The sequence below is a fragment of the Panicum virgatum genome, chromosome 1K, assembly GCF_016808335.1.
Source record: "Panicum virgatum strain AP13 chromosome 1K, P.virgatum_v5, whole genome shotgun sequence".
NCBI lineage: Eukaryota > Viridiplantae > Streptophyta > Magnoliopsida > Poales > Poaceae > Panicum > Panicum virgatum.
Window position 1 is genome coordinate 8,788,551 of NC_053136.1, and position 109,979 is coordinate 8,898,529.

Sequence of the window (109,979 nt, forward strand, 5' to 3'; positions counted from 1 at the left end):
AGAATAGAGATCTATCTGCATGGTGGGTTGTGTACTAGGTTGCTCCACATGGATGTGTACCTCTAAATGGCAGCAATGATGAGACCCAGATTCAAGAAACTTTAGTACATAATGTTTATCATGAAGATGGATTAGATGGCACCTTTGTCATTGATTTGGGCACTGCCTTGGACTCTATAGCTTCCTTAGGCTCAGATGAGGTTACTGATCCAAAGGATTTGGAAGCAATAGAGAACCGAATCGTTGAAGATGAGGAATATGATGAAGAAGCTATTCAAGATGAGGGTTACAATACAGAGGAAGAGGATGAACCAATGGATGAGGAGGATGAAGAGACTTATGATCCAAATGATTTTTGAATTTGTAGTCATGAATCTGTACTTGCATTTTCAATTATGCACTTGCTATTTTATTATTAATTATGTACTTGTTGTTTAATTATGAAACCAGCACTTGTTGTTTCACTGTTAAATCTGTACTTTTTGTTTTATTATTAATTCTGTACTTTCTATTTTATTATTAAATCTGCACTTGCTATTTCAGATTCTTTTGGTGTGTTGTGCTATTATTCTAAGTGCATCTACTTCCAGCCATTACTTCTACGAAGCTATGACTATTGTATTCTATTGTAAAATGGATCTAACTTGCTGTCCCTTTGCACATGGACCGCGGCATTCGTCATGCACGCAACAATCGTGCTACGGCCAGGTCTACCTCCCAAAGGAGTGCTTCTCATGGTTCGGCCAGTACTGGTGATGCCTCCTGAAGGACCGGCGTTGCTGCTGCTCCTCAAGTCGAGTAGCCTAAAAAGAGAGGAAGGAAGCCAGGGTCCCAAACAAAATTGGCGCTGCCACTACCAGGTGCCAAGGTGGCTCTTATACCAAGTGGTGATGAAGCGTCCCCTCATAAGAGAAGACTTAAATGTGATACAAAACATCAGTCCCAGGAGGCTGATGCCACATTTATTACATCAGATGGTTCAAAACCTTACAAACCTTGGCGGACACTCGATACAGATGATAACAAGGATTAACCAAGCTACGACAATACACCAGAGTGCTACTAACACGGGATCTAAATCAGGCTCAGAGTACTGCGACAGCGGAGGCATCGCGACGGGGCCGGTACCACAGGCAAGGTTGGGTGTAGAACGATAACCCTACTCGGCGTCGTCTGGCACGAAGTCTGGGTCTTCTTCTGTAAAAAGTAAAAGTGGGGTGAGTACAAACGTACTCAGCAAGTCCAACCACACCCACGGAGGGGGTTATAACAGAATAATATGCATAGGTAAAACAAGGATAAGGTTACGGTTTAATTTGCAGAAAAACGACATTTTATGCAGGGGTTTAATTTACGAAAAACCTTTTAGAAATCAGTTTTTGCAGTAACACAGAGTTCAGGTTTTAAACTGCTACCGGACTCCCCGTCCGTCGTAGCACACGGCACAACTGCCGGAACCAAATCCAAAACAACTCACACCAGCCCATCCCAAAGAAACACTAGTTATGTGACCACACCATAACTCGCCCAATACCGTGGGCACGGACTATTCGAATAGATTCTTAACTCTGCAGAGGTGTGCAACTTTACCCACAAGTAGGATTCCACAACTCGAACACCGTCGTGTCGGTGTAGATCCCAACATAGCCATTACCCACCATAGCTAAGCCTGACTAGCCATCACGGGATGCACCAAGGGGCCATCGACCATTCACTTAGGTATAACCGGGCATAAGTCACTCTGGGCTTATCCCTTCTCCTTAGTCACCCGTTGCTCTCAGCTCTCCTGATGGCTATCACACCAACTAGTGGGATTTATGCTACGCCGTTGCCCATACAACGGTCGAGTGGTTTGCACGATAGTGGAGTTAGGTGAGATGACACACCAACTCGGTCCTTAAATGCGACAAGATGGATAACTCCCTTCTTTGCCCTGCCACACAGGCATAAGCACACCAATCGGCAATTCACACAGAAATGCCGTCCATCTCGCCCATACTCATCTTTCAAAAATCCACATTTTATCCCTTCCCACACGCACACATTTTCTTTATAAAATAAAGCATATTATGAGTAAAGTCCTGAGCGTTCTAATACCGATTAACGTCCAAGCAAAATCTGACATTAATCTAGGTGGTCAAGGAATGGTCATCACAAATCAAGGGGTGGCTATCCAACCGTGTTTTCATGCAAGCAAAACATATGCAATTTATAAAACAGGCCATTGGGTTGTGTTTATAAAAACTAGGACAGAAACATGCATCAAAGGATGGGATTGAACTTGCCGTCTTCAAAGCCTTCGGGGAAGTCCTGTCCTTCGGGCTCGGGGTCGCGGAACTGGTCCTCGTTCTCCTGCTCACAGAACGGCTCGACAACGGGTTCTCCTTCGTTCACTCCGTGGTCTACAGCGCACACAAACAGGCACACAATCAAAATACAGAAAGTAAAGATCTGTCGTCGAGCTCGGTTCGGAAACACATAAAATATAGAGCATAGAGTATTATTTTCGAATGGTTTCTGAATGGTAGGGCCAAAACTGGATTACGAGAGGCCTGGTAAAATTTTAGGTTAATCTGGGGTCGTTTGGCACATAAACTGATAGGTCAAGGGAACGCTTAGGCCCTAAACAGGGGTCCAGGGACCTAATTGTAATTAGGATTAAGTAGGCAGGGGCTTTGTTTATAATTTAGAAATTAGTTGGGTCATTCTAAAAGAGTCGGGGTTTATCTGTAATTAAGTTTATATGGGAGGGGGGCTTATTTTGGATTTAGGTAAAAGGGCAGGGTTTATTTTGCGAATTGGTTAATTGGGGGGGACTCTTAACCAAATAAGAGGGAAAGGAGGGGGCTTGGGGCAAATTTGCCCCTTCTTCCTCCTCCCCCGCGCTGGAAAACAGAGGAGCAGGGAGAGCTCGCCGGCGGCGGCCCGACCGGCTGCTCTGTGCGCGGATGAGGCCTCGGGGTTGGGGGAAAATGAGGAGCGGGGCGAGAGAACCCGGTCCCCTGCCGCGGCTCGCCCTGCGGCGGCCTACAGTGGCCCGGCTACGGCGGCCAGCGGCATTAGGCGGCGGCGGTGCTCGGCCGGTGGCCCTGGGCCACGATAGTGGATGGGGGAAGGGGAGGGAGCATTAGGAGGCCATAGGGGTGCCATCCCCCACCTTGATTCGCGCCGTGGAGCAGTGGGGAGGGGCCTCCGCGGTGGTCAGCGGCGGCAAAGGCGAGCGGCGGCGCTGAAGGTGGCAGTGGGGCGCTGGGGCTCGGGAGAGGCCGTGCGGCGGTGGCGGTGGAGCTCAGGGAGGGCTCTGCGGGGTCTTTTATAGGCGGCCAAGGCGGTGGAGCGGGGGGGGGCAGGGCAGCGGCGGCGTCAACGGCGGCGCTGTGCTAGAGTCGCCGGCGTCGAGCGCGCACAGGGCGACGGCGTGCGCTGCGAGGCGACGCGACACCACGGCCGGGCGGCGACCGCTGCAGGCGGCTCTGTGCCGCGGTCGACGCTGCTGTGCAGCGTCAAAGCCGGTCGGCCGTGGCGTGGGCGCGCGCTCGGCTCGAGCAGGAGCGTGGCGTGGCGCGTTCGTGCGCGCTCGGGCAGGTAGGGTGAGCGGGCACGCGTGGCGAGCGGCGCTCGGAGCAGGGCGCAGGCGAGCGGGTCCGGGCGGCGGTGCGCGCGGCGCGGCGGGCGCGGGCTGGTGCGCGCCGAGCCGCTGCAGGGCGGCGCGTGCGCTGGAGGTTTGGGGGAGGCGCGCGCGCGGGGCGCCGGTGGCAGGCCGAGCGGGGCAGGGGTGGCGTGCCCGGGGGGGGGAGGCGGCCGGGTGAGCCGGGGGCAGGAGGAGAGGGCGCGGGCCAGGCGCTGGAGTGGCCGAGCGGGGAGCGGAGAGAGAGAGGGAGGGCCCAGGTCAACCGGAGCAGGGGGCCGGTCGGTGCTCTGCAGCGCGCGGGAAGGAGGGAGAAGAAGGGAGGAAGGAGAGGGAAAAGAAAAGAAGGAAAATGGGAAAGAGAAAAGAAAAAGGAGGGGAGAGAAAAGGGAAAAAGGAGAGAGGGAGAGATTTGCGGTGATCCCGCCGGTGGCGACAGCGACGCCGGTCGGGCACGCGCGGCTGTCGCGGCCGCGGCCGCTGCCCGGCGTGATGCACGGGTTGAGGGGAAAACAGGGTTCTGGATACGGGTGTCGAGACAAATTTTTCGGGAATCGGGAGATCGGAACAGGGAGGTTCCCGGAAAGCTGGGGTTAGGGTTTTAAGGAAGGATCGAGCTCAACGACGAAGCAGAATTTTAGCGCATGATTTATTTGGGTAATTTTCGGGATGTTACAAACCTACCCCACTTAAAATGAATCTCGTCCTCGAGATTCGACTGGTTCCTGAACAGGTGGGGAAACTCCTTCTTCAGAGCATCTTCGCGTTCCCAAGTAGCCTCTTTTACTCCGTGTCTGCTCCACTGAACTCTGCAAATTCGTACTTCGGAGTTTCTGGTCCTTCTAGTGACGGTGTCTAGAATCTTGACCGGTACTTCTTGATACCGCAAGTCTGGCTGTAAATCTATTGTTTCAACCGGCACATGCTCTACTTCGGGTATCCTCAAACACCTTCTCAATTGCGAGACATGGAATACTGGGTGTATATCCGACATTTCTTCTGGTAGCTCCAACCGGTATGCTACTGCTCCAACTTTCTTCAGAACTCGGTATGGTCCAATATACCGAGGGGCCAATTTTCCTTGTACTTGAAATCTTCGGGTTCCTCGAATAGGCGATACCTTGAGATACACGAACTCTCCTGGGTTGAAACTTATTTCCCGTCTTTTCTTGTCGGCGTAGCTCTTTTGTCGGGACTGGGCTGCTTTTATCTTTTCTCGAATCTCGGCGACTCTTTCTTCGGCTTCTTTTATGAGTGCGGGGCCGACTAGGGCTCGTTCTCCAACTTCTGACCACATCAGAGGGGTTCTGCATTTTCTTCCGTAGAGAGCTTCAAACGGTGACATGCCCAAGCTTGCTTGGTACCCGTTGTTGTATGAGAACTCGGCGTAGGGTAAGCTTTGTTCCCAATCCTTGCCATAAGTGAGGACACATGCTCTCAGCATATCCTCCATGATCTGATTCACCCTTTCCGTCTGACCATCTGTCTGTGGGTGATAAGCGGAGCTAAAATCTAGCTTGGTGCCCATAGCTTTATGCAAACTTTTCCAAAATCTAGAGGTGAACTGGGTTCCTCTATCTGAAACGATTCGGCTGGGCACACCATGCAATTTCACTATGTTTTCTATATAGAGCTTAGCTAGCTTCTCCCCGTCATAGTTGGTCCGTACGGGTATGAAGTGAGCTGATTTAGTAAGGCGATCCACTATTACCCATATGGAGTCATGTCCTTTCTGGGTTCTGGGCAAACCTACTACAAAATCCATTCCTACTTCATCCCATTTCCAAACCGGAATGGGTAGGGGTTGCAGTAATCCCGCCGGCTTCTGGTGTTCAGCTTTGATTCTCTGGCAAGTATCACAACGGGCGACAAATCGTGCAATATCTGCCTTCATCCCATTCCACCAATATTTTTGTTTTAAGTCCATATACATTTTGGTGGATCCTGGGTGAATTGAGTAGGCCGAGTTATGAGCTTCATCCATGATCATCTGCCTGAAATCTCCTTTCTGGGGCACACAAATTCTGTCTTTATACCACAACGTTCCCTTATTATCAACTCGAAAGTCTGGGGCCTTATTTTCTCCGGTTTGTCTCCGGATTTCCATCAGTCCCTTGTCCGACCTTTGGGCTTTCCTGATTCTTTCTTCTAGAGTGGATTGAACGTTCAGCACTTGGCTGGAGCCCCGAGGGACAATGTGCACATTTAATCGTGCCATTTCCTCTCGTAAAAGGTCATTCTTAGGCCCGTAAGATTTTCGACTTAGAGCATCAGCTACTACATTTGCTTTTCCTGGGTGATAATGAATTTCCAAATTATAGTCTTTGACTAATTCTAGCCATCTTCTTTGCCTCAAGTTCAAGTCCGGCTGGGTGAAGATATACTTCAGACTTTTATGGTCGGTAAAGATTTCGCACTTATTTCCAATTAAATAATGCCTCCAGATCTTAAGTGCGTGCACTACGGCTGCAAGTTCCAAGTCATGGGTCGGGTAGTTTTGCTCATGGGTCCTGAGCTGACGGGAAGCATATGCAACGACTTTCCCATCTTGCATCAGTACACAACCCAATCCTTGTCGGGACGCATCACAATAGATGACAAAATCCCGATGAATATCCGGTAGGGTTAGCACTGGGGCTGTCGTCAATCTTCGCTTCAACTCCTGGAAACTTCTTTCACACGACTCCGTCCAGGTGAATTTCTTCTCTTTCTTGAGCAGCTCTGTCATGGGCCGGGCTATCTTGGAAAACCCTTCAATGAATCTCCGATAATACCCAGCTAATCCAAGAAAACTCCTGATCTCACTGACATTGGTTGGTTGCTGCCAGTTGGATACTGCTTCGACCTTCTCGGGGTCTACTGCCACTCCTTCCGCGGTCAGAATGTGACCAAGGAAGGCTACTTTCTCTAGCCAAAATTCACACTTGCTGAATTTGGCGTATAGCCTATGCACTCTCAGTTTTTCCAGAACTACCCTCAGGTGCTGCTCGTGCTCCTGAATACTCTTCGAGTAAATAAGTATGTCGTCAATGAAGACTACGACAAACTTATCTAACTCATCCATAAATACCTTGTTCATGAGGTTCATGAAATATGCAGGTGCATTTGTCAATCCAAAAGACATCACTGTGAACTCAAATTGTCCGTATCGGGTGACAAAGGCTGTCTTCGGGATGTCACTTTCCCTAATCTTGAGCTGAAAATATCCGGACCTTAGGTCAATCTTGGAAAAGTACTTGGCTCCTTTTAACTGATCAAAAAGATCATCGATTCTGGGAAGGGGGTACTTATTCTTGATAGTGACCTCGTTTAGTGCCCGGTAATCTACACATAGCCTCATACTTCCGTCCTTCTTCTTGACGAACAAAACCGGGGCTCCCCAAGGGGACGAACTTGGCCTGATGAAGCCAATTCGTTGTAGTTCCTCTAATTGTTTCTTTAATTCTGCCAACTCGGTGGCTGCCATCCTATAAGGTCTCTTGGCTATAGGGGCAGTCCCAGGGACAAGGTCAATGACAAATTCTATGTCCCTATCTGGTGGCATACCGGGAAGTTCTTCGGGAAAGACATCGGGATATTCATTCACTACTGGGACTTCTTCCAAGGACTTGGCTTCCATGCTGAATACCATCGGGTTTGCTCCACTTTCCCGGGTATGACAAGTCACTCGGACTCCCTCCGGGTTTGTTAGATGGACTATCTTGTCCGAACAACCTATGAGTCCATTGTGTTTGCTTAGCCAGTCCATTCCGAGGATCACATCTATCCCCTCTGACTTAAGCACTACTAGATCTGCTAAAAATTCTACCCCACTTAAATTGATCCTTACCCGTAGACAACCCAGTTGACACCTGATGTCTCCTCCGGGCGTCCGGGTTAATAGGGGTGTTTTTAGTAGTACTGTAGGTATTTTATGCTTCTCCACAAAACTTGAGGATATAAATGAGTGTGACGCTCCAGAATCAAACAGTACTGTTGCAAGAGTTGAGCTGACTAGGTACTCACCGAGTACTATGCCCTGAGCTCCTTGGGCTTCCTGTGCGTCGATGTGGTTGACGCGAGCTCGTCCAAAAGACTGCTGGGGTTGCCTCTGCTGGTTGTTGTTGTTGTTGCTGTTGCCACGGAGGGGCACTCGGTTGGCACCGGTCAGAACTGGCTTGGGTCCGTTCACTGTGTTGGAGAAAGCCGAAGTAGCAGGCTTGTTCTTGGCATAGGGACAGTCGGCGATGAAGTGACCCGTCTCACGGCAGTTGAAGCAGGCTCTCACGTTGCTGTTGTTGTTGGTGACCTGACTTGCATTACTCTGAGGGGCCCTCATGGTGTTCTGGCTTCTGAGCTGGGTGTTAGGGGCACGTGGTCCTGTCACTTGAGATTGAGTTCTGTACTGCATTGGACCTTGGGACCTTGGTGCGTTGTAGCTGAGGCTTCTGGATTTCTGGAAACGATCCTGCTGGCGTGATTTACTTTCCAGAAACTTGCGCTTGTTCTCTTTTCTTTCCTCAGTCTTAGCCCTCTCGGTGAGGATTGCCTTGTTCATCAAGGTGTTGAAATCCGGATAGATCTGAGGGGTGAGCAGGGTCCTGAGTTCTGGGTTTAGTCCCTTCTTAAACATGTCCTGTTTCCTCTCGTCGTCGTTCACTTCTTCTGGTGCATAGCGAGCCAGCTCCATAAACTGGTGAGTATACTCTTCCACCGTCATACTCCCCTGCTGAAGTGCGCGGAATTCATCCGCCTTGCGCTTCATGGTGGCCGAGGGGATGTGATATCGGCGGAACTCCCTTACGAATTCATTCCAGGTGATGGTGGAAGCATCTCGGGCAGCAGCGCAGTAATTCTCCCACCAGGCTAAGGCAGTCCCGGTGAGTTGATGTGCAGCCAGAAGAACTTTATCTCGATCCTGGCACCCAAATGGCTCGAGCTTCCTTTGGATCACGCGGAGCCAGTCATCGGCATCCAAGGGGTTGCTGGATCCGGCAAAAGTAGGTGGCTTGGCCCTCAGAAAAACTGTCAGCTTGTCATTAAAGGTCTGCTCTCGTGGCTGCCTGTTCACTAGAGCATTGGCCAGTGTCTCCAGTATGAGAGTCTGGTTATGGATTACTTGTGCCAGGTCCACGAAGGGTGGTGGTGGTGGTGGTGGCAGCTGTGCACCAAGATTTTCTCCTCTGCCCTGACTCACTTCTTGTTCTTCCTGAGGATGGTTTTGCCCGTCAGGGTGTACTCCGGCATCAGCGGCTGCAGGGTCCCTGACGCGGGAGGCCCTCGTGATGCTCCGGGAAACCATCTGCAGATCGAGTGGGGTTTTTGTGAGATTGGGATTAGGTGATGTTTAAGTTGTTTAATTCGTATTTTTGAAAAGGCAGAATTAACCCTCTGCCGAAGGACACACACAACAAGCACACAACAAGGTAAACAAGCAACCTTCACTAAAGCAAGGCAGGGTACGGAAACACGACTAGAACGCGTACTACACGTCCGGGTACAAAGCTTCAAAGGAAAAAGGGGCACAACACTTCTTCGGACCACACGGCTTCATTCCTTGTCGGTTGCTCGCGCTTCAGGCAGACTCATTGGCTGGAGTGGGTTCCTCCCTTGGAAAGGAATTCACATCCTCCGGGGAAATGAGGGGTCCTGGCTCGCCGTCCTCCAGATCTCCATTTTCCTGGGGTTGTGCCGTGGCTTCTCTTGCGGCGGCGGCCGTAGACCTTCCAGGATTCTCGGGTGGAGCTAGTGGGTTTCCAACGAGCGGTCCCCACCCAAAGACGGGCGTCCCGAGCAGAACATGGTCTTCTCCTATTGCCGGGACTGGGGTTCCACTTCTAGTCCATTCCAACATGCGCTGGTCCCGGGCTTGCCTGAGGCTCTCCTGAGCAACTGCTTCACTGCTGGCCGCGGCTGCGGCTCTTGCCTCGGCTTGGACTGCTCGGATCTGCTGCAGTCTTAGCGCGAGCTCTGCTTGCTCGGCTCGATGGGTCTGCTCCCTCAGCAGGTTGGCTTGCTCGTCAAAGAGCTGATCCAAGGAGGCTAGGTAGGTAGCTACTTGGTACAGGAGGACTTCTTCATGGCGACGCCGTTCCAGGCTTCTCATTCGAGCTTCCCAAACTGGAGTTCTGATGGCTGGTGGGAAGAACCTCATTGGTGTGGGGGTGAGGTGTCTTTCAAAAATCCGGCACAAGTAACGAAGTGCTTTCCTGACGGCTAGGGGATAGGTGTCCTGGTGCCTAAACCCTGTAGCAGTCACTCGCCATGACAGGATGTCAGGGTAGCGGTCACTTCTGGCGACGACTAGGATCACCCTGCAGCGGAGAGTACCATGATGCTCGTACTCTCTGCTGTAGTACCTTGGGCGTTCCGTGACTCCAAGGCTTTCCAGGGCGTTGATCAAGAGGCTGGGGAAACCAGGTGCAGCTTGGCAGTCGCCCTGGGTCCATCCTTCCTCAGCCATCTGAAAACAAAGATAGGGTGAAAACTTGCACAAATATTTGAGGTACACAAAGAGGGTGGATGATTTTTATTTATGGCAACATAGTGGAGTACAACTTCATGGGTACATGATTATTATTAGAGCAAAGGTTCTAGCTTGGAGACAACTCCTATCATGGGGATTCTTCCTCAATCCTAAGGGAGCGCTTCTTCAGTGGAAGGTACTGATCCATCAAGTTATCCTCGGTCTGAGTACCTTTGTCCCAATGGGTTTCCTCGGGTTCTTCTTCTTCAGTTTGAGTTCCAACATCCCAATGGGTTTCCATGGGCTCTTCCTCTTCGGGTTCTTCTTCTGCGTCTTCCTCTATCCATCCTCCTATTCCCCAGCGAGCCTCATACCTCCGCATACGAGCTTGGAGAGCGGCTAGCGAGTCCTCGGCGCGTGTGACTCTTGCTCGCTGTTCTTCCAGTTCTTCTTCTTTTTCATCCATTTGGACTTGGAGGGCGGCTAGGGAATACTCGGCATGGAAAGTCCTCGACCGTTGTTCTTCCATCTCCTGGGTTGCTTTTTCTGCTCTGTGGACCTGCTGTTTCAGTTGTGCTGCTTGCTCGCGATAGAGCTCATCCAGGCCGGTGAGATAGATGGATAGGTGAGAGACTGTGTCTTCTAGGTCTTCTTCTTCTCTTCCAAGTCCTCTCATCCTAGCAATCCATGTGCGTCCTCTTCCTTCAGTCGGCGGGAAAAATCCCATAGGAGTACGCTGGAGGTGATGCCTGTAGATCACACGCAGACGTCGTAGGGCTTTGCGGGCGGCTTTCCGATAGGTATCCGGGAATCGGAATCCAGTGGTGGAGATGAACCAAGGGTCCACATCTGGGTAGCGGGTGCTCCTAGCTATGAAGATCATCAGGTCACACCGAAGAGTGCCCTTGGAGTCATACTCCCGGTAAAGAAACTCTGGCGGATCCAAAACTCCAATGCGTTCCAGGCTGAGTATCAACAACTTAGGAAGGCCGGGCTCTGCGAAACAGATTCCGCCGATCCATCCATTGTCAGCCATCTGGAACAGGGCAAGAACCAAGGGTAAGTGTTTGTGTGAGGAAAGGATTAAGGATAGAAAAGTCCTAAGGTGAAAGGTCCTGAGAACGGGTTTCGCTCCTAGGGTCACGTCCTACGGCCAACCTACGGCTCTGATACCACCTGAAGCGTCCCCTCATAAGAGAAGACTTAAATGTGATACAAAACATCAGTCCCAGGAGGCTGATGCCACATTTATTACATCAGATGGTTCAAAACCTTACAAACCTTGGCGGACACTCGATACAGATGATAACAAGGATTAACCAAGCTACGACAATACACCAGAGTGCTACTAACACGGGATCTAAATCAGGCTCAGAGTACTGCGACAGCGGAGGCATCGCGACGGGGCCGGTACCACAGGCAAGGTTGGGTGTAGAACGATAACCCTACTCGGCGTCGTCTGGCACGAAGTCTGGGTCTTCTTCTGTAAAAAGTAAAAGTGGGGTGAGTACAAACGTACTCAGCAAGTCCAACCACACCCACGGAGGGGGTTATAACAGAATAATATGCATAGGTAAAACAAGGATAAGGTTACGGTTTAATTTGCAGAAAAACGACATTTTATGCAGGGGTTTAATTTACGAAAAACCTTTTAGAAATCAGTTTTTGCAGTAACACAGAGTTCAGGTTTTAAACTGCTACCGGACTCCCCGTCCGTCGTAGCACACGGCACAACTGCCGGAACCAAATCCAAAACAACTCACACCAGCCCATCCCAAAGAAACACTAGTTATGTGACCACACCATAACTCGCCCAATACCGTGGGCACGGACTATTCGAATAGATTCTTAACTCTGCAGAGGTGTGCAACTTTACCCACAAGTAGGATTCCACAACTCGAACACCGTCGTGTCGGTGTAGATCCCAACATAGCCATTACCCACCATAGCTAAGCCTGACTAGCCATCACGGGATGCACCAAGGGGCCATCGACCATTCACTTAGGTATAACCGGGCATAAGTCACTCTGGGCTTATCCCTTCTCCTTAGTCACCCGTTGCTCTCAGCTCTCCTGATGGCTATCACACCAACTAGTGGGATTTATGCTACGCCGTTGCCCATACAACGGTCGAGTGGTTTGCACGATAGTGGAGTTAGGTGAGATGACACACCAACTCGGTCCTTAAATGCGACAAGATGGATAACTCCCTTCTTTGCCCTGCCACACAGGCATAAGCACACCAATCGGCAATTCACACAGAAATGCCGTCCATCTCGCCCATACTCATCTTTCAAAAATCCACATTTTATCCCTTCCCACACGCACACATTTTCTTTATAAAATAAAGCATATTATGAGTAAAGTCCTGAGCGTTCTAATACCGATTAACGTCCAAGCAAAATCTGACATTAATCTAGGTGGTCAAGGAATGGTCATCACAAATCAAGGGGTGGCTATCCAACCGTGTTTTCATGCAAGCAAAACATATGCAATTTATAAAACAGGCCATTGGGTTGTGTTTATAAAAACTAGGACAGAAACATGCATCAAAGGATGGGATTGAACTTGCCGTCTTCAAAGCCTTCGGGGAAGTCCTGTCCTTCGGGCTCGGGGTCGCGGAACTGGTCCTCGTTCTCCTGCTCACAGAACGGCTCGACAACGGGTTCTCCTTCGTTCACTCCGTGGTCTACAGCGCACACAAACAGGCACACAATCAAAATACAGAAAGTAAAGATCTGTCGTCGAGCTCGGTTCGGAAACACATAAAATATAGAGCATAGAGTATTATTTTCGAATGGTTTCTGAATGGTAGGGCCAAAACTGGATTACGAGAGGCCTGGTAAAATTTTAGGTTAATCTGGGGTCGTTTGGCACATAAACTGATAGGTCAAGGGAACGCTTAGGCCCTAAACAGGGGTCCAGGGACCTAATTGTAATTAGGATTAAGTAGGCAGGGGCTTTGTTTATAATTTAGAAATTAGTTGGGTCATTCTAAAAGAGTCGGGGTTTATCTGTAATTAAGTTTATATGGGAGGGGGGCTTATTTTGGATTTAGGTAAAAGGGCAGGGTTTATTTTGCGAATTGGTTAATTGGGGGGGACTCTTAACCAAATAAGAGGGAAAGGAGGGGGCTTGGGGCAAATTTGCCCCTTCTTCCTCCTCCCCCGCGCTGGAAAACAGAGGAGCAGGGAGAGCTCGCCGGCGGCGGCCCGACCGGCTGCTCTGTGCGCGGATGAGGCCTCGGGGTTGGGGGAAAATGAGGAGCGGGGCGAGAGAACCCGGTCCCCTGCCGCGGCTCGCCCTGCGGCGGCCTACAGTGGCCCGGCTACGGCGGCCAGCGGCATTAGGCGGCGGCGGTGCTCGGCCGGTGGCCCTGGGCCACGATAGTGGATGGGGGAAGGGGAGGGAGCATTAGGAGGCCATAGGGGTGCCATCCCCCACCTTGATTCGCGCCGTGGAGCAGTGGGGAGGGGCCTCCGCGGTGGTCAGCGGCGGCAAAGGCGAGCGGCGGCGCTGAAGGTGGCAGTGGGGCGCTGGGGCTCGGGAGAGGCCGTGCGGCGGTGGCGGTGGAGCTCAGGGAGGGCTCTGCGGGGTCTTTTATAGGCGGCCAAGGCGGTGGAGCGGGGGGGGCAGGGCAGCGGCGGCGTCAACGGCGGCGCTGTGCTAGAGTCGCCGGCGTCGAGCGCGCACAGGGCGACGGCGTGCGCTGCGAGGCGACGCGACACCACGGCCGGGCGGCGACCGCTGCAGGCGGCTCTGTGCCGCGGTCGACGCTGCTGTGCAGCGTCAAAGCCGGTCGGCCGTGGCGTGGGCGCGCGCTCGGCTCGAGCAGGAGCGTGGCGTGGCGCGTTCGTGCGCGCTCGGGCAGGTAGGGTGAGCGGGCACGCGTGGCGAGCGGCGCTCGGAGCAGGGCGCAGGCGAGCGGGTCCGGGCGGCGGTGCGCGCGGCGCGGCGGGCGCGGGCTGGTGCGCGCCGAGCCGCTGCAGGGCGGCGCGTGCGCTGGAGGTTTGGGGGAGGCGCGCGCGCGGGGCGCCGGTGGCAGGCCGAGCGGGGCAGGGGTGGCGTGCCCGGGGGGGGGGGAGGCGGCCGGGTGAGCCGGGGGCAGGAGGAGAGGGCGCGGGCCAGGCGCTGGAGTGGCCGAGCGGGGAGCGGAGAGAGAGAGGGAGGGCCCAGGTCAACCGGAGCAGGGGGCCGGTCGGTGCTCTGCAGCGCGCGGGAAGGAGGGAGAAGAAGGGAGGAAGGAGAGGGAAAAGAAAAGAAGGAAAATGGGAAAGAGAAAAGAAAAAGGAGGGGAGAGAAAAGGGAAAAAGGAGAGAGGGAGAGATTTGCGGTGATCCCGCCGGTGGCGACAGCGACGCCGGTCGGGCACGCGCGGCTGTCGCGGCCGCGGCCGCTGCCCGGCGTGATGCACGGGTTGAGGGGAAAACAGGGTTCTGGATACGGGTGTCGAGACAAATTTTTCGGGAATCGGGAGATCGGAACAGGGAGGTTCCCGGAAAGCTGGGGTTAGGGTTTTAAGGAAGGATCGAGCTCAACGACGAAGCAGAATTTTAGCGCATGATTTATTTGGGTAATTTTCGGGATGTTACAGGTGACAAGTGAGTATATTAGTAATTGATGCTTATAATTAGATTCCAGTATTCAACAGCTAAAAGAACCCACTATTTCTGTACAGGCAATTTAGTTATGTCAACTACAAGCCTCCTTACAAATACACTACTCAAGTTGGAGTCATTCTCAAGAGAGAATACCCAGGTTTAGTTGAGGACAAGGATGAAGATGGTAGTGTTATAGGGGATCCGCGTCCAGCTTTGGATTGGGGTGATTATTTTCTAAGCACTCCTAATGAGTTGGGAGTGACAAGTGGTGATCGTGTGCTTTCTGAATTTTGGGTAAGCAACATGTGCTTTGCAAGTAAACTTTATTGTAACTCTCCACCTTTGTTACCATAATGTACTAATCTGTCCTTGCTATTTTCATACCCATGCAGCGCTTGTTTGAAGTTGCAGAAGATAATCAACAAGAGGCGGACCATGTTTTGGAAGCCTATTTGAAGAAAAGGGTGAGCGATGTGATGTATCAAGCACGTGTGGATTTTGTAAAGGTGTACTATGGGAAATGAAATCAGATACTCGATGATGCACTAGCCCACCAAATAGAGCTTGAGTATGAACAATACTTGGATGGCCGGCTCAAGTGGTGCAATGATGAGGTGTGGCCTAAACTCTGCCGTTATTGGTGCTCAGAAGAATTCAAAATAAAACGGAGGAGAGGGCAGGCCTGTCGATTGAGTTGTGAAGATGCTGCTCAAAATCATGGAGGCTCAAGACCGTTTACAGAGACACAACAAGTTTTGGTAAGTTCTGTAACATCATTTGTAGTCACAATTGAATAGCTAAGCCAATACCTCATTGTACTATTTATTCATTATGCAGGAAGCTAGGTTTGGACCAAAGAAGGAAACCCCTCTTAATGTATATGCTGTGATGAAATCTGGCATAAAAGATGTTGATAGCAATGGTACTATTGGTCCAATTAGGAGCCGCAAAGCACAAAGATGCTTGGTATGCATGTTCAGCACTGATTCAAATACTTTTGCCTAGATTAAAAAATCTAACTCTACTTGATGTATGTTGTTTGATTTTTTTTTCATGTTGTTTGATTGTTTGATATATATATATATATATATATATATATATATATATATATATATATATATATATATATATATATATATATAGTAGGTCTATTGGGTACCCTGGGTACGGAATAAGCTATTCCATTTCCATACCCGAGCTAGCCACCGCCCCAGCGCCGCGTAGGCGCCCGGCTTCGGTTCCCCGCCACACTGGTTCCTTTTCCGCGTACCCCCACCGCCCCGAAGCAGTTTCTTCTCCTCCCAGCTCGCGATCCCTTCCCCCAGCCAGCCCCGGCCCAGATACATTTTCCAACGCCGCTCCTCTCATCGTCGGGGACTGGCGGCGCCCAACCCCAGCTGATGCTCCTCCCGTCGCCGATCTGGAGTCTGGCGCCTCCCGTCACTGCTGATCCATTCCCGACGCCGCATCTCATCCCGACGCAGCACCTCCTCCCGTCGCCGCTCCCCTCCTCCGACGGTGATCCCTCCTCCCAACGCCATTCCACGAGACCGTCCTCCCGTCATCGTCACCCCCGGGAGATCCTACTATGGCCCACCGACGAGATCCTCCCCTGGCCTACCTTCAGGTCATGGAGGAATTGATGGCACGGCGTGGATGAATCGCCTGCGTATCCCCGCATTCAAGGTGATGCCCTCCCGTTCCCGATGCCGCTCACTCCTCCCGTCGCTGTCGATCCTCCTCCAGCCTGCTCTCTGATCAGGTGATTCCCCCTCATCTTTTGTTGTTCCTACGGTTAATTCCGTGCAAGCTCTAGATTTGTCTGCCGGTGCTCATTCTTTGATGAATCGTCGCTGGTGGTTCCCCCGCCAGTGCAAGGTGCTCCTTTATCCTCACTCCATTCGATTCCCCTTAATTTTGGTCACATTTTTTCTTTCGTACTGATGATTCATCCAGATTTAGTTCGAATTAGGTTATAATTTGTTGCAATCGGTAGCTGCATCATGATTTTCCTTGTTTCATTATTCTTTAGTTTTCCCTGCTGTATTCATTTCAGTGGGTATTGCACCTGACACTGTCGATTTGTTGAATGGATTCTCAGCACAGATTGGTCCACAGATGCATATCAACCCGAGCAGGGTGGTGTTCGAGCAGCTTCCGATTTGGTTGTCAATCGGATTGGCGATGACGTTCACCAGGGATCCAATCTCCTCCGCTATAGCTTGGGGTTCCTTCCCTGGAGCGGCAGGTTTGTTTGGATGAGTATTCATTAATACCTACGTTGAGTCTGATGCCCCCTCTTTTCTCACATTAATTCGATTCTCCTGCTGTTGCCTGATTACCCCTATTGGTGGCGACAATTATTTGTGATAATGATGATTAGGTTGAAGAATTAAATTGAGTACCCACTGCTATTTTCAGTCAATTAACGTTCAATCCTCCCTGCTGGTGATTGATTGTCTGTATTGCTGGTGATGAGTTGTGATTGGATCCCTGGTGTTATTTAGAGTAGTAAGCGTACGTATTAGCAATCCCAATTTTTTAGTGACAGCTGGTGCAGGAGCAACCAGGTCAGCTTTTTCTATTTTCTTGACCTGAGCGGTTTGAAATATTTCTGGCATATTCTGTTGTGCCTCGTCGCCTCCTGTCCTGGTCACATACATCATCGTAAGTTGTGGTGATGAGTTGCTGTTTTCGATCTGACCAAATCTCCTTTAAATGCTCATTTAGTCAAGGCTCCGTAGCTTCTTCTCCACATAGTGAACTTTGGGTGCCTCGTATAATTTTGTTGTTAAATGTTGATGTTTGAACTGTTCATCACTTGAGTTTCTTCATGAGATATCCTGCTGCCTACAAATGTCCCTGACTGGCGAGTTACGGGCAATGAGCACCCCCAGCCTCAACCAGCTTCGATCTGAATACAGCCTGTAGAACAACCTCTGTTGAGAAGCTGAGTGCCAGCACAATCCTTTGAACCCTGCTCTGTTGTGGGAATTATAACAATTAACTTGCCATGTCCGTAACAATTACCTTGCCATGTCCGTTCTAGTTCAGTTAAACAATTACCCTGCTCTGTAGTGAGCTTGGCAATGACTTGTTGTAACGAACATGGAACCATTTATGCCATTTCGAGTGATTTTGGTGATCGAATGACAACACAACACTTGGACTAATATGATTGTTAAGATGATCATTCTCAGGCTTTTAGGTTCAAGTGATGACAAAGAGAAAGAGAAGATAGGCGTAGCAAGGCCCAAAGGGCCACCCATACAGGGGTTCCGCTACCCGGTTAGCGGATGGGGGTCGAGGGGGAGCCGCCCCTCGCGGGTCTCAGGGCAGCGCCCTGAAAGCTCTTCGGATCAGGAGCACCGGAAGATCCGACGCCATGGGCATCGGAGCATCCGGTGGTAATCGGAAGAACCGACGCCATGATGTTTGGTGCAGGATGGAATCGAAGCCAAGTCAGCCTTTAGGCACCGGTTGAACCGACGGTCCAAGAAAAGGGCATCGGTGCATTGGCAGTCCTTTGTACCAGAGACGATGTCAAGTCAGCCTTTAGGCACCGGTTCAACCGACGGTGCATCGGTGCATACCACCGGTGTAATGACGTCAGCGTCCAGGAGAAGATTCCTTCAGCACCGGTTGAACCGGCAAAGCATCGGTTCAACCGGTGGTCACTGCGTCAGCCGTCAGGAGTCCAACGGCTACTTCGAGTTATGAGTGACCGGATGAACCGACGCCACCCCGCCAAAGGCATCGGTTCTTCCGGTGGTACGCAGATTTTCAGCTAACCGTTGGAGCAACGGCTACAAGACTTGGTGGCCTATATATACGCCTCACCCCGGCCATTTGAAGATTGCTGGAGTTGCTGGACATCCCACACACACCCAAGAACATCTCCAAGCCATACAAAAGCATCAAGATCATATCCTTAGCCCTTAGCACACTTTGAGAGTGTTGTGTAAAGGCTTAGCTCTTAGTGAGTGAGTTTGCAAGGCCTTGAGCCTTTGTGCTGTGGTTCTCTAGTGAACCAAAACAAGAGCTTGGTGCGCCGGCACCTTGGAGCGTGAAGCTCGCCGGCAACGTCATCGACCCTCCGACTTGGTGTGGAGCGGCGACGACACTTTGTGCGGGGGACGTGGAGACCCCATCCTTTGTGGAGAAGCTCCTTAGTGGAACCCGGGGCCAAGGTGACCGTGATTGTGTTCGCGGAAGAGACTTGGTGGCCGAGTAGCAATACTCTTAGTGAGTGCTACAACAACGTGGATGTAGGTGTGCCTTTGTGGCTAACCGAACCACGGGATAAACACCCGCGTCAAGAGTTTGCTATCTCCTATCCCGCTCATTAAGCTTCCGCATTTCATACTAGTAATTTGTGTGCCTTTACTTTCATAGAATAGTTTCTTGATAGGAAAGGCTATAGGTTGCTAAACTCTTTTGGGATAGGGGTTTCACACTAGAACAACCTAGTTGCACATCTAGATAGCATGTTTTAGTTTTAGTTTTGTGCAAACTAGTTGGAGCCATAGGTCATAGTTTTCTATCTCACCATCCTCAAGCTGTAGTCTTGATGAGCACATTGTACTAGCGCACTACTTTTTGCCCATTATTTAACTACCTCGGTTCGACTTGCCTTTAGCATTTGATGCAAGTAATCTTTTGATTCCGTTTGACCACTGCAGTGTCTAAATCGAATCAAAGTTCTGCTCTATCCTGTCACGGTTCGATTTCCATGCACACTGGAGGTGCCCTAATTCATGCTTTGTATGTCTTATATGGAGAAAGAATATGCAGAAATGAAGCTCTTCCTTTGTGCTGATCATAGCTTTTTACTTAGTATATTCAGTCCTTTTCTTTGCCATTAAATTATGAAATCTCTGGTGCATGTATACCTTTGGACCTTGTTTGACCTAAATATTTACATGTTCATTGCAGCTGATTAATACTCGATTGTTCATGGATACTATTTATGGGATGATGTTAAAGTTTTAAGGTTGCTCACTGTTACTTTGCTTATGACACCTTGTAGGTTAGATGGCATCTAGAAATCTCTGTTGCTTTATTTTAGTTTTGATGGCACTACTGTTAATATTGAGCCCCTCTATACAGTGTCAGCATGATTGCATAAATGGAATAATCATGGCTAAACTGAAATGGCTCACCGAATCTAAGAATAAAGTAAACAAAAGATCTGGAAAACTTAAACCATTAGACTGGATTGGAGAAATTTTTTTCTTAAAAATACACAGGTGCATTGCTGCTGCGATTCGGATGAAGGATATGGTTGGACAATCATGGAAAAGCAGGTTGAACTTAGAAATGGCTGGAAGCACACCAGACTAAGATCCAGCAGCACAATCTGAACTGCAGCGCTTTTTAGGTGCCAAGTATATTAAAATGGCAATGAGGCCAGTATATTAAAATGTTTTTTTTGCAGATGTGGTGGACACCACGATCTCTATTGACAGTGCCATCTTTCAGCAGTACCCATCATCACCATCAGGTGTTTAGGGATAGTTCCCCTTGTTCATCACTTGATGGATTTTGTGCAGAAAGCACCAGTTGTACAGTAGATAGATTCTGAGTTTCATGTATGGATGGTATGTTTCGAGCCTATGTGTATAGATTCTTATAAAAATATAGTTCGGAGTGGCAGGTGATGCCATTTCGACTCCACCTGTGTTTATGGTATTTATGAACCGGCTTAGAAAAATGTGTGGTGTTTGTAAGATAATGAGATTTTAGCATCAACATGTTTTGGTATATGAGATTAGGAAACCAAAACATTATTGTCTGTCTGTATATCGCGCAACTACAAAACATTTTGTTTCTTTGGAGCACAAAACCTTTTGTTTTCTGCTGCTCTGGGCATACGAATCAATTTCCTATCCTAACGCTTGTTTGGTCTCATCAACCTCTGTTTCCCTTCTCTAGATATTTGTTTTGTGGTTTCTTGTATGGATAACGTTGCCATGCATGCAGATCGGAGAGAACAAATGTCCGATTCCCTGGCTTGTACCTTTTTTCCGTAGGCAGGAGAGGACGCTTGGTCAAACTGGCACACCAACGCGCGCCTGAAAAAAAAGCGGGAGAAGCGAGCGCAAGGTGATGGGCGGCAGCGCGTCAACCAGCGCACGTTGTTGGTGCGCTTGAAAAAAATGGCGGGAGAAGTGAGCGAGGTGGTGGGCATCGCCCTGTACAAGGTTGGTTGCGTCGGGGGTGGCGCGCGGATGGGTGGGACGCGCGCTCGAGGTTGGCTCGGGTACGGAATAACTATTCCATACCGAGGGTAGAGATTAGCCCTGGCCTATATATATATATATATATATATATATATATATATATATATATATATATATATATACTATGGAACTGTGTAGCTCTATACATAAACTTCTTGCTGTTTTGATCACTAATGTAGGTACATGCATGCTGATATGAATAATTGTGCCACAATGATACTCATACATGCATAGACATAGTGCAATTATTTTAGCATTCAATGCTGTTTAGTTTCTGAAAGTTCAACACCAGTACTCCTCTACAATGCTTGAACAACAGTAGGGGCATGCCCCTCCTGTTTCCATAAAAAAAATGCTTGAACAAAAATTGTTTGTAGGATGACTACATTGCAGGTGTTCGGAGCATTTCACGGACAGAAGACGAGGATGACAATCATGAGGGCATGGAACTGGAAGATGAAGAACAAGGGGAAGAGCAGCAACCACGGCGACCGGAGCCGCAGCAGGAGCCACGGTTGAATGGGAAGGTGTTGTATGACATAACTGGTGGTACACCACATGGACGTTTTGCCATAGGAAATGGTGCTGCTAGGGCAGCTGATGTTAGGGCTGCTGCAAAGGAAAATAGGTCACATCCATCAAATTCAGTGTCTATGTAAAGCATGGCTCGAGAAATGGCACGCTTACGGCGTGCAAATGAAAGTCTGCAACGAGACAACCGTGCAAAGGATATTGCTACAGATTTGATATTGGTACATATAGTTATTCCATATGTTCATATTTCTACAATTGATGTTTTTTCTTGTTCTGAATTATATACATGCTTTCACTGCAGGGACTTTATCAGGACTTAGGAAAGGAAATACCAGATCATCTGCAAAGACGTCTATCAGCTGCCCAAGCAATTGTGAGTGTCCGAGGCAAAATGTTTCTTTTCAGTAGAATACCTAGCACTATTATTGTATAGACCAAGCATATTTTGTAATAAATTGCAACTTTGTGGTATTCAGAATGACAACACACTCTCCAGCAGTGAGGAAGTGGCCTCATGTTAATTCTAGCATTGCATCTAGACTTAACTTGCATTAGTTCAGATATTATGGTAAGGTAGATATGAATGCTTTAATCATGAGTAGCTAGTAGTATGTGGTAGGCTCCAGGTAAGTCAAAACAAATAGAGCATATAGTTACATCTGTGATTCTCATCAACTAGTTACATAGCAATTTTTTTTTGTCAAGAATTGCATTACACTATATTTGCCTAAGACAACCATGCTTATCTAAGTGTCATTCACAAGTAGGCAACAAGTTCATCTCATGTTGGCTCGGAGTCCCCTAACAACATGGATGTTAATGGCCACAATGGTGAGGACCTCGGCGGCACAAACATTGATAACACTCATGGCAGCAACCAGCATTGCGGAAACAATGCTTTGTCTGATGATGCAACTTGATTATAGTGGAAGCAATGCAATATCTGATGGTGCAGCTCCATCTTTTGAAAATAGAATCACAGTTCACAGTTCATCTTTTGCAGTGCTGCGCCTATATATGCATGCATGCACTTTGGTAGATTGGTAGTATGACTCTAGATAGTACTATGCTAGAAGTTTAGGGGTTTGGTGGGCTGCTTATTTTGCTAACCGTGTACTGATTGATGCCAACAACATTTGGACATGATGTCATGATATCTGTGCAATGGTGAATGTGGGTTTTATGTGCCATTATGAACAATATTGTCTGCCAATCTGTATCAAATCTAATTTGATTATATTTTATTCAATATTTTTATTTTCTCTGATGAATGAATGATAATTTCTCTGTCGGTCGGCACAATACATAAATTTCATTTCCTTGTCGGCTGGCACTAAATGCATAAATTTTATTTCCCTGTCGGGTACATGATGACAGGAAAATGTGTATGACCAGCCATAGAAAATAAATTATCCTGTCGGTAAAAGAATAGACAGGAACAATATCAATTTCCCTGTCGGTTTTATGTACACAAGGAAAACTCGTTTCCCTGTAAGCGCTAATAATATCCCTATGGGTTTCTACCTACAGGGAAATGAGGACCAGATTTGGTGGACTTATATTTTCGTGACGGAAGCCAACCCACAGAGAAATCGCAAAAACCCTCAGGAGAAAAAAAACCGACAGGCAAATTGTTTTTTCCCTGTCCATTTATCCCTGGCGGTTATTCCCTGTCGGTACACACACAGGGAAATCATTTTTGCTTTTCCCTATCGGTATTTTGCATTTCCCTGTGGGTATGTTCACCCTCAGGGAAATTCGGTTTTCCAGTAGTATTTCATAGATATTAAATTTTGCTGATGTGGCAGGGTTATTATGAGAAAGAGAAGAGAGGGTTTTATAGGTTGAGGAATAGTTTCGTCCCCATAGCACACCTAGCTCGATTACCAGATTTTTATTTGGTAACTATGCAATGAAACCATATAATAAAACTGGTCTAGCTTACCATACGATAGCATGCGCGACTTGCTCAGTATATAGAGAACGTATCAGGTGCAAACTATAGAAACTTCAATCTGGGCCATCAGATCAACATCCAAGGGAAGGGGCGGATTCAGATTGTAAAATTACCCAATTCCCCGTACCGCTTGGATGTTGATCTACGCGTCTACGCATAAAATTACGCGTCTACGCATGCCTTCGCGAAGGAGCTGTTAGAGATAATCTTGATGTTTATCCTTTTGTGAGTCATTAGTCGTGTCGTGTTAGTGTGTTAGCAGGTGCATGCATGAGTTAGTTTGGTTAGCGAGGCCGCGATCTTCATGTTAGTGACTGCATGCTGGTGCATGGTGGCTTGGAGGTGCGGCCAAGTCAAGTGAACATGCAAGTGGCGTGAAAAGTGGATCAACTAGCTAATGGCTGCCTGCATGTGTTAGTGGTGATCGGCATGCAAGTAGTGGCTTGCATGTAGGTAGTGGTGAAATCACGGAGTGCCTGGCCGAGTCATGTGGCCAGACGTGGTGTGTGTGTGTGTGTGAGTGCTATTTAAACCTCTGTAATCATTGTGTTAAGTGTGGTGAAAAAAAAGAGAAAAGCACTGGTGTGCAGTGCGGCAAAACTCTTCTTGTGTGTCCCTGTGTTCCACCGAGAGAAGCTAGCAAGGAGTGCTTCTTTGCATTAGTGCAGAGAGTTTGTGAGTGAGAGGCTGATCGGCTTGATCAGTCACAACAAGTGGTATTCAGAGCCTAGAAGATGACTGGGGATGGAGCGTACACACCGCCGGGCCGCCATCCTGGCAAAGGTGTTGACAGCGACGACGACGGCGACAACAAGATGGTGGTGCAGCAAGTGAAGGAGGCGGGGGTGACACTCCGTTACCCCATGCTTTCTGAGAACAACTATGGTGTGTGGGCTGTGAAGATGAAGATCTTCATGCGCGCCCAAGGTGTGTGGGCTGCCGTGGTGAACAAGGGAGGCGTTGATGAGAAGATGGACCAAATGGCTCTCGCCGCCATTGTCCAAGCTGTGCCGGAGGCTGTGGTGATGAGCATCTCCGAGCACGAGACGGCCAAGGAGGCATGGGATGCTCTCAAGGAGATGAACATGGGTGAACAGCGTGTCAAGAAGGCCTGAGTACAAACCCTCAAGAGGGCTTGATGGTATGTACATGGGTGATTCTGAGAAAATTAATGACTTTGCTTTGAAGGTTACCACGATCGTGAACGAGATTCGCTCTCTCGGCACGAAAGTGGAGGAGACCACTGTCGTCGAAAAGCTCTTGTATTCGGTCCTCGACAAGTTCCAACCCCTCATCAGCACCATCGAGCAATGGGGGGATGTGACTGTGATGTCGGTGACGGAGACGATCGGGCGCTTGAGGGCGTTCGAGGAGTCTTCAAAGGGGCGGCGTTGTGATAGGGAGGGGGAGCAGCAGCTATTGGCCGCGTGTGCCGAACCACGGCTGACACGTGCTGAGTGGGAGGCCTTAGTCGCTGAAGTCAGTGGCGGAGCCACAACTAGGGCGAGCCAGGGCGGCCGCCCTAGGTCCCTCTAAGTGAAGTCCAGAGTATATTTGTTAATAGTAGAGGTAGCAGAAAAAGAGAAGAAGGATGGATCTGAAAAACATAGGAAGAATATAAGAGAACAGGAAATTGGCTTCCGCAGAATAGATTACTTGAGAAAGGAGTAAGAGTTCAAATAAGTTGTTCGATACCATTCCTCCTCGCACGCACTCAGTATTTAACTAGCGACTCTCTTGCGTTTACATGGGCTTGGCCTGATACGTGCGCGTAGGCACATCTAGCGAACCCATTCGCGCCAAGACAGACACTAGGCTTTCTGGTGCGGCGGCCCATAGTAGGAGATGCTTTCTCTGGTTCGTGGGTGCTGACAATATCCCCGTTCTCAACTCCGGCAGGGGCTCATGGCGGTGCGGCGGCGCCCCCCGAACGCGAGGTCGAGTGGGCTGCGGCCTCTTAAGTGGTTCAACCTAGCGCCCCAGCCCAGCACTGCATCTTGCCACCAGATGCCGCTGCCAATTTCGGCAGTTCACCATCTACCCCCTGCAGTCCCGCTCAGGCGCTCACGCTGGCGTGTCGATGCCGTTGCGCGACGCCACTCCACGCCCGTCCGTTCAGCAGCCCCATCTTGGCGCCCGTCGGTGGCGACAGCAGATCCCGTGCGCCGCCGGCGCGGGCGCCTGCAGCCGGGCAGCAAGTCTCGGCGTCTCGCTCTGGTTGTGCAAAAATTTTATCGTAAAAGTCCGCCCTAAGTCATTTTCTGGGCTGGCTTCGCCACTGGCTGAAGAAAAGCTACGTGGTGAAGGCTCCAGCAGCAGCGACATGAAGAAGTACCGCGGCAAGTTCGACAAGTCGAAGATCGACTGCCGCAACTGTGGTGAGTTCGGACACTTCGCCGATGAGTGTCCTGCTGCAGTGAAGAAAGTGATGAAGGGTGTGGCACAACTCGCCGTGGCGGACGCCGACGACGAACCCACGCTGCTTTGAAGCCCAACGAGGAGGTGCAAAATAAATTCATCAAGATTAAGGGGGTGATTGTTAGAGATAATCTTGATGTTTATCCTTTTGTGAGTCATTAGTCGTGTCGTGTTAGTGTGTTAGCAGGTGCATGCATGAGTTAGTTTGGTTGGCGAGGCCGCGATCTTCATGTTAGTGACTGCATGCTGGTGCATGGTGGCTTGGACGTGCGGCCAAGTCAAGTGAACATGCAAGTGGCGTGAAAAGTGGATCAACTAGCTAATGGTTGTCTGCATGTGTTAGTGGTGATCGGCATGCAAGTAGTGGCTTGCATGTAGGTAGTGGTGAAATCACGGAGTGCCTGGCCGAGTCATGTGGCCGGACGTGGTGTGTGTGTGAGAGTGCTATTTAAACCTCTGTAATCATTGTGTTAAGTGTGGTGAAAAAAAAGAGAAAAGCACTGGTGTGCAGTGCGGCAAAACTCTTTTTGTGTGTCCCTGTGTTCCACCGAGAGAAGCTAGCAAGAGTGAGAGGCTGATCGGCTTGATCAGTCACAACAGGAGCCAAGAGGAGGAGGATGTGTCGTGGTCAGGTGCATATGGTCGCCGTCGTTTCCCTCTCGGAGGAGACGCATGTCGTCGATGGATGGACGACGGAGGCATTGCCGCCTGACGCCGACCGTATACCACGCGCGCTAGCTAGCTAGCTTTCATGGCGGCACGACGTCGACGGCGCCACGGCGGTGACCGGCCGGCGGCCGATGGTCATCCATCTCGATGGAGCGAATTTAAGAGAACACGGCGACGCCCGATTTATTAGGAACAAGTGCCCTCGATCTCTCTCTTAGCTTTCGCCCTCGTCGAGCGTCGTCGTCGTCGTCTATGCCCTCTATCGAATTAAGGAAGGCTAGCTCTTCCGATCCATAGCTGGTAGCTGCATCGCATCCATACGTCGCTCTCGCTCCATATGCGATCGTCGTCGTCGATGGAACCGAGAAGAAACCGGCCGGCAGAAAGGACCTTATCTCATTATTATTCGCTACCACATCGGATTCTTCTCTCTCTCTCTCTCTCTCTCTCTCTCTCTCTCTCTCTCTCTCTCTCTCTCTCTCTCTCTCTCTCTCTCTCTCTCTGTAGAGTCGATCTAGACCCTCTGGTCTCAGTGACGGCCGGCCATCTACTATACGCTTTGACAAGCGACAAGGACTGACTAACCGTGTGCTTAATTATTAGCTTATAGTGTAATGTAATGGCTGAATCATCCTTGATCACTGATGAACAATATCTGTACGCCTGTCACACTACTCTGTCGTAGCTAGGGCACGTACTACGTAGGACGGTGACGTTTTCACGTTGTCCCATCTGAAAAACGGACAGCTGAGATTGAGATCGATCGGCGACCGCCCTCTTCGATCGATCTTGTCCCGTGGCCGCCTCAGCTAGCTCCGGCCGTCCTCGATAATTCCGATGTGCCGCGCTCATCAGGCCGGCTCAACGACTCTCGGTCTCTGCTACTTCCGCGCGTATCGTCGCAGCCCTAGCCCCTAGCTAGCATCCGCGTGCTTGTGGCTAGAACCTATAGCCTTGTTGTGTACTTGCAAGTTATCTCTGGGTTATTCCTTATTGGCTTCTCTTAGAGCTATGGAAAATTATGCAAATAGATCGAAAGGGAAAAAATTGATCTGCACACATTGATCATATTCTTTATATGCAAGCATGCAAAGCCTTTTGGGCTGCCCACAGAACAACATGGTCCAATCATGCCATTTTTGGGCCCTGGGTGCGTGCTTGCTGGTGCTTGCATTGCAAACCATATTTGATGGATTATAGACTATGAAATTATCCTTCATCTCACTAGTTCACATATCATTAAATATGTTACCATATAAGGGGGGGGAGTAGATATATTATGCGAAAAAGGCCTCTAGCTGACTTGATTAGATAGCTCTAGTAGCACTCCTCGTGTCCTGAGTTTGGTGTGAGCGAATTTCAAGCTGAGGTTTAAAAAAAATCCCCCTCGTTAGCCAAAAAGCTATGGTTCGAGTGGTTTTCTCGATAGATAAACTGAAGTCGCTTACACATCGTACCCCATCGAGTTAGCTACACGGTATATAGACTTGGTTGGGACTTGTGATGTTCCGATGCGCTTATTTGTGATACAAGCCAGAAGCTCCCCCTTGCAACCATGCGTCCCTATGTACCAAATCTCCGGACTATACTGCACGTGCTACAGTTGCCAAGGTGATATAAAAACTTTTTAGCTCCCATGGGATCTCTGGCACGATAGTTACCGCGCGCATGCATGTGGACTCCAGTGCAGCAAAACCTGCACATGAAGAAGGCGCTCGCACACCACCTGACCCGGCCCCGGGCTGACTTTTCCGGGCTCAAGAGTGACCGAGGGCAGTTCCGACCGCCGAGGAGCCGAGGGAAGGTCCTGTATTGTACTCTTGTCTCCAGTGTGGAGTGGTCTCAGTCTGGACTGTGGAGCTCTCGCCTGATCCACACGCACGAGAAAGCTTACGGTTGGAGTTGATCGGAGCGATTAAAGCCATCTTTATTGCGCTGTCCCCAGATTTGTCCTTGCGGCTTCGCCTTTCCAGGGGGAAGATAACAGGAAACCCACTGCGCTGCAACAAAGTTAAATAGAAAAAGGTGAGAAGATTGTTAGAAAGATCGCAAAGAAGTCGCTAGGGCAAGCCGTGCAGTTACGGCACAGGTAACCACACATCCAACCACTTGCCCTTCTTTTTTTCCTTTCACCAAACCACACTTTGATGCTCAGTTCAGATCTACTGATCCGGGCATAGGACGGCCGGCCGGGGCCGGCTTTCTAATCATGTGTAGATTAGACGAGCAGGAGAGTAATTGATAGTGTGAGATTGGAAAGTGCCCAACCACCTGGGCTCGTGCCTAGACCGATGGTCTTTCTGACTCTGTTTCATGTAGCCATCTCTGCATCGCCACATTAGGAGATTGTTTTTTTTTTGTGGCAAGCGTGTACAGCAGAGGAACCACTTCCAAGCACCAACGTTTTCCAAGCACTAGTTTGTCAGAGATTTATCTATCCTATGATGCTGTAGCTTATCTGTGTTACTGGCCATTACTTTGAAACACAGGGAGTACACTCTACTAGCATGCATTTCTCATGTCTGGGCTACTGAAGGCCTGACTGATGAAGGAAAAAAAAAAGGAAAAATCGAACAGCTTCCGGTACCTCGCTAAGGTCCATGATTTTGCCGGAAATGATTTCTGGAGCCCAGCTTAGATGGCCCCAAAAAGAACTTATCCCTCTGTCCGCAACATCAGACAAGACCAAACAAACTTTTCTAACGCGAATGATGAGATGAAAGGGGAAGCAAAGATTCAAACCCGAGATATCTGGCTGAAAGCGTGCAAGAGCTTCATTCAAATGCAATACCCTTCTATTGCAACATTATTACATCCTCTATTCTTCTGACTCATGTGCCAGCATCTTAAAGGTACCTTTGCACAATGTGTGAGAAAGGGTGTACGTACCTGAGACTGTGTCAGAAGACAAGATCTCACCGAAGCTTCTTATGATCCAGCAAGAAGTGACCGGCTGACACATGCCTGTGGAGCCAAAACCGTACGAGTAGATGTACAGCAGGTACCTGTTTCCCATTAATTGAGTGGACCAGGGCAACGAACTTCCATCAATTTCATTCACTTTTTATTTTACACTGCTTAGCAAGGGGGCAGTTGCTTGCTAGGTGAAATATGACCCAACTCACCGATTTATTGCAGACCGACGCTTCAGTTTTGGCATCATAGGAAGGCCTAGTACCCCAGTCACACAGATGACTATGTAAATACTACGAGCGCGCCAAATGCAAGTTCCTTTTCATTTTCAGAAAAAAGTATGCCTGTTAATGAGAGCATAATGCCTGTTAATGAGAGCATAGAATATTCCAAAGTGTGGCTTCTTAACTTCTATAACCATGCAATGAAGATGCCAAATTATACCTCCAAACGAAACGGCAACAGTTTTTCAGGAAAGCACTCAAACAGGAAAGTTGCGGGCACGAGCAAACACAACATTCAAGTGTGCAAAGTGTCAAACAGGCAATAAAACATTTTGGGCAAAGACTCGAGCTCCCTTTCAAGAACCCCAAAATCACTCAGAATGTATGGATATAGCAAAGGATCTAGACTTTTTATAAACAGTTGTCAACCTATGTCAGACTAAAAGCTGAGTGATTTCAGAAATTAACAAAAGACGGCCAAGTTCAAATATTTCCTGCAAATTCAAGCAACATGAATTCTTCAATGAAGAACAAGTGAAGTTATGTATATAAAGTCAAAGAGAACTATTGCCCAATTGTATTCCTTTTCTGCTGATGAATTTCCATGTGAAAATATTGCAAAAGCCAAATGTTAAATATATTATCAAATTCTCCACCGAGCAACAAGTTAGACTATATTAAAACAATTGTCCACAGTGTCGGCAAAAAACTCTAATAGGCCTTCATATTTCATAGAACAAACATTGATCAACACCTAGCACACACCATCGTCATCACCAGCCTGTACCTGCAGCTACCTGAGACAAGCTTAAATGCCAACCAACTCCAAGCAATTCCAGAGCTAACATCCCAGGGCAAAGGCAAACTTGTCAATTCTCTTACAGGTCTCACTGAAATGACTCTAAACACAATCTATACTCAACTTCAAGAACCGTTCCTTTCAACATCCAATTATATGCTTATATTCAAGAGAACAAAACTGGCTGATGCAACACGACAAGAGATTCCAAATGAAGCAAAAGAGATTTGAAGACACAATCTCCAAAAAAATGCACAAAATATTGTCCTACACAATTTTTCAACATAAGTCTTACCATATATGTTGTGCAGTTGTGTCCATGCGTCCAATGGCACTCAACTATATGATTGGCACCAGTAGCTCTGGAAAGGGAGATGAAGTTAATCCAAAATAGGCGTACATTAACCCTACATAAACAACTAATAAACTATAGGAGACTGGATCAACTCAGGGTTACCCCACAAATAAATGTGGCAGCCATGGGTGTAGGTGAGAGTGTTTATTACCACTGTACTAGCAGGGAAGGTGCTCTACACACACAGTTCACCGACAGCGCACCCCAGCAGACACTATGTGGACCCCCTTCAGTTGCCCCTTCCCTGATTCCTCTCTTCCTCTTCTGCCCTAGTTTTATCCATTGACACACCCCTGCTCTCCAGTTAGTGTATGCCGCCTTCTATCATGATGATTGATAAGTGAAAACTAGGTCAGACACACTATCCACCCCCTTCCTCTCTGACACGTACCTGGCTGCCTACGCAGCTAACCACATTTAACGCTCACTGCAGAAGCAAGTACAGGCTGGGCAGTTTATATTCACTCAACCCAGAGTGTTCCTCCCCCACACGGCCACACACTTCAGTTCAGAGGAGCCCCAGCAGAGCTCATCTCTGCTTCCAGTGTCCTCCATGACAGAGAATCTCCACTCCAGGAAAATGGTACAGCCAAAGAAGTTTCGTGGAGTCCGGCAGCGCCACTGGGGTTCCTGGGTCTCCGAGATCAGGCATCCCCTCCTGTAAGTCCCTTCCCTCCCTCTAATTCTCAGTGAAGAACATAAATTGGTGATGCAACCATAATTCTGAGTTGCAATGCGTACATTTTTGTGATGCGCACAGTAAGAGGAGGGTGTGGCTGGGCACCTTCGAGACAGCAGAGGAGGCAGCGAGGGCATATGATGAGGCCGCTGTGCTGATGAGTGGCCGCAATGCCAAGACGAACTTCCCTGTCCAAAGGAGCAGCACAGGCGAGCCTGCCCCAGCTGCGGGAAGGGACGTTCGCAGCAACATCGGCGGTGGCTCGTCTACAGCCAACCTGTCCCAGATTCTCAGTGCCAAACTCCGCAAGTGCTGCAAGGCGCCATCGCCTTCCCTGACCTGCCTCCGTCTTGACCCTGAGAAGTCCCACATTGGCATCTGGCAGAAGCGTGCAGGAGCTCGCGCCGACTCCAACTGGGTCATGACCGTGGAGCTCAACAAAGAGGCAGCGCCCACTGATGCAGCATCACAGTCCACGTCAGTAACAACTACTTCACCAGCAACAGCGATGGATGACGAGGAGAGGATCGCGCTGCAAATGATCGAGGAGTTGTTGAGCAGCAGTAGCCCAGCTTCACCATCGCACGGAGATGACCAAGGCCGTTTCGTCATCTGAAAAGTTTGGATCAAACAGCACAATGAAGTCACCATCTCAGATCAGAGTTTCGATAGGCCGGTTGGTACACAAGCAGTTCAGGTCGCTCCAGTAATATAGATGTGTCTATTACTGAATCCAACTTACAAGAATATAAGTTTGCAATTGTTTGCAGTTTAAGTATTTGTGAAAAGCTCTAAATACACATGTTCCTGTCAAGATACTTTGTTACACATCAATGTCAGTGATATAGTTGCTTATAAAGGAAATAAATAGACTATGATTGTGTTACTGTTCATACTTTGTTTGGACCCCTGGTGTTGAACTCTGTTGAGAAATCTCAATAACACAGATTTGAAAAGTAGAGTCTTACTTTCTTTCTTCAAATGAAGAAAAGGCTGAACAAATAAATCTCAAAACAAGATGAAGGCGATATTTGTAGACCTCTGCTTTATGACAGCATTGTTTCAAAGGGCCATACTCTCTAAGATATCATCACTAAGTCAAGTGTATTTCAGACCAACTTAGTACTCATTTAATGTGAAGAAATACATGTGCATGGTATCTAACACAAACCAGCAAGTAAACAACACATTTCTTTAATCATATCAACTAAAACAATCACTCTTGTGAAGGCAGTTATGCAGAAATGGATAGAATTCTGTGTGGAGAACAAGATGCAAATTATTTCACTAAAAAGGCAACCATTAGTAACTCAAGGTTTCTAACACCATCATACAGGATCAAGGAATGTGGCGTTTTTGGCATTTGGCATTCGGTTCCACATCACGTCACTACAGAACAGTAATGGACAACATTTCAAGATGCTCCGTTCTGCCAATCTTGTGTTAATAAATAGGTCATGAATAATAATATGTTCAACATGATATAACCATCATATGTGGACCCATGTTTTCAAATCGTCTAGTCGGACCTAATCGCCTTGGGACCGATCAGACGACTAATCGCGATTAGTCGTCGATCAGGCCGATTAGTCGAGCCTAGTCGGTCCTAGTCGTCTTAGTGTCCCAGGACTGATATGATATATGTACTACATATTACTTAATAAAAAGCAAGCATGAAGGCAACAATGATGGTGGAAGTGTATGTGCGGGAACACTTCCACAGCTCTGTGGCGTCGATCCACATCTGCACATACACATAACACTAAGCAGAGGAGAGAAAGAAGCTAGAAGAATAGCAAGCAAGAGGGGAAGCGGAGCTCGAGTATGAGCAGACAGTAAAGCAGGGGAGGGGAGAGCACAGAGAAGAAGCACGAGCAGATAGTGAAGCAGGGGAGGGGAGAGCACAGAGAAGAAGCATGCCACTTACCGTCGGAGGAAGAGGAGGTCATCTTCAGGTGCTGCTGCTGGTGGCAACCTTGCAGAACGCCGGCGCCCAAGGCCTGGCGGAGGCGGAGGCAGAGCCAGGAACTTAGGAAGCGGAAGAAAGAGGGTCGCTGGCCGCCGGGTCTTGCCGCGGTAGCAGCAGCATGCCAGCAGCTGCGCCGGCGGACGTGCAGCAGGCGGCGGCGGTCCATGGGGCGGCGCAATTTTGGGCGGGGCAGCGCGATTTTGGCGCAGATTTGGCGGGCGGCGGCGGACGGCGCTCGTGGTCTGGAGGAGTGGGCGGACGGTCGTGGTCTGGAGCTGGGAGCTGCTGTGTCTGACTCTATATACCTAAAACCTAATGGGCCGCCTCTCCAGCCCACCACCGGCCCAAGCCCACAACGCAAAATAGCCCACCACCGGCTCGTGGTCTGATCGTTTTTCTAGCTGATCGGCGCGATTAATCGCGATTAGACGATGACTAATCGGACGACTAGAAAACTAGTCGCTCCAACCTAATCGGTGCCCCTTATCGAGGTCCATGGACCGATAAGCCCGACTAATCGCGATTAGTCAGACGACTAGATAACATGGATGTGGACGTAGATATGCACTAAGGGTAAGAGCGATGAACCAAACGTATGGACCATCAAGGTGTGCAACAAACACTTTAAAGGCCTTAAGGTCATAGGGATTTCTCATTGAATATGCAAATGTAATATATAAATAATTGATAATCATGATAGGGTACTACAGACAAAATGTCATCATGACCAGCATAACAATTGCCTTCAGGCTAATCAATATTCAGGTCTCAGAATTTGGATTGACATCTGGCACCAGCATCCCCATGGTGGGAATTGGAGCTATACCACACCAGAATAGACGCGTTCATGTGCTGTTTCATGTGGAATGCATATAATCTTAATAAAAGAATATGAGGGACCTCAAACATTGAGAAATACAAAAAAGATCATATAAAATCCCACACCTTTAATCCATATCCATCGGAATTTTTGCAATCCTTTTGAGGAACCAAAATGTTTAGCAAAATATGGATTTGTTAACTACCCTCAAATTATTTTGGAGCCCCACTCATTTACAGACAAAGAAAAAAGCCACAACGAAAAAAGGCACAAGAAAGGTCCATCTGATGTCACTAAGAGACGACCATCCAGTTAGATGCACTAGTGAAAATAGTTTACATAGTGGTGATCATCCACTACTGAGGTAGTAAATTGCGATAAAAACATTGAGCTGAAAGAACCCCAACCATATCTTAGCATGGGGGCAAACACAAAATAGCAAATCAAAACAAGATGTTCAAGACAGCCCTACATATGAGGGTAAAAGATAAAGACAAAGAAATACACAATGAGAGCGTGCTCTTTTCTTTCATACCTCAAAGAAACACTGCCAAAAAAAAAGCAAGTATAAGCTCCACGATTGGATTTGGGGTTGGTGCAAAGCATGCAGTCAATGCTAAGGGGCCAGCCAATTAGTTGGTCAGTCATAAAGTACGATTGTATTAGAGAAGAACAAAATTGAGCACAGAGAAGGAAACTAGATTCTCACCATAGTCGATACATACTGAGGTTTGTGTGTCATAGAACACAGCATTACATTCAGTACATTAGTTGGGCTTATCGCTCCCTAGCCAGCGACTAAGTCTGAGCGACCAGAAACCTAGTCATCCGGTTAGTCAGGACTAACCATGATTAGTTGTCCGATTAGGCTTGAAAACAATCAGGTTTGAGATAATGGGCTTCGGCCAGTGGGCAGTGAATCACTGGACTGGCAATTAGGGCCATTAGGTTTTGGGTATATTTTGCAGCTGCGATGCTGCCAAGCCACCTCTTCCAAAAACGCCCACCATAACACACGCACGGACGTGCCGCCGCCCGCCCACCAAAATACGTGTCGCCGCTCGCCAAAATTCACGCCGCCGCTTGGCCAGGCGAGTCCGCTGGCACATCCAGCCACCCAGGAGCATGCCACCACCAAGGAAAAACCCAGGAGCTCCACGCTTCCCCACTGCCCAGGAGATACCCGCCAAAATTTTGTGGTGTTGATGCTTGCTATATACTATGTACTGTACAGTATAGATATCGTATCGGTCCTGGATGTACAGGACAACTACACAGATGATTAGGTTCGACTAGGCTCGCTCTACTAATTAGTCTAATTGAGGACTAATCTCGACTACTCACCTTATCGGTGCAATGGCAACTAGGTTTGATTAGACGACTGTAAAACATTGGTGGCACTAGCTGCTTCCCCTTGAAATTTCCGAAGTTATCTTTAATAACCACCATTGTATCTCCTTACAGTTATAATTTTTTTCCACAATATACACGTAATCTCAATAACTCATTCTGTCAATGTGCTAGAACAAAACTGAAGCATGTGATCTCCGAGAAACAGAAATTACAGATAAACAGGAAACGTAGCCTAGCTTGGTGTAGGTGTGATCTTTCGTAATTGGAGAAGGTAGTATCTATGAATTGATCAAGACTTGTATAATCCATGTTAATGGTGGTCATGTGCACTGCATGACTAAAAGCTAATCAACACAGTCAATTTCATTCATCATGCAAGATTGTGTATATTGCGTGGGATGATTGCATTGAGCCTCTAGGGCGAATATATAGGAGTATATGGCTTGGAGGGCAAGTAGACTCTCCTAGAGATAAGGAAGGTTATCCCGGGATTACAATCAATCCTAAACTAACCATATCCGGAGTTGCCTAATATACTCTAACACATCAAAATATGGTACATATGTGCCTTGTATCAAGCAATAATAGATTACAACATAGACGGTATGTGAAAGTTCGATAGTGTGGCCACATAATTTAGAGGTGAGACATGACCCTCCAATTTTTCTGCTATTCTGTGCTCGATAATTTCTGGTACCGCATTAGCTGGTCAAGGAACTTCTATGATGCAAAAGCAAGCATTGAATTTGTCCAGCAAGATAGCTGTAGTGGTCCCCTAACATTAACTCTATCCTTTGCATCAATCCTATTCTAATAACCAAGCAACTAAGCATAACGAATTAAGTTATTCACTTTGTGATGGTGATCTTGCCACATATTAGATCTATCAAAAATAGTTTAAATAAAAGATCACATGTATGTGCTGATCAATTAAAGTGAACAGTAAACACCAAGGGTAAAGATGGTTGAATGTTTGCCGCAATCATACAGAGATGCTTGTATATAAAAGAATACAGTTTGCAGAACAGAATAATATTGGCATGCTGTCATAACAGTCACAATGAATACTATATCTGTCTGTTAATTTGTTATTCATTGAGTCTTTTTTTCACTCAAACTATGGGAGTAGGCAGTAACAAAGGGACTTAAAACAGTGGAAAATACCTAGAGATTGTCCTTAGATAGGAGTGCATGGAAATCAGCTATCCAAGTACCCTGAACCATGAGTGATCTTTATATTCCCTAATACAATTCTTTTCTCTTTCATTTCCCCCTTTGACGGTGCGCCATGTAGGCTTTCAGCTCTAGCCTACCCAAATTGCTTGGGGCTAAGGCTTTGTTGTTGTTAAATTATTGTTAGTAGTGACCTTTCCCAAATTACGCTAGTGCTCCTAAACCTTGCATGAATATGTAAAAAGCAAACAGAAAATAATTATAACAATAATAACGGAAATGTTAATAATTAAGGGTTATGGAATTTAGACTACAGCTATATTTTTCAGCATAATAATTAAGGGTTATGGAATTTAGACTACAGCTATATTTTTCAGCATACTTCTCATCAAATTGCTACATTGTTAGATGCGCCATGTAGGCTTTCAGCTCTAGCCTACCCAAATTGATTGGGACTAAGGCTTTGTTGTTGTTAAATTATTGTTAGTAGTGACCTTTCCCAAATTACGCTAGTGCTCCTAAACCTTGCATGAATATGTAAAAAGCAAACAGAAAATAATTATAACAATAATAACGGAAATGTTAATAATTAAGGGTTATGGAATTTAGACTACAGCTATATTTTTCAGCATACTTCTCATCAAATTGCTATATTGTCAGATTCAGCACAGAATCTTTTGCTACCAATGATCTACTGAATCTAAAAAACAATGATCTACTGACACTGACAGCTTACCAACCCATGCTAGACCTTTGGTAAGGACAACCACTAGAGCTTGAGATCCAACCTGCCCCTTTAAATAGGGCTAAGTACCACAGATCCACAACATACTGGTCCTGAAGTATTGTTTATTCATTGTTGGTTTTCTGTTTATTCAGATCAATATATGTTTCATGCCATTACTACTCTTACGGGATTGTACAAGGTAACAACAACCAAAATCACATATTACATATTCAGTTTTCAGCAATTCAGGTCTACAGTCACTCCTATTAGGGCGGGGCGGGGAGGGGGGGGGCAAGCAAGGAGAATATTCGTTTGAAAATAAAAAATAAAGGACACATAAAATAGTATAAAAATGCAGCACAGGAAACCGAGAAAAGTTAACTGTATCATTTTCTGACTTAAATTTTGTTGCAATTTACATATACTGTGTCTTCTTTATGTTTCCTGAACAAATTTATCTTATACGTCATGCACTGAGAAATAACTTTGACTGTTTGCACCTGTTGGTTCAGCACATGCTTCAAATTTTCAGGAAAAGTATGAATTCCAGAGATAAGCAAATTATCCTTTTTGGTAGATGAATCTTTAGATCAATTGCAAAGAACATGCAAATAGCATCATATTTGGCTTGAAGAAAGACTGAGCAACTCTTTTATACATCTTGGTCAAGGACGAGATCTCGAAATCAATTTTCTCTTCCTCTCGCTACCAAGAGAACCACCAGCCATGTATCTTGAATTTGCAAGTTCCTGGGGTATTGGAGCTCCTGCAGTCTTCAGAACCGGAACAAGCTCTTTGAAAATCCTCCTATCCTCCTCATTCACAAACACAATAGCCATGCCCTCCTCGCCCATCCGAGATGCCCTTCCAACTTGGTGAATATATTCATCAATGGAATTTGGTATGTCAAACAATATCACTTGGCGCACTTTCAGGAGATCCATTCCACGACCCAGAACCCCAGTAGAAACTACGATAGATACTTCTCCTGTCAAAAACCTTCTCAAACTCTCTCTTCTCTCACTCATCATTTTCTCACCATGGATAGAAACAACCTTTAATCCAGTAGCAACAGTAATTGCTTCAGACAAAAGATCAGCACCGACTCTGGAACTGACAAACACAACAGCAGGAGGTTTAAAGTGCTGCTTGCTTTTGATTATCTCAAAAATCTTTTGCTTCTTCTTCTTAGACTCCACCCAAATGACCACTTGTTTCACAGATTTGTTTGGTCTGCTTGGGTTCCCACAAGAGATGTGTATAATAGTCTTAGCCAGTGAGTTGGACATCTTCTCTACTTCCGAATCTAATGTTGCTGTAAACATCATAACCTGGGGGTTTGAAAGAGACTGAAAAATCTGCATGGCCTGATCCCGGAATCCCCTCTGCAGCAGGCAGTCAACTTCATCCAAAACAAATACAGAAACATTGGAAAGGTCAACATCGTGTTTCATGAGAAGATCAATTAGCCTACCAGGGGTGCCAACAATTAACTCAATACCATTTTCGATCCTGTAAATTTGCTGAGCCAATGGATCTCCACCAACAACTAGAGCAGTTTTGAAAGGCAAACCTTTTCCAAGCATTTTTGCTTGCTCTTCCACCTGCGTGCATAGCTCTCTAGTTGGAGAAAGAACTATAGCCAATGGTCCTCGCTTGCCTGTGCATTGTTGCGATCTTACTTGTGAACAATGAGAAATTATGGGAATCAGAAAAGAAGCAGTTTTCCCTGAACCAGTATCAGCAGAAACAAGTAAGCTTCTATTACTCATAGACGCAGGGATAACTTGCATCTGCACTGGAGTAGGCATACAATATCCTGCAGTCTCAAGATTGTGCACAAGCTTCTCAGGAAGACCACAGGAAGAGAAACACATGATTGGATCAGGAACAGCCTCACCCTTGACACAAATGTCAAGCTTACTTCTCAGTGCAGTGATCCGGCTGTCAGCCAAGGTAGGTATAGATGGAAAATTAGTGTCCTTAATACAGATGCTCTCATTGCCCAAAGGAAGATTCACACGCTTTGCTGCTTGTACTGCTGGCTTTGTTTTAGCAGCAATCCGAGCAAGAAGAATTGTCTTGCATTCCACACTGCAGATGTCATCATCAGTCTGATCACATATATATTCCCCATAACGGCCGCATACAACACAGCGAGGCTCCCCAGGAAGAGCTTCTCTCTGCTCAAAACATCTTTCCTTCACAGGTAAATCTACAAAGGAAACAAATATGAGGAAAAAGAAATTTTAAGGTGTCTGGTTGATACATGGGGGTACTGAATCCAAGATGTGCAGGTGTAAGTTCAGTCATTAAGAACGAGAAATGGGAAATAAGGATGGTATTATGTTTGCAAGAATAGAGGAAAACAGAATCACGCTAGCAGAAAAATAAAAAAAGGGCCATCAGCTAATAATGTGAGTGAGCAGGTACAGCAGATTTCATTACTTGATTTTTAACCTCCCGAACATCAAGTCAAGAAGAAACTTTGCATCTTTCCTACACAGTTTTATGGCTTATAACCAGATGTGTACTCTATGAACAAATACTGAGTGTCATGATGATTACTTGCTGTAGAGTTTTTCCTTCCTTTTGTTTTCGTGTCAAAACGAATATATGCATTCCCAATAACGTGTGCTTTGCAGGAACATGCAGCAACCAATTCAGCACAATTACCTTCCGACTCATTATTATCGGATGATGAGACAGGCAAGTTATCAGCAGCTTGGTTCTTCCCTTGCTCCATTCAGAGTCCAGGAAGGAAGACAAGCACCAAACAACTACACAGAAGAAGCAAGCGGAAGATCAGCTCAGACACCTCAAACATTAACCCACCCAATTGTTATGAGGAAGTAAAACGTTAGATGCTCTTATCTCCATAACAAATTCACAAAAGTTCCACACGTTTCGGTTGGTATCTATCTACGATCTGTACCAAGCAGAACACGGATGCGAGAGTTAAAAAACACAGCCCGTTACCCGCAGACTTGAGGGCCGCCGCCGCCGCCGCCCGCCTCGCGCGCCGAATTGTCCACGGCCCGAGCCCTTTCCGCAGCGGTCGCGGCACTGGTCTAGGGTTTGGAGCTTAGGGCGGAGGTGCCGCGGCCGAGCGACGGCTCCTTCGGCCCCGCCTGCCTCCGAAGACGATGACGCTGGCCTCCGACCGCGGCGGGGGCGGGCCGAGCGAGCGGGTCCCCTAGGCGGCTGGCCGCGACGGCGCGTCCGATGGGATCGCGACCCCCCACACCCACCTCGGCCTCGTCGGGGGCGTGATTTGCCGCGAAGGAGGCTACCGGGAACTTGATAAGGGCAATTACCGCATCCGCTTCGGCCAGAGACGGACGGAGGTCACGCCGCCGCAACGACTCGCGGCTTCGAAGCACGGGTCGGCGGCGGGGCCTGGGGGAGGAGAGGAGGGCACGGAGCGGCGGCCGGCGGCGAGGCTGCGGGTGAACGAACCAGCGAGGGAGCACGCGCGTCTTGGGCCTGCCTGGTTCGCGGCGTGCGCGCAGCTGCAGCGTGAGAAACCAGAGGGATAGTGGGCCTGTTTGTTTCCGAGGCCGTATGGGCTGGAACGGACTCATATGGGCCTTTTTATCGCGGCTCGCTCATGTTGGGGCGTCTTTTTCTTTTTTATATTTAAAAAAATAAAAATTTTAAAAATATATGTCCGTTTTGAAAATTTTCGAAAATACCCCCGGTCGCTCGGCCCAGGGACGACAGGGGTCCTGTCGCCCAAGCAACAGGCAACAGAACCCTAATGTAAATTTTTTTTGAATTTGCAAAGAGGTCCCTGGCCGGGGGAGGGGGCCTGTCGCCCACGGGCGACGGTGGTCTCCCACCCTATATAAGCCCTGGCCTCCATTTTCTTCTCATTTGAGCCCAAAAATTGCACCAAAAATTCAGAAAAAAGAGGGGTGAGGAGAAGAAAAACGGCGAAACTCTATCGAATTCCGTACTTGTGATCTACCGGTAACTTCCGTATGAATCCGTTGATATTGTATAACAATTTAATTTAATTAGCGGATTAGCTGAATTAGATTTGGTGCTTTAGAACACTCGTTTAGTATTACAATTTCAGTACTATTACAGACTTGTTTTTAAATTAATTATGAATTAGAATAGAATTATGACAGTACCTTATTGATATTGCAGCATAAGGCAATAGAATTATGACGGTACCTATATTTTCACGCATCGATTTAATATACGATAGGTGCATTATTGAAATCATTGTTCGTCATTTGGCGCACCACACTATAGCGCCAATGTCTTCGTCGGGATCAACCTACATTCCGTGGAGCAAGTATGAAGCCACCGTACCCGAATGAATTGATGTGCCAATGTGCTTCTTCTACGGTTCGTTATGCAAGTTCATGCAATCTGAGGTTTTAGGAGATGACTACGGCATGAGGTTCTTTATGTGTGAGAACTACGAATATGATCCACCTAAGCGATACGGCAAAGACCGGGCCAAGGTAGCAGGACAACAGACGCTATTTTTCTTTGTGACCTAACATTGAGTTATCATTCTAACTTTTGTTGGACAAAGTCTCCTCCGGCTCTTTGTGATTTTATGCAGTGGTTCGACACCGTGCAGTCGCAGCAGGCAAAGGACTTTGTGGAACAACAAGCAAGGTGGGCTGCAGAACATTGGCGCCGAATGAAGCACGAGGAACAGCAAGAGGAGAAGCGCAAGAAAGAGCAAGAAGAGATCCACAAGAGGATGGAGGACATGGATCGTAAGGCGGCGGCGAAACGTGAAGCTGACAGGGAGAGAAAGCGAGAGAGGGCACACCGTGCGAAGGAAGCCGGGCCCGAAGCAATTAGGAAGGGCAAATATCCTCTGTGCACTCAGTAGAGTAGTACCATGTAATTCCGGCATTTTACATTCCATAAGGCATGGTAGGTTTAGATGCAACAAGAAATTACTTTTTCGCGTGCACATGCCACTGCAATTAGTTGTTTATGTTTTCAGTTGAGAGCTTGACTCTGTGTGTTGTAACTTTTACCATTAATTTGCAGTTGTAGACGGGAATCTATGAAATCTTTGAACTTCTCCTTAATATTTTCGGAGCTTTTCATGTCACTAGAATACTAAAAAGCACACATTTAATTAATATAACGATAAGAAATAAGAATTAAGAAATGCATTACATAATGTGAACCATCTAGTTTACATCATAATACAATGGTAATGAAACACACATCACACATGCAGTGGCATGGCAGAACCCGTTGCAAACTACGGTAAACAAATTCTGGACTAACCTAACATGCCTTAGGTAATTTTTAAAAAAAAACACAACAAACACGACGATGCAGCATGTCACTAGCAGTAGGGTAGTTCTAGTAGCCGTACCCCCACACAGCAAACTGCGTTGAGCCTTCTCTGCAGTATCCACCCATTGCAGGTGGTGCAGACGGTGGTGGCGGAGGCGTAGGGCCCTTTTTCCTGTGACAAGGACAGTTGCAGTAAGGAATAGTGCATGAGTCATCCTGTGAAGCGGCTGCATTGCTGCTGTCATCATCTTCGTCGTCTTTATTAGCCTCGCTCACTTCCTCGTAATGGTTCACCTTGCATTCTAGATCAATGATCTTTATCTGGAGGTACTCGATAAACTCCTGAACTGAATCAATTGGTGCAGGATCGACCCACCTAATAAAACCACAGTTTTCTGAAGCATCGGAAGACTGCAAAACAAATTTCATATAAGGTGTCTCAATGAAGATAAAGAAATGAAACAACCGAGTATTACCCATGCGTGTGGATATTTAAAGAAACGCCGACCGTCATCCATCCCGTCGGTGCACATCTGCACTAAACAGTACTCACCATGTCTGCATTTTGGCCACGGTTCTCTACGGTTATCGTATTGTCGAAGAGGAGTTTCATTGGTAAATTCACTCTTGTGCTGTGGCGGAAACTCAAACACTGGTTCCGGAAAGGAATCAGGTCCAAGAGGCCCCTCCCATATTATGGGGTCTCCCTTTCTTCCCACTTTTCCTTTCCCAAAACCATAGTAATTCTTCCCGCTAGACCCACCTCCAGACATTGGGTATACAATGAGCTTTGGTGTTTGAGTGCTGCTGGGAGTTCACAAACTTAGGAGTATTTATAGGCGCACAAAAGTCTGATACCCGAAGTGTGGAGTGTAAATGCACCTGAAAAGCCTACATGACAACACAGTGAAGAGGCTAGCTGACCTAACACTGAAAAGGCTAGATTCGATTCTCGAACTGACTACTCGATGCATCTCTGTGCATGTAGAGCATCTAAGTAAATGCAGACTCACAGCACTGCATTGCTGCCGCTCGGTCGATCGCGCCTATATGCCGCCTTCCCCACTACACGCCACAGACATTCGCTGTAGAATGACAGGTCCGTTGTCCTCGCCAGAGAGACTGCTTTGAAGGTGAGCTGGTGTGGTTGCCGTGTTGTCACATCTTTTTGAAATGGTGAAAGGGCACTGCTATTGGGTTGTCGTCTTTTGTCACGTATGTCTGGGCAAATAATGCGACATGTGGGAAACCCGTGATCGCCGTGCTGAGCAGTGGCAACCTGTGATCTCGTACTCGCAGCTAGATACACTATGGTCCCTATTTTGAGCTATACGAGCGTGTCACGAAGTTTACACTGTATGCGGTAGTCGTCATCATCGTCGGCGGGATCCAGGCCGCTAACTCCTACCGCACCTAACTTGTCCTTCATTAAATCACGGAAAAAATTCGCAAAAACTTCCCTTATTTCACGAGCATTATGGAATCCACAAACATAACAAGTTCATATCAATAGTATCTATAGAAACAAATGACAAGTAAACTAGCACAATCATAAACATCGGATACAAATAAGCTGTCCGCAGCTATCTCATTACAAATAAACATCAGAGATACAAATATCGGATATATCTAACCACCCCTAGGGCGTTGGACCCACTTAGCCCTCTGCTGGGCACGGACATGGCCCTCGGAGTAGGTGTGACGATCCGGAGACCTCACCTGTCACTCAGGACGCAAAAGGGGCTGCGGTGTCTGCTGCTGAGAGATCCCAAGTGGTGCTCCTCCTAGCTGTGAATAGCCCAAGACATCGGGGCACCGTACGCGCCAGGTGATTGGAGTCAAGCTGTCGAGTTCGTCTAAGGTGAAGCCCTCGTTATCTGGAACGAACGTACTCGAAACAAACCCTGCGTAACATATAAATGTAAACTAACGTATGTTGCGTCGTAAATTAGTCAGTGTATTGAGAGAGTGTTTTGTACCAGGTCGAAAGAAGGAAGAAGAAGGTCCGGCGCCCGCATCGGGGTAGAATCCTACGCATAAAATGCGGATGTTAGCGTACGCTCGTGTCTTTCGTCATGACATGTAGAAACCGAAATACGAAACATAAACTAACCTGTGTAGGCCGGTATCTGTGGCCCCGGTACCATCCCTGGATACGGTCCGCCAACTGGTGGTGCCCCTCTAAACATTCCAGTATGGCCAAACGCAGTAGCTGGATCGTATCCTATTCGTGATATTAGTAAATATGTAGCAATACTTGATTTAATTTTAAAGAGATATCTACGTTACCTAGAGTTGTGTAGTACTGCGACGTCGGCCCGTGCACGGTCGCCGGACACGGGAACGACGACGAGGCCTGGGACGACCCGTGGCTGTCTTTGTACTGCACACGACTTCCCAAGTTGTGCACTACCTGACGCAACTAGTCACGCTGCCTCGACCATGCCTCTGTCTGTTCAAACTGGGTCATTGGGGATCTGGCACGTACCCTCGTCAGGTAATTCAAGCAGTCCGTCTCCATCATGTTGCAAAGGCGAAACTGCATCCATTCAGTAAAGGAACAGTTAGAAACACATGAATTATCTTATGAATATATATATATATATATATATGCAAATATGATCAAGAGACTCACCGCGCCAGCAAGTGCCTCCACGTGGTGCCGGGCATAGCCATCTTGAGGCCTCGCCTGGTGTGGCTGCGGGTGAGTGTCAACATAAACCAGACGAGCCCGAGTCCGGGGTAAGTACCAGGTGAGGTAAGCCCTATAGGAGTTGTCTGTGTGTGGTCCTATTGGATGGATCAAGTGCTCGTCTGCATGTTCTCATTGGTCCACCCACGGCTGCATCTTGGTGAGCCAATCATCAGAGCACGGCAAGCCACTCCTTGACAACCTACAAAAGTGGACCACGAAGAATCGTTAGATTCGACACGAATGTATGAGCCAAATTCATTCATAATTACCTGTGGTCCTGGCGACTGACACGCTCCAACGCGGTGGGCACCGGAAACTCCTGGCGCTGCCCAAACTGTCTCCTGACTCTCCAGGGGCAATATGCCTCAACCGTGATGTCGTAAACCAGGACGGCTGTAGTAAACTGCAGGCTCGCATTCGCGGAGCAGTGCGAAGACATGCCTGCTGGTGCACGGGTAGCCACAGCCTCAGGGCTGTAAGGCTCCCAGACAACGTCCTCGGGAGCCAGCATGTCGAGCTCCGAAACAAACTCAGGATATGCGCGTCTAACCTGCGCATGCGCCCAGGACCTCTGCAGTCCGAATAAGTAAAATTAAAAGTGCGCTAATACATCATGTAACAATGAATAACAAAATTAGATTTGTTGCAAACGTACCTGACGCCAGATCTAGAGAGTTCCCATACTGGGCCTGTCGTCCTCCTCGTCGCCGTACATGGCCTCGTGGTAAGGCTCGTGGCTGATGATGGGCCGACCAACGGCTAGCCTCTCGTACGACAAAAGTTGTAGCAGTAGTGGGCACCCCGGCAGGATAGCGTTCTCATGTGTCTTCATGCAGCCGTCGCAGAGTCCACGGTAAGTGACTGCAAGTACCGCCTCACCCCAGCTGTAGGCCGGTACGTCCTCGTCCCCATCCGCAATCTCCCGTGCATACAGAAGGAGAATCCTATCGACCGAGTTGCCATGAGTATTGTTGAACAAGATGTAACCAAACAGCCAAAGTAGGTACGCCTCCAGCGACCTGGTCACACTGTACTCGTCGGCATCCGCAGCCAACAGGGTTGGCTGCATAAACAATTAAGATTAATGGTTTGAACTGACAATACAACATGTGAATTGTAATAATTAATCTTAAATATGCAATGAATACGTACTGTAGGAACCAGTTCTTCGAAGGACCTGATGCTCACGGGTGCGGGTTGATCGGACCTGCTTCTTCCACGCGGTCAACCAGGGCAAAACGGGCCTCCAGGTCATCCTTCCACGAGGCCGCCACCACACGCGGACCTACAGCCTCCCCGACGATAGAGAGGCCGAGGAGGTAGGCCACGTCCTGCAGCGTAGGAGTCATCTCCCCACACAAGAGGTGGAACGTGTGTGTCTCCGGCCTCCATCTATCAACGATCGCCGTCAGGAGGGATCGGTCGAGCTGAATAGGCCCACCCTCGACAAGACGGCCCAAAGTTAGTAGACCGGACTCACATAACCTGCAATAAACAAAATTGTCGAAACAAAAGAATACCGACGAATACATAAGTGATAAACAATAATATTTCATTACATACCTGTCAACCCAATCGTGGTGTATAGAGATCGCCTCCCCAGGTGGACGAGGACGTAGCACCTCTAGGGCTCGGTGCTCAACTGCTGCAAAGAAAGACCTGTGGCTCGAGTCGATAACTGGGTCTAGCAAGGAGTCCATCTCCATACCTGCATTAAAAAATATATGAGAACACATAGGTACATATATGTTCCATACAAACTGGACGCACGATTACTACATATTACAGATAGGTTCGATATAAACTCCACGCACGATATTTATACATTACAGATATGTTCCATACAAACTGGACGCACGATTACTATATATTACAGATAGGTTCGATACAAACTCCACGCACGATTAGTATATAGGTACAAACTGCACACTGGTGGATCATGACACCGAGTGTCTTCCACGAGCAATTCTCGCCGATGGTCGTTTGAACGTAGGAGGTGCTCCATCTCTGGGATTTCCAGAAGAACCAACGTCAGCAGCATCGTGAAGTGCATTCTGAGGACACTTCTTATAGTTGTGACACAATGCTCCACATTGGCTGCAACGCTTTTGTGCCTTGCTTGCTTCGGACTAGTCCATACCATTCCGAATACGACGTGTCTGACGGCGGCCTTTGCCTTTCTTAGTGGCTGGATCAGGAATAAACATCTTATCCTCATTATCCTGAATGAAAAGTCCCACTATTCCAATCCCGTATACCTCATGTCCCCAGGTGGATACAGCTGCTTCCTTGTTGAAGTAAGGTGAAACAAAAACTTCTGGCTGCAACACAGACTCTGCACATGCCGCAATGAGATGCGAGCTTGACAAATGCAATAACTTAGGCTTCATGCAGGAGCAGAAGGCTTTGCCATCTACTGTATTCAAACTCTCCTGTACCACCCTATCTCTACGGATACCACGACCAGTTCTATCCTTGCATAGAACTTCAAATCTATGCTCCATTGTACCTGTCGATATGACGCGGTGCAGTTTGGCCTTTTCAATCTTCTGTTGCATATATTGTGTCACTCTTGTGCAAAACTGAATTTGGGGGTTGCTGATGTTTATGCTTGCAGCCATGTAACGCTCTCTGAAATACTTCATGCACCCATACATGATGAACTCAACAATTCCCACAAGAGGAAAGGCACGACAAGAACGCATAACCATATTGAAACACTCTGCATGGTTCGTTGTCTGAATACCATACCGTATTCCGTTGGTATTATAAAGGAATGATCATTTCTCCTTAGGTGCACCTCGAATCTAGTGTGAAAATGGCTTCTCAATTGAATCCCTAGCCTCTGCAGCCTGACTCGTGCTTGTTCCTAATGCCCTTGCCTTCACTAGCTCTGCAGTCAACTGATCAAGCATCTGCCATAATGCCTTGAATTTTCTCTGTTAATTTTGGGTGCACAACCTCTTAAACATGTTCTTAAGATCCTTGTTCTTGAAGTGGTCATAGAAGTTTGCACTCATATGCCTAATGCACCAACTGTCTAAGTTCTCATTCTCAACAAATGCAAATGCGAGCGGAACTATTTGGTTGTTGCAATCTACCCCGATTGTGGTGAGTATCTGACCTTTATACCTTCCAGTCAGAAATGTGCCATCAATGCAGATCACCGGAAGACAACACTGAAATGCCCTAACACAAGCACCTAGGCAAAAGAAGGCTCGTTGCAGAATGCTTTGCCCCCTAGTCACGGCTGGTACGAGGTATGTGTCATAAAAGCTTCCAGGATTTCTAGCAGCAACCTGGGATAACATACGAGGTAGGTTATCATATGATGCCTCGTATGTGCCGAACCACATCTCGAACACCCTTTGTTTAGCCCGCCATGCCCTCAAATAACTAATGGTGTACTGGTAAGTCTGCTCAATGTGTCGAACAATTATTTTTGGCTCATAATTTAGGTTGTCCATAATCAACCCATATATTTGCTTTGCAACAAAGTCGCATGATATATTGCGATGCGAGGGAAGAACTTCTGACAGCAAACAAGTGTGCTCTGTCACAATGGAACATTTTCAGTTCGACTTCCATTTTCCCTTGAATGCATGTACTCGCCATGGACATCCATCATTCACACACTTCACCTCATATTCTTTACTATCAGACTTTACGACTCTAAATTCTCGTTTCAATGACATTGCCCATAGTCTCACAGCATCTTTTACGGCTTCAATGTTTGGATATGTTGCACCTTGCACTACCTCATTCCTTCTGTACTCCCACTCCTGATTTCGTACGTCTTCTGCGACATGATTGCCAAAACCATGCTCCTTCCACTCTTTTGGCAATGAGTACTGCTCGTCATCAGATGAGCCCTCATATTCTTCCATCTCTATTGCGGTTTGGTCTTCTGCCTCCATCTCGTCCACAATGCTATGTATCCTCTCTCCCTCATCAGCAAGGCCCTGTGGTCCGATGTTTTGGTTCTCTATCTCTTCTGACTCATCTTGCTCAACATAGTTGGTCTCTCTTCGAATACTCGGAGTTGCTTGATCTGTACCATGTTGGATTTCATTTTGTGTCTTCTCCCGGATTTGAACAAGAATGGCCAGAGGCCACCCACGCTCTAGAGCTGCTTGCATGTACTTCTGCCAGTCATCAGTGCTGTGTATCATCATCAATTCTCATAAATCACTTTCTACCTCCCAATTAACAAGAGACTGGACGGTCATCACATGTGTCTCCGGATCAACACGGAACCCACGCTGCAACCACTTACATATGGAACCAAATCTCCTCTCCAGAGGTTTATCTATGGCGCTAGATGTGCACTTAAAGACAGAAAGGTCTACTCCATTTGGCCCATACAAAACATTGTAGTCACAAAAAAATACTTGAAACTGCATCTTACTCGACATATCTGTATATCACAGAATACTTATCGAGTTATACTCTTTACTTCACTACCTTATTCAATAATCCATAAAAACTAAGTATGGATTTCAACTACAACATATAAGTATTCATAACTACGTGATGACACTCAAATTCTATACTTCATATGCGAAATTCTATTCTAAATTGTAATTAATTTATAAACACGTCTCTAATAGTACTGCAATTGTAATAATAAACGCGTAGTTCTAATTTTCTAAACTAATTTACTACTATGTAACTAAAGTATCATTAAACTCCTACTTAAATGGTTCTACTATAGCACTAATTAAATTAAATTACTCTATAATACCAATGGAAAATACATAAGCTAAATGTACTAACCTGCAGATCACAAGTGCGCAATCCGGCAGGGCTTCGCCGCTTCCCTTCTCCTCACCCCTATTTTTTTCTGGATTTTTGGTGGAATTTTTGGGCTCAAATGAGGAGGGAACGAGAGTACAATGCTTATATAGGAGGGGAAGGGCCGGTCGCCCGAGGGGGGTGACAGGCCCCCTGTCGCGCCTGTGTGTGGGGCCCCCGGTCGCTCGGGGGGGCACCCCCCTTCCACACGTGCGCCCCCGGCCAGGGACCTCGTTGCAAATTTGTAGAAAAAAATTACATTTAGAGCCTGTCGCCCCCATAGGACGACCGGGGTATATTTTTGAAATTTTCTGAAACGGTATATATTTTTGAAATTTTGATTTTTTTAAATATAAAAAAGAAAAAAGCGCCGTGTTGGAAAGAAGCGGAAAGTGGATTGGGCCTTCATTGCGTTACGATCTGGGCCTGTCTCTGTTTTTCGTAGGCCTTATAGGCCCTGCTTTGTTTGGGTCAAAGGCTTTAAAGGCCCTGCTTTGTTTGGGTTAGTAGTTAGCAGTTTCGTGGAATGTAATAAAAAAGTTATTTTGTGGAACTTAATAAAAAATTATTTCGTGGAATGTTTTCAATTTTTTTTCCGTTTATTAGTATTACAAGGCGACGTGCTCTCTCTCCCCCTGGTGGTTTTCAGCTAGTACACCACTTGCACGAATGCTTCTGCTCAGATCGAACAAAAAACACAAAAGAAACGATGTCTAGACTAGACCTGATGCCCCCCCAACTGCGTATGATCCGCGACGTATACGCCGCTGCATTTAATTTCTAGATGGATTGCTGGAAGGTAATGTCCCTTGGGTCAAATAATAAACTAGTGAAGGAGCATCGAGGAGCATATGTGTAGTGTGTTTGGCCAGGATGCACGCGAAGCTTCCAGCTACGAGTGCATCCTGTTTGCTTCGCAAGCGGCGAATTCCCTTGTGAAGAATATGCAACGAGGTGCCGCGCCGGCGCTGGCAACCTACCCCCGTGTCCGTGTGCCAGGTTGGGTCACGGCTAGGTTCGAGCCTTCGAGGTTGTTTGCTTCGCGGGGCCAAACGGCCGCGATTGGCCCGGGTGCGACGACGCGCTTCACCTCAGCGATGAGAAAACCGAGTGGCCGTGTCGTTTCTCTGCGCGATCGTCTGTGCTCTGCCCATGATCACTTCACTGATGCGGTCATGCTACGCCACTTTATTACTCCCTCCGCTATCGTTTTAGTTCGATTCGATATATGCAGAGATTTTGTTATGCATATAAATATATATTATGCCTAAGTGTATAGTAAAATCGATCTACATATCTAGACAAGCCAAAACAATTAATAATTTAGGATAGAGAAAGTATAAGATAATTTTTCGTAGCCCTACAATTATCTACATGTTGGTTTTATTTGTTTGGTTTTTCTAAATTTAGATTTTGCACTGCAGCTACATTGTTTGTTACATGGTCTATTCGTCTAGAATTTTTCATACCCTTTTTATTGAGCTTTCTCACAAAATAGCACACAGTAGCCCTGTAACCGTGGTAACCCTAACCTAGTATCATCATGTGACTTGGGAACTAACTCGTGCTCAATCTTTCGGTGGAACTCTGTTTCGCTGAAACTCATCCGTTCAGCTCATACGCATTGTTGTCAGTAATAAGGCTGACCACAGCGGAGGGAGCAAGAGCAAATTTGCTCCCTCCTCGTTTCCCACGCCCTCTCTGTCTACAGTGCCAAACAGTGTATCTACAGTGTCAAACAGTGTATTTGCTCCTTCATTTGCTTCTTCCACTGTGGACAGTCTAAGTACCTCATATTTACTCTTTTCACCCTTTGTGCTAAAAAAGAATGCATATCTATGCAACTGTGAGTCTGATTAGTTTGATGCCAGTTTTTGTTGAGCCAAAATCGTGACAAGCCAAGATAAGTGTTGGCAAGAAATTTAGGTATTTGTTTGATTATTGCTAAGAGCATCTCCAAGAACTCTTGTATCCGTGACTAGCTAAAATCCTAATTTAGCTATTATGTAAAATAAAATAGTTAGTAAAAAAGTGATGAAATCCAACAGCTTCTCTAAATCCAACCCGCCCTCCACTGCTCCTCCCAGTCATCTCGTGCTCCTCTAGCTCCGGCTCGCACCACACATTGTACTCCTCCAGCTCCGACGGCGTAGGGAGACCCGGCAGCGGAGGGACGTGGCGTAGGCGGGGGAGGCCCGGCGGCGGAGAAACACGGCGTAGGGGGGGAGGCCCGGCGGAGGGACGCGATGGAGGCGTGGGAGGCCCGACGGAGGGACATGGCGCGGGTGGGGGAGGCCCTAAGGAGGGGAATCCCTACCTGGGAGCGCGGGAGGGTGGCGCCGGAGTGGGATGGGGAGCGCCACACACTAGACAAAGATCCCTAGCAGAGACGGAAGGATACAAAACAAGGATAGATGGCGAGCCAGTTGCAGTAGCTATTGGATGACGTTTTTTTCTCTTCTTTTTCTTTTTTGAGCTAGCACACACCATATACAAGAGCTCTCGGAGATGCTCAAAAACATGGCAACTAATATTTTTCCCTTTATAAAAGTTTAAAAAGTTTCTAGTAACTTGCCATTGATTTAACCAACTGGTAGCTAAATTTTATTGGTAAACTTCGATTTTGGCTTGGCAAAGATTGATATCCAACCAATCGAGCTCTATTTGACAATTACTTGTCAAGTAAATAGCCAAAATTGACATCGGTGGAAGTGTGCAATAGGCATGTTATTCGTGTGCACATAAATGTGCTATCTTACGTCATTATAAAAATAATCCAGTAGCCAATACAGTTTTGCTTGAAAAAAATTAAGGATAAGATAATTTATGGTCTTTCCACGTTGATGGTACTTTTTGGGAACATTCGACAAATCTTATCCAAGAAAGTGGACTTACACTGACTTGACCTAAGTGATCGGTCAGAGTATCCGAGTATGCTTACCTAACCTATTACACTTTTTGTACGAGATCTCACACGAGAACTCGCGAGAAGCCGAGAACAAAGATCATATCCACCTACCTTTTTAAGGAATCTTTCGGGTCCCACTATTTTGCCTTATTCAGTTCCTGCGACATCACCACATCACTGTCTCGACAAGTAAGAACACGAGTCTCGTGTCAACGGGGCCGAGAACCGTGACTCACATGGTCCCCCTCGCCGCTGCAGGCCGGTCCGCCGCGCGGCGGCCGCCGGAGCCACACCGAGAGGGCGCGATCGCCGCCGGGCCGGGCGCCGCAGAGGATCGGATCGGCTCGCCGGCCGGTCGCGGCAGGCTTTGCGTGAACGCCTCTGCCTCGCTCGCTCCGTCCCACACGATCTCCGCATAGTCTCGTGTTGACTTGGACGGAGATGCTTCGTTGAGCTGCGTCCGAGAGGAGGGATCCCATTGGCGCGTCGGCGTCGGCGAGCGGAGCCACGGAGAGTGGATTCTCTCGTTCTCGGGGGTGGCGCGCGCGATCCGAGGGAAAAAGAAGGGCGCCTGCGGGCATATCCGCCTTGGATATTCGTTGCCCCAAGCGGATTATGCTTGGAATCTTCCGTGCCCTGGGCCGTGTGGTGACCTGGCCTTTTGGACGTGGTGCATGTGGAGCCTCGAACGTGTCAAGCGTACCCGGTGTCATGCACAGCTTATTATTTCCTGATGTCTTTTCTCTATGCATTCTCTCAAGAGTACTTATTGTAACCCTGCAAAAAAAAAAGGAGTAGTTATTGTAAGGCACTGTATTTTTGCTCCAATAAAATACTGGGTAGTTCTTGTGGTGATTATTGCTGTTACCGGTAAAGTTTAGTGTATTGCTTGCAAACTGTGGTGGAAAATCTCTTCAAAGAACCGTGCTGCTGGGAAATTAAATAGCACCGGCTTGCGGCAGCTCATCTTGAAAATAAAGTCAATGGGTACCTAGCTACATCGTTGATTGGACGACCAGTGAGAGAGTTGCACACGGTCTGAACTTTTATCTGCTCAACTTGCCTGATTAAGAAATGCATCTTATCTTTTAAATCCAAGCAATAATGCAGATTGTCATTTTCATCATTTCATGGTCCACATGCAATGCCAAAGCATTTGATTAATCACCATCAACGATGATGATGGTGTCAGGAGGAGGAGATCTCGGCGCGATATTTCGTGGTAGACTCCCTATATCAATTGGGTGTTATTTTAAGAGTAGGATATCCATATTCATACCCATAGAAGTATTCAACGACGAGAAAACGGCATCGTTCTGAGTTGTCAAGCCCCAAGTTAAGCTTTCGGACAAATCTGCAAGCTAATGAAGCCAACCAGTTATATTAGAAACTAAGAAGCCACTATCCTCTTTTTATCAGCGGCTGGTTTGGCACATTGGACTGCCATGAATACAACATATTTTAATGAGCTAGGACATGCAACGCCAACTATGGATCCTATTTGACATTGCGTGTTTTCTAAAGGCACTTATTTATTTAAGTTCATGTTAATATTTAGTTGATAGCATGTTTTGTTGAGCCAGATCAAGAAAAAAATTATGGCACCAATAAGTAAATGTTTTCTCTACTTATTTGTATTAACATATCGCCTAAGGTGGCGACAGAAGCCGGGTGGCACCCTGCAGGTTGTGAGTTCGAACGCCCCCCCTCGCTATGCTCGCCACGAGGCATGGCCCTCTCGAGCATGGGCCAGGATTCGAGGGTTTTTCCGCAGCCGGGAGAAACTAGGTTGCTTCCTCTGAATGAAAAATGGTGAGGTCTGTCAACCCCCCCTCGCGTTCTTTTGTATTAACATATCAAAGGCATCATGTGATAGATACGTAGAAGAAAATTACTAGAATAGGGAGGTTCAATTATAATGCTCTTGCTCTTCCGCAAAGTCCAAGGGTCATATTTATAACAAATTAGAGACAAATTTGCCAAAAATCCAAACACAAATCTATGTAGAATAAGGACAAACATTTCTCTCATAAGGAAATATTTCGGTGCATGTCTTTATCTGCCCACCATGATAGTTCGTGCACCCGATGTTTTTGAACTTTATTTTCGCTTGGCTTCGTGTTCATCCCTAGGAATTACAGCAAGCCAAAGTTTAAAAATGCTGCTCCCCACACAATTAATTTTATTCTTTCCCATTAGCCATTGCCCATTTGTCATTCTCGGGGTACCCAATACAATTTCTCTCCCACCATCCAAACCCATCCAAAGTAGTGATGAAGGCGCGCGTCGCATAAAACCGCCACGAAGCGCGGGAATATTATGACCTTCCCCATCACCACCCGCGCATTGGAGTGCCACGAATACAACATCAACATATTTTAATGAGCTAGGACATGCAACGCCCCAACTAGGTATCCATTTTGACATTGCTTGTTTTTTAAAGTCACTTATTTATTTAAATTCATGCTAATGTTTAGTTGATAGCATGTTTTGTTGAGGCAAATGAAGAAAAAAAAATTATGACACCAATAAGTAAATGTTTCCCTAGTTAATTGTATTAACAAATCGAAGGCATCACGTGATAGATATGTAGAAGAAAATTACTACAATATGGATGTTCAGTTATAATGCTCTTATTTTCTTTTTCTCTTGCGCAAAGTCCAAGGGTCATATTTATAACATTTTTTCTTTTTTTCACTAGAGGAGGCAATAGAGTGCCCTCTCGGTGCCGGTGTGGGGGATCGAACCTCGATCGCGCACTGGGGCCTGGCTCCATGAGCCACAACTGAAGTCAGATTTGTCGAAAGTTCAAAACCTAAATCTATATGTGGAATATGGGCAAACATTTCTCTCGATAAGAAAATACTTTGGTGTGCATGTCTTCACTTGCCTACCATGCTAGCTCGTGCACCCGATGTTTTTGAACTTTTTTGTTTTCGCTTAGCTTCATGTTCATCCTAAGGAATTACAGCAAGCCAAATTTTAAAAATGCTTGCCTCCACAAAATTAAATTTATTCTTTCCCATTAGCCATTGTCCATTTATCATCCTTACCCAATATAATTTCTCTCCCACCATCCAAACCCATCCAAAGAAACCATCCAAACCCATCCTAAGAAGTGACGCAGGCGCGCGTTGCATAAAACCGCCACGGCGCGATATATCGTCGTCGGGAATATTCTGACCTTCCCCATCACCACCCGCGCATATCCCCGGTCGTCCTCCTCTGCATCCACCCCGCTATTTATCTCGCCTCCTCTCCGGCCTCCCCCACACCCGCATTCCATTCCACCACGAATTTCCCCACCAATTCGATTCCAATTCTGGTCTCTCCCACTTGCCACAATGAAGTTCGGCAAGAGCCTGAACAACCAGATCGTGGAGACGCTGCCCGAGTGGCGCGACAAGTTCCTGTCCTACAAGGACCTCAAGAAGCGGCTGAAGCGGATCGGCGCCGGCGACGCGGACGGCGAGCGGCGGAGCAAGCGCCAGCGCGTGGGGGACGGCGGCGGCTCCCCGCCGGCGATGACCGCGGAGGAGTCCGGGTTCGTCGCCCTCCTCGACGCCGAGCTCGACAAGTTCAACGCCTTCTTCCTCGAGAAGGAGGAGGAGTACGTCATCCGGCAGAAGGTAATTTGCTGGACCGCCACCGATTCCATCGATCCAATTCTTCTCATATCGTTTTCTTTTCTTCTCCGCGAACATCGGTCTGATTTCGTGTGGCGGGTCGGGTTGATGAGGGGATGCAGGAGCTGCAGGACAGGGCAGTGAGCGCGGCGGAGACGGGGTCGGCGGAGGAGCTGCTGCGGGTGCGGAAGGAGATCGTCGACTTCCACGGCGAGATGGTGCTGCTCGAGAACTACAGCGCGCTCAACTACACCGGTGAGCACGCCCTCCTCCCCTGTTCGTGGTTGCAGCTTGTTGTGTCTCTGTGTGTGTTTTTAGATCTGAAGTGGGCTAAGTTAGCCACGTGGTGCTTTTTCCGTGTCGAGATCTGGAATATTCTATGGTATCGTATCACATGCCATCTCTATATGGTTTAAAATGATGTGGTCAATCTTTACTACTTTAAAAGTAAAGTGCACGTGAGAATTTTTATTAATTTATTTAAAATATATATTAATCTAATAAGTTTGAGTTGCGCCCCAGTGGGGCGCAGAGGAATATGAACATGATCAGTGAGGAACATGAACATGAACAGTCATGTACTCATTGATCCTTGTGACCATCACAGTATCACTATGTCCCAAATTTTTGAGCTCCCCATTTCATTTGTAAGGCCAGAGCATTATTGAATATGAACGATCAGGGGCCATGGTTGAACATTATCAGTGCCTTTTGCAATATGGGAGTTCAATTTTTTTTTTTAAAAACAATCATCTATGGACCACAACGAGTCGCGTGATAAGAAGGTGTGGCTTCCACTAAAGTTGTGGGATTCCAACAGTACATATCAACATGGAAATATTGGATTGAAAGTGGGACGAACACTAGACAAAGAACACTATTTCGAATCTTTTAACTAGACACTTAGGATCTACTCACATATACAAGAATCGATTATTTATTGCAATATGTATAAGCAATAGCAATACACTTTTCATATCTTTACCCATACATTTGCAAACGTTCTGTAGAAAATTCTGACAACATTGGAGCTCTGAGTGCACATAGCTTGGGCTCTCAATTTTTTTTTCTCTCGAACCACTGGCTCTCAGTTTTCAGTATCCTCTTGGAATAAAAAGAAAAAGGGTCAGCAGAATGGTTCTGTTTCCTTTGGTGAAGAATTGCTTTGTTATTCTGGACTAGGGACCAGAGGGCATTCTGGTTATATACATGTAAAATATAAACCCCTTTTTCATTTCAGAAGTTCTAGTAAGGTTACTCATCCCTAAAAGCTAGGTAGGTTCCTACATACACAGTCTTAGCAGATTTCCATTCTTTTCCCTCCTACATTTTAATGTGCAACAATGTGCGGTTCTATTTGTATCTCTAGTTGTGAACTTGAGGAAAAAAAAAGCTACAAGTTGCTCTGCCAGTTCGTTCTGTACTAGTGTACTGCCGATTGCCGTTATGCTGATGAAGCTGCCCTCTCTTTAACCAGGACTGGTCAAGATCCTCAAGAAGTACGACAAGAGGACCGGTGCGCTGATCCGGCTGCCCTTCATCCAGAACGTGATGCAGGAGCCTTTCTTCACCACCGACCTCCTGTACAAGCTCGTGAAGGAGTGCGAGGCGATGCTGGAGCAGCTCCTGCCGAGGAGCCAGCCGCCCGCGCTGCCGAGCGACGACGGGAGGGAGGACAGCGACGGCGACGACAAGCCTGTGGCTGCCGCCGGCTCGTCGCTGGCCAACGGCGGCAGCGGGGCCCTGGAGCTGGAGGAGATCGAGGACATGGAGAGCACGTACATGAAGAGCACCGTGGCCGCGCTCAGGTCGCTCAGGGAGATCCGGAGCGGGAGCTCCACGGTGAGCGCCTTCTCCCTGCCGCCGTTGCACGGCGCCAATGGGCATGTGGAGGAGCCGGAGCAGCGCTGACGGCCTGCTGCCGTTTGCGTGGATCAAATGACGCAGGGCTGTACCGGCAAATTCGAGGGCCCTGTGCGAAACAATGGACTGGGCCCTAGTGGCCTAGTGCAGGATCGCGAATACCAAGCGATAGCAGCCGGCAAGCGCGATAAGCGCAATGTGCTGTGTGAAAGCACAAATGTTAGAAGTCACACGTGTGACTGGCAGTTAAATCACCACAAGAGGTCTAATAACTATTTTTTTGTTCGGGAATAATTTCTTTTATTGCTGGAACAATTGTTATTGTTTGAGCAACAAAATTTTTTTCCAAAAAAGTTTGTTTTAGCAACAAAGTATTGAGGGGCCTGGTTTATTAGGCCGATTTTAGGTTCAAAATATGGAATCCTGGAGAAGTTGTGGTGCTGTGATAGGTCCACTCGAGATCACACACCTGACTCCGAGTAGCACCCATGTAAAAGGAAGTGATACGCCTACAATGATTTATCTTTTAGGAGCAATTTGGGCCATATTTTGCTACAAATTGGATCAATAATTAACTAAATTAAAGTATTTGCATGACTATATCTAATATTTTGGGGGCCCTTCAAATTCGGAGGCCCTGTGCGGTCGCACGGCCCGCACGTGCTTAGATACGGGCCTGAATGACGGAGCAGTATTTAACAGCCAATCAGCATATACTTTTTTCTGATAGTAAATCAGCACCAGCCACGAGCCAAACAGAGTGCATGTGTAAAATGCTTCTTTGCTCAATGCTCAGAGAAGATTTTCTTACTTCGGTTCAGTGCCATGTACCCAGCGATTGTTGAAGGATTCAAATATCGATTTGACGCTACATCCATTGTGAGCTTACTGACAGGCAAGCGGCCTCCCTCCGTGCAATGCGCCAGTGGTGGAGAAGAGCTACACAACGTAATTTCCGTCTATAGGAATACACGAGCGTAACGCGGTACGAACATAAGAAAGTAACACATCCAGGAGAAGAGCAAGAGGGCTGGGGTTCAAGGGAAGAACGGATCATGTGCTCCTATGCCGTTAGGTGCTCCCGTACTCCCAATTTGAAATAAATACATCAAAATTTGCACGAAAAAAGCAAACCAAAATATGTATGTCTAGATGACGCAAGGTTACATGTTCTTGTAAACTTTGAGTTTAAACAAAATCTTGTGCAGTTAAAAACAAAAAGGACAAAATCATAATGCAATTGATGCAGGTTGTGGATCCCATATGAACAGTACACCAGACCCAATTGCATGTTTATTGTCTTTTTTTTATTTATCCTTGCACAAAAATTTGTTCAAGATCAAGCTTTGCTTGAACATGTGACAATGCACATTTTCCTGCATTTTTAAAAATGGGAGCATTGGAGTACTGGATCTGTTCTCGTCAGGCGGGAACAGTTAAGGGAAAACGCATTACTGCATGTGAAACCATATCCATACAGAACAATACAAGACGCTCCCAAACAAACAAACCCAGCAAAAACATGGCATGTAACATAAAACTGACTGCCTCAGGACAGTCCAAGTTATTAATGTAATTCAATAAGTGAGCTAGCACAACAACAACGTAATACATCGACAGATCTACCGAAGTGTAGCTATCATACAAAACATTGGACAACACACCCATCCGTCATAACATGTATATTGTACAACACACCCCCTCCGTCATACGGTCATGCTTCTGATGGTCATCTCTTTCAGTGTGGTCACAGATCTGTGGAACAACTTTAGGCTACGTCCAACTTTATCCTGAAAAGAAAACAAATGTATTAAATTTTATGTACAAAAATAATCACACTTAAACATGGTTTCCTTTTAAAGTCCAGTAATTATTGAAGGATTAAATATATATTGATCTCATGGTACAAAATAGCAGTCATATTGACATGTCCAGAATTGTGGAAGCTTATAACTGAAAACAGAGTGAACATAACATGGCAAACTACTTGGTCCTTAGAGCAATAGTAACAATATAAATTTATGTGAATTTCATACCTCTTTAAAATGTTCAAGCCTCTCCAGTACAGGAAGAAGTTCATCAGAAAATGAAGAAAGATCTTTTGCACAAGCCCTGCAAATGCAGAGAAAAATGTTGGTTTTCTAATGTAATAAGAACAGAATCGTGAGATATACAGCCTTTATTTACGCTAATAATAAGCATTCTTACTCGTCCTGGAAATGAACAAGGAGAATGGTAATGGCACATTCCGCTATCTGAAGCAGAAGGGTTATAAGCTGATCTCGGTTCCCAGCCATGCAGGACAAATCTATCATTGCAATGTACCTCCTGCAAATAAAGAAACGTGTTACCCAATAGGATTATAACTAGACAAAAGCAGCAAGTATTAGAACCAAGAATATTGCAAAGGTAACCTTTTACGGATGTTATCATTGGGAGAGATGCAATCTTGCTTCATACATAATTTTATTATCTCATCGACCTCTTTTCTGGATAACTCATTCAAGTCACGAACCTAAACAACAAAATCAGACAAAGTTAGCTATCCAGGAAAAAGTATGAATGAACTACCTCAGAATTCCTGATAATATCAACCATTTCAATCAATTCTGGATCTGTATTCCAAGTCAGGTTACCATGCATAACTCATTTTCTCCATACTTCAATATTCCATTCAAAAGAAAATCCACAAGTAAATTTGTGAACATGCAGGTCAGAAACAGCAATACCTTGTTTAATAGCATATATTTTTCTTCAGCTACTCTTTCTAGGGCTAGTGTTATTGAATTCAGAAGATCAGAAACCATTTGTAGTGTTGGTTGTTGTTGGTCATTATTATAGTCATACGAAACCTGCAAAACCAAGGTGTTGGGAAGACGTTAGTGTCAATGTCAAAGTTTTGACAAAAGAACTAATCCCTCTACCCCTTCATTTGTGCTGCCTGAATGTTTCTTTTAAGAAAAAATCAACTTACAACGTACCAGAACCAAACTACAAGTTTTCCTCCCTCTCTCTTTCTTTTTTCATTTGCAGAAGGTAGGTTTAAAATACTACTCACCTGAAATCGCATGTTCTTCTTTGTGGCCAGAACATACAGGTAAGATATAAGGCTGAAGCAAAGACCAAACACTACGAATTCTGACTTCTGATTCTGGTAAGCAGCAACATGTAGAAGTATTAAAAAAAAGACATGTGGATGCATAAAGTCATCATTATAATATGTCTATTATAAAGAGGTCTAGGCTCACCTCGATCATGTTTGGCGATTGCATAAAATTCAGAGACCCAAAGTCAAGGCTAAAAAGAGAATGCATCAAGGCAAATAAATCTTGGATATAGCTGCATTCCTCATTTTCCTCATATGCCCACACCTACAAAGTTATTAGCACTTGTGATCCAATAAAACAGATTAAGAGTGACCACAATCAAATAAGGAGTGAACAGTAAACCTTGCTGAGAATAGAAACCACCAAGCTAAGCCGTTCCAATGTGAACAAATTAGCCCCGGAAATGTTCTCCCTTAAAATGCTATTAAAAACCGACTGATGCCGCTTTGCGAAGTCCACTATCTCTCGTACAATTTTGTTCCTCACCTGAAGTTACACGATTCAAAAGGCCAGATTCTTAAAATGTCGGTACTATACAGCAGTAAAGATATGTGGTATCCAGTTTTGATAACTATACACATAAAAAAATAGTGTTTCCTCTTAGTTGAGTGCTTGTTGTAATGTTAAATTACTTTTACTGCAGAATCAGCAATGAACCACAGATAAAAGTTTTTACTCATTGATGTTCTCCCTTTTAATCACACAATTGAATGGGCACCATACTGCCACCCAAAATCAGCTAACCTCAAGAAAATCAGCAGAGTCCACAAGTGATGTAAAAGAGGTGACTATTCGCAGTACGGGTGCAATAAGTGACTTCTTCTTGTCAATTTCACCAGCCCGTTCTTTTATGATATTGGAGATTGGCCTTGAATTTCCCTGATAGTATACAAAATTGTAAGTGTGAATTCATAAAAACATGTAGTTACATTTGCAAACAAAGGCCACCTTTTTTTGCACACCCATGAGGTTGCATGATGAAAGGCTTTGTAAAACACCCATGGACAACAAAATCTGAGAGCCTTGTTTGCCATACTGGTGACTTATTCTCAGCAGTAATGAGAACTGAGCATCGACAGTGCAAAGCCGCTGTGAAGATTCTGCTGTGAGTGATGAATCCTGAAAAACACCCATAAAACTGATGACACCACATATCAGGGTAAAATGCTAGACACAGTGACACCAGATATCAGGAATTCTCTAGGCAGACCCTTTTTTATATTTTGGAGCGATATTCATCGTATTATAGGTCATCTTTAGCATATGCGTGTACTGCAATACATGGCAAAGGAAAATCTATGTCCATGTTTCATAAAACAAGACAAACAGTTGTTTGTGCGCTGTCTTTCAGGAAAAAAAACGAAGTGAGCATAAGTCCATAATTAAAGTTCAAGAAACTATGAATATGCTCAAATAAAGTTTATCAATCAAATATGTATCCATTTCAGGCAAGTTCCAATATCCAAATACCTAGTATAGCAGGAAAAATATATTCAGTCTCATAGTAAATTAAACATTACACTTAATTATTCAAGTTAAAGAATAAAAAAAATAATTTTTTTTTGGAATTTTTTTCCCAATATAGCTATGCTCGTTACAACAAAGCATAAAGCTACGCACATACGTATAGCTCAGATAAATATAACAATGGAAAAGGCCCAAATCACATTTGATTATGACAGGAAACCTAAATCATATTCCAATCATTTGAAATAGGATACTAAATCAATAGATAAAACTGTTAGCTATGCATCCCTATTTGGAACAAGAGAATCAAAACTAGCAACCCCCCTAGATAATTTCAACTTCAAAGCCATATTCTCCTTCCCACCATCTACAGGAATAGCAGTCCCAACTAAAACATCTTAGCCTGCACTGTGCAAGTCTTACAAGGTTGCCTATGTCAGTTCTATAATTTTCCTTATTTTGGCATTACCCACCCAAGTGTTCACAATAAGAAAAAGAAGTCCACAAAAACTGATCCATTTTAAAGAAAATCAGTAAAATCAAAATAACATGAATGCATGATAGCATGAAGTCTGCACTTGGGATCATCAGGTGGAAAAATGAAAAAAAGAAGACAAGAGAGATAGAGCAGTGGCAGTACAAACCTTTGACAAATAGTTTGTAACATCACTTAGACATGATCTAAGAATCCCTCGACTTTGAAGCTGGTTTAAGAAATACTTTTCATGATCAATACTAATTAGTGCATCAAGAACATAGAAGGAAATTGCTTTGCCAGCTTCACTCCCATGGACAGCATCCTTAGTAACCTGTAACCAGAATGGGAAAAAAAAACTGGATTATCAGATTACCTATATGGCCAACCATTTAACTGGTTCATTTAATCATCTCCAAAACTCCTGAAGATGGGATATTATAGTTGGTCAAAAGCATAAAGAGCATTGCACAATTAAATATGTCTCTGGACCTCATAAATAATAATCAGGAAACATTGTATGGTAATTGAACGATGATAGCTGCTAGCACACAAGCATTTCAATTATAAAGATGCAATAGAGTTTGGCAAAATAAGCATAATAACGTTGGAACTACAGTGCTATTAGATCAAGTCACAAATTAGATCACATTTTGAGTTTTTTTCTGTGCAAATATACAAAGTTGTATCTTTGAGTGTGCTTAAAAATAAAAAAATCTGTTTATTGCCTATTGCAGCATGGCAAATAGATGGATTCATCATTAATTGGGGTAAAACATGCTGACAGAAGTAGAGCATTAACTCCATTCCTGGACTACGTAGACAAATGATTGGAACCAAAGGTGATATAAAAGACAACGATAGGCACGAGAAGCTATCTGGTGTACAAAATTCAGAATAGTTTTGCACTACACAATCACAAGAATGTGATGTAACACACATGGTCTTTACTGATCGGCTCTAGGAAAGTTTAGTTTCTCTATCCTTAATAGAAATATATCACTCGGAAATTAACCTTGTAGTCACAATTATTTCAGAACGGCTAGGCAACTTATATATAAACACCTGTCATGGTTGACCAGCAATACAGGTGCCAGACTGATGGAGAGAATAATAGCTTGTATTCCTCCAAACCCTAGAAGGGTGGGATATATAGATCCTATACATGGACCTCTAGATGGGCCTCTATACATGGTCTCACATATACACCAACACCCCCCCCAGTCTGAACTACCGGCGCAGCGGTGTTCAAGACTGGACAACAAGAAAGCCAACACCCCCCCTCCCCCGCAGTCTGAACTACCGGCGCAGCGGTGTTCAAGACTGGACAAGAAGAGAGTACAAATAGAGTACAAAGGGCAAATACCCCCCGCAGCCACAACTAACCACCGGCTACGTTGAGGCTGGAGCGAAACTCCGAGAAGGTCGAAGAGGGCAATCCCTTGATGAAGATGTCAGCAAACTGGGAGGTAGTCGGGACATGGAGTACCCGAACATCGCCGATGGCGACTCTGTCGCGCACGAAGTGTAGGTCGATCTCCAGATGCTTTGTCCGCTGATGCTGGACGGGGTTGGTGGAGAGAGACACGGCGCTGACGTTGTCGCAGTAGACGAGCGTGCTCTTGGCAAGCAGGCTGTGGAGCTCCGCCAAGAGCTGTCGGAGCCAGGACGCCTCCGCCACGCCGTTAGCGACAGCCTGGTACTCCGCCTCAGCACTGGAACGGGAGACAACCGGCTGCCGCTTGGACGACTAGGAGACCAGGTTGCCGCCCAGGAAGACGGCATAGCAGAGGACGAGCGGTGAAGCACCAGGCCGAGGTCCACAGTGCCACGGACGTAGCGGAGGAGACGCTTCAGCGCAGCAAGGTGTGACTCCCAAGGATCATGCATATGGAGACAGACCTGCTGAACAACGTAGGTGAGGTCCGGCCTGGTGAAGGTGAGGTACTGCAAAGCACCAGCCAGACTCCGGTAGGCAGTAGGATCAGCCACCGGATCACCCAGATCAGCAGACAGCTTCGCCTGAGTGTCGACAGGAGTTGAGCAGGGCTTGCAATCAGTCATCCCAGTCCGCTCCAGAATATCGGGTGCGTACTGCCGCTGGTGAAGGAGAAGACCAGACAGGCTTGGCTCAACAGTGACGCCCAAGAAGTGGTGGAGCTGACCCAGATCCTTCATAGCAAACTCCTGCTGCAGAGAAGAGATGACACTCTGAAGCAACTGCTGACTGGAGGCTGTGAGCACAATGTCATCGACATAGAGCAGCAGATATGCAGTCTCCTCCCCACGGCGGTAGATGAAGAGAGACGTGTCAGACTTGGCCTCGGTGAACTCCAATGTCAGCAAGAACGTGGCGAACCGAGAGTATCAAGCCCGAGGAGCCTGCTTCAGACCATAGAGAGACTTGTTAAGTCGGCAGACCATATCCGGACGACTCGAGTCCACAAATCCCGCTGGCTGAGAGCAGTAGACAGTCTCTGACAGAGTGCCGTGAAGAAACGCATGCTTCACGTCCAACTGTTGCACAGGCCAAGAGCGCGAGAGCGCAAGCGAGAGGACCGTGCGCACAGTAGCAGGCTTCACCACTGGGCTGAAGATCTCATCATAGTCCACACCAGGTCACTGTGTGAACCCCCGGAGAACCCAGCAAGCCTTGTAGCGCTCCAGTGTGCCATCAGCCCGACGCTTATGCGTCCAGATCCACTTGCCAGTCACCACATGCCAACCAGACGGACGCGGCACGAGGTCCCACGTCTGGTTGGCAAGAAGAGCCGCGTACTCCTCTTCCATCGCGCGACGCCAGTGAGGATCCGCTAAGGCGTCGCGGACAGAGGAGGGTACCGGAGAGACCCGCGGCTCTCCCTCAGTGGCGGAGAGAGTCGCGGCCTGAGACGCCATCCGCCGAGTCACCACGAGATGGATATGCCGAGGATCCCGATGGATGACTGGTGGGTGGTACACCTCCGGCTCGGCTCAAGAGGGGGCCGGAGGAGGCGGCGGCGGCGACGGCCCCGGTGTAGGCGTCGTAGGAGCCTCCGGAGCAAGAGGCGGCGCCGGTGTCGTCGCCGAACAACGCCAGTACACCTGCACCGGCTGAGCGTACCGCTGCGGCGCCTGTGTCGGCACCGAACGGCGCCGGTACACCTACACTGGCTGAGCGTATCGCGCATGTGCAGGGGAGGGACCGGGCCCGCGCATGGCGCGATCGCGGCTACCGGGGCCGCGCTAGGCGCAGCAGGGATCACCGGAAGCGGTGCCGGTGCGCAGGGAAAACCTGCAGGGAAAGGACAAACAGGTAACGGTGGCTGAACCACCGGGTCAGTCGGAAACAGAGACTCCAGCTCGGGGTCAGGAGAAAGTGTGGAGGAGGTGGAATAGGGGAAATCCAACTCGTCAAAGATGTTGTGTCGGGAAATCAGAACGCGACGAGAAGTGAGGTCAAAGCATCGGTACCCCTTGTAGTCAGGGGAGTAACCGAGGAACACACAACGAGTCGAGCGGGGCGCCAGCTTGTGAGAAGCGGTGGCGGAGGTGTTAGGGTAACACGCACACCCGAAGACCGAAGGTGGTCGTAGCTAGGAGGGGTACCAAAGAGAGCGTGGTGTGGAGTGGGAGCAGAAGCAGTGGACGGAAGACGGTTGAGCAGGTAGGTGGCGGTGTGGAGGCTCTCAGCCCAGAAGCGCGGGGCAGGGAGGCCTGGATCAAAAGGGTGCGCACGATGTCGTTCGTCGTGCGAATCATCCGCTCAGCCTTGCCGTTCTGAGGAGACGTATACAGACAAGACATACGCAGCTGAACACCCCGAGAGAGGAAGAAGGAACGGGAGGTGGAGTTATCGAACTTCCGCCCGTTGTCACACTGGACGGCCTTAACAGTGAGACCGAACTGAGTGGACACCCAGACAAAGAAGTGGAGGAGAGTGGGGAAGATCTCAGACTTGGCGCGTAAAGGGAAAGTCCAAGAGTAATGGGAAAAATCATCAACAATGACCAAATAATATTTATAGCCAGACATGCTGAGTACAGGAGATGTCCACAGATCACAGTGAATAAGATCAAAAGCACGCACAGCATGCGAAGAAGAAAAAAACGGAAGTCTAACATGACGACATAACTGGCACGCATGACAGAGGTGCTCAGCAGGAGCCCTAGTACATGAAACATCGGTACTACGACCAAGCTGAGCCAAAACGTCGCGGCCGGGGTGACCAAGCCGGCGGTGCTGGGTGGTGGAAGAAGGCGCCACGGCAAAAGCAGTAGACGAATAAGTCGAAGACGGAGCAGCGGAAGCAGAAAGCCGAAGAGTGTAAAGGGGCCCCGGGTTGTCACATCTGAGGAGCGAACGCCGAGAAGCCAAATCCTTCAAAGTAAGACTAGAAGAGTCAAATTCGATAGAACAGGAGTTGTCAGCAGTAAACTGGCGAATGGAAAAAAGATTGTGAACCATTTAAAGAGCAACAAGAACATTAGGAGGAGGAGGAGCAGAACCCACGGCGGTGACAGAAAGGCAAGACCCATCACCAACCATGATAGAAGAAGGACAAGAGGGGTGTGGGGGTCGGACAGAAGAGAGGATACCGGCATCAAGAGTGGTGTGGAACGAGGCACCCGAGTCGGCGATCCACTCGGTGCTGACCGGCGGCGTCAGTCCCATGGTGCTGAAGGACTGCGACAGAGCGGCCTGGTCCCACCCCCAGGCCAGGTCGGCTGCTGGCTGCGTTGAGCGGGCGGGGTCTAGTACGACGCGGAGGGGAGCAGCACCGATGAACATGGCGCCGGCTGGAGCTGAGGACGAGCCCCCCCCCCCCCCCGAACCCTGGAACGGCCACATCGAGATGTGCCCTGACCATGGGTTGCTGAAGGATGACCAGACGTACCATCCCGCGTGGTCCGGCCTCGGGATTGGCTATAGGTTGCAAGTCTTTTGGGGTAAATAGAGGGTAGCACAGATAAACTTTAGTCATAACTAGCATGTGTAAGACGTGTTAGGTTTATCTTATGCAATTAGATTGAGCCCTAGGACAGAAAAGCGATTAGCGACCCTATTCACCCCCTCCCCCTCTAGGGTCGGACACCCCGGTGATCCTTACACTCGCCGCCAAGTCGGAGGCTTCGGGGGCCCAGGAGTGGGTCCGCGTGGCTGCCCTCGCCCTCCGGGTCGCCGAGGCGGAGCGCTTTCTCCGCATCTCCTCCGGCCAGTTGCCCGTCGACCCCGAGCCCGGCAGCTCCTCCTCCCGCCGTGCCCCGCCTGCTGGATCTGGAGCACGGTACGACCCGACTGACCCCATGGTCGCCCAGCTCCACCTCCAGGCCGCCGGCGTCCAGAACATCAGGGCCCTGGTCTCCGTCCTCCTCGATCCCGCGTCCTCCTCCTACAGCCGCTGGCGGGACCAGGTCCTCGCCCTCCGCCGCTACGCCCTCGACGACCACGTCCTCGTCGACTCGCCGATCGAGGCGCGGGACGTGATGTGGCTGCGCCTCGACAGCGTCGCCCTGTCCTGGATCTTTGGGACCATCTCTCTAGATCTGCAGGATCTCGTCAGGACCCACGGCGGCACCGCGCAGCAGGCTTGGATGGTGCTCGAGGGGCAGTTCCTCGGCAACGCCGAGTACCGCGCCCTCCAGCTCGACGCCACCTTCCGCACCTTTGTGCAGGGGGACCTCTCCGTCGGTGAGTACTGCCGGCGGATGAAGACCATGGCCGATGCTCTTCACGACCTCGGGGATCCGGTGTCCGATCGGGTCTTGGTGCTCAATGTCCTACGGGGACTAAGCAGCACCTACGACCACCTGAAGAGCTGAATCGCTCGCCAGAGGCCCTTCCCCACTTTCCTGCAGGTCCGGGAGGACCTCGCCCTCGAGGAGATCACAAGGGGTCTCGCACCCGGATCGCCCTCGCCTACCCCCGCCGCGCTCGTTGCTACTCCACCGGCCTCCTCCGCTGCTGCTGCCGCCGGGCAGACCGGAGGAAGGTGGTGGGGCCGTGGATGTCGCCGGCGGCAGGGTGCTGGTGGTGGCACTGGTGGCCCTGCTTCTGCGAGCACCGGTACCGGTGGTGGCCGTCGGGGTGCGCCGACACCGACTCCGGCTCCCGCTCCTGCCCCTGCTGCTAGAGGTACGCCCTGGCCATCCTTCAGCAACCCATGGTCAGGGCGCATCTCGATGTGGCCGTTCCAGAGTCCGGGAGGGGGGCCTCATGCCGACCAACACCGAGTGGATCGCCGACTCGGGTGCCTCGTTCCACACCACTCCCGATGCTGGTATCCTTTCTTCTGTCCGACCCCTACACCCCTCTTATCCTTCTTCTATCATGGTTGGTGATGGGTCTTGCCTTCCTGTCACCGCCGTGGGTTCTGCTCCTCGTCTTCCTAATGTTTTTGTTGCTACTCAAATGGTTCACAACCTTCTTTCTATTCGCCAGTTTACTGCTGACAACTCTTGTTCTATCGAATTTGACTCCTCTGGTCTTACTGTGAAGGATTCGGCTTCCCGGCGTCCACTCCTCCGATGTGACAGCCCGGGGCCCCTTTACACTCTTCGGCTTCCTTCTTCCGCTGCCTCGCCTTCGGCTTCTTCGTCTTCTGCTTTTGCCGTGACGCCTTCTTCGACCACCTGGCACCGCCGGCTTGGTCACCCCGGCCACGACGTTTTGGCTCAGCTCCGCCGTAGTACCAATGTTCCATGTACTAGGGCTCCTGCTGAGCACCTCTGTCATGCGTGCCAGTTAGGTCGTCATGTTAGACTTCCGTTTTCTTTTTCTTCTTCGCATGCTGCGCATGCTTTTGATCTCATTCACTTTGACCTGTGGACGTCTCCTGTACTCAGCATGTCTGGCTATAAATATTATCTGGTCATTGTTGATGATTTTTCTCATTACTCTTGGACTTTCCCTTTGCGCGCTAAGTCTGAGACCTTCCCCACCCTCCACTTCTTTGCCTGGGTGTCCACTTAGTTCGGCCTTCCCGTTAAGGCCGTCCAGTGTGACAACGGGCGGGAGTTCGATAACTCCACCTCCCGGTCTTTCTTCCTGTCTCGGGGTGTTCAACTGCGTATGTCTTGTCCGTATACCTCTCCTCAGAATGGCAAGGCTGAGCGGATGATTCGCACGACGAACGACGGCGTGCGCACCCTTCTGATCTAGGCTTCTCTCCCCCCGCGCTTTTTCTGATCCCGAGCTCGCCTCTGTTTCCGACTGACCCGGTGGTTCAGCCACCGTTACCAGTCTGTCCTTTTCCTACAGGTTTTCCCGGAGCACCGGCACCACTTCCGGTGATCCCTGCTGCGCCGAGCGCGGCCCCAGTGCTCGCGGTCGCGCCACGCGCGGCCCCCGGACCTCCGGTCGTGCCACCCACGGACCCGATGTCTCCCGCTGCGCCACACGCGGCCCCGGTGCCTTCCCCTGCACCTGAGCGGTACGCTCCGCCGGTGCAGGTGTACCGGCATCGCTCGGCGCCGAACCCGGCGCCACAGCGGTACGCTGAGCCGGTGCAGGTGTACCGGCGTTGTTCGGCGTCGCCTCTTGCTCCGGAGGATCCTGCGACGCCGACAGCGGAGCCGTCGCCGCCGCCGCCTCCTCCGGCTCCCTCTCGAGCCGAGCCGGAGGTGTACCACCCGCCGGTCATCCATCGGGATCCTCGGCATATCCATCCCATGATGACTCGGCGGATGGCGACCAAGGCCGCGACTCTCTCCGCCACCGAGGGAGAGCCGCGGGTCTCTCCGGTACCCTCCTCTGTCTGCGACGCCTTGGCGGATCCTCACTAGCGTTGCGCGATGGAAGAGGAGTACGCAGCTCTTCTTGCCAACCAGACGTGGGACCTCGTGCCGCGTCCGTCTGGTTGGCATGTGGTGACTGGCAAGTGGATCTGGACGCATAAGCGTCGGGCTGACGGCACATTGGAGCGCTACAAGGCTCGCTGGGTTCTCCGGGGATTCACTCAGCGGCCTGGTGTGGACTATGATGAAACCTTCAGCCCGGTCGTGAAGCCCGCTACGGTGCGCACGGGCCTCTCGCTCACTTGGCCTGTGCACCAGCTGGACGTGAAGAATGCGTTTCTTCACGGCACCTTGTCAGAGACTGTTTACTGCTCTCAGCCTGCGGGATTTGTGGACTCGAGTCGTCCGGATATGGTCTGTCGGCTTAACAAGTCTCTCTATGGGCTGAAGCAGGCTCCTCGGGCTTGGTACTCTCGGTTCGCCACGTTCATGATGACACTGGGGTTCACCGAGGCCAAGTCTGACACGTCTTTCTTCATCTACCGCCGTGGGGATGAGACTGCCTATCTGCTGCTATATGTCGACGACATTGTGCTCACAGCTTCCAGTCAGCAGTTACTTCAGAGTGTCATCTCCTCTCTGCAGCAGGAGTTCGCTATGAAGGATCTCGGTCAGCTCCACCACTTCTTAGGCGTCACTGTTGAGCCTCACCCGTCTGGTCTTCTCCTTCACCAACGGCAGTACGCCCTCGATATTCTGGAGCGGGCTGGGATGACTGATTGCAAGCCCTGCTCCACTCCAGTCGACACTCAGGCGAAGCTGTCTGCTGATCTGGGTGCTCCGGTGGATGATCCTACTGCCTACCGGAGTCTGGCCGGCGCTTTACAGTACCTCACCTTCACCAGGCCGGATCTCATCTACCGCTGTTCAGCAGGTCTGTCTCCATATGCATGATTCCCGGGAGTCACACCTTGCTGCGCTGAAGCGTCTCCTCCGGTACATCCGTGGCACTGTGGACCTCGGCCTGGTACTTCACCGCTCGTCCTCTGCTGAGCTGGTGGTCTACACAGACGCTGACTGGGCTGGCTGCCCGGACACTCGTCGCTCCACCTCCGGCTACGCCGTCTTCCTGGGCGGCAACCTGGTCTCCTGGTCGTCCAAGCGGCAGCCGGTTGTCTCCCGCTCCAGTGCCGAGGCGGAGTACCGGGCTGTCGCTAACGGCGTGGCGGAGGCGTCCTGGCTACGACAGCTCTTGGCGGAGCTCCACAGCCCGCTCGCCAAGAGTACGCTCATCTACTGCGACAACGTTAGCGCCGTGTATCTCTCCACCAACCCCGTCCAGCATCAGCGGATGAAGCACGTGGAGATCGACCTACACTTCGTGCGCGACAGAGTCGCCATCGGCGATGTTCGGGTACTGCATGTCCCGACTACCTCCCAGTTTGCTGACATCTTCACCAAGGGGCTGCCCTCGTCGACCTTCTCGGAGTTTCGATCCAGCCTCAACGTAGCCGGTGGCTAGTTGTGGCTGCGGAGGGTCTTTGCCCTTTATACTCTATCTGTACTCTCATCTTGTCCAGTCTTGAACACCGTTGTGTCGGTAGTTCAGACTGCGGGGGGTTGTTAGCTTTCTTGTTGTCCAGTCTTCAACACCGCAGCGCCAGTAGTTCAGACTGCGGGGGCGTGTTGGAGTATATTGAGCCCGTGTGTATAGAGGCTCATGTATAGATATTATATATACCCACCCATCTAGGGTTGGAAAAATACATGCCACTATTCTCTCCATCACTTATCTATCTAGATGAACCAAATGTCTCCGTTGAAGAGAAGAACTTCAACTTACTCAATTATTGGAAGGTCAACACTCATAGATTTCCTGTGGTGGCTAGTATGGCAAAGATGTTCTTGGCTGTCCCTGCTAGTAGTGTGTCATCAGAGTCTACTTTCAGCACTGGAGGAAGAATTTTTGATGACTATAGGAGCTCTTTGAAACCATCAACAATTCAAGCATTAGTTTGTGCTTCTAGTTGGATACGGGGTTCTCAGAGTTCTCCTATTATTTTGGTATGTGAAGGTGTGTTGCTTATCTTCAACTAATTTTATTTATTGTTAATTTGTGCTATAAGATACTAATATTGGACTGTTTTTAAAGGGAGAAGGTGATGGTGACATTGAGTCCGTGGAGTTTCCAAAATGCATAGTCGCTAGCAACTAGACAACTAGTAACTTGGTATTGCCATGTATATGTACGTAGTACACCTATGCTGCCATGATATTTCCATTATGTGCTGCTCATTACCTTATATTTGGAATTGTACATTTCTGTAAATAATTGCTGAACTCTTTTCGTATTAATTGTAGACTAATTTTGACCAATGGAGTCATGGGGAGATGGAGAGATGGAGAGCAATGGAGTCATGGGGAGATGGAGAGATGGAGAGGAGCGGACACCCGATGACCTGATCACCTGAATAGAAGACCTTATTATTTTGTTGGCTGCTACTGTTAAATTTTGTTTGTGTGAACTCCTGAACTCCTACACTTGAACCTATGTTGGCTGCCTTGGGCCTTGGCAGTGGCCAGTGGGCACCTTGACCTGGTTCAGTGGCTGGACTGGACCTAAACAATTGGTCATTCACTCATTTGGACTTGATGTTAAGTGTTAAGTGTTATCTGTTATGTTCATATGTATTGGCAGATCCGTAGATGTGTTGTATGTGTGTTGGATACTTGTAATTTATATTGTTGCACCATATTCATATGTGCATTTTACTTGCTGGTGGCTCTAGGCTCTAGCTCTGCTAGTTGGTTGGCTTTTTTTGAGCTGGCTCGTGAGCCAAACGAGCCAGCTCGAGCTGCAAAACGAGCCGAGCCGAGCCTGACTTTCAGCTCGGTCTGATAATGAGCCGAGCCGAGCCAGCTCGTTATCATAACGAGCCAGCTCGAGCTGAACCGAGCCGAGCCGAGCCAGCTCGATATCCAGCCTTAGCAGGAGCCCTAGTACATGGAACATCGGTACTATGACTAAGCTGAGCCAAAACGTCGCGGCAGGGGTGACCAAGCCGGTGGTGCCAGGTGGTGGAAGAAGGCGTCACGGCAAAAGCAGTAGACGAAGAAGTCGAAGACGGCGCAGCGGAAGCAGAAAGCCGAAGAGTGTAAAGGAGCCCCGGGTTGTCACATCTGAGGAGCAGACGCCGGGAAGCCGAATCCTTCGCAGTAAGGCCAGAAGAGTCAAATTCGATAGAACAGGAGTTGTCAGCAGTAAACTGGCGAATGGAAAAAAGGTTGTGAACCATTTGAAGAGCAACAAGAACATTAGGAAGACGAGGAGTAGAACTCACGGCGGTGACAGAAAGGCAAGACCCATCACCAACCATGATAGAAGAAGGACAAGAGGGGTGTGGGGGTCGGACAGAAGAGAGGATACCGGCATCAAGAGTGGTGTGGAACGAGGCACCCGAGTCGGCGATCCACTCGGTGCTAACCGGCGGCGTCAGTCCCATGGAGCTGAAGGACTGCGCCAGAGCGGCCTGGTCCCACCCCCAGGCCAGGTCGGCTGCTGGCTGGGCTGAGCGGGTGGGGTCGAGTACGGCGCGGAGAGGGGAGCAGCACCGGCGAACATGGCCGCCGGCTGGAGCTGAGGACGAGGCCCCCCTCCCGAACCCTAGAACGGCCACATCGAGATGCGCCCTGACCATGGGTTGATGAAGGATGACCAGGGCGTACCTCCAGGGGCAGGGGCAGGAGCGGGAGCCGGCGCGCCCCGACGGCCCCCACCGGTACCGGTACCCCCAGAACCAGGGCCACCACCGCCACGTCCCTCCCCCCCCCCACGCCGACGACGTCCACGCCCCCCCCCCCCAACCTTCGGTCTGCCCGGCGGGAGCAGCACCAAGGAGAGAGGTGGCAGGAGCGGCGGAGGAAGCCGGTAGTGCAGCGACGCGCGCGGTGGTGGTGGACGAGGATGATCCGGGCGCGAGACCCCTGGTGATCTCCTCGAGGGTAAGGTCGTCGCGAACCTGCAGGAAGGAGGGGAAGGGCCACTGGCGGGCGATCCAGCTCTTCAGGTGGTCATAGGTGCTGCTCAGACCACGCAGGACATTGAGCACCAAGACCCGATCGGACACCAGATCCCCGAGGTCGTGAAGAGCATCGGTCATGCCCTTCATCCGCCGGCAGTACTCACCAACGGAGAGGTCCCCCTGCACGAAGGTGCGGAAGGTAGCGTCGAGCTGGAGGGCCCGGTACTCGGCGTTGCCGAGGAACTGCCCCTCGAGCGCCACCCAGGCTTGCCGCGCGGTGCCGCCGTGGGTCCTGACGAGGTCCTGAAGATCTAGGGAGATAGTCCCGAAAATCCAGGACATGGCGACGCTGTCGAGGCGCAGCCACGCCACGTCCTGCGCCTCGATCGGCGTGTCGAGTACGTGGTCGTCGAGGGCGTAGCGGCGGAGGGCGAGCAGGACCTAGTCCCGCCAGCGTCCATAGGAGGACGTCGGGTCGAGGAGGACGGTGACCGGGGCCCTGATGTTCTGGACGCCGGCGGCCTGGAGGTGGAGCTGGGCGACCATGGGGTCGGTCGGGTCGTAACGGGCTCCAGATCCAGCGGGCGGGGCCTGGCGGGAGGAAGAGGCGCCGTGCTCGGGAACGACGGGCTGGCCGGAGGACACGCGAAGGAAGTGCTCCGCCTCGGCAACCCGGAGAGCAGAGGCGTCGGCCGCGGCGCGCTCGCGCTCCCAGGCGAGAGCAGTCACGCGGAGCCGCTCCTGGGCCGCCGAAGCCTTCGACTTGGCGGCGAGGAGGGCCGCGGCGAGAGCGGCGTCGGCCTGCTGCCCGCGGAGGGCGGCGGCGGAGAGCAGCGCATCCACGGGCGACATCCCGAGCCCGGTCCACGCGGCATCAAGCGCGGCGTCGGTGGTGGGCTGCTTGCCCGCGGCAATCGCGGCGCGGTGGGCTGCAGCGGCGGCGGCGGGATCCTGTAACAGCGGCAGCGCGGCCTGCAGGGCGGCCGGATCGGCGCCCGCAGCCTGCAGCAGCTGTGCCGCAGCCTGCAGGACGACCGGATCGGCGGCGGCGGCGCGCTGCTGGGCCCCCGTAACCCCCGCGCCAGCAGCAACGGCAACGGCGGCGTCGGGCAGCAGAGGACCCTGCTGGGGCGGCACGGGAGGCCCCTGCTCGAGCAGCAGGGGGTCGGCGGCGGCGTCTGCAGCGCCGGCGGCGCCCGCGGCGGTGGATCCCGCGGCCCCCGCATCCGGCGCCGGCCCAAAGAATGACCACGGTGGCGGCCTGGACGCGTGGCTGCAGGGGAGAGCCCGCTGCAGGGGCGGCCGCGACCCCCGCGGCCCGTGCGCGCCAACCAGAGGCGGCGGCGGCGGCGGGGTCGGGCAGGGAGAAGGCGGCGGCGCGGCCCCCTGCCCCCGCACCGACTAGATCTGCCAGGGAGGAGGCGGCGGCGGCGCGCCAGGCTGCCGGAGCAGGGGATGCACCCGCGGCGATGGGATCCGCCAGGGAGGAGGCGGCGGCGCGCCAGGCTGCCGGAGCAGGGGAGGAAGGAAGGGGAGGGAAAGAGGAAGGGGAGAGAGGAGGGGGCGCCGGCGGCCGCCCATGGCTGCCGGCGGCGGCTGGGAGGTGGAGAGGGAGGAGAGAAGAGGGATCCCTAACCCTAAGCTAATGATACCATGATGGAGAGAATAATAGCTTTTATTCCTCCAAACCCTAGAAGAGTGGGATATATAGATCCTATACATGGGCTTCTATACATGGGCTCACATATACACCAACACGGACTAAGCAGGTTGGCAGGTGGACCTCACCTAGGACCGCATGGATATTCTATTTATGTAATCTATAACTATTACTAAAGCGAGCAAGATTTCCACCTAAATTTTTGGTTTGGTATGTTGGTTTGGTCCGCCTGTGTTATTGACAGGTGGGCCTTAGTCTATCCCGTATGTGAGTCGGACTAACCCCCTCCGTCCAATCACATAGATCTCTACAAATTAACACACAGACACCAATGCGTATTCGATACTTATACCAACTTTGTCCGTAGCAACGCACAGGCATAATTGCCTAGTTCCTTTTATAATTGGAATATTTCAAATATGATTGTAGCTAAATTGGATTATATCTATAAGATCCAAGCTACGTGCCAACGTAGAGTGAGGATGCTATCCATAAATGTTAAGCAGATAGAAGGGATTTCCCTCTATCATCTCTCTCCCTCGGCACTGTTTGTGCAGTACTGCTCATGTCAACAATACATGCTGCTGCCCTCCTCTCATTCTCCAACCAATCTCAAGCTCATAACAATACCTTTTGCTGTTTATCTCAAAATTTAGCATATTCGGGAAATGCTGCTAAAATTCCACGTAATGGTTGAAATTTGGAATGATTATGGATAGTAGATGTGATGACGGGCTGACTTAGGGATACATATATCCATGCCATGAAGCACACGTGCTAAAAAATTTACAGTAAGTTATGTTTCCCTTGCACAAACAAAAATAAACTGCACGAGTTTCACATAAACAAAAGAATGGCTTACCAAATCGACGATAGCTTGAGCTTCCTTCCTTATGATGGAAAAGTTGGCCTGTACTAATTCATTGTGCTCCTTGAGAACCTTTTGAAGGACCAAAGAATGATAAGGCAAAAGTCACATTACAAATTACAAAGGGGAAAAAGTAATACAACAGAAAAGGACCTTTTGGAGAGTGAAGTCATCATCATCGGCCTCTTGTTCCTCCAGTAGCAAGAACCGCAAAACTGATGGAGGGACATCAGAGTCAAGAATGCTACGACAATACTGAAAATAACTCAGTAATAATGCATATTGTCTGCAGAAGATGATTAAAGGTTAGTATTCACAGAAGGGATGGAGAAGATGTGAAGCAAGGAGTGGGTTAGTGGTGCTCAAAGTCACCAACTACAATGAAGTTACCGTCTTCTCAAGGTTTCAGATGATTCGTTTCTTAGTATTGCCGTCACAAGCTTGAATAACAATGAGTTACAAGCAGCATTTGGTAGCTGCTTCGACGAAATAATGTCAAGACAAGTAACTGCATCAGAATCTGCACCAGCTGGGCATATGAATCTTTCATCGCGCAGTTTAGCCATACAGGTCAATGATACCTTAAAATGACCAACAAATTAAATTGAGAACAGATACAAAATGTATGGCGCATGATTAAGATATTAGTGTTTGCTACATAACAGCAAGCTTCTCACATTGGTTAAAACATATGCCATTTTCACTGAACAATCTGGAGATGTTGTTGCAGCCAATGAAGCATCAAGCAGCCTGCATCAAGCAAGATTAGTACAGTTATCCAAATTTTAAATTTTTATGTGAATGGAGACACAACTTACTCAAACAATAGCTGAGAACGGTCATCAAGTAATGACATTCTTCTTGATACAGCAACCTAGTTTTCACAAATAGTAATCAGCATGTCACATAAAATTTTCCACCTACACAAATGATAAGCGAACAAGCAAATAAACAACTCACTTCAACAATCTGTGACCAGCCAGTCAACATGTGAAGTTGGGCAGCCTGCTCTTCAAGATTTTTATTATATCGCCAAGCCCATTTCAGCAAATGGTGAACTGATTCTTTTAGTTCACTTTTCTCAGGCTCGCTTAATTGTGAGTTCAATTCTTGTGATATCTGACAAAATAATAGATCCATCAAACACAAAATAATTTTTGAATTGATCATTTTTGAAGAAGTACAACATAACAAGGATGTATACGGATGGACATACAACCTGGAGAAGCTTTCCATGAAAAGCACCCAGATCAATCAGTCGATCACCTCTCTCTGTATAATAATATACACCACCAAATTCACATGTCGCAGAGTTCCTTAGGATCTCCTCAATCTGTGCATACCAAAATCTAATGAGAACTAAAAAGAACAAAGGAACTGGAAGGTGAAAGGGCATACCTTTGATTCAACTCCCAGGTTGGAAAGCAGCTGCGGATACTTCACTGAAGTGTCTGGACATCTAAACTGTAGAACCTCAAGCAAGTCCAGAACCTAAGTGCAAAGTTACAAGTAATATAAGGCTCTGGAGCATGTAATGTAGATAAAATACCACATTTGAGCACTTGACCAGCAGAACCATGAAAGCTTAATGAGGTTTTAAACCCCACATTTGAAACTAGTATACAAAGGTTAGCTCAACCAGCAGAACCAGGCTTTGCTCAACCATTAAAGTATACAGACAAAGCTTCGCACAAACAAAACTTAAGGGCTAAACAATCAAAGACACTATTTATTCATCACCAAGAAAAAAATAATAAATCCTTTGTTCCAAGCAAGTTGGGATAGGCTAGAGATGAAAATATGAAGTCCAACAAGAGACACAACCAACAAGATATAATAATAAGTTAAGAAGTAGAAGGTATCAGGAATAATGATGATGATAGTAAAAGCAGATCAATAGGCTAAGTCAAGGATCAGGCATGTGGATTGCTGATTTCCATGTTCTCCAATCCAAGGATGATTTATCAACTAGTGGGAAAAGCCAAATGAGAAAAATGCAGATGCCATATGTTACCTTATTTCTATTTGCTGGTTCATTGCCAATGCCAGTTGAAGCATCACGTGAATGGACCAAGCTTGTACTCCGGAAGTCATCGGCACACTGACCAAAAGTATGATAAAGAATAGCCACACAGGCTTCCCGGTACACAGGTGATGATATATCGGATAGATGTAATGCCAGTGCTAACATCTTTAGCAACCATGCCCTCTGAAAATAAAGAAATAATGGTTTCAACAGAATGAAAATTTCCAAAATAGCTATAGCAGGCAACAATCAAAAGCAATAGATCCCTAAAAAGGCATCTAAATTTCCAAATGCAATTCTATAGTAGCAGAATTTTAACATTTCAAATATGCGCTCTTATATTTCTGGAGCATTGTTACCAGTGTGCCGATTTGGTGCCAAGGTGCTAAGAGTCAGGACTCCAGATGTCAAGAGGGCAGCTGATCAGCAATTTGATAACTATAATGTTCTAACTTCCAAGAGTTCAGTTCCTACTTATGAAACACTGTTGTTTACCTCACCTCATTATTTGTATTAAGTATATCAAGATAATGCATAAATGTAGCACATCCACGGAAAATGAATAGCAGAAAACAACAGTGGCTATCCAAACGTGGCAGACATGTCAAACAAATCACTATGTATTCTGATTTTGATACCCATTTTCTGTTCAAAAGTTTTCTGCAATGTGTCAAGAATAATTCATATATAAGGTTTAGTTTACAGTATGTTGGAATCATAAAACACTAGCCATTAGTTGCACTTCTATTAGTTTCTGCACGTTCCGCAAACCAAAATTTTGGCAGAAGATGAAAGCTGAATGTATACCTCATGGAGCATGCTGATACGAAGAGATTGATTAGTGTTCCTTTTCGGAAGTGGTGTAACTCCAATGGTTCCAACATGCTGACATTAGTTGGCAAGGAAAATATGAGTTCTAACTGAAACTTCTAGAAAATAATTATTCGAAAGAACAGAGAAGAATGAGAACCTTCGAAAAAAACTGGTACTTCTTTGTACTTAGGAGATCCATAACAGGTCCGCAAGTCAAAGGATCAAGACATAACTCGTACAGAAGCTGAATTCAGAAGGAGAAAAAATTGCAATGTTATGATATAAAAGTAAATAAGGTGGAAAGTCTCATATCTGAAAACCTGAAAATTGAGATAACTAAGCAAAAATATACCAAACCTGAAAACTGAACTCGTACAGTAAGGCGTTTATATCTGGCTTTGTCACCTTTTCGAGATTGTCAAGAATTATCTTCAAACAACTGAGATATAACGAGTTCAATTAACAAAGTATATCATTACACATAATGACATAAGGCACAGTCTGGAGCTAACCTATAGTGAGATTTTGGTTTTAGAGCCGTTTGCTCAATGGATCCAGTGACATCAAATCTCAAGAGCAAATGTGTTATGTTCGGAGCTGGACGACAGATATTGTCCACAAGCAACTGCAAATATGATTGACTAGCATAATTAAAACACAGGTCAATAAACAGCTCAACAAACAAGGTCAAAGGGAATGAAATCACAACCTGCAGTATTAGAACTCCAACATCATCTTTTGTGTCCTCTATAACCTGAAAATCGTCAAACCGGAACTCCAAGCAAGCAGCATAATCTTCTATTACAGTTTTTCCAACATCGGCTTCCAGAAGCAACTGTACCAGGCCAACTATTCTAGAACTGCCATAAATAAATAAGTTGTAAGAACTATCGGGTACCATGATTAGGGGCACCCTAATCAGGGGACTAAAGTCGCCCTAAAAGTGCAAACACGTGTTAGACAACCGGGCCCACGAAGGCCTACAGCCTCCTTCCAATCTGGAAGAAAGGAAAGGACTCAAAGAAGCCCAATACGTGGCCCATGTACTCAGTGCGGCCCATCCGCACCCCCCTCGAACCCGCGAGGCGATCTCCGCCTCGCTCGAGGGCTCCCCGCCGAGGCCCTCGACCGCGCCCCGCGCCTCCGCCTCGCTCGAGGGTAGCGAGCCTACCCTCGGGGGAGCAGAACGTCTCCGCCTCGCTCGAGGCCACCCCTCGACGAAAAGGACAAACGGCCCTTCCGCTCACCCGCCCGCCGTACGGTGGCATTAAATTCCAACCACTCCTCCACAGCGCCCGGGTCAGACGGTGTCAGGCCGCCATTCCTCACAGTGGCTGTGACCGGAGTCCCGTCCGCCAACTCCAGTCACTGCTCCGCCATTCCGGACGCTGTGGCAGCACTGTGGGAACCTGCGACGCAGTGCAAGACGTGATCGACACTGCTCCAGCCACTATGCTGCCAACTCCCCATACCTCCTTCAGACTTTCCCCTCCGTGGAGCCCTCGAACGGCATGGGCACAACCCTCGGGAGCGGCTCCGGCCTTGACCAGGACGAGATCTTGGCCCGCGGGACCCTCGGAACATCGCCACGCCACGCCTGGAGGACGGTACACCCTACAGCGACTACCACGCCGCCCGCAGGAGCTACAAGGACGCTGGCGCGATCTCCGCAAGGCCCAGGACGACTGCCACGCCAGGCGCCATACCCCACAGTGTACTTTCCACAGTGCTCGACCACTGCACCCCCGTGATTCGGGGAGAAGACGACTTCCACGATCTCCTGTGCACGTACACCGCCCCTCCTTGCGTCTATAAAAGGAGGAGGCGGGTTTTATCTTGGGGGTCGGCCCATCCGGTAGAACACAACACTCAGCACTACTCGCAGAGCGCATACGCTCTTCTGAGCCCCGATATTGGCACTCGCCTCAATCAACTCCTCCTCTAGCAGAGACTTTGGAGCTTCCCTCCCTCTCTCACCTCACTTGTACCCCCTACTACAGGCACCCCCGGTGCAGGACAGTACAGTGCTCTCGCACACCCCTTTGCTGGACGTACGGCCCCACGGCCAAAATCAAGATAAACCCGTGCGTTACTGTGTTGCCTCTTGCATCAACATCTGGGACGAGGAACACGCAGCATCATCACTAGTTGGGTCCGGACCGCCGGGTCAGGACACCGACAAGAACATATATAAGCAAACTAGCACACTTGAATTAATTACAGAAATTTCATGTCTTAATACTGAATAAGAACTAGACACGCAGCTAAAGGAAAAAATAAAAGTAATTTGGATATACCTCAGGATGCCCATAATTTTTATTGAACACTGTTGAATTTGGGGAAGATAGTCATATCGTATAAACTCTAGCAATGCTATTATCTGCCTATGATTTTTTGCTAAAATAACATCCAATGGCTGCATAATCCATAAAAAACAGAAAAACAATTAGATGAAGATGGCTATGCAAAACCCCACAACCGAAATAAGCAAAGTACAAAACCTGGTAGAGCGGTCGGAAAACATCAGCAAGAGCAAGATCTTTCTCCATGACAAGAATTAATATTTCAAGAGATAGATGGACAGTTTTCTCCAAAAGAATACCATATGTCTGGGTAGTCCGCTCATTGACAATAGAGTCAACACCCACTAATATTATGTTCATGATATTGCGGAATGCAACTTTCCCACTCATGAAATCCTGGTCAGAATTCCACAACCACAATTCATAATGTATAGCACGAGGTGAAATAGAAGCTTATGCAAAAAAAAATGTAATATCTTTAAACAGACATATCTGGGATAACAAACACTCCACAAAGCAAACAAGCAAGCAAATCCACTGAAGCAAAGCATTTAACAGGTAATCTGAAGGGTAAAAACATAAACTTATCTGCTAAAAAAGAAAAGTTTTTTAAACCAGAGCATCACCATATAACTGATGGGCATGAAATATCATATAGCAATATATTCCAGAAAATATTGTTATTTATTTATTTGATGATATTGCTATTTATTTTTTTAGATAATACTATTTCTATGATGATAGTATATGTAGAAAGAAAGCTCACTATTTCACTGTTGACCCTAGTGCTACCTTGCCTACAGTTTCTGAATATAGAAGAACAATAATTCATGTATGTTTATTAGCAATATTCAGATAATTTTTCAGCCATCCAAGTTCCACGCAAAGCATAACTCAATAATATGATGCTGCAAACATGCTAAATACCTTCCACTACTAGCTAAGGAATATTATACACACATCGTTAAAGGATCACTGTTCTAGACTCCTGACAACAAGCAGGGAATCTGGAGTAAGGACTGCGCAATATTCACAATGAAAAGTGGCTCCAATTGCAACATGATGGTCAATGAACTTCCAAGTAAAGTAAATAATCCCACATTGAGAATATGAAATATGTTAGCAGTTAGGACTTCTCAAAATCAGTACATGGACATACTTTGAGTAGTTCTAGCTGAGGGAGCTGTCTCTCAATGGATGAAGGGGCTGATGTGTTAACAGAAGCATAAATGTCATCATCATTTATGTCATACATGCTCAAAACCCTGTACAAACAATAGCCAATTTGTTACCGAGTGCACCACTGCATTTTATGGCAAACAAAGCAAGAGACTGGAAGATCCAAAAAACTATCCAGATAAAAAGGGATATCTGGATCAAGGGTTCACATTCCATGGTTCCCCATTCCAAAAAGAAAAAAAGCAATAATTTTTAAACAAAAAAATTCACACACTACTCACATGCGGAAATGCTCCAGGCAGGCAAGTGCAAGCTCCCATTTTTCCTGAGGATCAGCGTAGGCTCTTTGAGGAAAAGGACCGAAGACATCCTCATAAACGAACTTAAAGATACCCATGAACCTGTTAGAAAAACGCATCTTACTCTCAGAAGGTGTTGAAGGTCAGGAAATGACAACAACTAGTAAAAGTTTAAGCACCTCCGGCCTCTGTCACTTATGTTTCTTTCTTCTGCAATAAGTGCATTGATCAATTTGAGAAAAGATATGGTCGAGGGGTAACTCTCCCTCCTTGCTTCCACTTCATTCAACTCAAATCGCATATCATAGATCTGCTGCCAACATAGAAGAAACAACATGCTGAATTGAGATTATTGTGGTATTTTCATATGAACATGGCAGACTAGTAGATTGTATGTCAGATTCTGCTGAAAGTTGACTTCATTCAAGAACCTAACATGAAGCATTTTGCAAGCATAGGTTGAATTCAAGTGTTTCGTGTATTTGTTGCCCCATATGTTGAAGCAAAAACAAATGACAAAAAATGAATCGAGTAGCATTATCAACACTCTTTAGTTGCTGCTTTCCAATGCATCAGACGACGGGAACCAAAGCCTTCCAACAGAGGGAGCTGTAGTTGTTTAAGACTTAAGAAGCAGACCTTGTTTCACTAAGTGTTGTGTTACCTTTTCATTAAGAACAGTGAGGAATAAGCAACTAATAAAATGAATAGCGGTTTCAACAAACTTTAGTTGCTGCTTTGCAGTGCATCAGATAATGGGCATCACCTAGAGGAAACTGATCATTTTAGAATCAGATCTTGTATCACCTAACTTAAGTGTTTGCCAGCTTTGACATAAATAACAGGCATTCTCACAAACTTGTGGTTCCAGAGACTGAATATAAGGTAACCAAAACAAGACAACATAAAGAAATATACATCAATAGTAAATCAGATAAGCTAAGAAAATAGTGCCGAGTCGCAACTAAACCAAACACAGCATCTAGCAGCCAGTACTAAGGGAAAAGGTAAGATCAAGGTGCAAGATTGGCATCTATATGAAATAAGTAAATGTATAATTACGACTACAGCGCAGGTTCATTGTTTTTCACAACAGAAAAATAAAAATATGTGTATACCAGGTTAATTTACGATAAACAGTACTTCATAAACATATGTAAAAAGAAGAAAATAGGGTTTTTTTTATATTTCTTTCTTTATATTATACTTCATAAACAACTTTGCTATATTTTACAATAGCAAATAGTGGTTAAAGTAGTGGGTTGGTGGTTGTACCAATGTACAAAACGGCACTTCTCTGACTTGAGGAAGTATGTTGCTTTGCTTGATGACCAAATAACGAATTAGAAAGTAGACAGTAAATAGGAAATTAATGAAACGGTAAACATCTGTACCTGTGTTGCTGTATGGTGGCCCAGTGGAGCTGTAACCACTGGAAGGTCATATTGCTCAAGATAATTCCAAATAGCATCTTTTAGTAGGGGTGACACTTTGATAAATGCAGCTATTGAATTTCGCAAAGCCCCCTGCATATGTTTCAAGCACATATTACAAGGAAACATAACCACCACCCAACCAAACTATAAAAACAGATGTACATACACACTCAGAACATAAAGGCTTGTACCTTCAAGTACGGAGGCACATTTTCATAGCTTAGAAGCTTAAATAAAGGTTCAATGTCAGGGAACCATTTCCTTCGTTCCATAGGATTCCCATTTTCCACCACCTACAGCATGTTCACAGTTTCTTTAGTCACAACAGCAACAGTAATCTGTATAACATTATGCATGATGAAAAGAGCATTTTATAACACACATAGCATCTGATCAAAATGTTGCTACTTAGTACACATTTATGGCCAGTACAGCTGAGCTATGTTACCCGGACACAGTCACGTATCGCATGTCCAATACGTGTCCGACACAGATACGGGCATGGATACGTATCCGCTGAGTATCAGGAAAAAATAAATCGCAAGTAATTAATTACGTGGGCAAGGCATGTATCTGCACATTTTTTTTGGACACGGCCCAGTCCACATAGCACTCCAGCCTCCTATCCCATGCCCCTGACATAGCCCCCGACACACAGCACGCTCACGCTCGGACACACACAGGCGCCGTCCGACCAGGCTCCCGCCTGCATGAGTGCCACCGCTTGCCGGCAAGGAGGAGCGCCAGCTGCAATCCTCAGTGAGTTTCTCGTTCTCATTGTCCTCTTGATTGATTTCTCATTGATTTCTTCGTTTCATTTCTTTTCCTCTCTGATTTCCTCCTCCCAATCCACATTTCTGTCTTTCTGATCTAGTGACCTTTTCTTGGCTTCTTGCTTGCTTCTACATCGAGCAGTGCTGGTGCTGGTGCTGGTGCTGGTGCTGGTGCTGGTGCTAGTGGTAATGTAGGATCTGCAGCCACGATTGATATAAAATCCAAATGGCTAAACTCATTGAACATGACGATTTGGTCTTTGTGCAATCAAATCTGAGATATATGTCAAGAAAAAAAGATGCATACAAGACAGGAGGACTAGGAGAGACAAGAATGTGGGATGTGAGAGGAGATTCTTTTGACCTATTTCTTATTGTTGCGAACTTTGCTATGCATTGTTTTATTTATTTATTTATTTTAAAAATTCTGAAACTAAGTTTTTGGAAGGTTTTTGGGAAAATGCCGTATCCGTATCGGCCTCGAGTATCCGTATATGTGTAACTTAGCAGCTGAGGGACCAGAAGAGTTTTGTCTCAATGAAAATTCAACTAAGTTTCCAGAACCTCGATAAAGAGCTGTATGCATGTAAAAAGAACCTACTCAATGAGTTATAAGATAAGAAAGATTGAGAATTTGCTAAGACAAAGGCTGATTCAATTTCTGATTTTTCAAAGAAACATGCATAGCTGATATAGCCATAGAAAATGGAAGGTAAAGCTGAAAGTAATATACTCGTATGATGATTCCAAAATCATCAGATGTGCAAGTTTTACTGTGAACACAGCTAGGCAAGACAAGCAAAACAAATGAATAAGAAATGCAAGAAATTTCACACCTTCTGAAGAACTGCTAAATAAGCAACAAGTGCCTGTGCATCCCCCTCAGGAAAATCAGGTAGTATGCTTGCAGAAGATTGAATAGATTTTTTAAACTTCTCCTCATAGATAGATAAGCAATCAAACAAAGTGCTCCATCCAACTGAGCGATAAATTTTTCCCTGAAGCAGCTCATAGACTTTGGCAGCACCAACTTCAGTGGAGGCCTAACAGGTCCAATAGTTCAGTCACAGAAAAAGATGAAAAAAAACGAACAGAGCAGTAACCATAATGCATACCAAAGTACTGAGAAGTCCAAGGAAGGCCACAAGAGTTTGTGTGTTGGTATGGTCTTCTCCTGCATATATAACAAAGGTCCACAGTTCCTCGTTTCCATGCACTAGCTCAGGTTCTTTCTGATGAGAACACACACATAAAAAAAAAAGATTGCGATTGTCATACAAACTTCTCAAACCAAAAGCAAAGTAAAGAAGAAAAGCACGTGAGACATCATTCAAATAGCATGCCTTATTGACAACAAGACTAATCAAATAATGTGTTCAGCAGAAATGAGATAACCTTATTGGATATAGTGCAGTCAAAATTTCTTTACCACTGCAAGTACATTTGTACGATCAAAAAACAGGGTTTAAAGTAGAACCCGAGAAACTTTAAACTCCACAAATAAAAATGCATCACCATCCTTTTGGTGATCACAATTACAACAGATGGAAGTAGTTACTAGACTAGAGGGAAGAACATTTCTTAGCCTTGAATCGAAACATGGCCAAGACTCACCTTTGATGAAGCACTTAACAATGTCCATAAAATATGCGAAATATAAAGTGGCAAACAAAGTACGAAATTACAAACTAGCTTAGCCACATAATAGCCTGACAAGTTAGTCAGCAATAAGCAAGACCAAGCTCTTTCATAATAAACTCCATTGAGGCCTAGCAAAACTTGTTCGATGCACACCATGATTATATAAAGTCTACCAAACATTCAAACTAAAGGTTGCATTCTACTATGGTAACTAACTGTGGTTGAATTAGATGTGTCAATAACATCTCATCACATTCTTGAACATGAACACGAGTTTCTGACCAACTCAAGACTGTCCAAACATGATAAAAGAAGCATTGGTCCTGGGAAATGACACTCAAACTCGGACACATGTTGCCTGAATCTGACTCGGATTTGAATTCTGGTGTTCAAGTAACACTTGATAGTCATGCAATTTATGGTTCCTATGCCCCAGAATGGTATATGGAACATGTGTGTGCACCCCAAAATAAATCATGAGTACAATGTTGTGTGCACATGCAAAATGTTAGTGCATTTTGCCCAGGATGCAGAGAAGCTAGAAGAAAAGCGATGCAAGAATAATACATGATGCAGCATTCGATTTCTACATTTTTTTCCTTGCAACAATGCACGGCAACCATTGTCTTGGAAAGCACTATCAGCCTACACATATGAGGATGCAACACCAACGTCAACCTGAATCAATACATGTTTTCAGGCTCCCAGATTCGATTTGACTATATAAGTTGCAGAAACATTACCTGATAGATTTCTCTAATTAGTTCCAGCAAGGATATAAAAGGCTCATTTGGCTGACCACCTTGTTCCCCATTTCTAACAGGATCTTCTCGATGATCTCGCACTGGCCCATATGGACTGAGGGCAGTCATTGCTTTTTTCTTAATTTCCTTTATCTGTTAATTAAAGTATATAATATTATTATTTTTGCACAAGTAATTAAGGAAGTTACTTGGCAAGTACTTCCAATTGTAGAACAAAAATCATAGATTTCTATCAGCTGCCAAACAGGAAAATGGGTAATATACTAGGCCATTATGGTTCTATGAGGTACTCTAACCTTATCTCTAGAAGTTGGGTGGGAAATAAAGCACATCATTAACTTGTGCGTGTAGCCAGTGTACATGTAGACAATGTCCTCATCATCATTCTGCATTAGATGAGAAAAAAATAAGGATAACCAAGAAGGATATCTTATGCCTCACAGGAAAATAGGCAAGCATTTCTCGCAATCAGGATGGATGCAAAGCTTTTCTCTGCACAGAGTACTGACATATACCTCATAGTTTGAGCATTAGCAAGGGATAGGAAGAAAAGTTAATGAAGTACATGTACTACATTCATAACCTCGTTAATCAAGTTTTTTCCTTCTTAATTTCTTACATTCTGCTCCCAACTATCACTCCACACTTCCAGAGTATGAGGTTTGGAAAAGACCAACAATATAAGATAATAAATATGCTTGAATTTTAAGAGCACAAGGATTCCAAAATCAGTGAGATAAAGGTTATGAGTGGAGTGAAGTTAGAGACAGCAACTAAAAAACTAATCAAACAGAATTCAACTAAATAAAGATGAGCCGCTGTAGGTTTGCTTCTAGCATACCTCAGCGAAAATCAAACTAAGATAATTGGTAGAGGCAACAGATAAGCATGACAAAACAGAAGGGACATATACAGAGAAATATATTGGAGCCAAGATTACGTGAATATATTAGAGGATTCTTTTTTGAAACAATAACGCAATACGTACAAGAACATAGATTAGTTCAAACTTAAAAAAATAATTAGTTATTTGCACAAGCAGCAGGACCATGAATAATTAAGCATGCAGTTGAAGGAGATTGCATTGAAATACAGATTCTCGATACCTGGTATGCAGCTGTTTTCAGAACTCGCTCCCGCAAAAACTCAAAAGAATTTTGACGACAGATAATTTCCAGACATGACCAAATATCTGACATTTCTCTTGAATTACTTCGATCTTGAGTTAGCATCAAATGAACAGACCATGCAAGTCGCACAACACCAACAAATCCTTCAACAGTCATATTGTTTCCTGTCCTCATCACCTGAAAAAAAAATCATAGGTTGCCATGGTAAAAAAAAATGTTATATGTTCAATCAAAGTATTAACTATTAAATAATGTTAGTGAAAATACATATATTAAAGCTTACAAGTTCATGAAATTCATGTCTAAATGAGGAATCAGACGATGACAATGATCCCTTCTCATGAGAAGTACTTAGGGCATCAGAAATAAAAGTTGCTACAAGAGAAAACAGAACTCCATAGGTGATCTGCAATGATGAAAGTAAGTTTTTGTTTGACAACAACCATTATACAGATCTGCACAACCTGTGTATAACCATCATATCATTCCAAAGTAACTCGTTCACAATTCAAACCTGAAGCTCCACGCTTGTATTTTGATTTGCTTCAGCTGCACAGTCTTTCAATATTGAAAATACATCCTTAACCTCCTTGGGGCCTAAATGAAGTTGCATAAAGCATTATTGTTTGCTTTCCATAAAGTGACGTGAACAAAAGTTTGCACACACACAGCAAATAGGCTGATGCGCGCAAATGAATGATTAAAATCACTTGGTAAGTGTTCGATAAAAATCACTTGATAAAGGCCATATAACAGAAGGTTTAGCTTACTCATTAGTTTAATAAGTGTGGAAAGAGCAAGGCAGTGGCTCAAACTTAATCTCTCTCTCGAGACTATCGCCTTTCTTTCCACAAGAGCCCCTCTAAAATCAAGCACATAACGCTCAGAGCTTGGTCGGCCAATTCCAGCTGGTTCTTCACGGTTTAACTCCTTTATGGAAAAAAAAGTAGTTATACCTCAGTCATCATTTACCACAAAGAAAAAAGACTAAACTTTTGGAGCATTTTTAAACAGATTTTTTAGCTGTACTGGTTGCTAAGAAATACTTGGAACAAAGAATGAACTAGCTTAGGATGTAACAGCAAATAAAACAATGAAAAAATGAACAGGGACAAGCTAGCAGCTCAAGACCAACATAAGCTCACCTAGCTTAGCGCAAAATCTCTACCTCTGTCCTTGTACACTATTTAGCATGTGTTTAAGCTTTTTAAATTTAAAATTGAGCTCAAAGAGTTAATTCAGAACCATTATTTGAAGAAGATTTGAGTTTACTGGATATGGCCTTAAGCTCACCGTGGTCATTTTATTTTAATATGTCCAATGCAATTCATTGAATAAAAGGTATGCATAGGGTACACATTCAAGTTTCATCAGGTCCAACCTTTACAAGTGCAATTATCCTTTGCCGGAGACCATCATTAAATAAAGGTTGCAATTGCTCGTCAATTTCAGACATCAGATCAGCATCAAGACCTTGGTCAAGTGCAACAGACTACAAAAGATGAAAGGAAAAACATCAAAAACATCCTTCAAGTCGAGTTATTCTACAACTGTAATCAAAATGATCAGTAGATTACTCTCAACAGAATGTACAACGAGGTTATAAGATCCCTTCTCTCCATGTACCAGAGGCCAGCTGCAAGTCTATACATTTCCAACGGTTCTCGACCATATAAAACCCACTGCAAAATCACCACCGTGAATGCATGTAAGGTGGTCAGATAGCAATCCAAACATGGCTGACAATAGGATAAGAAAAAAGTTTGATTCTGCAAAGTATACCTCTCTGTTAGCATCAACTAGCAAACGAACACACTCAATCTCATTAAGATTGAGTTCATCACTCAACTTAAGGGCCTGAAAAACAGAGATGCAGATTTAAGTCTTGAAAGAAGCAAAAGTGGAACTACTACATACTGTTGTCATAAATCAAAGGGCGCAAGTAGATTTATAAACAAAAAGATAAAGCCATGGCCTCATGGTGATTCATAGACGCAAATACGACCACAGAAAACATACAGATCTGAGCCTCAGGAATTATTAAGAGTGTGTGATAATGATTTGTGGGTTCAACCACAGGTAAGAATCCAACCAGCACAGTAGAGTGCAGAATATATTGTACTTGTTTTCTATCGCAAATTTATCAATTAAAGGAAAAGGAAGGACATCATAAGTCATGCAGTAAACATTTGTTGCACAACTTAAAGCATGTGATATGAGAAGATAAAAGCCTACAGAAAAATGGAGCAGTAGTTTGAACATTGCTCTTTGCTTAACAGTAACAATGTAGCATCAAGCCAGGAATCTATGAGCCTAGTCATACACTCGTACTTTTACTACCTGGTGCCTAAGCTGGTAACATCCTACCATTTAATTAGCAAGGTATTGATGTGATAAACACATTATTTTCTCATTCCTGTCAAGATGGTCATCAAACGTGGTCTCGGTTCATCATCTAAGGCTTGGTGCTACCAAGTACCAAAAGCAAACTTATCTGTCCACAGAACGTTGTAGTAGAAACCACATCCAACCATGATCCTCAAAAGAAAAAAGAATCACCAGACCGTAATCCACCATAATATAAAATCCTATCCTATAGTACTATAACACAAAGAAAATTGAGCTTCACCATTTCAAATGTTTGATACCAAACTACTGATACTGAGAAAATGAAACATTGAAGTAAATCATAGCTCATCTCAGCCAATGTCAGAAGACACATTGTTACAAATGACAATCTCATCTATCGGAGACTAGTTCAAAAGTACAGGTTTGCACCGAGATGTACCAACTCCCAGAGTGTCATTCTCATTCCCAAGCTCTAATCAAGAGAACAAGCATCCACTAGGAGCTTGTCCTGAACAGTACAATTAAGCAACTCGTGCACGCACCCTGGACAAAACTAACTAAATGACTGCAATCCACAAAAATATTGAGGAGGAAGGGAGCTTACAGTCTGCACATCAGTGTCGTCGAGAGTGATGGGCGGCATGTCCGGAAGCCGCACCTCCTTGCTCTCCACCTGAGTCCGGTCGGAAGCCTTCGGCCCCTGCCCACACACAGAGCGAGTAAGACGCCCAGACCCAAATTAAGCAAACCCGAGTCACCAGGCGGCACCGGCGAATCCTAGCACAACCAAGCGAATGTCCGGCACAGGGGGGGCGCACCGGGTAGGAGAGGAGCGCGCGGAACGCGGGCGCGGCGTCGCGGACAGCGTGCAGGAGCTCCACGCGCTGCGACGGCGACGGCGGCGCGGGGCCGAGCAGCGCCGCCTCGAAGATGGCCAGGAGCTCGCGCGGCGGAGGCGGCGCCATCGCCGGAGAGCAGACCCGCTCGCCGGCCGGAACCCTAGTGGGCGGAAAGCGATTTAAAACCCTAGTACACGAGCACGGGGCGGGCGGGCCTGTGGGTTTTGGGGAGGGAGAGACGAGCCGAGCGGCGCGGCGGCGGCGAAGGCCGTGGCATCTTGTGGCCATCTGGGCCGTTCGCCAGTTTTGAAGGCTAGCCACGCGCCGCCCGAAACACGTGAGGTTTCCTGTTTTTGGTACTGTTTATTTATGGTACCTTCCTTTCTGAACAACTCCGATATTTTCGTGAATTCCTTCCTGCGCCATCCAGAACTAGTGGAATTCTTGCAACTTGTAATAAAAAGAGTTGAGCCTGTCTACATGAATGCTAACAAATGGTGCTTTGAATTATTTTGTAGGAATCAGAAAAATGTAGTAACTATAATAGTGAGGCTAAATCGTAGGGAAGTGTTTCAAACAAATACAAATGTGTTATAGCAGCCATTTCAAGAGGCGTTAGATCTTTCTTTTACTATTTGTGCTGAAATTTAATTATTAATATTTAAAGCTAACAAGTGGGGCTATAGAACATTCAAATAGATTTGCTTTTAGATTGTGATCCTCCCTCCACTTCCTTTGAAACAATAACACGTCAAGTCACCAACTAAGGAATAGGAGCTAGGGCAATGCCTTTTTTAAGCCAGGCAATGCCTATTTTAACAGTGAGTATGGTTAAAGAAATTCTATTTTTGTAGTTGGTCTGAAAATAAGATATAATAGATAGAAATTGACTTTTGTGAATAATGAAATTAGGTGAGACACCTTGTTATTTTTAAGTAAATCTATCTTATAGATGAGAAAAATGTTTCTATTTTACCAAAGTGTTGCTTTCATAATGGAGAATGGGTAATCGGACTAGATGCTTAATCGCTTGATGATCTTGGGTTGCACATGCGTGGGCTGAGCGTGCAATCCATCGTTTGCGCCTCATGTATCGTAGTTGTCGGTTTTTCTTTATATCGGACTTTTTTGTTTATTTAAATTTCAGTTGAACTTGTGAATTATTATGTATTCAAACTTAATTTGTAAAATAAAAGTATCATAGTTTGTATTGTAATTGTAACTGTAAGAACTCTGGCACGTATTAACTATCTATGCTCACCTTCGAAAGAGTTCTGGTGTTTGTTTCGAATCGAAGGAATTAGTGGTTAAATTAAAATGCTACCCGTCAAACTATCGGTTTGCACCGTTTTTAGTATGTGCTGGCCAGATTAGCTATTCAAATGATGGTTAGCGGCTTAGCGCATTTAAACTGGTTTAATTTGGACGGTTTAACCACACACCACACTTGTCCTCGCAATGCACAAAAGCCCTAGCACTCAACAAACGCCTAGAACATTGTCTCTACACGACAATGCTATTTTTACATAAAAGTATTAAGTTGATGATCCCTTTATTTCTTCTCTCCTTACCTTGATATTGGAACAACCATGATAGAAAATAGTAGGAGGTGAAGCCAGGTGGCCTTAACTCTTCACTTCTACAACACCATAGCAAGTGATTTGAGGACAAATGGGATGGTTGACTATTAGACTAATGTACTTGTGTGGTCGATGAATGAAATGAATTGATTTGTCACCAACATATTCTATAGGCAGTTTTTAAATGCAAATGTTTGAAATGCTCCTATGTGCTACAAATGATGATTTGATGATATTGCATAACAGGAAATGCTCTATATATGAAAAGTGTGTTAACATTTGGGAGAAGCCAAGCAAGATTTACATGTCGGTGCCACGTTACTGCCTACTCTTGAGTGGATGAAAAATCAGCCATGCAAAGTCCGCATGATACCAAAGAAGGTGACAACACCGTACCCACATATTACACAAAGGCTCCAACCATGTGTTCCCAAGCAACCCTACAAGATACGTGAGATACTCATGTGGAAAGTGATGCAATGACAAAGCACCAACATGATGGTGCACGTGAGCATCTTTTGTATGTGTACCGGCCCCTGCGCACCATGCACTCGTGCCTCAACGCCCAGTGGATTTCTAGAATGGCACCTCACACATCTTGCTACTAATGAATCGACTTTGGCCTCTAAACAATAGCCAATTTAGATTCATCAATCTAAAATGACTTGTTTGATTTAAAAAAAATAAAATTAGTTGATCTATCTACACCTCATTCCTAAGCAAATTTCTAGTGTAAATATTAAGAATGGTCATATTGCATGGAGACCATATTTGGTACTAGAACATAAGGTGGGATGAGTTGATTGCTGAAACAAAATAGTCCATATATGAAACTTGTGTTACCAATTTGGACAGCAAACCATGCGATATTTACAAATCAATGACATGCACTTGTTGATGAGTGAGAATGTGATGAGAAGAAGAATTTTTAGACTTAGTTTAGTTTTGTATTCAGTTGAATATAAGATCCCCGATATCCGCAAGGAAGGAAGAAGACAGACTTCTACTAGGATTCCTATGTCATTCTACTAGGATTCATGCCTTGTAGCCGACTAGTAATCCTGCCTCCTGGAGTATATAAATTAAGGAGGGCAAGGGCACATAGATCGACAGAACAACCTTAAGCCTAAATGCATATATCTCAACCTTACAACAATACACCAAACAAAACATAGAGTATTACACTATTTAGCAACTTGAACATGTCTAAACCTTGTGTTGTGTGCACATTCGAGTTTCTGATCTCGGCGACACTCTGCCTATAATCTACTACGTACCTCGGGGTATCCCTCGGTAGGTTGGTGGTAAAAACACCAACATATTCTGTATTAGTTCTAGTTCTTTCTCAAAATAAATTAGTTATAAGATATCCTGTGGTGTCTTTTTGTTAAAAAAATCATCAACATTAAAGAAAGCAATAATAAACATAGATCGTACAACATCTCTTCGTGTATGGCTCCAACCAAGTGTGCCCACATCAAAGAACACATGTAGAGAGCACCATCAAGTAACACATGCCACAGACAAGAAATCAAACATTATACGTTTAGGTATCCATATGGCTGTGCATCGTGCACAAAGTGCCTTGGGGGATTAAAGCCATCTAGAATGACACCTCATGTATCATGACAGATGGAACCTTGTTGTATGTGTCTCATGCCAACACAAAAGGTGCCTTCACATGTTCTCCATCTCCAATAACAACTCAAGCAAAGACACTAGTTGCATGTTGTTCATATACCATATTGCAATCCAGAAAGGCACTTTTGCGATGTTCATATACCAACACAAAGTGCCTTCCATGTCGAATAACAATAAAAACTCAAGCAAAAACAATCGATCCATAGGTGTCATCATCTTCTTTACTGATTGTGTGCTATTCAAATACCACCTTACTTTATAGCTGCAAAGCACTCGTAGACATCCTCCCCATACGCCACAAAAAGTTTCATGTTGTAGAACAGATGCATCCCTCATCACTAAGCAACATGGTTGTCTCACACCTAGTAGTTTCCAAAATGTGATCACTACTCACGGCCATCGCCGGTGTGCTAAGGATCGGTGGGTGCTCTTGGTCTCATCCTTGCGGGGTTCAATAACTGAAGCTACAAAGTTTGTTGGCACCATTTTCTGTTGTAGGTGAGTCCAAAAACCCAACAAACAATGCAAGATGACATGCAATTCAAGCAAGATTTGACACATACATAAGTACACCACTAGTGTACACGACAAGTAGATGAATCCTTGCAGCTGGAAAGGCAACCCACGGGAGGGTTGCCACATCAGCAGTTTGGCGCCCCCAGAAATCCTAGTCACTTATAAAAGGCACCCTCCCCATGGCTGGAGAACAAGGCAAGTCATCTCCTCATCGAGATCCATCAGATTGGATTTCCTCACTGAAGGTAATTCTTAATCTATTGCCTTTTCTAATGTTGATAAAAATTGATAGCATGAACATTTACGTTGATGCCTTGTCATGGTGTTTTTAGGCAAGGATTTGCTTTGATTGACTGATGGCGGCGACAATGGCGGTGACAACGATGGTGACCAAGAGCAAGGAGAGCTGGTCTCTGCAACTCCCGAAGCTCGCTCACCCTTCGAAGCCACGAGGCGGGAAGACCGAGCTGGAGTTCGCTTGTCGGGCGATGTTCGCCAGTGTCGGCCTGAATGCGTGCTCAGGCGTCGCGCCGGGGCACGACCCGCGGGAGCACAACGTGAAGGCTCGACCTGCTGACAACTGCGACATCGCACGCCAACTTGGAGTCATCGTGCCAGGGGAACATGTTAGGGAGGACGCGGAGGAGATAGCGAAGAAGAAGGGTGGCAAGAAGCAGTTGGTGGGCGGTCTGAGGAAGGTGAGGGTCAAGATCGCCAACCCGCATCTGCGGCGCTTGGTTAGCGGTGCCATCGCTGGTGCAGTGTCGAGGACGTTCGTGGCGCCACTGGAGACGATCCGGACCCACCTAATGGTCGGTTGCAGCAATGCCAACTCCATGGCCGGGGTGTTCCAATGGATCTTGCAGAATGAAGGGTGGACAGGCCTGTTCCGCGGCAACATCGTCAATGTCCTCCGCGTCGCTCCTAGCAAGGCCATCGAGGTACCACATCTATCTATGCTCTCAAAACATCTCAAGATCATGGAGATCGTTTGTGTTTGTATCCATCATCAGTGACAATAAATAAACCACCCACCTTCTTTTGTCGTTTGTTTGTATGGTGGTTGCGTGCAGCATTTCACCTATGACACGGCCAAGAAGTTTCTAACCCCCAAGGCCAACGAGCCACCAAAGGTCCCGATCCCCACGCCGCTAGTCGCTGGAGCTATGGCTGGAGTTGCCTCTACCTTGTGCACCTATCCCATGGAGTTGATCAAGACCCGGGTTACCATCGAGGTGAACCAAACCGCAAGCCATTTTGTCCTAATTAGAAACAACGACATCTAGTAGATTGAAGCCTAACCATTGTGTCATGGCTTGCAGAAGGATGCATACGACAACGTGGCACACGCGTTCATGAAGATCCTTCGTGAGGAGGGCCCATCGGAGCTGTACCGTGGGTTGGCACCTAGCCTGATTGGCGTGGTGCCATATGCGGCTTGCAACTTCTACGCCTACGAGACGCTCAAACGGCTCTACCGCCGCGCGACAGGGCGACGCCCTGGCGCGGATGTGGGCGCCGTGGCGACGCTACTCATTGGGTCGGCGGCTGGCGCCATCGCAAGCACAGCCACATTCCCGCTAGAGGTGGCGCGCAAGCATATGCAGGTGGGCGCCGTGGGCGGGAGGCAGGTTTATCGTCATGTCTTGCATGCCATGTACTGCATCCTCAAGAAGGAGGGCGTCGCTGGACTGTATCGCGGCCTGGGTCCTAGCTGCATCAAGCTCATGCCTGCCGCTGGCATCTCTTTCATGTGCTACGAGGCTTGCAAGAAGATCCTGGTCGACAAAGAGGACGAGAAGGAGGAGGAGGAGGAAGGTGGTGAAGCTAGCAACGGGGACAAGAACAAGGTAGCATGATCAAATGTTGGTATTAAGACCATCTTGTTGTGAAGCCTGGGACAAAAATAATGGACAAGTATATTTGGAGTTCGATTTGGTTCCTTGGTCTTATGCTTTGTTTGTATTCAAAACAAGTTCTAAGTTCAGAGTTGGGGTTTGCGCTTTCATGTTGCATGTTTGTATTAGTACTCTATTGGGCTATTGGCCTATTTGGAGTTCAATTTGTTGTCATATATGCAAGTTTGTGTTTGTACTATATCTTCATATCTTAGTTTAGTTTGTCATGTTATGTTTGCATTATTAGTACTATACTTTTCTATTTGGAATCCAAGTCGGTGTGTTTCGAGGTTTGGCAAACATTGCATCGAGTAGATGTGTTCACATTGAATCAGAGTAAACATTTTAGCTGAATTGGCAATTATTGTTACTGAACTATGCACAATAATCAGGTAAGATGTAAATGGATGTAGCATATGCAATTCTTCCGATTCCGATACATTTTAGAGAACTTCAAATTTTGCAACACCACAGAAGATTTACGAGCTGAACAAAATAATATCTTCTGAATGGAAATACGGACAGGACAAAACAAGAGTATCATACTGAACACAAGTTGTACCATCCAGAATTAATGAATCAAATAAAAGTGTACTAAATAAGCTGCACACACACGACTCTTCTGACTCGCCTAAGAACTGAGCAAATCTATCTCCAGTACAGTAAAATAAGCTACAACAGAGGTTCTGTAGATATTTAGCTTTGCTCTTCAGCCTCAGTAGCCTCCCTCTCTTCTGCAGCCGCAGCCATTAGCCCATCAAATTTCTCGGTCTTGCCAAGCAATATTTCAATCTGACCAGGACACAAATTAGTTAGGTGTAAGTAAAAGCCCCTACAATAATCTTGAAAAAATGCATAAGCATTGCCATGGGAAACAAATTTACCTTGGCCTTCTGGATAGCGCGGTTCCTAGTTTCATCTTTTACATCAACAGTTGATGTCATGATTTCTGCAAGTGATTCTTAGTAAGATTAGACTGAAAAAAGAGTGGAATTCATTGAACATTATGACTCATTCAGCAAGACTCACTCTTCTCCACAGCAAAGCCATTATTTTTCAGAATTTCTGCAATAGTCACAACTATTGCAATGGCTGAAAGGACAAAGTTACCGCGTTTAGTATATAAAAAGGTCATGTACATACACAACAGCAGAGGTGAATAGGAGGGGGAAGAGGGGGAGGTAAATAAAATAGGTATGCAATACAACAATTCCCAAAGTGTACATTAACAATACAACAATTCCCAAAGTGTACATTAACAATACAACAATGCTTGAAGTGTAAATTAACAAACTCCCATAAATTTTGACTTCAGTTACATAAGTTATGAACTGACCAAGAATAAAAAAGAACGGAGGCAGTAACATACATCAATGCAAATTTGATCTTAGAAATTGTTTGCCAGAAAATTTATGGCAACTTGCTGCACAACATGATTAAAGCAAGTCATACGACAAGATAAGGACGCATAATTTTGTGAACATGTTGGTAGTCTTAGAACTCATTTAAGTGACCCAGTCAGCCCACATATGGCCCTCTAAACTATAAGCCGGTAATGCAAAATGCAGTTAGGATCAGCCTGGGTTGTATAGGCGAATGCCACCTTGCACTCACGTGAGGCCCAAATTCAACACCTATGTTTGTTCCTTACTCCATATAATTTACTACGGAGCCTACACAACATCCCATTGTTGGGTATTTTAGCGTCATGAATAAATCCGCAAGAACACGGATATAATTGTAGCTTTCACCTCAGAGTATTCCAAGGGTTATCGAATCCACAGGGAACGTGTGTGCACTCTCTTCTATTCTAGTCGGTCCAAGAACACACCAAGATAGGTTAAAAGGTAGAGAGGATTCCTAAGATAGTGCTACTGCTGAGTTAAAGGTCGATCTCTCGGGCACAATACTTGCTTCGGGCACCGACTGACAACTGGTCTGCCAGTCGACTCCGGCTAACAGCTCTACGCTATATCCGAACGTGGAGGATTACGAAGGACCAATAGGGTTGTCACCACCTATGGTCTACCTCTACTAAACTGTGGGATATAAGGCAAACAAAGGATAACCCTTAGCCTAGACACCACGCCTACACTGCTGATTACTACTACAGTCTAACTACGTATGATATCTCGTAGCAAACTACAACACTCTGTATGAATACAGAGCGACGAACCCGTGAGTAAGAGAACTGATCTCACTCAACTACAAGCACTACTAACATCTACTATACCAAGTAAAATACTAGAGATAGGAACCACGAATACTTACTAAACCCGAAGAATGTAGCAGCATCCGTAGAGGTACAAACTGGGGTAGAGTGCCGACACCCTGGCACTTCTCCCGAACTACTCCCTCACTCTCTTAGAGGTACAAAATGAAGAAGAGCACCGAAGACCGGCACCCCTCCTGAGTACCTCTACCCTCTCCCTACTCTAAGACACTTCTAAATCAAGAGAAGGCTTGAGAGAGCACTTGGATGGATGTGTTGAAATGGAGCCCCTCCCCTCATATATATATATAGGAGAGAGCCCCGACCAACAAGGTCGGTTTCAGTAGGTGATCCTCCCAGAACCGACTTCTAGGACCAATGGGGAGCTGCCACGTCGAAGCCTGAGGTCGGTTGGTGCTGTGGGCAGGTTGGTCGATCGGGTTGGTCGGCCAACCTTCGACCGCCCTGAATCGGCCCAACTTTGGTTGGGTGACTGCTAGGTGGGCCCTCATCACTAATCCACAGGTAATAGCTCTTGTCTAAGTCGGTAACTTGCTCAAGTGGGCCCATGAATCCATGTGCTGCTGAATGGCGCGCTCTGATTGGTCGACGCCTTTTGCCTTGGATTGAGGAGTGTGTTTTCTTGCTCTTGAAGTGTGTTTTCCCCCTTAATTCTCCTGCATACAAATATTTACCAACACTCGTAGAAATGGTCAGTAATAAATCCCTACCACTATGTTGATGTTTACATTTTATGTATTTATGCAGGAGTTGACGGCTTAAATTTGGTACTTAAGAGCCGTCAACACCCATCCCCTCCTCATGTCCCTGGCACCATCCCTATCAGCATCCATTGCACCACCTTAGTACACATGTTTACCTCTGTCCCCATGTGGTACACTCTACCTTAATAACTCCCAAACCACATAAAGCCAGATGAAAGCCTGACACAGACTATGCCAATATGAACTATGGTTATCTGTGTGCTAGTTGCTCCCCAATTACTTTAGGTCTGCTACTTGGTTCTTTAGGTAACAAGTTTACCAGCAATCCACTCACAGATGTAGAACTGAAGAAAGTTGTGTAGGAACCGAAGCTCAGTAGCCCCTACAGGACTTCTAGATAATTATGCTCACCAAAAAGAAAGATGAGCAATAATCTAAAAACAAGTACCAAAGTCACCATCCACGACTTTTGGCAAGTACAAAAAGATACCACACAACGACAATCAATAACATAAAGATGGAATCAATCACGCTACTGCTAAACATCCTTCCGCAATTTTTTGCAAACACGCAAAAGCTTTGAGTGTTAATTTTATAGAAGAAGAAGCTCAAAATAAGCCGATGAGTACGATGCGCCTTAGGCTTAGCACCCACAACCGCAAATAGTCTACTAGAAAAAATCTCAATCAATCGCTACATACTAGCGCAGCTCTACCGAGCTCCAATTAACGGATAAAGGTGTTTAATAAATAAAAAGAAAAGCTTTTTGGAGAAGATTTACCCATGCCGAGGGCCGAGAGCTCCACTTCGTTGTGCAGCTGCATGTACCTCTGCACAGGAACAACACATAACAGATTAGCGCCGCCATTTGCATCGTCTATTCTCGGAAGCACGCCCACACCCAGTCAAATCGCTCGCCACTACATCTCAAACCCAAGGAAGGGGAAGCTCTTCTATGTCACATTGTAGAGTTTAACCGCGCGAGCGGATCGAAATCCCCAAAGACAAAACAAGAAAACCCGAACAAGAGCAAGCCCCGGTGTTCTCCTCCACCGCAGAAGGCAACGTTTGGGTTTATTCCCCCATGCTCACCTTGGCAAGGTTGACATAGAAGAAGAGGGGCTTCTTGGTGTTGGAGACCTGGATGCGGTTCTTCTTGTGCCCCTCCGCGCCGCCACCGGCCGCCGTGGCCCCTCCGTCGGAGATGTTTAGGTTGTTCACGGCCTCGGTGACCTCATCCATCGCCGCCGTTGTGAGGAAACTCGAGAGCTTGGTGAAGCACGAGAGGGGGGGAGGGGTCAATGGGATTTCGACGGTAATGGTTGGAATCGGAGGGGGGGATGCCCTATCGCTGCGCTGGGTTTTATACGGGGTAGGGTTACGGCCGCGGCCCCAGGGTTTCCGGGGTTTTGCCTAAAATAGGGTCCTTGTCTGCGTCCAACGCCGGCTCGCAGCAGACAACGTCGTGTGTCCGTGTCCTGTCCGGTCATAGAACTAGGATCCTCAAAGCAGCTTCCGACCAGAATTCAACGCTTTTTCCCCCCTGTAAAGTTCGAATCATAGCAAAATCAAAACATGATCAACAGATCACCTTATCGCCGTCAATCATTGGGAGTGCAACTGTGCAAGGATGAATGGTTAAGATTCACCTCCTTGTGCAGGTTGTCACATTAGAGATGAACACGGTAGTAATAAAAAAAAAAGGCCATGCTCAGATGACAAAGCTAGTTACCGTGGGAAATATGGAAACCAAAAAACCTATACAAAGGTGATAGTGATACAAAGCTAGCTTCTGGTGGTATGCTATTACATGTTTCGAATGCGTGAAACTTTAACCACATTATGTAGTATACTCTGCCTTTTCTCCTAGCATTGGTTGGCAATAGAATTTAGTATGGATCGATAAATCTGAAGATGGCCTACTTGCTCATAGTGAAGGATATGTCTTGAGCCCCTTGCTATCGGCAATGGTCAAGGCAAACCAAGCTCCACCAACCAATTACCATCCTAAACTTCCCAACCGCTCTAGCATCTAGAAAACTGATTACCAGTTTACCCACATTGTATTGGCATATGGCAACATATGAACTTCAGCACTTGATGCCACTTGTCGAAAGGTTATTTAACAATTTGCCACCCCAATTGTTCAGATACTCTATGACTCAAATTCACTGTTTTAAAAATAGAGGATAATTGTTTAAATACTCTCTAACTCAAATTCAGTGTTTTAAAATAGAGGACAATAGTGGCTCCACGGAGCTGATCCAGTGCACACGACCATTGCAACAAAAATTGTGGGCTATATTGGTTGGAGAAGGATGCCCCTAAATACTATCGCCCGCTATATAAAACACTGCTCAAATGCATGTGCATGTCTACAAGGTGATTTTTTGACCGACATTTTAGAAATAAATAGTATAAAGAACGAACTGTTTTAAAAAGTACTTTCACGGTAATCTATGCAACTATTTGCATATTGACGCTCGTAATAATAAAAAAATAACTGGTAAGAATTCATCACGTAATTGAGAGCAAGCAAATGCAACTCAAAGATAGTGATAAACATTTACATTTTCTAAATTATTCAAGGCCACCTCAGGAACAAGTAACATTAATAGTGTTTTTTTGGGGGGGGGGGTATTACACGCGGCAAAATTATTACAAAATTCAAATCCGTGCAATCGTAGTTTACCAGTAATGATGACACCACTACACATGATGAATAGGAATCCATTCAGGCCACTACAGTCCAACCCGTTACCCTAGAGATTAAAATTTCAGTTTATTTTTCGTGCAATTTCAGTTGACCCGAACATACCAGAATCAAATTGCTTTCTACATTGTGAAAGGCAGAATGCAACTTCAAGGTACATCCGTGTGCACAGTCAACAGCGCGAAAGTGCAATATGATTCTTTCAGAGGATGTCATTGTTGGATTTGCTTTAGCTTTTCTTCTTGGTTTTCATAATCTTCAAGCCTCTTCAACCACCACAAACCTAAATCACATTCTGCCTCAGCTGCAATTTGAAACTGCTCCTTTGCTAGCTTTATGGGATCCTGCTGTACGGTCTTTTTCCGCATCTTCCCAGTTGATGGACTCTTACCTGAGTTAAACCTGGTAATCACTTCAGGTACTTCAGCACCTGAAGAAATTGCAATTTAGACCGCATATAATTAATTCGCAATTTGATGTTACCTGCTTTACAGTGTTAAATAACCAATATTCCATTATGAATAACACAATGATATGTAATTAGCTATCTAATTCGCAATCAGACACTGCAGTTATTTCACAAACCTTTAAGAAGCAAGGATCCATATGCAATGGCAGCTCCAGCATGTCCCTGAAGATGGCCAAAACTCAAAAGTCAGAACACAAAACCAGAAATAAGTTATGTATAAATAAAAGAAACAGAAACTTGAGCGTCCAATTCATATTTCATACTACTAATTCTGAGGGGAAAATCTGACACCTTTTCTGAAGCTCTATGAAAACACCACATTGCAGAAGCTATATCCCTCTTAACACAGTCCCCAGTTAAATATACAGCACCTAGTAGATACAAAGCGCCAGGGTGCAGCTGCAATCAAGGATTCAGGTGAAAAATAAAGCAGGCCCACCTAAAGGCACATCAGAAAGAATATAATCAGCATTCAAGTAGCATACTGCATACCTGGTCAACAGCTTGCTCAATGTAATGGAAAGCCTGTTGATCAGACTGAACATAGTCATTCTGCGAGAGCAGCCAGGGCAAATGATCAATTCAAGTGAACATAAATTCCATGAATATCAAATGTCCATTCCCTAGCAGAAAACCGGGTGATTGACTCATTTAGTAGAAAGGACAGAGGGCACGATGTGAAAACCTCAATTCTTAGTCGACATCCAAGTTCATACTGTGCATCTGGATCACCCATATTTGCAGCTTCAACCAACAAAGCAGCACCGCTGCACGCATTAGAAAGCATAGTTTAATTCAGATGACAAATATAATGATGCCAATTTGACAAGTCATGTGTCATGAGATGGCTGCAAAGAACAAATTTTCTAAACTGAAGACAGCTAAAGGCAAGGCTAACTTTACTTCCTATAGTATTTTAGGGCCTAATTGTGTGAACAGTGTTTAAGACACTCCAGCCAATTTCAATACATGTTCTAAACCTTATCTTCCAGTGTTGCAGTGCCAATTTCAATACATGTGTATCCCAACATCCATCAGTTAATGCTTTAGTAGCAAATTTTAATAATGCAACTAATGATGCAAATACTATTCTTATGAACTCTGTAATCCAATATATTGTTTGCAAAAGTGAGCTCCAATAGGCAAATTCCAACAGCTTTAGCCAGAATACAAATTGGTGGTTAGTGGTTACTGCTGAAACTTTTCACTGGTTGTGGATGCATAGACAAGGAACAAACTAATTTGCTCACCACCTTATTTCTCAAATGCTACCCTGTAGGCTGTAGCTTGTATCGCTCAATCAGGATGTTTAGACAAAGCTGCACCACAATAAACAGTACCATAATTCCACACACTAAAGTTCAGGTGACTCTTTGTGAGTGGGGACTCCAACACAAATGTCTGCTCAGCATACAAGTTACAGTAAGAACAAGATCATGTCCTGTTAAAACAGATTCGATGGCCCTATCTGGTGAGTATCGGTCACATTTATAAGATCCCAGCTCTGCTTTGCTAATTCACAATGTTAGAAGCCTAATATGGTAATATAAATATCATTTAATACGGTACATCGTAGTATCATTAGGCAGCAAACATTAATGAGCAATATGCCAGCTAATGTAGACTGAATAATCAATATGAAGTTTCCGAAACCAGCATTGACATACTTCTACAATGAAACTTATCAAGGATTTAGGACTCCATTAACTTTAAAAGGTGTATGAATGTATGTCACATATGTAACAGGTCTCAAAACATTAAGACATCAACAAAAGCATTGAAAAGACTATTTTCATGGATTTCCCATGTTCCTGAAACAGCAACAGAACAGGAAAACAAACACATGAAAGCAAACTAAGTCACTCACACTGCCTTACAAGCTCCAGGAACATGATACTTGAAATGCATCTTGCCCAGCCAATATCTCGCGTGGGTATTATCATTGTCGATCTCCAGAGCGAGCTCAAAGTTCTCCTTAGCACCCTTTTCACATGAAGAAAGATTTGGACAACAAAATGTTAAGAATGTTGGTAAAAAAACAGCGGTGTCAGTGTCACCATAAATCAATGAAACAGGTCACCATGATAAGTACAGCTTAGAGGAATAAGCCACTAAAGGAATAAGCTCAATGTGAACTAAGTAATTTCTCCACTCCAGAACTCCAACTGATGGTTTCGAGGAATATCTAGAGAACTTGTTGGTAGAGGAATGAGTGAATGACGTAAGCACCAACATGGCACTACCCCAAGTTCTCTGGCAATGCTGCAGGAGAGATCACAAATTTCACCTACTAGGCTATCAGTGAACCCTTTATTGCGGATTAGATGCTCCCTCATCTTATTGTGGAGAAATGGGGGTAGCAAGGAGGATAAACCCTAAGCCGTACCCTTAGAAGGGGGATGAGGCGCTTGTCGTTGTGGTCGGCGTAGTCGATGACGCGGTCGACCTCCTGGAGCGCGCTCCACCCCTTGGCTATCAGCTCCATCGCCTTCTTATTCCTGTCGTGCATCCACCTCTGCAACCACACGCGAAAAAAAAAATCGTATCAGCATTTCTGCTCGTCACCACAGCGCCACCAGAACGAAACCCCGATATCATCAGATGAGATCCGCCCACGCGCCGAAATACGCCGCCCTCACCTGCGGGTTCAGTGCGGCGGCGAGCTGGCTGGCGCGCGTGGAAGAGGAGGAAGACGAGGCGGCCGCGGAGAGCCGCCGCGCCGCCGCGGCGAGCATGGCGGCGCGCCGCCCGTTCCGGGAGGAACGAGTGCGGCGTGGGGGCCTAGCCGCGGGCTGCAGCTGGTGCCCTGGAGGTGGCGCCACCCCGCGCGCCCTCGTTGTCTTCGTCTCTTCCTACGGCTGCGGGCGGCGGGGAGCGTGGAAGCTATGGCGGCCGCTCAGGCCGTCGAGAGCCGGAGTCGCTGACCGGTGGGCCCCGCGTGACAGCAGCTTCGAGAAGGCAGATTTATGGGCCGGGCTGAGCGTACTCGAGGCCTAAAATTCCACCGTGGTACAGGGCCGGTTTGTACGGGCCTTGCGCACGCTTCTCTTTTCCATTTTAATTTTTGCAAGAAGTTTTTCCTTTTTAATTAGAGACGCGTTCAAAATTCTGAATCATTTTAACATTTAAAAGCATTTCACTTTTATCAATCATCATAAGGACCAATTAGAATCCATAAATAGACCAGTAGCTCCTTTGTCTACATTGAGCATGTCCTAAATAAATCGATAATCACATTATCATGGTAAGGAAACTGCAATGATTGCTATTTAGTTCTATAAGCTAAAACATTGCGAAGGGTTGATTTCCAGCTTCTTGTCGACAAGATGGTGGCAAAGCTTAACAGTTGAATGGCAGAAATTTGAATTACGCTGGAAGGCTAACTCTGGTCAAATCGGTTCTCACTTCAGATGTCATTTACTTCCTCACGGCTTTACGTGCACCAAAGGCAACCTTGCAGGATATCGACGCAAGGCGCAAACAGTTCCTTTGGGCCGGTATAGAGAGAATTATAGGGGCCAAGTGCAAGGTAAATTGGACAAGGGCTGCATGATCGAAGAAGAATGGAGGCCTAGATATCCTGCACCTCAGCAAATTTGCAAGAGCTCTCCGGCTTCGGTGGCTCTAGCGCGATTGGAATCCTGAGGGCAAACCTTGGGTCAGCAGTGAGCTTCCTTGCAACGAAAACATATAAGCATCTGTTTGCGGCAGCAACCACCATCAAAATTGGGAATGGAAAGAAAATAGCCTTTTGGAATAGTGCTTGGATGCAGGGCTTACGTCCAAGGGATCTGGCAGCATCAGTTTACACTATCTCCAGAAAAAAAACAGAATGCTACATAAAGCACTGGCTAGAAACACTTGGATAAATGATTTGGACCTGTTACACCCTTCCTTCTCCGTGCAGCTCATCATTGAATTTGTGCAGCTATGGAAAACAGTCCAACAGGTGAACCTCACACCCCACATCCAAGATGAAATTTGTCGGAAATTCAATGAGTCAGACCAGATTTCAACAAGCTCCGCCTACCACGCACAGTTCCTAGGGGCAATGAGCACCAACTTCAACCAAATCATCTGGTCGCCCTGGGCACCCCCAAAATGCAAATTTTTTAGCTGGCTGGCAGTACAAGATAGAATTTGGACGGCAGATAAATTGAGCGCAAGGGGTTGGCCGCATAACACAACATGTTCTCTTTGCTGTAGCTGTCCGGAGACAGGAAATCACCTTTTTGTCGACTACAGATTCACCAGACGTATTTGGGCCGCCTTATCCTTTTGGCTTGGGGAGCCGTCTTTGCACCCGACAAACTGGACATTCACAAACTCGGTCCATGAGTGGTGGTCGGAGATGGTTGCGATAAGAGGAGTTTCGCGCAAGGGTTTAAAATCTCTTGTCATTCTAGTTTGCTGGGAGATTTGGAATAAGTGTAATGCATGTATCTTTAATAGTACAGAAGCGCTTTCGTTTACAGTGGCAGAGAAGATTAAGGGAGAGGCTTCGGCTTGGATTATGGCCGGGGCGAAGCACCTGGCGTGTCTAATTAGTAGAGCTTGAGTTTCCTCTAGAGAGCTCGAAAGCGGAGTCTCTATGAAGAGTGTAAAGTTTTGTTGTTTGTCCCAGTTTTGTACTCTGGATTTTGCCCTTTCTTTTTAATACAGCTGGCAGCTCTTCTACCGGTTCC

At 46.7% G+C, this 109,979-nt stretch overlaps 8 protein-coding genes and 2 long non-coding RNA genes across 17 annotated transcripts; 5 read left to right on the forward strand and 5 right to left on the reverse strand.

The window, feature by feature from the left end:
* Positions 1-15,897: 15,897 nt before the first annotated feature.
* On the forward strand, positions 15,898-17,770 carry LOC120681464. 2 transcript variants are annotated; one of them, XR_005677904.1, is made up of 3 exons: positions 15,898-16,191; positions 16,301-16,551; positions 16,775-17,770. It is a non-coding gene; the product is annotated as an uncharacterized LOC120681464 (long non-coding RNA). The 2 variants fall into 2 exon arrangements; XR_005677891.1 differs by having other exon boundaries at positions 15,906-16,551.
* A 3,749-nt stretch (positions 17,771-21,519) lies between these two features.
* Positions 21,520-22,649, forward strand: LOC120651154. The gene is made up of 3 exons (XM_039928550.1): positions 21,520-21,667; positions 21,751-21,822; positions 22,217-22,649. Exons 1-3 carry the CDS (start codon positions 21,578-21,580, stop codon positions 22,367-22,369), a joined length of 315 nt encoding a protein of 104 aa, XP_039784484.1. The 5' UTR covers positions 21,520-21,577; the 3' UTR covers positions 22,370-22,649.
* A 5,199-nt stretch (positions 22,650-27,848) lies between these two features.
* On the reverse strand, positions 27,849-31,713 carry LOC120681725. Of its 2 annotated transcripts, none has more exons than XR_005678095.1 (5): positions 31,569-31,713; positions 30,725-30,791; positions 29,619-29,750; positions 29,383-29,498; positions 27,849-28,493 (listed from the first exon to the last, which is right to left on the reverse strand). It is a non-coding gene; the product is annotated as an uncharacterized LOC120681725 (long non-coding RNA). The 2 variants fall into 2 exon arrangements; XR_005678068.1 differs by lacking the exon at positions 31,569-31,713 and adding an exon at positions 30,936-31,074.
* Positions 31,098-32,356, forward strand: LOC120681657 (ethylene-responsive transcription factor WIN1-like). Its single transcript, XM_039963272.1, has 2 exons — positions 31,098-31,444; positions 31,545-32,356. The coding sequence occupies exons 1-2, from the start codon at positions 31,338-31,340 to the stop codon at positions 32,077-32,079; spliced, it is 642 nt and encodes a 213-aa protein (XP_039819206.1). The 5' UTR covers positions 31,098-31,337; the 3' UTR covers positions 32,080-32,356.
* Positions 32,357-37,870: 5,514 nt separating this feature from the next.
* On the reverse strand, positions 37,871-41,019 carry LOC120681550 (DEAD-box ATP-dependent RNA helicase 41-like). Of its 2 annotated transcripts, none has more exons than XM_039963107.1 (3): positions 40,485-41,019; positions 40,182-40,285; positions 37,871-39,720 (listed from the first exon to the last, which is right to left on the reverse strand). In XM_039963107.1, exons 2-3 carry the CDS (start codon positions 40,249-40,251, stop codon positions 38,171-38,173), a joined length of 1,620 nt encoding a protein of 539 aa, XP_039819041.1. In that variant the 5' UTR covers positions 40,252-40,285; positions 40,485-41,019; the 3' UTR covers positions 37,871-38,170. The 2 variants fall into 2 exon arrangements, with proteins under 2 accessions (XP_039819041.1, XP_039819114.1); XM_039963180.1 differs by having other exon boundaries at positions 40,823-41,000.
* Positions 41,020-56,357: 15,338 nt separating this feature from the next.
* On the forward strand, positions 56,358-59,545 carry LOC120682006 (SPX domain-containing protein 1-like). The gene is made up of 4 exons (XM_039963764.1): positions 56,358-56,814; positions 56,934-57,066; positions 58,289-58,748; positions 59,354-59,545. The coding sequence occupies exons 1-3, from the start codon at positions 56,530-56,532 to the stop codon at positions 58,720-58,722; spliced, it is 852 nt and encodes a 283-aa protein (XP_039819698.1). The 5' UTR covers positions 56,358-56,529; the 3' UTR covers positions 58,723-58,748; positions 59,354-59,545.
* Positions 59,546-60,110: 565 nt separating this feature from the next.
* LOC120681809 (nuclear pore complex protein NUP205-like) lies at positions 60,111-93,805 on the reverse strand. Of its 4 annotated transcripts, none has more exons than XM_039963463.1 (45): positions 93,520-93,805; positions 93,306-93,401; positions 92,135-92,209; positions 91,930-92,034; positions 91,734-91,844; positions 91,123-91,282; positions 90,867-90,949; positions 90,636-90,758; positions 90,329-90,529; positions 89,519-89,608; positions 89,202-89,354; positions 87,933-88,049; positions 87,654-87,860; positions 86,236-86,337; positions 86,003-86,134; positions 84,788-84,921; positions 84,591-84,710; positions 84,290-84,395; positions 83,329-83,526; positions 83,125-83,243; positions 81,537-81,687; positions 81,340-81,452; positions 81,185-81,266; positions 80,985-81,071; positions 80,822-80,899; positions 80,003-80,197; positions 79,387-79,479; positions 79,208-79,321; positions 78,949-79,107; positions 78,807-78,862; positions 78,666-78,738; positions 78,379-78,569; positions 78,142-78,274; positions 77,983-78,060; positions 63,893-64,057; positions 62,730-62,900; positions 62,526-62,660; positions 62,124-62,267; positions 61,923-62,045; positions 61,733-61,825; positions 61,404-61,526; positions 61,089-61,189; positions 60,883-61,002; positions 60,711-60,786; positions 60,111-60,464 (listed from the first exon to the last, which is right to left on the reverse strand). In XM_039963463.1, exons 1-45 carry the CDS (start codon positions 93,664-93,666, stop codon positions 60,381-60,383), a joined length of 5,517 nt encoding a protein of 1,838 aa, XP_039819397.1. In that variant the 5' UTR covers positions 93,667-93,805; the 3' UTR covers positions 60,111-60,380. The 4 variants fall into 4 exon arrangements, 3 of the variants coding, with proteins under 3 accessions (XP_039819397.1, XP_039819471.1, XP_039819549.1); XM_039963537.1 differs by having other exon boundaries at positions 60,175-60,464; positions 84,788-84,918; XM_039963615.1 differs by lacking the exon at positions 78,949-79,107 and having other exon boundaries at positions 60,183-60,464; positions 93,520-93,747.
* Positions 93,806-97,633: 3,828 nt separating this feature from the next.
* On the forward strand, positions 97,634-99,394 carry LOC120651163 (adenine nucleotide transporter BT1, chloroplastic/amyloplastic/mitochondrial-like). The gene is made up of 3 exons (XM_039928558.1): positions 97,634-98,218; positions 98,351-98,512; positions 98,600-99,394. The coding sequence occupies exons 1-3, from the start codon at positions 97,634-97,636 to the stop codon at positions 99,134-99,136; spliced, it is 1,284 nt and encodes a 427-aa protein (XP_039784492.1). The 3' UTR covers positions 99,137-99,394.
* Positions 99,395-99,653: 259 nt separating this feature from the next.
* On the reverse strand, positions 99,654-103,532 carry LOC120682084 (uncharacterized protein At2g34160-like). 2 transcript variants are annotated; one of them, XM_039963920.1, is made up of 5 exons: positions 103,205-103,507; positions 102,894-102,942; positions 100,205-100,267; positions 100,060-100,124; positions 99,654-99,967 (listed from the first exon to the last, which is right to left on the reverse strand). In XM_039963920.1, the coding sequence occupies exons 1-5, from the start codon at positions 103,352-103,354 to the stop codon at positions 99,872-99,874; spliced, it is 423 nt and encodes a 140-aa protein (XP_039819854.1). In that variant the 5' UTR covers positions 103,355-103,507; the 3' UTR covers positions 99,654-99,871. The 2 variants fall into 2 exon arrangements, with proteins under 2 accessions (XP_039819854.1, XP_039819792.1); XM_039963858.1 differs by lacking the exons at positions 99,654-99,967; positions 100,060-100,124; positions 100,205-100,267 and adding an exon at positions 101,443-102,064 and having other exon boundaries at positions 103,205-103,532.
* Positions 103,533-104,665: 1,133 nt separating this feature from the next.
* LOC120682196 lies at positions 104,666-108,223 on the reverse strand. Its single transcript, XM_039964026.1, has 8 exons — positions 107,934-108,223; positions 107,681-107,809; positions 107,162-107,277; positions 105,980-106,061; positions 105,787-105,846; positions 105,586-105,693; positions 105,411-105,456; positions 104,666-105,255 (listed from the first exon to the last, which is right to left on the reverse strand). Exons 1-8 carry the CDS (start codon positions 108,027-108,029, stop codon positions 105,038-105,040), a joined length of 855 nt encoding a protein of 284 aa, XP_039819960.1. The 5' UTR covers positions 108,030-108,223; the 3' UTR covers positions 104,666-105,037.
* Between the last annotated feature and the right edge of the window lie 1,756 nt (positions 108,224-109,979).

Coding starts and splice junctions, on each gene's coding strand:
- LOC120682196 (XM_039964026.1), bottom strand. CDS start 108,029: ATGCTCGCCGCGGCGGCGCGGCGGCTCTCCGCGGCCGCCTCGTCTTCC. Junction 105,694..105,786: donor TTGAGCAAGCTGTTGACCAG/GTATGCAGTATG, acceptor CCTTGATTGCAG/CTGCACCCTGGCGCTTTGTA. Junction 105,256..105,410: donor TGGATCCTTGCTTCTTAAAG/GTTTGTGAAATA, acceptor CAATTTCTTCAG/GTGCTGAAGTACCTGAAGTG.
- LOC120681550 (XM_039963107.1), bottom strand. CDS start 40,251: ATGGAGCAAGGGAAGAACCAAGCTGCTGATAACTTGCCTGTCTCATCA. Junction 39,721..40,181: donor CGATAATAATGAGTCGGAAG/GTAATTGTGCTG, acceptor TTTCCTTTGTAG/ATTTACCTGTGAAGGAAAGA.
- LOC120651163 (XM_039928558.1), top strand. CDS start 97,634: ATGGCGGCGACAATGGCGGTGACAACGATGGTGACCAAGAGCAAGGAG. Junction 98,219..98,350: donor CTCCTAGCAAGGCCATCGAG/GTACCACATCTA, acceptor GGTTGCGTGCAG/CATTTCACCTATGACACGGC. Junction 98,513..98,599: donor AGACCCGGGTTACCATCGAG/GTGAACCAAACC, acceptor CATGGCTTGCAG/AAGGATGCATACGACAACGT.
- LOC120681809 (XM_039963463.1), bottom strand. CDS start 93,666: ATGGCGCCGCCTCCGCCGCGCGAGCTCCTGGCCATCTTCGAGGCGGCG. Junction 84,922..86,002: donor GCCACCATACAGCAACACAG/GTACAGATGTTT, acceptor CTATGTTGGCAG/CAGATCTATGATATGCGATT. Junction 80,900..80,984: donor AGTACCAGTTTTTTTCGAAG/GTTCTCATTCTT, acceptor AACTAATGTCAG/CATGTTGGAACCATTGGAGT.
- LOC120682084 (XM_039963858.1), bottom strand. CDS start 103,354: ATGGATGAGGTCACCGAGGCCGTGAACAACCTAAACATCTCCGACGGA. Junction 102,943..103,204: donor TCTATGTCAACCTTGCCAAG/GTGAGCATGGGG, acceptor GTTCCTGTGCAG/AGGTACATGCAGCTGCACAA. Junction 102,065..102,893: donor GCTCTCGGCCCTCGGCATGG/GTAAATCTTCTC, acceptor ATTTGTATGCAG/GAGAATTAAGGGGGAAAACA.
- LOC120681657 (XM_039963272.1), top strand. CDS start 31,338: ATGACAGAGAATCTCCACTCCAGGAAAATGGTACAGCCAAAGAAGTTT. Junction 31,445..31,544: donor GAGATCAGGCATCCCCTCCT/GTAAGTCCCTTC, acceptor TGATGCGCACAG/TAAGAGGAGGGTGTGGCTGG.
- LOC120651154 (XM_039928550.1), top strand. CDS start 21,578: ATGGCTCGAGAAATGGCACGCTTACGGCGTGCAAATGAAAGTCTGCAA. Junction 21,668..21,750: donor TTGCTACAGATTTGATATTG/GTACATATAGTT, acceptor CTTTCACTGCAG/GGACTTTATCAGGACTTAGG. Junction 21,823..22,216: donor TATCAGCTGCCCAAGCAATT/GTGAGTGTCCGA, acceptor ATTCACAAGTAG/GCAACAAGTTCATCTCATGT.
- LOC120682006 (XM_039963764.1), top strand. CDS start 56,530: ATGAAGTTCGGCAAGAGCCTGAACAACCAGATCGTGGAGACGCTGCCC. Junction 56,815..56,933: donor AGTACGTCATCCGGCAGAAG/GTAATTTGCTGG, acceptor GAGGGGATGCAG/GAGCTGCAGGACAGGGCAGT. Junction 57,067..58,288: donor CAGCGCGCTCAACTACACCG/GTGAGCACGCCC, acceptor CTCTTTAACCAG/GACTGGTCAAGATCCTCAAG.